Source organism: Saccopteryx bilineata, chromosome 1, assembly GCF_036850765.1.
Source record: "Saccopteryx bilineata isolate mSacBil1 chromosome 1, mSacBil1_pri_phased_curated, whole genome shotgun sequence".
NCBI lineage: Eukaryota > Metazoa > Chordata > Mammalia > Chiroptera > Emballonuridae > Saccopteryx > Saccopteryx bilineata.
In genome coordinates, this window is record NC_089490.1 from 236509570 (window position 1) to 236653748 (window position 144179).

The window sequence follows — 144179 nt, forward strand, 5'->3', positions numbered from 1 at the left end:
TGCACAACTTTTACCTTGGTGGGTTTAAAACTTCAAATGCAAAGGCAAATAAATAAAACACCAAAAACAATTATAAAATTAGAAGAAATTTCTACCTTAAATAAAAAAAGACATTCTATCTTTCTTTGGGATAGAATTTTTTAAGTTCCATAAAACATTAGCAGCTGTTTGAGAATAAACTTCTTTTTCACTGGGAATCAGACGTTTTTGGCAGCTTTGACAAGTGATAATGTGACATTTCCAGGTCTCTGAATGAAAAAGCAGTATCTTTGAAAAGATGTTTTGTGAAAACTTTTCTCCATTCCTTCTTCAACTAACATGGCTTATATGATAGTCACAGATATGTCATCAAAACTAAGAATTGAGCCTGACCGGTGGTGGCACAGTGGATCAAGTATTGACCTGGAACCATGAGGTCGCCAGTTCAAAACCCTGGGCTTGCCTGGTCACGGCACATATGGGAGTTGATGCTTCCTGCTCTTCCGCCCTTCTCTCTCTCTATCTTTCTCTGTCTCTCTCTAAAATGAATAAATGAAAATAATTAAAAAAAAACAAAACTAAGAATTGATGCTAAGATGCACCATTACTTTATGTTTCCTCTATAAGGAAAATCCTATAATTAAACTATTATCGCCCTGGCCGGTTGGCTCAGCGGTAGAGCGTCAACCTGGTGTGTGGGGGACCCGGGTTCGATTCCCGGCCAGGGCACATAGGAGAAGCTCCCATTTGCTTCTCTACCCCCACCCCCTCCTTCCTCTCTGTCTCTCTCTTCCCCTCCCTCCACTGGAGCAAAGATGGCACGGGCACTGGGGATGGCTCCTTGGCCTCTGCCCCAGGCGCTAGAGTGGCTCTGGTCACAGCAGAACGACGCCTCGGAGGGGCAGAGCATCGCCCCCTGGTGGGCAGAGTGTCACCCCTGGTGGGCGTGCCAGGTGGATCCCAGTTGGGTGCATGCAGGAGTCTGTCTGACTGTCTCTCCCCATTTCCAGCTTCAGAAAAAAAAATACAAAAAATAAAAAATAAAAAATAAACTGTTGTCATACATTATTCCTCAATTTGTAAAAATGTTTGTTTATTAATAGAACTGTTTTAGACTTAGCTTTGTTGTTGTGAGTGGGGGGCACAGAGAGAGAGATCAGCAGATGAAATCATCAAGGACTAGCAAAGGACCACCGCTCACTCAGGCAAATGGCCCCGAGTTCACGCAGTGTCCTAATTTTATTCACAAGACTTCAAAAAGCTTGTTTACTGAGAAATTGGCATAACATCAAGTGTAACTTTTACTTAAAGATACATGGAGTGCACCTGCAAGATAGCTTAGTAAAAACATAATATCGGAAGGCATTAATTGCTATTGCTTCTATGGATCCCATAACATTCCTCTCCTTATCTTAAGGGATAATCTTGGAAAGTACAGAAATCTTATGAGAATGTTTTACTGAGAAAAGCCCAGCAACTGCCTTCAGTCACATAGACCTGTTTCAGTGACCCGCCTTCAAGTCACAAAACAATTTTCTTGGCAAAACATTTTCTTGTTGGCTGTGTTCCCATCCAAGGCCATGCAGTGGGTTATTCCACTACATAGCTTAGATTTTTTTTTTATAATTTTTATTTATTTATTTATTCATTTTAGAGGGGGGAGAGAGAGAGAGAAAGAAAGAGAGAGAGAAGGGGGAGGAGCAGGAAGCATCAACTCCCATATGTGCCTTGACCAGGCAAGCCAGGGTTTTGAACCGGCAACCTCAGTGTTTCCAGGCTGACGCCTTATCCACTGCGCCACCACAGGTCAGGCTAGCTTAGATTTTTTATCACTTTTTTTTTGTTTTTGTTTTTGTTGAGTTTTTTTTTTTTGTATTTTTCTGAAGTTGGAAATGGGGAGGCAGTCAGACAGACTCCCGCAAGCGCCCGACCGGGATCCACCCGGCACGCCCACCAGGGGGCGATGCTCTGCCCATCTGGGGCATCGCTCTGTTGCAACCAGAGCCATTCTAGCACCTGAGGCAGAGGCCACAGAGCCATCCTCAGCACCTGGGCCAACTTTGCTCCAATGGAGCCTTGGCTGTGGGAGGGGAAGAGAGAGACAGAGAGGAAGGAGGGAGAGGGGTGGAGAAGCAGGTGGGTGCTTCTCCTGTGTGCCCTGGCCGGGAATCGAACCTGGGACTCCTGCACACCAGGCCGACGCTCTACCACTGAGCCAACCAGCCAGGGCTTTGTTTTGTTTTTTGTTTTTGTATTTTTCTGAAGTTGGAAATGGGGAGGCAGTCAGACAGACTCCCGCATGCGCCTGACCGGGATCCACCAGGCACACCCACCAGGGGGCGATGCTCTGCCCATCTGGGGCGTTGCTCTGTTGCAGCCTGAGGCAGAGGCCACAGAGCCATCCTCAGCGCCCGGGCCAACTTTTGCTCCAATGTAGCCTTGGCTGCGTGAGGGGAAGAGAGAGACAGAGAGGAAGGAGAGGGGTGGATAAGCAGATGGGTGCTTCTCCTGTGTGCCCTGGTTGGGAATCGAACCCGGGACTCCCCCATGCAAGGCCAACGCTCTACCCCTGAGCCAACCGGCCAGGCTTTTATCACTTTTTGACTATAAAATATTGATTAAGATGATCCTAATATTTATTCACTTAGAATTTGACTCTTAAATTCTTTATCAACTCATAGTGATAACAGCTTTGACCAAACCTATTAGTACTCTACAGTAGACTAAGAGAGATGAAAATGCAGCATATACATAGAGAATGTTTCACTTTTGTCTCTAAGCCAATAATAGCCATATCAAGTCATTTCATTATTTTTCATCTTGGGGATTTATTTCATATATTATATGAGGCAGTGCTGCTTTCCAAGGATTGGGCAAATTTTTAAAAAGCGATCTCACGAGGAAAGTACTTCAGACATATTATGCAGATTCAGCATATAATAATTTTCAACTTCCTTGTGCTTGATGGGGTAGCTATAGAAGTGATGATTTTTGGTCATAATTATGATGTCTATGCTAACACATGAAGAACTATGCAAAGCCCTGGGTGCTAAGTTGGTTACAGCATTGTCCTGATATACCAAGGTTGTGGGTTTGATCCCCAGCCAGGGCACATACAAGAATCAACCATGGCCTGACCAGGCGGTGGTGCAGTGGATAGAGCGTCGGACGGGGATACAGAGGACCCAGGTTCAAGACCCCGAGGTTGCCAGCTTGAGCGCGGGCTCATTTGGTTTGAGCAAAGGTTCAACCAGCTTGGACCCAAGGTCTCTGGCTTGAGCAAGGGGTTACTCGGTCTGCTGAGGGCCCGTGGTCAAGGCACATATGAGAAAGCAATCAATGAACAACTAAGGTGTTGCAACGTGCAATGAAAAACTAATGATTGATGCTTCTCATCTCTCCGTTCCTGTCTGCCTGTCCCTGTCTATCCCTCTCTCTCTGTCTCTGGAAAAAAAAAAAGAATCAACCATGAGTGCATAAATAAGTGGAAAAACAAATTGATGTTTCTCTCTCCCTTCCATCCTCTTTCTCTAAAATCAGTAAGTTAGAAAAACAAAAAAAAGCTATGTGAGCTGTTAGTTTACATGTATGGTGTGAACATAATGGAATATGGTAGTTTAGACAGTGATTTTTTTTTTTTTTTTTTTTTTTTTTTACAGAGATCAGAGTGAGAGTTAGGGAGAGGGATAGATAGGGACAGACAGACAGGAACACAGAGAGATGAGAAGCATCAATTATCAGTTTTTTTTGTTGTTGTTGTGGCACTTTAGTTGTTCATTGATTGCTTTCTCATATGTGCCTTGACTGTGGGCCTTCAGCAGACCGAATAACCCCTTGCTCAAGCCAGTGACCTTGGGTTCAAGCTGGTGAGCTTTTTGCTCAAGCCAGATGAGCCCGCGCTCAAACTGGCAACCTCGGGGTCTCGAACCTGGGTCTTCCGCATCCCAGTCTGACGCTCTATCCACTGCGCCACCGCCTGGTCAGGCTAAAAAGGCCTTTAAGGGAAGTCCTTCATAGTGGGTCCAACCTGTGGACCTCAGAACTTGGACAAGCTTTGCACACTCTTACTCCAAAGAAACTTGAAAAAAAAAGCACAATGGTGAGGCCTCAGTGGCACGCTACTGTATTAGTTTCCTAGGGCCACTCTAATTACCACAAACTTAAAAGAACAGAAATTTCTTCTCTCACAGTTCTGGATGCTGGAAATACAAAATCCGGTGGGGAGGTGGCTCTTTCCAGAGGCTACTCTACAGGAGAGTCCATTTCTTGCCTCTCCCTCTCCTGGTGGCTCCAGTGTGTTCTGTGGCTTTCTTGACATGTGGCCACATCTCTTCAGTCTCTCCTTATCTTTTACATTGCCTTGTGTTTGTCTCTGATAAGGACACTTGTGATTAGATGTCCGACCCACCTGGATAATCTAGGATGATCTCCTCGGGGTCCTTAACTAAATTTACATTTGCAAAGACCCAGTTTTCCAAGTAAGGCAACATGCATAGGTCCCAGGGATTTGACCTAAATATTTTGGTCATTTTTTTTTAAACCTGTCACATTTCCAGCCCACATAACCTAAAACCTCCTAGAGAAAGCCTGATATTTCATTAAAGTTCGTGTATTTTGTAAAAATTTAGTGAGTTTTGCAACATGCTCTGTTTCTGTTTTACTGAATGCCTCCTCTACTGTGTCAGTCACTGCTCCAATAGAAGTTTTCAGACAAGGTTCCTGCCTATAAGAGATAACACTGTTATCTCTTCTCCAATTTTGTGAAAATGGCGTAAAATCAATGGTTCATAGAGACGTGTCACATTTTCGCTCTGTCATCACTGTTAAAACCCCCATTACTAAAGGTAAAAACAAACGTGTATCCAGGCATTGTCTTAGATTGAACAATGTCTCCCCCTTGTGCTTTTTTGCCCAAATACACTGCAGCTGTAATTAAAACTCCATTTGTTTAAGACCATTTCTGAAATGCATTGTATGCTTTTTGGGATTTCAAAGTTTTTCATCCTGTGAGTTTGAAGATTAGTATTACACAGGAAAGCTTGGGAAGTACTTGCTTTTCCAAACAACTAATTTTCCAGTTCTCTGACCTCCTGGGTGTTCTGCCATTCAGTTCAATGCTGACATTACCTGGGATTGGCACACCCCCTACAGGTTCAGGGCTCAGTACAAGTCTGCCTCCACTTCAGACACCAGCCATAAATGGTGAGTCTAGGCTACAAATTTGGGGCGTTACTATGACCCCCCCTTAATAATTTGCTGGAAAAACAACATCCGGGAAAGTACTGTGCTTACAAAGACAGTTCTATTATGAAGAATGTAACTAAGGCACAGCCAGATGGAAGAGAGGCCTGGGGCATGGTTGGGGTAGGGTCAGTGCAAAGCTTCAATACTCTCTCTAGGAACACCAGCTTCTCGTTTTAGTTCACTAAAAACAACAACACAACAACAAACAAACCCAAAAACATTGTAAGGTTACAGTTAAAAACTTTAAATATACTATTTGTATATATTAATTTATGCTTAAATACACATATATATTTAAAGAGGTATTTATAAATCTTATATGTATAGCCAATAGTTACATCAATAATGTGCAAAAGAGTAAAATTAGAAGTAGGGTCTTTGCTTTCTGTAAAGGAATTCAGTTATTCTGTGCCCAAATTAGTTGAGGTTCCTTTTTGTCCACCAAAATATTTGTTAATTCTCAGTACTTTCTAACATATTCTTTTTTTTTTTTTTTTTGTGGTAGAGACAGAGGGAGTCAGAGAGAGGGACAGACAGGAAGGGAGAGAGATGAGAAACATCAATTTTTCATTGTGGCTCCTTAGATGTTCATTGATTGATTTCTCATATGTGCCTTGACGGGGGTGGGCTAACCCCTTGCTGGAGCCAGCGACCCTGGGCTCAAGCTGGTGAGCCTTGTTCAAACCAGATGAGCCCGTGCTCAAGCTGGCAACCTAGGGTCTCGAACGTGGGTCCTCCGGGTCCCAGTCCGACACTTTATCTACTGCACCACCGCCTGGTCAGGCTAACATATTCTTAAATAATTTTTTTTTTAATTTTTATTTATTTATTTATTTTTTACAGAGACAGAGAGTGAGTCAGGGAGAGGGATAGACAGGGACAGACAGACAGGAATGGAGAGAGATGAGAAGCATCAATCATTAGTTTTTCATTGCGCGTTGCAACACCTTAGTTGTTCATCGATTGCTTTCTCATAGGTGCCTTGACCGTGGGCCTTCAGCAGACCAAGTAACCCCTTGCTGGAGCCAGCGACCTTGGGTTCAAGCTGGTGGGCTTTTGCTCAAACCAGATGAACCTGCGCTCAAGCTGGCGACGTCGGGGTCTCGAACCTGGGTCCTCTGCAACCCAGTCCGACGCTCTATCCACTGCGCCACCGCTTGGTCAGGCTTCTTAAATCATTTTGAAAACACTCCTCCTCTTGAAAAATTTAGTTCCTAATAAAGTTGTTGTCTATTGCTGTTTTTATAGTGTTGCCTCTAAATATTTCCTTAGATACATATATAACTTAATTCTTATCTGCTCTAACAATTATTGTTAATTTTGCTTTTTTTTTCTTTATAGAGTTTTATTTATTCATTTTAGAGAGGGGATGGAGAAAGAGAAAAGGGCAGAGGAGCAGAAAGCATCAACTCCCATATGTGCCTTGACCAAGCAAGCGTGGCTGGGGTTTTGAACCAGCGACTTCAGCGTTCCAGTTCAATATTTTATCCACTGCGCCATCACAGGTCAGGCAATTTTGCTTTTTCTCAACTTAGGGTCCAGATTCAGAATAATGTCTAAACTCTGATCAAGTCTACCAAAATGGTCATTGGGGAAAAATGAATTGCTCCTTTACTTTAATCACAAAAGGTCAAGAAACATAATTAGATGTTTCCATAATTCTTCAAAATTTAAAAAAATTATATTATGAGAAATCGTTGTTTATAAAACTTAGGGAAAAACTGACCAGGCAAAAAGAGGTATAATTAGGTTAATTATACATAAACAAAATGTGTAAAGAAAAATATCTTTTGATGATTGTAGTATAGTTTTCAAGTTAAAAGCAGCCTGTCTCTCAAAGATATTTTGTTTCCAGGATCATAGAGTCAAAAATCCTTTTTCTAAAATTTATTTATTTATTTGTTACAGAGAGAGGGATAGATAGGGACAGACAGACAGTAACAGAGAGAGATGAGAAGCATCAATCACCAGTTTTTTGTTGTGACACCTTAGTTGTTCATTGATTGCTTTCTCATATGTGCCTTGACCACAGGCCTTCAGCAGACCGAGTAACCCCTTGCTCGAGCCAGCGACCTTGGGCCCAAGCTGGTGAGCTTTATTTTTTATTTTTGCTCAAGCCAGATGAGCCCGCGCTCAAGCTGGCGACCTCAGGGTCTTGAACCTGGGTCCTTCCGCATCCCAGTCCGATGCTCTATTCACTGTGCCACCGCCTGGTCAGGCAATCCTTTTTTGTTTTTGTGCACAGGTCTGAACAAACCAGAGAGGTACTGACTCTTTAAAAATGTATTACTTATTTTAGTCTTTCATTAGATCCAGTAGCTGAATGGCACTCTTGTCCAAGAGCTTCAGTTGACTGTTCCAGGACCTCTCCTAAACCTAACTGTTCCCCAAGCCAAGCAGACTTTTTAATTGACAAAAAACACTTGACATTTCTTACCTAGCTGCTTAACTTATAAAAATACTGTTGTTTCCCTCACACACCACACTGTTACTATACTAAACCAATTACCTGCTCTCCTTTACAAAAAAAGGAAGATTCAGCCCTAGCCAGTTGCTCAGTGGGTAAGAGCATCCTCTGGAAATGCCACTGTTGTGTTCCTCCCCTCCATCAGGCCACATAGGGGGAAGGAGAAGTGACCAATAAATGCACACACAGTTAAGTAGAACAACAAATGAATGTCTCTCTCTCTCTCTCTCTCTCTCTCTCTCGCGCACGCTCTCCCCCTCTCCCTCTTTTCTCCTTCCTTCTCTCCCTTTCTCTCTCTAAAACACATCAATAATTTTTTTAAAGGTTAATCACATCATTGATTACCTCCTTTAGGAACTATCCTTAATTCAGTAGGTCCTTGAATAACACCATTTTGGTCAAGATTATTGGGCTAGCCTGACCAGGCGGTGGCACAGTGGATAGAGCATCGGACTGGGATGCAGAGGAGCCAGGTTTGAGACCCCGACGTCGCCAGCTTGAGTGCGGGCTCATCTGGTTTGAGCAAAGCTCACCAGCTTGAGCAAGGGGTTACTCAGTCTGCTGTAGCCTCACGGTCAAGGCACATATGAGAAAGCAATCAATGAACAACTAAGGTGTCGCAACAAAAAACTGATGATTGATGCTTCTCATCTCTCGCCATTCCTGTCTGTCTATCCCTCTCTCTGACTCTCTTTGTCTTTGCCACAAAAAAAGAAAAGAAAAAAAGAATTATTAGGCTATGACCTTGATGAAAAAAATATATATTCTGCCCGGGGCAACTGTATGGATGCAGTGCCCACATCTTGCCCGTGGGTTTTCTTCCCACATCCCAAAGACGTGCTAAATGGTCCTAGTCTAAGTGAGTGCTGGTGTGAGGGAAGTAAGAGTGAGCAGCAATACATACAATTTAGGATGGTAAATGAAAACAAATAAAAGCATTCTTTTCCAGCCCATGTAATCCGGGTCAGGACTGGTTAACAGAGCCTGTACTTGCTGCAAGACAGGCCACTCTTCCGTTTGTGAGCCACTCACACCCACCCTGCTCACTCACACTGGGACAATGTACATAGGTGAGTGAGCCTCACCTGCACATCTTTGGGATGTGGGAGGAAACCAGAGACTCAGAGTCCCAGGAAAACCCACGCAATACATGGGGACAATGTGCAAACTCCACACAGGCAGTGGCGGGGTAATATTGTTTTCTCATTGTTATAGCAAAACAACGTGGAAAGGAGCAACGGTTATTTCAGGACCTGCCGTATATTGACTTTATATCGTTTCCAGCACAGCAAAAGACACCTTTGAGTCCACTGAGTCTCAATTAAAAAAAAGAAAAAAGAAATCAAGGAACCCGAAAGTGCTCTAATTCGTCCAGTTTGGGGCTCGTGTTCTCTAACCTTCTCATTGGCATCTTGGTACACAACTTTTCAAATGTCGCTCTTTGGTATCGGTGGGGAGTTGCGGGGGACGAGGGGGTCAGGGTGGAAAAAGTCATTAAAGGATCTGAGGGGTAAGATCCCACATTTGTGACATTCTGATGATTTGCTAATCGCTTTCACTTAATTCTTGTATTATCTCCATTTTCTCTATTACCCGACTGTTGTGATAAAGCACTAAGTTGACCGAGGTCAAAGAGCAGCTAGCAAAAGTGGTGCCGCGGCCAGATCTCCTCCCGCCTCCCTCTTTCTCAGTATGCAGTTCCACCCCAAACCCCAGACTGCACCCTTCTAAGGGGTTTAGTCCCTGGGAACCGGGAAGCATGTAGCCAGTCCCGGGTGCCACCTAGACGGGAACACCGTCCTCGTGTTCTGCAGACCTGTGGCCAAGCTCCGTCCGCGCCAAAGCTAGGGACCCAGAGCCTCCCACCACACAGGATGTGCGTTCAGGGACCACAGCGCGGACCCTCCCTGCAGGTGCGCGCGCACCTGTCGCCCGCCGTGCGCGCGGCGCGGGGGAAGGGGCGGGAAGGAGAGAGGGGAAATGAGGTGCGTGCTGCGCGCGCGCTTGCGTCTGGCCTCGAGTCCTGTACGTGCGTCGTACGTGGGCGCCGCGAGGTTCGGGCCGGGTAGTCGGCCCAGTGCCGCGCGGAGGTCTGGGAGGGGCGTGCCCCCGAGCGGCGGCGGGCACGCCCCCTGCCGGCGGCGGCGGAGTGGCGCTGGGGCTGTGCAGTCAGTCAGGCGTTCTCGGCGGGCAGCCGGCGGCGGGGCCTGGCCTCCTCGCGCGGGGTCCTCGGCGGCCGGGGCGGCTCCTGGCCCTGCTGTTGGCGTAGGCGAGCCCGGCAGCGAGTGCGGCCGCAGTTGGGCGGCGGCGGCCGAGCAGGGGAGCGCGGCTGCGGGCGGGCGCGGCGGCGGCAGCGGGGGCGCCCGGGCCCGCGGCGTTGGTGAGGGGGCGGAAGATGGCGGACGTGCTGAGCGTCCTGCGACAGTACAACATCCAGAAGAAGGAGATCGTGGTGAAGGGAGACGAAGTCATCTTCGGCGAGTTTTCCTGGCCCAAGAACGTGAAGACCAACTACGTGGTGTGGGGGTAGGTCGGGCTGGGCGGCGGGCTCCTCTCCCCGGGCCGGGGACCCGGGGGCTCGGGGCGAAAGTTTTCCCGCGGAGCAGAAGTTGCACTTGGCGGCGGGCTCCGCGCGGGGCCGGGCGTGCTGGCGCGGCGTGCGCCTTCCCAGTTCGTCCTGCTCTCCCCGCGCGGCGCCAGGCGCCCCTTTTTGTTCGCGGCGCTCCCGCGCTGCCCACGGGCTGCCCACAGGCTGCCCACAGGCTGCCCACAGGTGCAGGTCGGGCTCCCGGGCTCCGCCGGGCGCTGTGGGAGAAATCGGGCAGGTGGTGGTGCTGCAGGTGGTCACGCAGGTGGTGGTGCTGCAGATGGTCACGCAGGTGCTGCTGCAGGTGGAGGCGGGAGCTCCTGAGCGGGGGACGTGCGGGTGGGGACCCGGGTACTCCGCAGCCGACACAGCCCGGGTGCTGTGTGTGCGCGCGATGTCGGGGGAACGTGCTGGAAACGAGGACTGTTTTGGGGGGACGCGCCGTCCACGTGGGATGTCCTGAATTGAAGTCGCGAGGAAGTCGCTCTAGAGAGGGAGTTCTAGTGACCGTGCGGGCCTTTTTCAGGGACGTGTCTCTCTCGTCGGTGTTTTCCGGCTGGATCCCGGGAACCTGAGACCCGAACTTCCGTGCGTGGCTGGCGCGGCGGAGCGGGGGTCCGGGGGCTCGGGGAAGAAGAGCGATGAGACACCCGAGACGTAGTGTCAGTTTTTTGTGTTTTTTTTTTTTTTTAGTTTTTTGCTTTGTGGCCTCCACGGCTCCTGACTTTATTAACATTGTGACCTGCTGATGAAGAAGCATTCTGACCCCCCTCCCCCTTTTTGTTATTTCAAAAGGATTGGCACAGACAGAAGTGCCTTTGCTTGGAGCTTTAACTTGGAGCTGATTGATTGATTTATAATGGTTGACTTTTGCTTGGAGCTTTAACTGGAGCTGATTGATTGATTTATTTATAATGGTTGAGGAGACCTCGGGGTGGAGGGTGGTTGAATCTGAGAACCAGGAAAATTCATAGAACCCTGGTTCCCTGCCTTGGAAGGAGGTTGGCGTTAATCAGTCAGTCACTGCAGACTTGGAGCGTCAGGAGAGGTTTCATAGACGTTTGCTTGGCCTGTTAGACATGCTGCAGATTTTTCTTGGACAAATGAATGGTGAAGTGAATAAGCTTTAAAGACTGGGTAGGAATCCTTAGGGCGAAATGATGGGTTAGGTCTCTCGGGACTATGGAACTGGAAGTTTAAAAGGCGTGAGAGCTGGAGAGGCAGTGTTTTGACAGCTACTCATCGAATCCAGACATGAAGAGGGGTTACTTAGAATAGTAGGTTTCAAACTTTTACAGCAGTGATTCACACCAATGAATATATTTTCATTTCCTGCTAACCTCTGTGTACGTGTATCAGTGTGTGCATATTAGTAACATTAAACAACACCTTTATTGTTGTTTTGCTTTTCTATATTATAAATAAATCTCTGTTGTTATCTATATATTAGATTTTATCGTACAATAATTCATAATGATGTGTGGTTTGAAATACCTCCACTTAGAGGAAAAGTGGAAATAAGGCTAGAAAATTAGGTTTGGGGCTGAATATACTGGGTGTATTCGGATGAATTCAGATACTCCGACGATTCTAGATGGGCAGGGTGTTGGAGGAAGGGGATTGGACCCTACTATTGTTGACCATTAAAGAGAGTGCACCCCCAGGCAACGTCGTTTTATCACAAGCAGAATTCGTTTTGCTTCTTTGGTGGTGGTTTAATTCAAGGATGTCATAAGAATTATACCTCAAATTCATTGTTTTTTGCTGTAAGAGCATCAGGTTAGGAGACATAGGATCAATTTCTTGTAAGTTTTTTTTAGCGCCTGTAACAGTAATGATAGTTGTGCTTCTCCTAATCAGTTTCTCTCGTCTTACACATCAGGATCAAGGTGTTACTGATTAGGTTTCTCAATTGACAAAGCCCAGGACCTAATTTTGACCAAATTCTAAAAAGTGTATAGTACCTTAAGGGTATAAGTATTGTGTACTTTCCTTCCTTCCTTGTGTTTTTGTCATTGTCTACCTTTGTCTTCCCTTTGCCCAAGTGACAGTTCTATTCACTAGATTTCACACTTTGTATTTTCATTAGCTGTGTTGTTGGAGAGCAAAGTGGGTTTGGGTGAATTAATACATGTAATTAAGCTCAAAGAATTGATTTGCAATTGTGAGTAAAAACTCTTGCCATAATTGTTTCAGGACCGGAAAGGAAGGCCAACCCAGAGAGTACTACACGTTGGATTCTATCCTGTTTCTCCTTAATAATGTACACCTTTCTCATCCTGTCTATGTCCGACGTGCAGCCGTAAGTAGAATTCATTTTAAAATTATTTTGATTAAATTGATGGTAGGTATCATTTGACATGGATAATTTTTCTCATGGGTTTCAACTCAGAAGGATAGAAGGTTTGTGTGAAAGTCTCCTGGTGAGTCGTAATTAGAATATTGTGACGTAAATTAAAAAAAAATTTAATTGATTTTGGAATGGAAGGGAGAGAGAGAAACATTGATTTGTTGTTATACTCATTTATGCATTCATTGGTTGATATTTTTTTTCTTTGCAAGAGGGAGGGAAAGAGAGAGAGATGAGAAGCATCAACTCAAAGCTGTGTCATTTTAGTTGTTCATTGATTGTTTCTCTTATTTGCTTTGACCAGGGGTCTCAATCCAAGCCAGTGACCCCTTGTTCTAGCCAGTGACGTTGGGTTCAAGCTGGATGAGCCCATGCTCAAGCTGGTGACCTCAGGGTTCAAACCCGGGACTTTAGCATCCCAGGTCGATGTTCTGTCCATGACACCGCCACCGGTCAGGCTCATTGGTTGATTCTTTTTTTTTTTTTTTTTTTACAGAGACAGAGAGTCAGAGAGAGGGATAGACAGGGACAGACAGGAACGGAGAGATGAGAAGCATCAATCATTAGTTTTTCTTTGCGCATTGCGACACCTTAGTTCATTGATTGCTTTCTCATATGTGCCTTGACCATGGGCCTTCAGCAGACTAACCCCTTGCTCTAGTCAGAGACCTTGGGTCCAAGCTGGTGAGCTTTTACTCAAACAGATGAGCCCGTGCTCAAGCTGGCGACCTCGGGGTCTCGAACCTGGGTCCTCGGCATCCCAGTCTGACGCTCTATCCACTTCGCCACCGCCTGGTCAGGCTCATTGGTTGATTCTTGTATATGCCCTGACTGGGGATCAAACCTATAACCTTGGCATATGGGATCATACTCTTATTGACTCTCCCTCCCTCCTTCCCCCCTCTCTATCTCCCCCTTCCCCTTTCTAAAATCAATACAAAAGGCCCTGGCAGGTTGGCTCAGTGGTAGAGCGTCGGCCTGGCGTGCGGGAGTCCTGGGTTTGATTTCCGGCCAGGGCACACAGGAGAAGCGCCCATTTGCTTCTCCACCCCTCCCTCTCTCCTTCCTCTCTGTCTCTCTCTTCCCCCTCGCAGCCAAGGCTCCATTGGAGCAGCATTTGCCCGGGCTCTGAGGATGGCTCTGTGGCCTCTGCCTCAGGCACTAGAATGGCTCTGATTGTGGCAGAGCGATGCCCCAAGATGGGCAGATCATCGCCCCCTGGTGGGCGTGCTGGGTGGATCCTGGTCGGGTGCATGCGGGAGTCTTGTCTGACTGCCTCCTCCGTTTCCAACTTCAGAGAAATACAAAAGAGGAAAAGAAAAAAAAGAAAAAATAAAATCAATACAAAATGATAATGCAAATGGTGGTGGTTATAGGATTATTGACTTATGGTCCAAAGATGATTTGGTGCTGAACGTGTTCAGTTTTATTTGTTTTACTTACCTATTTACAAATTGCTAATGTTGGAGGTTAAAGGAAAATTATCCATTTTACCAAAAATCTGAAAATACGTTTTTCAGATTTAATTTTTCACTCTTCTCCCCTTGCGTATGTAATTTACACAGACTGAAGGATAAAAACACTACATAATATGGAAAGTAAACCGTTGCCATTAATGTTTCCCTATATTATTGTCTATATTTCCCAAGCCCATACAACACATACCTATTGTTCATTAATAAAATTTAGTCTTAGTGACAGCGCATTTGAAAAAGAAAGAAAGCACTTAAGAAACATTGCATGACCTGAGCTGGCAGTGGGAATAGAATTTCCCTCAAATATATGAACCATCATGAATAAAGTTAAATACTTAGAGCGAGCCCAGGGAACAGAAAAGACAAATTAGTATTTTTTTTTTCTTTTTTTTTTTCTGAAGCTGGAAACGGGGAGAGACAGTCAGACAGATTCCCGCATGCGCCCGACCAGGATCCACCCGGCACGCCCACCAGGGGCAATGCTCTGCCCCTCCAGGGCATTGCTCTGCTTCGACCAGAGCCACTCTAGCACCTGGGGCAGAGGCCAAGGAGCCATCCCCAGCGCCCGGGCCATCTTTGCTCCAATGAAGCCTTGGCTGCGGGAGGGGAAGAGAGAGACAGAGAGGAAGGGGGGGGGTGGAGAAGCAAATGGGCGCTTCTCCTATGTGCCCTGGCTGGGAATCGAACCCGGGTCCCCCGCACGCCAGGCCGACGCTCTACCACTGAGCCAACCGGCCAGGGCCCAAATTAGTATTTTAAACAGGGATAGGGTCATTGTTTTGTTTTGTTTTATTTTATTTTAATTTTATTTATTTATTTTTTAAAATTTATTTATTTATTTTTTGTATTTTTCTGAAGCTGGAAACGGGGAGAGACAGTCAGACAGACTCCCGCATGCGCCTGACCCGGATCCACCCGGGATCCACCCGGCACGCCCACCAGGGGCGAGGCTCTGCCCACCAGGGGGCGATGCTCTGCCCCTCCGGGGCGTCGCTCTTGTGACCAGAGCCACTCTAGCGCCTGGGGCAGAGGCCAAGGAGCCATCCCCAGCGCCTGGGCCATCTTTGCTCCAATGGAGCCTCGGCTGGCTGTGGGAGGGGAAGAGAGAGACAGAGAGGAAGGAGAGGGGGAGGGGTGGAGAAGCAGATGGGCGCTTCTCCTGTGTGCCCTGGCCGGGAATCGAACCCAGGACCTCTGCACGCCAGGCTGACGCTCTACCACTGAGCCAACCGGCCAGGGCCCATTGTTTTATTTTTAACGACTAATCTTTTTTTAATAATGTAATTGAATTTCAACAGCAGAGCTACAGAAAATTAATGTTTCAAGTTTTTCAAGATTTTTATTAGGTTTTTTAGCCTACTCATTTTCTAAAAATATATTAACGTTATGGAGATACATTGTAATGAAAATCAGATATTACGTGGTATTTATCTTTACCAAATTTCTTATAATTGTTATTGATTTGATACCTAATTTAAAATTTTGATTTTAGACTGAAAATATTCCTGTGGTTAGAAGACCTGACCGAAAAGACCTACTTGGATATCTCAATGGCGAAGCATGTGAGTGACTTCAAAATTCCGTTACAGAGTGAATGCTGACTCAAAAAATAACCTTACTCTCATATATGTGTTTGCATGTTCACTTATGATTAACGCTGTGGGCACATGTTACGAGGCTGGAGTGTTCTTTGAAGTGGCCAGTGAATTTCAGTCAGATTGTCTCAATAATTTGTAAGTTAAATTGTTAAAAGTAATTTGTCATACTGATAGACTTTCTAACATGTATTAATCTTTTATAATAAAAAGCATTTAGAATGCTGCTTTAAAACTTATTTTTTTTACCTGGGATAAATCACTGTATATAAAATAATATAACACATGTTAAGTGTTTCACTTGTAATAACATCCACTATATATGTTCAGATATTGATTTCACATAAATCTTTTTAAACCGTCAGCAACGTCGGCTAGTATAGACAGAAGTGCCCCTTTGGAAATAGGTCTTCAGCGATCTACTCAAGGTATGTCTTGTTCAATGTTTACAGTGAACTTTCAAGAGCCTATCCCAAAACTGGACATTTATTTTTTTTTTCTTTTTCTCTTACAGTCAAACGAGCTGCAGATGAAGTTTTAGCAGAAGCAAAGAAACCACGAATTGAGGTAATTACGGAATTATATTTTAAAGGTGATTCATATTGTTACAGAAATTGGAATTGTGTAGCAATAAGAAATCTTTGATCACAGCATCCTAGGAGTTGTTTCTCTTTTTTTCTGGAGAAATTATAGAATAAACAAATTAACCTGTAGTTTATGATCTCTGATGTGTAAGCCATATGATGGACAAATCACTTTATTTTCCATATTGATGAATGTTTTGGACTAGGTCAGGAATCATAAAATTTTTCTATGAAGAGCCGGTTAGTAAATATCTTACTTAGGCTTTTTGAGTAATTTAGTCTGTTTATCTACTCCACTCTACTGTGCTGCGAAATCAAGCATGGATAGTATGTGAATGAACAGGCCTGGCTGTGTTCCCGTAAAATCTTCAAAAAAGGTAGAGGGCCAGATTTGGCCTCTGGATTGTAGTTTGTCCAACCCTGGTATGAGATGGTATGGAAGTTTGCTTCTTCACTTTTAAGAGCTGTGAACATGGGTGCTTATAACAGTTAATTCTTAAAATATTGACACTCCAGGTCACGTATTTTTATAGCATATTATAGACAGCCAGTGGTGTGGTATGTTGGTAAATAAGGCAGTTCACCTATAACAGAAGTCACATAGGGAGTGTGACTTTGGAAAGAGGATTTGTTGATTAGCTGTTGTACTACGTAAGACTTCAGGAATTTTATGATGCTACTTACTTAAATCTGTAATAAGCCCAGATCAGGTACGTATAAATTTCTCTGTCAATGGAGGATTGTGCACTGGAGGTACACGTAAGATCTGAGAAATGACCAAACTGGTCGGATATCAGTGAATGATACTGCAATCACACTTGTAGCTATCACCAGTTGTTAACATGACCAGAAACTGTAAGTCTTTTTATTGCACGGTTCTTTGCAAATCAGATAGTTACACCATTTGCCTGCTATGTTAACAGCGAAACATCTATAAATAAGGGTAAGAGATGTAGCTGTTAAAGGGATAGAGTTGGTAAAACGGTGGAATCCTGGGCAACATTTGATGCTCAAGTAGTGTAGCTTGAATCTCCCTACTCCTGAACTTGGGCCTGGTGCGTTTAGGTAGTGATGACGATGATTAGCTCGTTGTTATTACTCTGTGCTGGATGATGGACTCTGTACCATTTACATTAAGTCCTGGAATCCTTAGCGCAAGCCCCCAAGTTCGGTAGCCCTGTGCATGTCGTCGGTGAGCAGACGGCTCAGAGTAAGTGACTTGTGCGGCTCACGAGACCGGGAGCAGAGCCCAGGCATCTGGCCGCCGCGTCCCACTCTGCTCTGCTGGGCATGTGTTGTGGCAGTAGAACTGATATTTCCCTCAGCTCTCTGTCTGAAAGGACGCTGAGACCCACTATATAAAATGAGTGTACTTAAGGATAGCATGTATTTGGAAAACCCTTAAATCCACATTATAATTACTGAAAAAATTGAACATTTTGGGAATGCTAATTTTCTAGCATACTAGTTAGTTGAAAAGTCAGCATAATAACAATTTTTTCCAGAGCAGTTATGGATTTAAATGAATGACTTCAACAGCTCTGTTCCCTGAACTGTTTGTTCTCAGTTCAGCAAGCATGCATTGAGAGGAGGTAAAGGCCCTGTGCCAGGAGACAGAGCTGGAGGGTGGGGATTCTGCTCTGATGCAAGTCTGGGTTGCGGGGGTTCCTAAAACCTGCAGGTAATCTAAGGAACATGGGTACCATGTTTATACCTTTGTTACAAATGGCAAAGACTTACGGCATTTCCTAAAATATTTTCCTTGCATTCATGTCAGCAGCATGTCAATTTTAAGAGTTTTACATAATAGATTAATATTAGAGCGTAGATTGGAACGTGATATCTTTTTAGGCCTTGAATGCATTGATGCTTTTTATATAGTTTCCTGTTCCATTCATTACAGACGCTGGCTCTGGTCTTCCATGTTCTCATTTGTTGGATGTGGAGATTAAACTAGATCAGAGTTATCACTAAGTTTGTTTTTAAGTAACTGGACACTTTTCACACTCAAGTTTACCCGCAACAAGCTTTGAAAACCATTGAAGTTTGATGTCTAGTGTTTTGATGTGAACTGATGGATTCCAGACCTGCGACAACAGATAGAAACAATCTCGATCCAAAATGAAATTTTGTCCATGGTGAAGGTTTTCAGAAACGTAGTTATAAACTTTCCCAAAGAGTAGGAATTTATTTGTTGTATGGGATCTTTCTTATGGGAACCACTTAATCGTAGAAAAATGTTAACTCAAATTTTTCAATAAGTCTTTAGTCGACCCTACTCTTCTGTGGTCCAGCGTAGTTTTAATATTGTTGGCTTTGTGTAACTAAAGTAACCTTAGTGTTGACGCCATGATGCCTGACACTTGACAGGCAGGAACATACGTAAGGAAGAGTCAGGTGGCCTGTGGTGGCCAGTGGACGGAGCATCAACCTGCAGCGGAGAGGCTGTTGGTTCACAGTCCGGGGCTTGCCTGGTTCAGGCACATGCAAGAAGCAACTACTGCCAGTTGATGCTTCCCACTTCTCCCCACCTTTCTCCCTCTCTCTTCTCTCTAAAATAAAAAAAATTTTAAAAAGAAAAAGAGGAAATCTACCTGGAAAATAAACCCTCCCAGGAAAAGTTACATGCATTGTTTTTTCATTCTTAAAACACATGTACATAAAGCTCTTGTATCCTCACTAAGCAGTGATTGTTTTCAGGATGAAGAGTGTGTTCGCCTCGACAAGGAGAGACTGGCTGCTCGTTTGGAGGGCCACAAGGAAGGGATTGTGCAGACTGAGCAGATCAGGTAAGACTGAAGTAGGAAGGGGCAGTGTGTAGGGAACAGGCGCCTCGTGCTCCCTATGTTTATGTTTGCCTCCTGCGTTCATCATATGCCTCTGTGCCCTAAGTTCATTCAGAAGGTGCTGTGTGGGCCTGTTTTGTGCAGGGTGGGGGTTCAAGGCCCTGGTGCGAATTTCGCTTCCTGTAAAGCCTTCTTGTTGATTCTGTGACTGTATTGATCTTTCCTTTATAGAAGTCTGTAATGCAAGCTACTCATTTGTCGTGTGATTAGAGGTCAGCAGACTTTTTCTGTGATGTGCCACATACTCAGTGTTTTGGCTTTGCAGGTCATAGGTTTTTTGCAACTCTTCAGCTCTTTTGTGGTAGGGAAACAGCCACAGGCTGCTTGCATTTCTAACTGACCGGGCTGGCTGGTGTTACCTGTGGTCTTTGTTGACTCTTGATTTTTACTATAATTAGAAACATTTCATAGTTTTTCTTTGGTATAGTATGTTTTTGGAAGTTTTATCGGAGCTTAAAATTATATGCAGATTTAAATATTTTTTTTGAGGATAATTGATATACAATGAGCTACTCATATTTAAAGTGCGTAAGTTGATAAATTTTTCTGTATGTCTACATTTGTGAAACCGTCATCACAGTCAAGGTCATGACTATAGCATCAGCCCGTCAGTGTCCTGTGTGCCTTTATGACTCCATGGCCTCCCTGTCCCCAGTTCTTTCCCTCCCTAGCAACCAGTGATCTGTGTAACAGTGATGAGTTTCTTTTTTCTAGAGTTAAATTATAAATGGAATTGTGTAATATGTACTTTTTTGAGGTCCTTTTTTCACTTAGCATAATTATATAGAGATTCATCTATAGTACTGGGTGTATCAGTAGCTCATTCCTTTTTATCGCTGAGTCATAGTCTGTTGTGTGGATGTACAGTTTGTTTCTCAGTCACCTGTGGGTGGCTGTGTCCTGCCATTTCTCTGTACGTATGGACGTAGGTTTTTTATTTATCTTGAGTAAATACCTAGTAGAGAAATGATTGGATCACGTTGTATGGGAAATTTAACTTTTTAAGGCATTGTCACTGAAGATGTGGTACACACGTATGGTGGACCACTGCTCAGCCGTAAGATTAGGTGGACTGCTGTGTTTGTGACAATGTGGATGGCCCGTGAGAGGATTATCCTAAGGGAAGTAAGTCAGAAAAAGTTAAGAACCATGTGATTTCACTTATATGTGGGATATACTATGAAACTGAAAGCAACAAGGAAACAAACGAACAACAAGCAGACCAAACTCATCGAAAAACACTAATATGGCGTTTACAGGAGGGAAGGGGGTTGGGCAGCAGAGGATTAGAGAGTCGAATAGGTGCTGACGGAAGATGATTGACTTTGGGTGCTGGGTATACAATGCAGTGTACAGATCACATGTCTTAGAATTGTACACTTGAAACTTGTGTAAATTTGTTAACCAATGTCACCTCAGTAAATTTAATTAAAAAAAAGGAAATTGCCAAACTAGTTTTCACAGTGGTTGTACTATTTCTGCCAGCAATGTGTAAGAATTTTAGTTTCTTCATGTTCTTGCCACACTTGATATGGTGAATGATATGGTGAAGCCTTTTTTTTTTTCCAATAGAAACTATTTTTATTTATTAGAGAGATGGGAAGGAAGAGAGAGAGAGAGAAACATGGATTTGTTGTCCCACCCATTTATGTAGTCATTGGTTGATTCCACATGTGCCCTGACCAGGAATTGAACCTGCAACCCTGATGTATTGGGACAACACACTAACCAATTAAACTACCTGGCCAGGGCTTGTCAAGCCTTTTAACTTTAGCTATTCTAAATGAAAAGATTTGGTGAGCATCCTCTCATGAGCTTATTTGCCATCCTATATCATCCTTATTGCAGTGTCAGATTTTTTTGTTCATTAAAAAAAATTTCCCTGGCTGGCAAATCAGTGTAGTTGGTTAGAGTGCTGTCCTGAAGCACAGAGGTGGCCAGTTCTGTCCCCTGTCGGGGAACATACAGGAGCAGCTTGATGTTCCTGTCTCTGTCTCCCCTTTCCTCTCTCACTAAAATTAAAAAAAGAATACACGTTTGCATTTCATGGATGAATTCCACTTGTCATCTGTTGCAGCATGACAAGTTAACCTGAAACGTAGTGGCCTAAATTGCACGTTGGTCATCTCAGTGTCTGTGGGTCGGGAGTCAGGGAAGACTTCCGTGGCTGCCGGGCTTCAGGGGCTCTGGCAGTGCCGGTGGCCGTGCGGTTTCTGCGGGCATGATGGTGGAGGGTCTGCTCCCTGCCCACGTGGTCGTCCACAATCTAGTGTCTGGCTGGGTGTTAGACACAGTTCAGTTCCTTAGCTGGGGTAAAGGGCTCTTGGTCCTGGGCCACGTTTGGTCTCCATAGGCCGTTTCACAATCCTGCAGCTTACCTCATGAGAGTGAGCAAACAGCAGGGCGGGAGGGAGGTCAAGCAAGAGGGAAGTTACAGTGTTTATGGCCCCAACAGAGTGGCACCCCATCCCTTGTGCAGCATGGCTTTCCTGAGAAGCACGGCTCAGCCCACACACGCCCAGAGGGGGATTCGTGTGGGTGTAGACGCCAGGAGGTGGATGTCACTCAGAGTCATGTCAGAAGCTGCCTCCTACAGTCATGTTGATGTGTGATCCCTTTTATGTATTATTATTTTCAGTGTTTTATTTTATTGATTTTAGAGAGAGGAAGGGGAAGACAGAGAGAGAAGAACATCATTCTGTCCCTCCCTGTATGTGCCCTGACTGGGTATCAAACTGGCAACCTCTGCACTTTGGGACCATGCTTAACCAACCAAGCTATTCAGCCGGAGCCTTTTTACATATTATTGAATTAGAGTTTTAGAAACCTACTGAATTTTTGCACCTCTTTGTATAAGGTCTGAGGTTTCCTTATGTCTCTGTCTTCATATTGAGACAATTCTGGTTCAGGACGAGTTGGAAAGGACTTCCTTCTCTTCAGTTTTCTGGAGGGGTTTAGACTTGGTATTATTTCCTGCTGCACTTAGGAAAGTCCACTAATGAAAATACCTGTGCTGTAGTTTTATTTTAGCTATTTTTATGTATTTCTTTCTGGTAAAGTTTTTAACTACAAATTCAATTTAATAATTGTAAGGCGCCTCCCTCACTCTCTCTCTCTCCTCTCTATAATGAATTAATAAAATCTTAAAAAAAATTAAAGAAAAAAAAAGCCTGACCTGTGGTGGCGCAGTGGATAAAGCGTCAACCTGGAAACGCTGAGGTTGCTGGTTCAAAACCCTGGGCTTGCCTGGTCAAGGCACATATGGGAGTTGATGCTTCCTGCTCCTCCCACTTCTCCCTCTGTCTCTCTCTCTCTCTCCCCCTCTCCTCTCTCTATAATGAATAAATAAAATCTTTTTTTTTTTTTTTAAAGATTTTATTTATTTATTATAGAGAAGGGGGGGGAGGAGCAGGAAGCATCAACTCCCATATGTGCCTTGACCAGGCAAGCCCAGGGTTTTGAACCGGCAACCTCAGTATTTTCAGGTTGATGCTTTATCCACTGCGCCACCACAGGTCAGGCTAAATAAAATCTTAAAAAAAAATAATTGTAAGGCTAGTCTGGTGCTCTCTAATTACGGAGTGTTTCTTTGAAAGAATTTTTCCATTTCATGTAAGCTATCAAATTTATTGGCATAATGTTGTTTCTGTTGTTCTTTTTATTTACTTTTTTATTTACTTTTTTATTTTTTACAGAGACAGAGAGTGAGTCAGAGAGAGGGATAGACAGGGACAGACAGACAGGAACGGAGAGAGATGAGAAGCATCAGTCATTAGTTTTTCATTGCGCGTTGCAACACCTTAGTTGTTCATTGATTGCTTTCTCATATGTGCCTTGACTGCGGGCCTTCAGCAGACCGAGTAACCCCTTGCTGGAGTCAGCGACCTTGGGTTCAAGCTGGTGGGCTTTTCCTCAAACCAGATGAGCCGGCACTCAAGCTGGCGACCTCGGGGTCTCGAACCCGGGTCCTCTGCATCCCAGTCCGATGCTCTATCCACTGCGCCACCGCCTGGTCAGGCGTTTCTGTTGTTCTTAATATTGTTTTAGTCTATCTAGACTCTGTACATTGATATTTATTTATTTCTTTAGAGAGGCACAAACACAGACACAGATAGGGACAGACAGAGGAAGGGAGAGGGATGAGAAGTATTACCTTGTAGTTGCGGCTCCTTATTCATTGATTGCTTTCTCATATGTGCCTTGACCAGGGGCGGAAGGCTGCAGCTGAGTCAGTGACCCCTTGCTTTAAGCCAGTGACCATGTTTGTGATCCCACGCTCAAGCTGGTGACCCCTTGCTCAAGCCAGTTACCTTGGGGCTTTGTACCTGGGTCCCTAGTGTCCCAGGCGTCCCACTGCGCCATTGCCTGGTCAGGCTCTTTGATTATTGATGTTGTGTTTTCTGCTATTTTCCTCATTATTCTGTCCAGAATTGATCTCTTTTCTTTTTCTTCTAAAAATCAGATAGTTTTTTTCCCCCCTTTTTTAGGGTGTTTTTCCTCTTTTGATTCTTTGATTCCTGCTGTTCTTCCTGATTTCTTTTCCTCTGCTTCCTCTGGGTTTGATATGCTCTACATTCTATAGTTTCTTACAGTGAAGCTGGGGTTGTTGATTTCTCTGAAAGTACCTCTTTAATGCCATCTCATATTTTGATATGTGTATTTCATTGAAATCAAAATTATTTTCTAGCCTGACCAGGCGGTGGCGCAGTGGATAGAGCATCGGACTGGGATGCGGAGGACCCAGGTTCAAGACCCCGAGGTCGCCAGCTTGAGCGCGGGCTCATCTGGTTTGAGCAAGGCTCACCAGCTTGGACCCAAGGTCACTGGCTCCAGCAAGGGGTTACTCGGTCTGCTGAAGGCCCGCAGTCAAGGCACATATGAGAAAGCAATCAATGAACAACTAAGGTGTTGCAACGCGCAATGAAAAACTAATGATTGATGCTTTTCATCTCTCTCCGTTCCTGTCTGTCTGTCCCTGTCTGTCCCTCTCTCTGACTCACTCTCTGTCTCTGTAAAAAAAAAAAAAAAAAAAATTTTTGTCATGATTTCTTCCCTATCCTATGGATTGTTTACAAGTGAATTAGTTTCCAAATATTTGGGGGTTTTCTAGAGATCTTTCTGTTACTGATTTCCAGTTTATTCTAAAGTATTTTACACTTAGTGTGACTTGAATTCTTTGAAATGTATTGAAACTTGCTTTTTGGCCCCAGACATGGTGTTTCTTGATAAATGTTCTGTGTGCACTCTAAAAGAACGTGTGTTTTGCTTTGTTTTGTGTGTTCTGCAAGGGCCAGTAAGGTCCAGTTGGTCCTTGGTATGAGGCAGGTACTTAAGACCTTTGTTTTCTGCCTGCCTTGTTTGTTCATTATTGAGGTAGTGTTATTAGGGCCTCCTACTGAGGAGTTGTCTCTTTTCCCTTCTGGTTTTATCAGGTTTTGTTCTGTCGGCTTTGAAACTCTGTTTTTAGTTGTAAATATTTAGGTTGTGTTGTCTTGGTGAATGAATCTTTTTTATTGTTATGGAATGATCTTTTTCCCTGGCAGTAGTCTCTGTTAAAAAAATCTACTTTTTCTGATATTAACTTACTCATTCTTTCAACTTTCTTTTGGCTTGTTAGCTTACTAAATACATCTTTTTCATGTGTTTACTTTTTAAAAAATTGTGATAAAATACACATAACATAAAAATGCCATCTTAACAATTTCTCAGTGTGCAGTTTGCAGTGGTCAGCATGTGCACATCGTTGCGCTGTTTCCTGGACTCTTTCTTCTCACTGGGACATGGTGTTCTTTAGCTTTAACCCATACATGACAGTATAGTGTAAGTGCTTTTCTCATTAGTTTAGACCAGTGTTTCCCAACCATTTTTGTGTCATGCCCCACCTTAACCTTACTAAAATTTATGTCCCCCCCATGTAACATACATAATTTTTAACATTAAAAAATTGATTTGTTCACTTAATAAACATAAATGATAGGTTCTAGGAAGAAATCACTATGAAATTGTTAACAAAACACAGTAAGTAAAATTTCAAAACATATAATGAAAAACAGAAATTTAAATTCCAAATAATTTTAATACAGATTTTTCTATATTAATTTATTATTTTAATTTAGTGTGATCCTTGCGCTTGATGCTTGCTGCACAGAGATTTTATATTAGGTTCCAATTTGGTTAGCTATAGTCTCAAGTCTCCACGTTGTGTTATATCAGCCGATTTCTTTTTTTTTTACCAGTAAATCATTTATAGCACTAAATCCACATTCAGCTAAAAATGAAGATGGAAATGGTAGCAATAGTTTTCTTGCACATTTGGTTGAATTTGGGTATTTGATTTCTGTTTCCTCACAAAGCCATCATCGCTCCTTTGATATTAAATAAAGCTTTAACTGACTCATCATTGTGCAATTCTGCAAGTTCTTCTTGATACTGCATATTTGATATATCAGACAAATCCACTAACATTGGCTGCATCATCCATGTTGGGAAATCAATTTGTTTTAAATCAGAAAATCTTTCTTTTTTTTTTTTTTTTGTATTTTTCTGAAGCTGGAAACAGGAGAGACAGCCAGACAGACTCCCGCATGCACCCGACCGGGATCCACCCGGCACGCCCACCAGGGGCGGAAGCTCTGCCCACCAGGGGGCAATGCTCTGCCCCTCCAGGGCGTCGCTCTGCTGAGACCAGAGCCACTCTAGCGCCTGGGGCAGAGGCCAAGGAGCCATCCCCAGCGCCCGGGCCATCTCTGCTCCAATGGAGCCTTGGCTGCGGGAGGGGAAGAGAGAGACAGGGGAAGGAGGGGGGGGTGGAGAAGCAAATGGGCGCTTCTCCTATGTGCCCTGGCCGGGAATCGAACCCGGGTCCCCCGCACGCCAGGCCGACGCTCTACCGCTGAGCCAACCGGCCAGGGCCAGAAAATCTTTCTTTTAAATCAGCCGATAGAATATTCAAATGATTGACAATAACAAGTAAAGCAGTATCAGTTACTTCACATTTTTGGAGCCAATGAAACTGTTTAAAGTTTTTCTTGTTAATATGTTTCTGACATAACTCAATATTGATAATGAAACCAAATATCTTTGCTTTTTGCATCGACAAGAGTTTTATTTGTTCCTTGAAGTTGCTTATTTAATATATTTAGTTTTTCAAAGATATCAGCTAAATAACTCACAAATGCTTTACCATCTATTGTAAACAGATACTTCATTTCAGGTTTGTTGCTTAAAAAATCACTAAGAGTATCAAACAGTTCCATAAATTTTTCAAACAGTTTCCTTTAGATAGCCATCTTACTTCAGTATGAAGTAAAAGTCTCACATGGTCTTCATTTTGTTCTTCACAAAATAGCTTGAAAAGACGCTCACATTTGGCACTAGCTTTAATAGCATTAACACACTTTATTACTGTATGTAATACTTCATTCAGAACAGGCGAGATGTTTTTAGCTACCAAGTTTTCCCTATGAATAACACAATGCACAAGAATTATTTCTGGATTCACATCTTTCATCAATTTTAAGCAGCCATTTTTCTTGCCCATCATATTGGGAGCACCATCTGCAGCACAAGATGTTATATTTTTTATTGGTATATCATTGACATCTAAGTAGTTTTTTAGCTTATTATATATATCTTTGGAGGTAGTGGTGCTTTCTAATCTTTTACAGAACATTTCTTCAGCAAAATGTCCTTTATCAATATATCTTATGTAAGTTATCAATACTGCCTCACTGTCTCTCAAAGTTGATTCATCCATTTGCAAGGAAAATTTTCTTGTTTTCAGCTTTTTTTTTTTTTTTTTGGGGGGGGTTTTGTTTGTTTTTTAACAGAGGCAGAGATAGACAGGGACAGACAGGAACGGAGAGAGATGAGAAGCATCAATCATCAGTTTCTCGTTGCGCATTGCGACTTCTTAGTTGTTCATTGATTGCTTTCTCACATGTGCCTTGACCCCGGGCCTTCAGCAGACCGAGTAACCCCCTGCTGGAGCCAGCGACCTTGGGTCCAAGCTGGTGAGCTCTTTGCTCAAGCCAGATGAGCCCGCGCTCAAGCTGGCGACCTCGGGGTCTCGAACCTGGGTCCTTCTGCATCCCAGTCCGACGCTCTATCCACTGCGCCACCACCTGGTCAGGCTTGTTTTCAGCTTTTCAATAAGTTGTTTTTCAATATCCTCACTCATTTCGTCTATTCTTCTGCTAACAGTATTGTCACTGAGTGGCATAGCTTTTACATCTTTGTCATCTTTTTCAAGAACCGTTTTAAGAAATGCTGATATTGACGGTTTTATTAAATTCTCTCCTATAGTGTGATTCTCTCCAGTTTAGCGATGAATAAAGAAATTTGATAACTAACCTCAAGAACACGATTATTAGTTGAAGTATGAGCAATAAATAGAGACTTTAATGTTGTTCTTTTTTTCAAAATTTTTCTTTAAAGTTTTAAAGTAACTCAAGTCTGAATTAATATGAGCACTATGTTTCGCCTTCAAATGCGCCTCAAGACGACCTCGTTTCATTGATTCGTTGGTCAAGCATTGCTGGCATAAAAAACAAAAAGGAATCCGCTCATCGTGAACAGCGGGTATGAACCCAAATTTTAAATATTCCTCTGAATATTGATGAGTTTTTTTCTTGCTTGCACCACTCATTTTACTATGGGCTATAAGAAATAAAAATAAGATCAATTAAAAACTAATATTAAAATATGTGTTAAAATATATTCAATGTGACATAGAGTAAACATATACTAAAAATTCATATTTATTTAAATGTATATAACACATTTACTACACTACCACCGCAAATCAAAAGGTATCTATATTTTTTCCACTTGACAACATTTTCTGGAAAGTTATGCTTCTAAAATTAAAATTGTCGTGCATGCACTATTATAGCCCCAATAATATTTATAATATATTAGTGCTTTCTAGCCCCGATGCAAGAAGTACTTAGTAGAGTTTAATATTGATAAAAATAAAATCAAATACTTACCAATTATATCTATACAATATATATATATTTATTAAATCAACGAGCTTTTACAACAGTTTTGACTGACACTTATTTCAAATTAACACCAACTGAATGATGTGAAACACTACAGAAGTTGCGATGGGCCAATTAGGTGAGAATAACTGCGTTGTTTAGCGAGTTTTTAAAACGTCCAGGGTTCCCCGCGGCAGACGGCATGCTCCGCGGTTGATATTTTGGTCTTGTCAAACGAAATTATACTTAATAATTATTTACCGCAATTATTTAAGAATTGCATTTTTTGTTAAATTTGGCACCGATATCTAGCATTGCATTTAAATGGCCCGGGGCGAAAGAGTTAAAGTTTTGTCGAGTCCATTTTCAAATTGCCCCCCTGTGGGGCGTGGGCCCCACATTGGGAAACACCAGTTTAGACCATTTACAGTTATGCGATTGTTGATATTGTTACTTTTATTTTGTTGTTTTGCTGCTTTCTGTTTGTCTCTTCTGTTCTTTGTTTCTTGTTTTGAACTAAATGTGCATTTGTTGTCATTCATGTGGTCTTTTTTGTCCGGTTCTTCGTTACAATGATGTTGTTACTGGAGTGTTTGCCCCTGTAAGTGCTACACCACTTTGGAAATAGCATCGGAGCCTTCTGCATTGCCTCTCTTCTCCGGTCCGTGGGCCCTACCTTTGGCCACCTTTGTCTTACTGGACTCAGCTCTGTTCACAAGTCAGGGAGCCACTGGTTTTGTCTGAGCTCCACTCCCTATGCCACACTGGAAACCTGTAGGCAGGAAACTGCGATGTTCCAGGGCTCGCCTTGGGTGGCTTCGTTCGTCAGAGGTCACTGGTTTTCCCGGCTCGACACCAGATGTCCCGTACACTCGTCTCACGTATTTTGACTGGTCATTTCGAAGAAGGAGGGTCACGTCAGTCTCTGTTTCTTCATCTTGACTGGGAAGAAAGTCCAATGCACATTTTACCATAGTTTAGAAAAGCATTTGAATTTGGCTCAAGGTACACTGGTATGACTTAGATATTGAGGGAAAGTTGCACAATATTCTATAAAATGAGTCAAATACTACCTGTATATTCACTTTCTGTAGAGCACCTTCCTACCTGATATAAGTGAACTCATATCCTGTGTAATATTGCCATATTTAAACCTGCAGGAATTCCTGTCCTTTTCCCAGATGTTGTTTAAATGTATTTCAAGATTGTCATTTTCTGATTAGAGTAATAATTCTATCAACTGTTAAGGTACCCAAACACTTTTCCATTTTTTCTTATTTTGCATTGTGAAGATGACATGAGGGGTAAGATGGTTATCCTACCATAACTTATACTGTCAGTGCTGTCTTTTTTAATAGTTCTGAACACTTCTGTTTACTATTTTGCCTATTTTTGAAAATCAAAGGAAACCTCAAAATATGGTTTCATCTTCTAGGCACTAAAAGAGGCATATGTTCATGTGGCATATAAAAAAGTCTCCTGGCAACTAATAAATTGATGTGTTTTACATTATGATATATAGGTTTGATGCCTTGAAGTAAATTTCAGAGGAAACCTAAACTTTAAATTCTTCACTGAATGAATTTTTCACCCTCTCCCTTTCCAAAGGTCTGCACGTGCCTGCTTGTGTGTGTTTGTGTGTGAGTGTGTCTGTATAATTTTCATGGGTAGAGGGACATAAGCAAATAAAAGTCTCAGAAAATACAAAGAAAAACATACTTATTAATGAGTTCTCTTTGGTGGGGGGAGGAGACACGAAAGAAAAGTGAAGGTTTTTGTTACATTGATTCTTCTAAGAAATTTGCTCTTAGAGTAAGTAATATTTCTACATGGGCACTTCATAAAAATATTATCTGATTATAAAATATGAAGTTTGTCATTTTAATATATAAAAAGAAAATCTTAATTATTGCCACTTAAAGTATTTCAACCATGACCCTATAAATTTAACACTGTATATTTTGATGTGCTCAAGAGTTCCTTGCTGTGAAAATTTTAAAAATACATTGCTTTCAGGTCTTTGTCAGAAGCTATGTCAGTGGAAAAAATTGCTGCAATCAAAGCCAAAATTATGGCGAAGAAAAGGTCTACCATCAAGACTGACTTAGACGATGACATAACTGCTCTTAAGCAGAGGAGTTTTGTGGACGCCGAGGTAGATGTGACCCGAGACATCGTTAGCAGGGAGCGGGTGTGGAGGACGCGGACGACTATCCTGCAGAGCACGGGAAAGGTAACTGGATGTGCTGCGCATTTGTTACTGTGCACATCAGGCATGTGTGTTTAACCTGCGATTGGCTGTGGGGAGCGTGTTTTGGGAGTACGTATTCAACCTAGGATTGGCTGTGGGAGTGGTTAAATTTGCTATGGGAAGTTTCAGGTTTTATCTCTGAAAGATCAGACTGCGGTAGATTTCTAGGTGGCCATGTTTGCCTTTGTGTTCTATCCTGGGGTTGGTTGCTGGTCACCTAAGAAGCTCATGAGAAAGTCTGATTCCAAGTACAGATTCTTGATTTACACTCAGTTCTCATTGCAAGAAGGGGCCCACTTTTTCTGTTGATCCGATTTTTGTTTAAACCCAATGAACAGGGAATATTGATGTCAAGACCTCTGGTCATGAAAGCCATATATATATTTTTCTACATAAAGTAGAGAACTTAGGAAAATCAGCGAATAGTTACTGCATGTATTTTATACGTTCTATTCTAGAGTGTGGGTGTAGCAGTACTTATGTGTTCCTTATTAATGGAGTCTTTTATTTCTTTTTCCCTTTTGACTGCAGGGTTGTGGGATTTTTCTTCCCTCTCTTTCTCCTCTTCTCCCTTCTCATTGTCTACCTTCCTATTCAGTATGGCATTATGCATCGAAAGCCTCCTTGCATATAAACTGTTGTGCGTTTTTGTGTAGACAGCAAAAGAATTAATCTCTAGAAGCACATTTCTGGTTAAAGTTGATGTGTACTTTAAATTTTGAAAGAAAGAAACGTGAGGGATAGTGGCTGTCCGGTGTCTCAGTGGCTCTGCAGAAAGGTGCCTTGATTCGGTCCACGCGTACCTTTCATCTGTGTTTTCCTCCCTCGCTAAACGTTGACCCTCCACTGATGCACAGTTGTTCATGGGACACCTTTGTAAGAGACTTTGCAGGTGTGTACGATGACTGGTAACAGTGAACTTTCACACGGGCTTCATCTGCAGAGTTTGGATTCTGGCCTCAAATGCTCTGTGCTGTGTTAGGGGGAGCACAGCGACTCGGCAAGAGTGTGACGGAAGGAACTCCCTTGTGCATGGACTTGTGGACAGAGTGCTCAAGCTTAGGGCTGCAAGTCGTTCTCCAGAGCTTAGAATTAAAGAGAAACCTGAGAATACGAATAAGTTTCCGTTTTTTGTGTTGCCAGTACAATGATCTGTTTAATACTTGTTTTTGCTGCCTAAGTCACTTATATTGTTCTACCAGTGTTTATTAAACTTGTTGAAGAATCTGAATTTGATGGACCTGGAGAGCATTATGCTAAGTGAAATGAAATGAGCCAGAGAAAGACAAATAATATATGATTTCACTCATATGTGGAATTTAATGAACAAAATGAACTAACAAGTCAAATAGCGACTCATAGACAACAGGCTGACCTCTGTGGGTGGGGGGACTGGACAAAAAAGCAAAAACTCGCGGACGTGGACAACAGCGTGGTTATTGTCGGGCGTAGGCGCAGGAAGGTATGGGGAGTAAATGGTGATAGACGAAGACCGGACTTGGGGTGGACACACAATACGGTGCACTGAGCTGTGACGTAGACTTGGGCACCTGAAACCTGTATAATTGGGTTAGCCAGTGTCATCCCAATAAACTCAGTTTATAGTAATAGTTTATATAAAACTTATGTGGTATATACTCCACCTTACTTTTAGACCAAATGTGAAGTTTTCAGAGAACTGAGATGAGCAGTTTTTATTGAGCCCTAGGTGGCAGGGTTGTGCCATCATTTGAAAAACATAATGTTCCAACTTAATTTATTGTTGTTGGCAACACTGTCATAATTTCAAAAATAGGTTAATTTAAGAATTGCTTGGAAACTAGGTTTGCTTCTATGAGTGTTATTTTTAAGATAAAAAATTATTTTGACTGGTATTTTCTCTGTGTACTGTTTTTTTCCTGATAAACTTTAAAAAACCTTTTAGGTACTCAAAAAGGCCCTAGGGTTTTAGAGCTTATTTTTAGAATTAAAGACAGGTTGAAGATTCCATGAAAAATATGTCCTCTTAAAGCTACTTTACTATTTGCTGGCACCCCACATGAAGCAACCCAATTTTATGATATATTGTTAAAAACACATTTTTAAATGTATATAAGTTGCTTGTGTTCATTGTTGAAAAGTTGCTCTAAAGAGATGATTAAAAGAAAGATGATCAGGGCTCTGCTGGTTGGCTCAATGGTAAAGTGTTGGCCCAGTGTGTGGAAGTCCTGGGTTCAATTCCCAGCCAGGGCACACAGGAGAAGCGCCCATCTGCTTCTCCACTCTTCCCCTTCTCCTTCCTTTCTATCTCTTTCCCTCCCACAGCCAAGGCTCCACTGGAGCAAAGTTGGCCTGGGTGCTGAGGATGGCTCCATGGCCTCTGCCTCAGGTGCTAGAATGGCTCCGGTTGCAGCAGAGCAACACCCTAGATGGGCAGAGCATCGCTCTTTGGTGGGTATGCGGGGTGGATCCTGGTTGGGTGCATGCTGGAGTCTGTCTGACTGCCTCCCCACTTCTAATCTCGGAAAATTACAAAAAAAAAAAAGAAAGATGATCACTTGTGATTCTCCCACACAAAAGGAGCTGATAACATTTTGATTGATTTCTCTAGACTTTGTATATCTCACATAGCACTGCATTATTTATTTATACAGTAGTGAGAATTGATTTTCATCCCTTTGATAACAGGTTTAAGACTTCATTTGCATTGGTCACTGTGTTGACCTTTGCATTGCTGGCCTCTGGGCTCGAGCAAGGCGTTGGCACCAGACTGAGCTGGTGGCCATGTGTCCTCCATCCACTGGTAGTGACCTTCGTGAACCCTCACAGTGTGCTGGTGTTACAAATTGAGATCTTTGAGGAAATTGTAACGGCGTTCTAGTGTCTCATGTGAGGAAGTCAGGGTGTGCGAGGCATGTATGCGTGCGAAACGGCGGTGGTGTTGCGAAGCCATGCCAGGGGCTCAGTCCTGTGCCCAACCAGCTGCATGTGCGCTGACACCGGTTTTTATTTCAGAACTACCTATTCTGACTTACATGTTTGGCTTACTTTTTTTTTCCTGAAAATGAATGAAATTCATTCCTACAAGGGAGGCAATGACAATATTTGTTACCAATAAAAAAATGTGAACTTTTATGAGAAAATTTTAGGATTTTGGGAGGTTTCTTCTTGCTACTGTGACAACAACAGGTTCCTGATACTTAAAGACTCTCTGATGAGTTCTGTGATAATAACTAGCGTAATTTGTCTATGTTAGGTACTGAATGCATTGTGTTAACATTTGGAAAATCTACATAATTCAGTGTCAGGTATTGTCCAGGTGACCAGTGCATATGTTAACAAAACTATGTGTGGGGAAAGGGAAAATCCATCTGATGTACTAAAGAGACCAGTGGATTTTAAAGTAACAATACATGAAGTTTATGGATGTGGTTTTCTCATTGCAGTAACCTTTAAGAAAGTACTTACTGTCCTCTGGCAGGGTATCAAAGGCTCTCTGCAGTCATTGAAAAATGTGTTGTAACCATCCTCCGTTTTCCAGTGCTGTGAGACTAAATTTTCTGTTATATACTTAGACCAAAACGAAACAAAGTATCACCACAGATAGTAACTACGAAAATATAGCTATCTTCTGTTCAGCTAGACACTGAGATTTACAAAAATTTAAAATAATGCCATCCTTTCTTGTCATTGTTTTTTGAGCATTTTAGGAGATGCCTTTTTTTTTTTTTTTTTAAATGATAGGTTACTCCAGAAAGCATTGAGCCTGTAGGAAGACTTCAGCCAGGGACCCCCTGAAATGAGTGACCCCAGCCATGCATTGCGAGCGAGGGACAGTCACACAGAGTCAGGGGTGGGTTTGGACTGAAAAATATCAAGATTACTGGAGAAGTGGCTCCTGCTGTTGCAGAAGCAGAGTTGAAGAGGTGCTCAGGGTTGTTACACTGTTTGTGGTTTCGGGCATCTGCTGGGGTCTTGAAGGTATCCCCCATGGAGAGGGGGATTGTTGTGGTAGACTCTGAATTAATCCTCTTAACAACAGGTCTGTCTTATTTAAATGTTAACTTGGTTCCTGGTTACATATCTGAATAGGTGCAGGATGTGAATAAGTGGATAGCCAGTTACCCGGTTTAGGTTTAAGTAAAATGAAAGAAAATGAGTAACGCTGGGTCCGTGATAATTGATCTTTGGATCAGTTTCCCTGTCATAGTTGATCTGACTTGTGTGTGTAGCAGTAGCACCTCCTAGTGATGTGGAAGGGAAGAACTGATAGAGAGAAAACAGTCTGAGATTGCTTAGTAAACCTACTCTCTTTTTTAAATGAGCTCAATGAAAACTCATTTGTATTTTAGAATTTCTCCAAGAACATTTTTGCAATTCTTCAGTCTGTGAAAGCCAGAGAAGAAGGGCGTGCACCTGAGCAGCGACCGGCCCCAAATGCAGCTCCTGTGGTAAGGATGTTCTGCTTATTTAGTAATTGTATTGAAAATGACATTTGGTTTCCAGTATTGTAATGTTGAAGACATTCACTGAAAGTTTTTCAGTGAGTAGGTTCTAAACCTTTCGCTGCTTCAACATTCCCAGAGGTTGTGAAAACCTTTCTCCTGTTAAAAGTTACTTTAGCTGTAAGTAATTCTTCACTGGAGACATACTGGGTCAGAATCTGAGGGAGGTCAGTTAGGAAAAGCACTCTGAGTAACTGGGCCAGCTGTAGCTAGCTGGCCTGCTCACGGCTGCTTGGTAGAAGCACTGACCACCGTGAGATCCATAAGTCCCTAGGACCGTTCCCTTTGGGGTTCTTGTTTAAATCACTAGTAACTATGACTTCATGGTGAATGTATTGTGTTTCCCTGATCACAAGTCATTTGATCCTTTTACTGTGCCTTAGTTGTAGCTGTTTGAAAGGATGCCTCACTGTTTGAGGTGCCACTTAGGACGCTCCCAAAATCAATTTTATATATGACATATAGCCTCTATTTTAACTCAGCGTACCCTCCAATTTTGTTGAAATCTTCCAGTGAGTTTCATATGCATGAACAAAGGAAAAAATAAATACAAATAAAGTGTTAAAAGTACACGAAAATTGAGTGGAGTACTAATACAGCCTTTGCAAGGTCTAGTTTTGTGTGTTCACGAAACCATTGGTACTTAACTTTCTGTAAGTGGTGAGATGTTGCTGTCTGCAACAACACTATCTGTGGACTTCACCATGGTTTGAAGTGCCTGCTGTTTGTCAGCCGTATGCTGGTGGAGACGCCATGTGACAGGAGGGGGAGGTCACAGCCCTGTCCTTGCTGGGCTTGCAGTCTGGAGGACGTGGAGGTGACGAAGAAGAGGAGTGGGACAAGTGTGACGATGGTTAAACACTGGTGCTCACGTCACGACATGGATGACATTTCAAGTAGCAGTTGGTGTGGTAGGAGACTTACATCAAATTTTAATGGTGTCACTCACCATTGTCTTTGTGACTATGAATATTTTGTGTTCTCACCATCAGTAAAGCACTTGGAAATTGTAACGCTTGGCATCTGACTGTGGAGGTGTGTGCACACCAAGTGGCAGTCCTGAGCAAGTGTCCTTTATTTGGAGTGACACTTGGGGTAGCATTTTATGTAACATGATGGAGTATTTTTGTCTTCCTGGGTCTCATGAACTTTCCAAGCAATTTTGGGAATATTCTTTAGTATACTTTTTCAGATTATTACAGACTGTGAGTTTTAGGTAAAGTATTTGTGAGTTAAATAATGTGGCTTTTAGGTTGGCAACTTTTTCTAAGTATTAAAAAAAAAACAATTCACTTTTGTTAATGTCAGTCTTACCCTGTATGTTTATAATGTGTTTATTGCATGGTTGTCATTATTTTAACTTAAAGATTAGCGATTTAGAGAATAATTCAGTTAAAGGGCTCTAAAATGTCACCTCAGTAAACTTTGAATTAGAAGGGTTTTTTTTTTTGGTTAAAAATATTATTGCATTGAGCTTATTATTTCATAAAGAAAATTAAGTAATTCGAGTGAAAGTACTAAGCACACTAATTTCATTTCTGAGGGTCTGATAAGAGTGTTGCTTTTTGCTTTGGTGCAGAGTTACTTGGGGTCCTTTGCCCTGGACCCTGATAGGGATGGTCATTCTTTAGTAGTCAACAGCATCTTGAAAATCAGCATCGAACGGCTCCCTGCTTTTGTTTTATTGGCCTGTTATATAGTAAGAAAAAGGCTTAGGAAACAGTGCCCTGTTGTGGTTTTATGAGTATTAACAGCTTAGACCATTAACATGTTAGTCGGGACTGGTCTTTCTGCAGGATCCCACATTGCGCACCAAACAGCCCATCCCAGCCGCCTACAACAGGTACGACCAGGAGAGATTCAAAGGAAAAGAAGGCAAGTCATTTCGTCTTCCTCTTCCCTTCGCTGTGGCCGTGCTTGACCCAGGCCATGTGCCTGGTGTGTAGAATAGGGCTGGGTGGACCCGGCTCAGTTAGGTCTGCAGCAGAGCCGTGCTCCTTACCTGTGCACTTCTGTAGCTCCTTTGGAGCTGGGACGGCCATGCTGGGCTGGGACAGTGCCCATGCCGCCTGCAAATCCTGCAGACATGCTCTGGTCTCCATGGAATGAGACCGCCTGGCCCTGGACCTGGAGTGCCTGTGGGGCAGTCACTGTTCCCTGACTCACGATCAGTTACTTGAACTGCTTCTCTCTCAGTGTCCTCCTTTGGGACATGACAGGACTGGACTGATAACAGTACAGTACTGTCTCAGCCCCATTGTGGGGATTGAACCAGTTAACACCCCTAGGATAACAATTGGTTGGCAGTAAGCTATTATATTTATTATATTTGCTGTTACTGATGTTCCGATGCTCAAAAGTTTAGAGTACAGATTCTCTGTCAAGTCACGTTTCCCAGGGTACAGATGTGTATGTTGAGAAATTGGGGAGCATGGAGTGGAGCGGCTGGATGAGGACGTAGTTTGTGGAAGCTCACGTGGTAGACTGGCTCACACAGTAGGGACCAGTGCGCACTGGTCAGGTGCTTAGAGAGGTGGGACTTATGTCAGTGTGACTTCTCGGTTACCTGGACTTGATTCATGGAAAAAATGAGGAAGTTTAACATTTGTCGATTTTTCCTGCATAATCTGACATCTGAAGTTTTGTTAAAGGCTGCCTTGTCTTTCTGCCGTGCATGTGTGTGCTGACTTCGCAGACTGGGCAAAGGCGCGTGCTGAATGCATGGTGCAAAGAGCAGCCCAGTCTTCTGTCCACTGCAGTGTTTTCCTGTGGGGTGGATTATGTAAACCGGGGGCTGGCAAAGCACAGACCACACTTGGTCCTCACCGTGCCAGTCCATTTACCTACATTGTTTAACTTGCTTCTGCACCACAACTGTAGAGCTCAGAGACTGGTGTGCAAGGTATGAAATGTTTAGGACACTTTGCTAACTGGCGCAGCGGGGCTGTGTCCTAGCACCGGTCCCTCCCATAGCACTGCCTCTCTAGAGTGCAGCACACGCTTGCCGCTGATTTGGGAACCTGGCTTGCCCTGTGTGTTAAGGACGTCTCATGATGATAGATCCTTGTAGTGGTCCGGTAGTTGACTCTTAGCTGTAAATAATGGGAGGGTTATATTATAAAGTGTCTTAGTCAGTCTAATCTTTGGTACTGCCACCCACTGTATGAATATTGAACATAGTTGTAGTGGTGGTCTCAAGCTGCTTGTACACACCCCACTCAGTGGGGTGTGTTGAATATCTTTTTGAGACTCTTATAAAGTGCTTACCCTTCACAAGTATATGATTTAGCTTTACGTGGACGGTAGAGTCAAGGCTTTGTTATACCGTTGAACTGTTAAGAGGTACTATAGATTATTACTTTAGATTTGTGATTGATCATGAAATGCATAAAGTCTAATAGAAAACCCTCTTTCTTTATAGAAACGGAAGGCTTCAAAATTGACACAATGGGCACCTACCACGGTATGACCCTGAAGTCTGTCACGGTGAGTCCCTCTGCCTGCAGAGCTCTTGTCCCCGTTGTTCTGTGTGAGTAGTGGCAGATGTTAAATATGGTCTTCCTTCTTCAGTGTCTCTGTCTCAAACATGTCTTTAATGGCCGTTTGTGCCCATAGATCTGTGTGGAGGTTCCTTCCCGGGGGTCCTTATTTTTATTTTTTAAACTGAGTTGAGTGTGTTGTGAATCTGTTGTGATTAACTGCAGGTGGGCTGGGTGCTACTGGATAAGAGGACGTAAAGCCATCATGAGGGTCACAGGGTCCAGCTTGGAGAATGACTTGCCATAGTGTCTCACGCTCCCAAAAATGAGGTCTCTTCATTCTTTAACAGGACATAGCGGTTGTTGGGGCGGTACTTACGGAGTGCATCCCTCACAGATCTGGGTGCTCGGGTGCCCAGGATTGTAAGCCTTTGGCTGACTTTTAGCAGCCTTTGTTATATTGTTAACCTCCTAAAGATGGTCATTTCTAGGTGTTCCGACTAAGCCGTATTTGTATGGAACACTTTTAATTTTGGTTAGCAGTAAGCGCATATAGTGACATAGAGCAGGAATTCTGTTCACCTCATTTTGCGCGTTTATATCATAGCTCATTACACCTTTAAGACTGTAAGTTACTTTGTAGATGCACTAATTAGAGTACCTGTGTTTGTAAAGGTAAAGCACTGAACAGCAGACTTTGTTTTGTGCATGGTCAGACCGCTGAGGACTTGTGTGACGGGGAGCTGTCCTGAGTTTGCTAGGCATTCTCAGAATGGGACTCTCTCTACCTTGCCAGTTTGACTTCTTCCAGAAACAGACAGCAGATAAACGTGGGAAATCTGATATTAAAAGTTGACTTTTTTTCTTTATTTGGACTTCAAATTGGGATTGGAGCAAGATATTTTGCTCATAGTACACCTGTTTTTAAGCACATGAGCACGGAATTGGTGGAGATGACCGGCAGGGGCCTAGTACACTTATTTTTAAATTGTCATCAGATGTATTATTTTATTTCTGAAATTGTGTGGACTCGTTGGTTCATTCAGCCAGTGCTTGCTGAGCATGTGTGTCCCTTGTTCTGGTCGCTGAGACTGCTGATGGGCTTTAGCGGGAGGAATGAGTGAGGCTCCTTGCGGAGGGGACTGTGAGCAGAGCCTGGCAGGAGAGCCATCTGTGACCCACCATGACCCACACCGTCACTGGAAGACATTGGATGGCAGGGCAACAGAAAGACTAGGAGTGGTCAAATTGCTAGTCCTTTCAGTATTTATTTATTTAATTAAAAAATTTTTTTTAGACTTTAAAAAAAATTAATTTTAGAGAGAGGAGAGATGGGGTGGAGAGAGCAGGAAACATCAACGCCCATATGTGCCTTGACCGGGCAAGCCCGGGTTTCGGCAAGCCCAGGTTTCGAACCAGTGACCTCAGTGTTCCAGGTGGACGCTTTATCCACTGCGCCACCACAGGCCAGACAGTCCTTTCAGTATTTTTATACCCGTTTTCAATCTCTGCTGCTTAGGACCGATTTGTTTTAGCAGCTCTGACAGAATACTTGGAGCAGCTTGAACTTGAAAGTGTGTTTACTCTGGTGATTGTTTCTTTTTACTCTTGGTCTTAGCCAAAAGGCCAAGAAGTGACGGTGATAGCTCCTTTTTAAAAGTTGAACCTCAGATGTATTCTTCTACTTTAATTTTTATTCTCTTTTTTCCTATTTTGGACTTACTACCTATTTTTGAGCTTGTGAGTTTCACCAATCTTTTACCTTATTCTCCGATTAAGAAAGTTTCTCTTCTGATACCGTTCAGACATACAAAGCAGGTAAATGTCTTCTAAAGGCTGAAAAAGGTGAAGCGGTTAAAGGAAAAAAAACTCATAGGCACAGACAACAGTATGGTGATTACCAGAGGAGGAGGAGGGGGAAGAGGTGGAGGAGGCTAAAGGGGGGATAGAAAAGCCTGGACCTGGGGTGGTGAACACTGGGTGCAGTTTACAGATCACATGCTATAGGACTGTGTACCTGAGAACCGTGTGATTCTATTAACCAACCAGACAGATGGATGCTCTTAAGTAGTAGCTCTGTCTGGAAGATCCCAGTTCCACTTCTTGAACGTGACTATGCTGTTCTGAGTCAGAGGGAGCACAGAGATGTGGGGGAAGACTGGGTTCTAGAGGTGACGTTCCCGCAGGGGGTCCTGGATCCAGCTTTCCATCCTGCCGCTCGCTGACGGGTGAGACGCAGCCTTTGACCTCACAGCGTCTCATCCCTTCTTCTTTAACATGCTGTCATAGCCCGACTTGTGTCAGGGCTCTGAGCAAATCTCTGCATTATGCTCAGTAGGTATTAGTCATTGTTTTTATTCCCATTCCTCAGATACATTACAGCTCCATGGAGAGCAGTTGCTCAGTATACTTGTCAGATATTGTTGTCGTGGGACTGTTAGGGCTGGGGTTTCTCTGGGTCTCCATGGCCTGAGGCTCTGTTGCCCTCTCTCTGTCCTTTTCTCATTTTTGTATGGCCTTCTTCATCCTGCTTGGCCTCTGTGGGCCAGGTTTGAGATCCTGATCCAAATAAAGGCAGTCTTAGCTTATTAAAGAGAAATTAAGCAGTTGGAAACACTGCAAGTTTGAGGCTTTGAAGTCAGCCCTGGCTTTGAGTCCCAGCCCTTCCAATCAGTCTGCAGCAAATGGAGTTGAGGTAGGTCATTATACCATTTGTCAGTGGTCGTGTTCTTTTTATTTTATGTTTACTTTTCTTTCACATGAGGAAATTTTATTAACACTTTGAAACTGAACATGTTCTAGCACAACCGCCAAGCCTTGCGGCTTCTGACGCTCTTCCAGAAGCTGGCATGTTGGAGTAATCAATTCTGTTTTTTCGTTATTAAAGAGAGGTTTGTGATAATCAGAACAAATATTCTCTCATTTGTTTCTTGAAAACCTAAAATCATACTATCAGTTTCTAGGCCTGCTGCTTAGCAACCTGTCCCACTTGCCTGCCTTGCTTCCTTCCTGTTGTAAAGTACAGTGGGCATGCGATGAGTACAATGGCCATGGACCTGAAAAGCCCCCTCACAGAGGGCTGAGAGGTACAGCGGGGTGCACCGGCAGGCGCTTCTGTCTCTGGTGCCTGGGATGGGGAGTACCGGGGCGGGGAGCACCGGCAGGCACTGCTGTCTCTGATGCCTGGGGCGGGGGGCACCACAGGCACTGCCATCTCTGATGCCCGGGGCCGGGGGCACCGGCAGGCACTGCCGTCTCTGATACCCGGGGCGGGGGGCACCGGCAGGCACTGCCGTCTCTGATACCCGGGGCGGGGGGCACCGGCAGGCACTGGCGTCTCTGATGCCCGGGGCCGGGGCACCGGCAGGCACTGCCGTCTCTGATACCCGGGGTGGGGGGCACCGGCAGGCACTGCCGTCTCTGATACCTAGGGTGGGGGGCACCGGCAGGCACTGCCGTCTCTGATACCCGGGGCGGGGGGCACCGGCAGGCACTGGCGTCTCTGATGCCCGGGGCCGGGGGCACCGGCAGGCACTGCCGTCTCTGATACCCGGGGTGGGGGGCACCGGCAGGCACTGGCGTCTCTGATGCCCGGGGCGGGGAGCACCGGCAGGCACTGGCGTCTCTGATGCCTGGGGCGGGGGGCACCGGCAGGCACTGCTGTCTCTGATGCCCGGATACAGCCCAAACCTGGGAGGCTGAGACGAGCTTCCATGTAGCGCCCTGCCAGGACCTGTTGTGGCAGAGAAGACTGCTCCAGTAGTTGCCACATGAGGAATTTGTAGTGTATTGCCATCAGCCTGCATGAGTTAGAGTTCACTGCAGAGAAAAGACTGCATTCTTCTAACTCTTGAGCACAAGGAAGCTTTTCTTTATCGGGGTTTGGGTTCAGTTCTTTGGAGGTCTAATATGGTGCACGTTCCGCTGTGGCTGCACGTGGGCTGCTCGTGGGCTGCGTGTCCACAGCTCCCCTGTGCACCCCCGACTGCTCACTCTGCCAGGGCGTCCTTCACTCTTCTTAGTGAGGACATTTCCAAGCTTAGTCTCTTTAATCATCCATGTACCATTTTCATGGTTGATAGAAGAACTGAGATTTCCTTCCCGAAACCTCTGACCCTTGAGCACAGTGTGATATGACTGGGCAGAAACTATACTTGCACATCTTCCTTAGTGCTATCTCCTGGAAGCCGTGCTGTGAACTGTCACACCATCATCTGTCTGCTGCCAGTCATATAGAGGCTCTGACTTCTCTCTGACATGGGTTCATCCTTTCTTCAGTGTCTGGACCAGTTGGAACAATATGAATGATAGTTCAGAGGACTGTCGGAGGCAGTCATTAGACTCTCCCGTCAGGCTCAGAAGCAGCATAACGTGGCATTTGACTTTTCACGGAGAGTATGCTTGATAATTTCATGTTATTGTCTTTATTTCTCTCTCTCTCTTTTTTTTTTTAACAAGGACAGAGAGAGGGATAGATAGGGACAGACAGGAACGGAGAGAGATGAGAAGCATCAATCATCAGTTTTTCATTGCGACACCTTAGTTGTTCATTGATTACTTTCTTATATGTGCCTTGACCGTGGGCCTCCAGCAGACTGAGTAACCCCTTGCTCGAGCCAGTGACCTTGGGTCCAAACTGGTGAGCTTTTTGCTCAAGCCAGATGAACCTGCACTCAAGCTGGCGACCTCAGGGTCTCGAACCTGGGTTCTTGGCATCCCAGTTTGATGCTCTGTCTACTGCACCACCGCCTGGTTAGGCTGTCTTTATTTCTCTTACTGAGAGTGACCCACTCCAAGGAAAGAAAGAAACCACTTCCTTCCATTCCCTTCTTCTTGCTCTGTTCAAAGAAGTAGGGTGGCTGTGGAATGTTCTCCAGCTCTCCGCACTGAGATGCTGTGAATGACGGCATAGGACTCCCCAGCCGTTACAGAGCAGAGTCTCCCATGGTTTAGAAGCAGTGCTCCCTGGTTCACCTGTTCAGTGAGGCCACCCTCCAGGCCCACCTGACAGGGCAGCCAGATGCAAGGTGGAATGGGTGGACGCACAGAGGCGACTCTCTCTCTCTCCCCTCTCCTGCAGCCATGGCTCAATGGAGCAAGTTGTCCCCGGGTGCTGAGGATGGCTCCATGGCCTCCACCTCAGGCAGTGAAAGAAAATGGCTCGGTTGCTGAGCAGTGGAGCAAGGGCCCCAAATGGGCAGAGCATTGCCCCTTAATGGGCTTGCCAGGTGGATCCCAGGTAGGGTACATGTGGGAATCTGTCTCTGTTTTCCACCTCTCACTAAAAAAAAAAAAGAGACTTTTTGAAAGATGCACAGACAGTATTACTGTAGGAACATGTGTTAGAAATAACCTAAAACTATTAAATAATTTTTAATAATATTTACATATCTTGTCTTGAAGTGTTATTGTATTGATCATTGTAAGAATAGGAGAAAACAAAAACCAGTTGGGAAGTATAATAGTATTGTATTAATAACATGATAAAAATTTAGACTATGAAATTTCAGTTTGCGTACTTTTAAACAACAATTTATTTTTTTTAATTTATTTTTTTATTTTTATTTTTCCTTTTACAGAGACAGAGTCAGTCAGAGAGAGGGATAGACAGGGACAGACAGACAGGAACGGAGAGATGAGAAGCATCAATCATTAGTTTTTCGTTGCGCATTACAACACCTTAGTTGTTCATTGATTGCTTTTTCGTATGTGCCTTGACCTTGGGCCTTCAGCAGACCCCGAGTAACCCCTTGCTTGAGTCAGCGACCTTGGGCTGAAGCTGGTGAGCTTTTTGCTCAAATCAGATGAACCTGCGCTCAAGCTGGCGACCTTGGGGTCTTGAACCTGGGTCCTCCTCATCCCAGTCCGATGCTTTACCCACTGTGCCACTGCCTGGTCAGGCAGATTGCATACTTTTAATTGTAGGTCCTTGTGTAATGCTGCAGTTAAATCTGACTCATGCACAAAAGCATACTTTAATTTTCTTTAATATTCTCTCTTGGACATAGTACAGTGTAGTTTATATTATAATTTCTGTTTACCTTCATCAACACAACTTGAATCCCTCCAATTTTAATAAAATTATTATATTTTTAATGTTTCACCAGTTTTAAATTCTTACTCCTCCGGGTCTCTGTAGGCTAACAACCGCTGTTTTTTTTTAACACAAACATTACTTTGGGAATAAAAGATTATTTTCTCTTATTTAATGCTATATGAAAAACAGCCTGCTATATTAGGTGACATACTGTAATTGGGTATTGAGACTTTTCCTCACTGGGCACTTTTCTCTTGCCTGATATTGGCAGTTTTAGTTCTGTATCAATTTTTAGGTCTTCCTAGATATGTTTCAATCTTTTATATAAATTCAGCATTCAAATTTTATTTTATTAAGTTGTCTCAGTATTCCTGTCTTCTCATTGGCTTGTCTAGTTAGTTCATCCCTCTCCCCCCCCCGCCCCCACCGTGCCAACCCTCAGGGATCTTTAATTCTAAGTTTTGGTTTCTTTTCTAGGTCTTTTTCTTGATGCATGTTTCTTTTAGGGTTGTTCTTGTCTCCCCTGCTTCTCCTGTTCCTCTGAGTGACTGTTTCCAATTTTACTTTAAATATCTGTTTTTAAACTCTTACTGCTTCAGGCCTGGATGAAACTAAGTTCTTACTTGAAATTTTAGACTGGTGTTTTACTATGAGTAAGTTGAAAATATATTCTTTTGTAATGCTACGGAATGAAAGCTTTGAAAGATTTTTATTTTAATTGGAGACAGAGGTCATACCATAGAACTCAGGGAGTTTTCTCACTATTGAGGTTATACTTTATGTTGTCATTAAAAATCTTTATACTTAGATTTTTGCAGTAATATGTAAGAGTACACACATAACTGATATCAAGTCAATTTAACAGTTAAAAAAATTTTTTTTTGTTTATTCATTTTAGAGAAGAGAGGCAGAAAGAGAGAGAAACAGAAAGAGAGAGAGAGAGAGAGTAAAGGGGGGTGGTGGGAGGAGCAGGAGCATCAACTCCCATCTGTGCCTTGACTAGGCAAGCCCAGGGCTTCGAACCAGTGACAACCTCAGTATTCCAGGTTGACGCCTGATCCACTGCGCCACCACAGGTCAGGCCAATTTAACACTTTTTAAAGATTTTATTTATTGGTTTTACAGAGAAGCGGGGAGCAAGAAGCATCAACTCATAGTTGCTTCACTTTAGTTGTTTATTGGTTGCTTGTCATGTGGGCTTTGACCAAGCAAGCCCAGGGTTTCGAACTGGCGACCTTAGTGTTCTAGGTTGATGATCTGTCCCCTATACCACCACAGGCCAGGCTCAATTTGACATTGGGCCATAGGAAACATAGGCATGAGTTTGCCCCACAATTAGAGTTAGCTGACTTCTAATTTAAGTTACTGTCTTCTATATCAGTTGATAAAATTTATTTTCATATTAGAGTTGAATATTTATTTGAATTGTAGGAAGAGTGCTAGTTTTTTTTTTTTTTTGTATTTTCCAAAGCTGGAAACAGGGAGGCAGTAAGACAGACTCCCTCATGCGCCTGACCGGGATCCACTTGGCATGCCCACCAAGGGGCGATGCTCTGCTGCAACTGGAGCCATTCTAGCGCCTGAGGCAGAGGCCATAGAGCCATCCTTAGCGCCCAGGCCAACTTTGCTCCAGTGGAGCCCTGGCTGCGGGAGGGGAAGAGACAGAGAGGAAGGAGAGGGGGAGGGATGGAGAAGCAGATGGGTGCCTCTCCTGTGTGCCCTGGCCGGGAATCGAACCTGGGACTCCTGCACGCCAGGCTGACGCTCTACTACTGAGCCAACCGGCCAGGGCAGGAAGAGTGCTATTTAAATGCATACCTGGCATACTCAGGAAGTAAAAATACTAACTTGTAAATTAAGTTTGTAAGCATGGAGGCATTTGCATATGGCTACTGCCTGTGTCCTGCAGTTAAAACTGTAGTATAAGGTCTACCGGAAAGTTCTGTCCGTTTCTATCAACAAGTTTTGACACGTAAGCACATGTTTATTTGGCGCATGTGTGCCTCTCTATTTTTTTCACTTAATGTATACATACTGACGTAGCAAATGAACTAAAACAAAGTTGATTCACGTTAGTCTTATGTGTGAAGCGATAGTGTATCCATGGCTACTGATAAAGTTCATTTATGCCACTGTAATTACAAATTTCAACAAGGAAGAAATGCTACAGAAGCATGTCTGTCGCATCCACCATATTCCCCGGACTTAGCACTCTCCAACTATCACTTGTTTTTGTCCTTACAAAATTTTTTGAAGGGCAAAAAATTCAAAAATGAAGAAGATATCAAACAAGCACTGGTTCAATTTTTCGCATCAAAAGATAAAACATTTTTCAAAAATGGGATATACAAATTGCCCTAACGCTGGCAAGAAATCATTAATAATAATGACAACTATATTATTTAATAAAGTTTATTGACGGTAAGAAAAATTTGAATTTGTTTTTTTTTTTGTTTTTTTTGTATTTTTCTGAAGCTGGAAACGGAGAGAGACAGTCAGATAGACTCCCGCATGTGCCCGACCGGGATCCACCCGCCACATCCACCAGGGGGCGATACTCTGCCCCTGCGGGGCGTCGCTCTGTTGCGATCAGAGCCACTCTAGCACCTGGGGCAGAGGCCAAGGAGCCATCCCCAGTGCCCGGGCCATCTTTGCTCCAATGAAGCCTTGGCTGCGGGAGGGGAAGAGAGAGACAGAGAGGAAGGAGAGGGGGAGGGGTGGAGAAGCAGATGGGCGCTTCTCCTGTGTGCCCTGGCCGGGAATCGAACCTGGGACTCCTGCACACCAGGCCGACGCTCTACCACTGAGCCAACCGGCCAGGGCTTGTATTTTGTTTTATTTCAAAAACGGACAGAACTTTCCGGTAGACCTTATATAATTTCTAGTTTAGGAAGTACCAGAATGTGAAATGCATATTGTTAGTGATGGATTTGGATTTCTCACTAACAGTGCTGAGAAAACTATGTTATAAATAAATGTATTTTCTAGTACTGAAGGAATTGAAATTTTAATCATTTTTATTTTTTATAAATATGAATTTTTAATTACTTAAAGCCAAGTGTAGGCACTGAATTTTGGTATTTTTTTAAAAGAAAATTTCTCATAATGATGAAAGAATGTATTGAGTTTTGCTTAGACAGCCTCCTGATTTTTGACAGTTATATTAGTTGGGTAGCAGAGTTTGTAAGGCTTTTTTCTGTCAGCCAGGTTGGAAAAATGTTTTTGCAAAGAAAGACAAAGGCGCAGTTGGTGAGAGCCCGTTGAACTTGGTGGCAGATAGGTGAGCCCAGCGGTGTGATGGGCACAGGGGCCACCTTCACGCTGGTGCAGACCTGGTGGTGTTTCTGCTTACACACCTGAGCCCGAGAGGTGTGCAGCCCGCTTCCTCATGTAGATGCAGAGGGTCCTTTTTACTTAAGGTCTGGTTACCTAAATATAACATTCCTTCCCCCCACCTAGGTTCTTTGGCCTCTGCCAGCCTTGAAGACTGAGCGACCTGGCACTGAGTTGTGTGTGTGTGTGTGTTCACAAGAATCAGGCTTGTGTCCTCCTCCTCCCTTATGGTCCTTCTCAGCTGTCAGGTGTCCTAAGTGCAAAGCCAAAACTTTTTTTTTTTTTTTTTTTTTTTTTTTTTAATATATTTTTATTTATTCATTTTAGAGAAAGACAGAGAAAGATAGAGAGAGATAAGGGCGGAAGAGCAGGAAGCATCAACTCCCATATGTGCCTTGACCGGGCAAGCCCAAGGTTTCAAACTGGCGACCTCATGGTTCCAGGTCAATGCTTGATCCACTGCACCACCACAGGTCAGGCACAAAGCCAAAACTTAATCAATACTTGTTAGCTTTAGACTAGAACTTACTATTTCTCCTAACCTTGCTATTTCTGATGCCAGGATATGCTAGTGTGATCAAAGACTGGTTTTTCAGTCCCAGGCAGCTGAATCCTGGGAAGTGGTTTATTTTTTCTTAACCATGAATGCTGTTAGAAGTGCACACTCAACAAGATGTAGGTAATGCCAGAGCAGGTTTGAATGATGCCTTTGTTTCCCCTGAGCCTAGGGGGAAGATGGGAAAAGCCCTTGTTAGCCTCAGCCCCTCAGGTGACTGGATCTAGGACATCATTGACCTAGGGAAGGGGCGTCTTTTTCTCATTCGGTCTATGACAGACAGTGCCTCTCTGTGATTTCCTGTCCCTCTAATGGGCTCCTTTTTGCAAAGCATCTACTGAATGCCTTTATTATTCTCTCCCCTACCCCCATTTCTTTTTTAATTTTGAAAAACTTTAGACACAAACATAATTAGAGAATTATAATTAGTGTGATTTTCTGTCTGCCCATCACACAGATTCTGTAATTGTCATTTTCTAACCAGTCTTACATGATCGGTTTCACAGCTCTTTTTTTCCTGAGGTATTTATTGTAAGCAGAACCCAGACGCTCATGTTCTGTGCCTGCCTCCTTTCCACTTCGAACCCTGGGCTTTTTTTTTTTTTTTTTTACTTAGCCACAGAGACATTATCACCTGTAACAACATAATTTTTTGGTGTCATCTAATTAATACTCAGTTCATTTTCCAGTTTCTTTGATTTTTTTTCTGGGAAAAAAATTTCTTTCTACATTTCATTTGTTGGCAATAGGATTCAAACAAGCACCAAAAATTGCACTTAGTCGTTAGGAATGTTAAGTGTCTTGTACTCTAGGGAGAGGTTATCATCTTTTTTCATGTTGTGGATTCATTTGGTATATTGGTGAATCCTTTGAGTCCTCTTTCTGAATGTTTTTTATGAATAAGATAAAATAGATGACAAAGAAAACCAATTGTCATGAAGTAAAATTATCAAGATATTTTTAAAATGTAAATTTATGACATGGTAGTCATTTGTACTTGATTTTTTAGTTTGTACTTCTTTCCTAATGTATTATATAACAAGATACATTGAGTTATCTAATAAAATGCCGGAAATTTAAAATATGAGCATGTATTGTATTTCAAACTGTGTGTACTCATTGCAATATGACACAAAAATATGTGTGATTCCTGTTGATGACAAAATTACAGCCATTGTTATTAGTGCTGTAGTTTGTTGCCTACATTTAGGAAAAAAGAAAGTGTTAATTTCTGCTGGAGGTTGGTGAAAATAAGATTGTAAAATATTTTTTCACATCCAGATCAGAGAACCTCTGAATTCTGTCCACAAGGTGCTGCTCTGGAATAAAGGGTTTTTTTGTTTTTTGTTTGTTTTTTAACAGAGACAGAGAGAGAGTCAGATAGAGGGATAGATAGGGACAGACAAGAACAGAGAGAGATGAGAAGCATATATCATTAGTTTTTCATTGTGACACCGTAGTTCATTGATTGCTTTCTCAGATGTACCTTGACTGTGGGCCTTCAGCAGACCGAGTGGACCCCTTGCTCGAGCCAGCGACCTTGGGTCCAGACTGGTAAGGTGAGCCTTGCTCAAACCAGATGAGCCTGGCATTCAAGCTGGCGACTTCGGGGTCTCGAACCTGGGTCCTCTGCATCCCAGTTTGACACTCTGTCCACTGTGCCACTGCCTGGTCAGGCTGGAATAAAGGTTTTAAGAAAGGCTCTTTCTATAGTTTTTGTTTCACTGGCTTTTTTTCTCTTTATGCCAACGTGTCAAGTTCTCCTCGACCTCCTAGTCTTTGTCTTTGCTGTTCTGTTTGCCTGGATCATCCTTCTTGCCTTTAATGAGACTGGCTCCTCCTCATTCATGTCTCAAGTGAAAGGTCACTTTCTTAGGAAGACCTCCCAATGTTTTCTGCTAGTAATTATGTCTGTTTGTTTACTTTGATGATTTTCTTTGACTATGAAGCTCAGAAGGCAAGAACCACATCTTGCCTGCCACAATATGCTCAGTGCTGGGAACAGGGGACACGTAGGTAGTGCTTGAAAAGTGTTTATCAAATGAATAAGCTCATACTAGACATTGTATTTCCAGTTACTTTCCCTACTTTCATATGTGTATAGAGCAGTAGTTAAACTTAGTATTGTTATTGGTACTTTATAATACATAGGTCCTCAGTGCCACTGGTCAGTCCTTTTGCACATTTCTTGGTGGCTCTTTGGGCTCTCTGATGTTATACTTGGTGAGTCAGGTTCTTACACAGTGCTTTCTCTCTAGGTAAATGGTACCATCATCCCCTCAGTGCCGAGGCACAACCCTGGGCATCATTTTTGCCACTTAATTCCCTCTTCCCTCACCTGCAATATCTAGACATCATGATATGGCCCATCATTCCTGCTGTTTGCCCTAAATTCTCTGAAATTCCTTATTTCTGTATCACCGTCATCCTTTCTGGTCCAAACTGTGTATTTCCCCTGGGTTATGCAGTATCTCATAATTGGCCTTCTCACGTCACTCATAATGTCTCTTCGGTCTGTTCTGCATGTTGCTTCAAACACCTAGGAAGACAGAAGCCATTAGGCATGAGCTAGCTTCTGCTGTTTTCTGTTTTCCAAATATTGCTATATATTTAATGGCTTTCCATTACTCTTGAGGTTAAAAGCCATAGTTCTTAATAGGTCCTACCAGTCTTCATGTGATTTACGCATCCCTCTTGTCTTTGGCCATGTTTATGGGGTGATTTTCTCACCACAGGTTCATTGTGCTCCTGACCTCCTTTCTGGAATTCTCCCCATGTTGCAGGGCGAGCACGTAGTTACCTCGTAGCTGTTGGCTTGAATGTCTCCTTAGGGAAGGCTTTCCTGGCCCTCAGCAGCCCAGCGGAGTCAGGCCCCCGTTCTGTTCCCTCACCTTACTTGAAGATGTGATCCATGGCTTTCTCTGTGGAAAGAGTATTATTACCACACAGTGATGATTGTTGTGTTCCTAATTGTGTCTGCAGCCTGTGTCTCAGTGCCTGGGCTCTCAGTCAGTGTTTCTCAAGTTCTGAGAATGGCTGGGCTCAAGAGTTTCTCTTAGCCTAATGTTGGGGTTCTAGAATATAGCATGGTGAAACTGTCTGCTTGGGGGGTGGTGCCTAGCAGTTTTGCTTGTCATCTGTGTTAAATTTGTACTGAAGAAAGTTAACACTGTCTTGATCTCAAGTATCATACACTCTGCTTAGAAGTGCGCTGTGATATGAAGGACCTTAAACAGACACGGCTTTTTGGCAAGTTTGATCATCAGCACTTTGACCGATGCTTCCCTATTTGTGATCAAGTTCTAGTAGGTGGTTTGTAAACCCATTTTTGTCCAGTCCTAGATGACTGACTGCGAGGGAGTGAAATAGTCTCCCTACCTTCTCGTTGAAATGCTTCACAGTACCTGGCAAATAATAGTTTTGTTAGTACAGTATTGTACTTATTTTGCTCAATCTGGAATTTATTTATTTATTTATTTATTTTTAACTTTTTTTTTTTTTTTTTTTTCCTGAAGCTGGAAACAGGGAGAGACAGTCAGACAGACTCCCGCATGCGCCCGACCGGGATCCACCCGGCACGCCCACCAGGGGCGACGCTCTGCCCACCAGGGGGCGATGCTCTGCCCATCCTGGGCGTCGCCATGTTGCGACCCTCCTGGGTGTCGCCATGTTGCGACCAGAGCCACTCTAGCGCCTGGGGCAGAGGCCACAGAGCCATCCCCAGCGCCCGGGCCATCTTTGCTCCAATGGAGCCTTGGCTGCGGGAGGGGAAGAGAGAGACAGAGAGGAAGGCGCGGCGGAGGGGTGGAGAAGCAAATGGGCGCTTCTCCTATGTGCCCTGGCCGGAAATCGAACCCGGGTCCTCCGCACGCTAGGCCGACGCTCTACCGCTGAGCCAACCGGCCAGGGCTGGAATTTATTTTTTAATAGTATGAGTCAAGTAATAGTATAAAGACTTGACCTGAATCCTAAACATTAAATCTTAGACATTAGCCAGTTTTTCTACTGAATAATAGTAGATTGAATTGCAGTTTGTTCATGATACTCGGTTGATATACATGTTAGGGTCTCTTTTCAGGTCTGATTTTTTTGTTCTCTGATATAACTGCCTAATTTTTTTTTTAAAGATTTTATTTATTCATTATAGAGAGGGGAGAGAGAGAGAGAGAGAGAGAGAGAGAAGGGGGGAGGAGCAGGAAGCATCAACTCCTATATGTGCTTTGACCAGGCAAGCCCAGGGTTTTGAACCGGCAACCTCAGCGTTTCCAGGTTGACGCTTTATCTACTGCGCCACCACAGGTCAGGCTCTATAACTGCCTAATTCTTGTGCCAGTACAAACCAAAATCATTGTTGCTTTCTAGTAAGTTTTTTATTTAAAATATTTTCTTAGCTACCTTTTTTCTGTAGTCCATACCTTTATAATCATTTTTTGATTTTCATCTACACATAGTACAAACTTAAACAATTTTAAGTTTTTAAATCTTGCTTTTGACTGATTTTCTAAGTTTTTATTCGAGTCAGTTGATATGTTGAGCGTTATAAGTAAATATATATATTTCTCTTTTCTGTAGTTGTATGCCAGTTGAAGAATCATTGAACTTGACTCATTTAATACATACTTTTATTGACACTGTTGATCTGTTTTCATGTTTTTCAGTGTTTGGGATACTGTCTAAAGCAGGGGTAGTCAACCTTTTTATACCTACCGGCCACTTTTGTATCTCTGTTAGTAGTAAAATTTTCTGACTGCCCACCGGTTCCACAGTAATGGTGATTTATGAAGTAGGGAAGTATTGTAACTTGACTTTATAAAATTTATAAAGCAGAGTTACAACAAGTTAAAGCATATAATAATAATTACCAAGTACTTTATGTCGGATTTTCGCTAAGTTTGGCAGAATAAATCTTTATAAAACAACTTACTATAGTGTAATCTATCTTTTTATTTATACTTTGGTTGCTCTGCTACCGCCCACCATGAAAGCTGGAACGCCCACTACTGGGTGGTAGGGACCAGGATGACTACCACTGGTCTAAAGTATCTGTAGAATTCATTTGCAAGTTGAGGTAATTAGATTAATAACCAGACCAAGGCAGTTGCTTCAGCTCTGATTATTCTTTAGCACAGACGTCTGCTGTGGTCAAGGGAGCGGAAACAGCCCTACAGGAACAAGTGTTCTTTCGCTCCTCTGCCAAGTCGTGCCTCGCAAGTCGTGAGGTTTGCCGTGTGCAGTGCTTGGAGGTGTGTGCTCCTCAAACTCAGGATGCCCCTTTTTAGTACTGGATGTATGTAACCTGTCTTCGGAGAGTCATGTTTAAGTGATAATCCGGTATTCGGCAAGGTGTATTAGAGATCTGTGTTAATGTAATGGTCAGATTCTGTGGAGGGTCAGCAGGAACTGGTTGGGAGAAGCCCCAGTCAGTCTCATCAGACAGCAGTGAGTTCCCAGGGGAGTGGGGCGTGTAGTGCTGCTTTGTCTGTTAAAAATGATCAGTGGTGCTTCTGAGAAGCGCCTTTTGTAAATTGTAAGCGCCACCTCCCTGTTGTTCAGAGATATGTCTCAGTGCCCAAAGCAGCAAGAGAGGAGCAGGAACACTTCTGCTCCCCTAAGGTTCTGGCCCCCAGACAGCAGTAGCTGGAAAGGCGAAGAAACAGTAGCCAAGGGGCAGCTCCCCTTCCTCACCCTTCTCTGCACCTGACCAGCTGCTGCTCCAGTGGGCCGACAGCAGAGGGTAAGGAAGAGAGGGCAGGCCACTTTTGTTTGCTCTTTGGACATTAGAGCCAGTGTCACATGAAACCTGTAGCAGACTTGCCTAGTGGTTAGGAGGAGGTCTGTGAGATGCACAAGGCTTTCTTTCCTGTCTCCTCATGTTCCTTGTGACTGCGTGAGGCTGTGCGTGTCGAGCGCTCTGACACACCCCGGCACACCGTGTGCTCCATCAAGAAGCAGTGCCTGTTGCTGCTGTTGCTGTTCCCATAGAGGCTTTGGTAATAGACACTGGTAATATTCCAGTTGAGATTATATGTGATTATGTTGTCTAGTAAGAGGTGACCAATTTATATTATTTACTTGAATTAGAATTTTATAATCTTGTTTATAATAAACTAACATACATATTGAAAGTTTTGGTATTTCTGTCTTCTACAGTATCTATTAACACTAAGCATAAAGATTATTTTGTAATTTTTTTCTTTGACCAGATGCAATATTGTCATTTAAAATTATATTTTCACATATAATAAAAATTACATAGACTGGGCATGAGTAAGGTATTATTAACACTTGGTGAAATGTCTTAAGTATTTTAAAATATAACGTAAAAATTCATATTTTTCTAAAGAAATCAGCTTTTGCTGATTTTGACAATGGAAGGTCAAATACAAGATAATAGTAGAGTACCCGAGGTCTTGATATATGATACTTTGAGTTTACGATGCTCATTCACATAAAAACTTTAAAAAATTGAAATGTGAGTGTTTCACCGTACTCCGTTAGCATCATACTTAGACTACGTGGGTGAACTTGTTTGGTTGCGTGTGGTAGAAGAACACACAGTAACGCGGGAATGAGTGAGGAGGCTGGCATCCCCAGTGCGCTTACCTACACCATTCTACACCATTACATACACGACTGTTATAGGTGCAAGGATTCTGTTTGTGTTAGGCTAGGGTGTGTTTTGACTTATACCCAAATTCAGGTTACGTCACTGTCATAGGAATGGAGCTGTGTCATGACCCAAGGACCTGCTGTATTTATTTTAAAATAAGGATTTTCAGCAGCACTGAGAACTTAATTATTTGGTTCAGTGCTCTTTGAGGACTTGGAGTATCATATTATCCATTTCCAAGATAATATCATTAGGGGTATAGATACGATTTTCAATTGATCTCTGATATATAGGGGGAATTTAGTTGTCTGTTAAGTTCTTGTTTTTCGTAAGTCAGCCTTTTAAACCTGAAGTTTTCCAGAAGGAAAGTACTTCTTCTAAAGATGCTTCACTGTGCCCATTAACACGCTGTGCAGATAGTGCTGGGCTGTTTCTGTTCGCACACGCATGCGCACACTCTGGAGGAGGATTTCTTTTGTCTTTTATCAAACTTACCTACTTTGATATTATTGCCTTTTTACATGTGACTTTTTTTTAGTGGTTTTGGTATTTAATTTAGTGTTTTTGTGATATGTGGGATTTAAACTTAATCGAGAGCTTGGGGTTTTATATAGCTCAGCTTTCAGAATCACTCCATGTAGAATAGAACACTTAGACTATTGAGTTGAAAATGGGAGTTAAAATGAACATAAATAGAATTCAACATATTTAATAATAAATAAGTATAGTTTCCGTGATTCTTTTATTAAATGTTACTGTTCTGTTTCGATGTAATATCTTCAGAATCAAAGATAAAAATATTTGCTATAAGAATTAGCATAAGTAACATCCTGACTAAATTAAGATTATATACTAGTATGAAGTAAAAGCACTATTTTAGGGTTTTAGATTTACCATTCCCTGATTTTGAAATTTGTAACAGAGCCAAACAAGATTACTGTGAAAATATTTGTACTGAACGCTCAGTGAAGAGTTTTTATTTACCTTTTTTTTATTAAAAACTTGATAAAAGTGCATTGTATACATTGTTCATCCTAGAATCAAGTGTTCATCAAACATTTGTAGTTTCCCCTCATACCCCCCCAAAAGGTTTTTAACTGGTGATGCAGAATATTTGTCATCTACCAAATTAAAAACTGCAGGTTTGTAAACTTGGCACTCGGAAAGAAGTAGGTGCCATGAAGTGATTAAGTGTTGGCGTGTGTACACCTGCTGTCAGGAAATAAACTCCCCATATGTTGCGGTTGGCATTCATGCATCTTGAGAATGGATTGAAGGGGAGCCGCCGCCGCGCTCTGTACCCTTTATCTATCTCCAGCAGTGTGCTCTCTGCGCCACCGTGAATGATCACCTCTGCTTCAGTGAGGGGCACGGTGCGTTCACAGATGTGCTCCAAGGCAAGTGGGACTCCTTACAGAGTGCTGTAACGAGCTGGTGGGGGGACTCATTCAAGTGCTAGTGCAGCACTTACACCAACGAGAAAACAGATTTGTCTGTTTTGAAACATTTAATTTTTCTTTTTATGAAAACTTGCGCCTGAGACACATTGATTTTTTCACGTTGTATCACGTCATGTCAAAATAATATCCCCCGACATGTGAGTCCTAATGAAAGAAAATGAATATCTCAATTTTTTTTTTAAATAAGTACTTAGATGTGAACTGCATCAGTGAGACATCTGAACTTCATAAACGTGTTTCTGGAGTAACTCAACTAAATCTTATTGCATGGAATACAGGTTTTAGAACCCTAGGGGTAGTCAGGTCAGAAAATTTGTCCTTTGCACAATCACAAAGTTTCCTTAAAATGGACAGGGATGTTTTATTTACATTTAATTATATATTGAGATGTGGAACTGAATCTAAAATGAGGGGTCTTCTGACTGTCTCCAGTTCCTAAATTAAAATTTATGTGGGAAGTACAGGCAAATACTTCTTAATTGGCTTTTAACGTAAGACCTGAACCATTGATGTATGCATGCTTGTTATTGCATGTTAATACACAGACTCCTCTATATAGTTAACTTCTTTATAGATCCTCTTGGGATACCTTTTTGTCATATAATGTCTTTTTAAGAATTACTTTCTTCAGAAATTAAAAAAATAGTTTTGAAATTCTTTTATGTGATGAGTTTTAACTAAAACTTGTCCTACAGGAATAACCAGTGTAACTATCCATGCTTTTAGCAGTATTTTACAGAGTGCACATCTGAAGGAGAAGTCCCCTCTAGTGGAGTTTGCGGTGGCGATACCTGCCCGCCTTCTCCTTGGCTGCGTTGGCACAAGCATTGTGCTTATTTTGTTGTAAATGGTTCCAGTACTTTATCAGCTCGCTGGGCTGGAACTGATGAGAGGTAATTAGGTGGCTGTATTTACAGCTTGAGTAAGAAACCCGCCAGTGATTGAACACAAACTCATTGGGAGGGGGCACAGGATCAATTCTCAGCTTGGCAAGACAAATCCCTACATATACATCCTCCAAGTGCAAACGACGGATACTTAAAGAAACTTTGAATATCTTCTCTGCCAGATCTCCTGAGAAGACATAGCCAGTCCCGGAGCAGAAGACAGGGTAGCGCTCACTTGGGTAGAGGTCCGGTGGCATGTACCATTTGCTATCTTTGTTTCGATTGGGTGCATATCCTCTCATTAGGTAACCAGTAAAATAGTTATGTCTGGGAGGCAGGTCTGGCTTCAGTAATTTATGTATTAAATATTCCGTGTTGACAAACATGTCACTGTCAGTTTTCATAACATATGGAATATGTGGACAGTATGTCGCAACCCAGTTCATGCCCATTAGTGTTTTAATGGTCAGATTATAGTAAGTGTCTAAATAGTCCTGCTGAATTATATCATGATATTGTCCGCTTTCTTCTAGTATTGCACGTTGAAGGTAGCCATTTAACTTAATGCTTACACCCAACAAGAAAATCCGTGTGATTTGGATCCCAGGGACTAGACTCTCATTGCCCCAAGTCTGCCGAATGGCTCTTCTGGCTTCGACCTGTCCTGGCTCTGCAGCTATTAGGAGGATTAAGAAAGGGCTTTTCTCCTGGCATTTGTCAGGTTCGTTGATAATATATTTGAAATGGTAAGCATTTGGATGCCCTGTGCCTTTTTCATTGTAAATGCTTCCATTGGCACTAAGTGTATTCTCCAGCCCTGTAACTCCTTGTGGTGACAGGTCCGTGTTGTTGGCATTGGTGGCAGTTTGAGGCCTCAGAGTTTGGGGGACCGTTTCTTTCCAAATGTTCCGAAGGGAGCTGTGGTTTGTTTCACTTTTGGTGGACCGGAATCCTCGGAAAGTGTAGGTCACAGGGTTCTCTTTGAATCCAGCTCTGCCTGGTAGCCAGTCATGATGACTGAAAAACAAGAACATGGCGAAAAGAAACAGCAGAGCCAGTGCACCAACGAGGTGGGTTCGGAACAGAGAGCGCTTGACCCAGCAGCAGTGCCGCCGCCTCCACTGGAGCATGTTGTAAACAGCAGGCCAGGCGCTGCTGGGGGCCAGTAGTGTTTCTTCTGCTGGATCAACGCTGGTCTCTTGTGTTCATTTCCTCACTTGGCCATGCTGTCTTGCTTGTGGTTGTTCTGTGAGGGTAAAGCACACAGGTTCATAGCATGCTGAGTCTTACAGAACTGCCTCAGAAAGACTTCGGATGCTAATACAATTGGGGCAAATCGGAATTGTGAAGCTGTGAAAATATAGTTTATGACTTGTTTCCCTTTGGCAACCTTTCATCACCGAGCGCAGCATTAACTTTTTTAAAGGTACACATTTGTGAGCACTTTGTAAAGGGGGGTGGTGGTGGGTTACTTTCCCCTTTATTGTCTCAGTAGCTCTGGCCATACGCACTTGGGACCTAAGTTAAAGATTTAAAAGTTGTATGCATGTAGAAAAGAAAAATGTTACTAGATATCTGAGAGAGGCTATGGAAAGAGGCCGGGGAGCAGATGGGAAATTTATTGGCATTAATTAAAATTGATTTGACATACCATTGGTGGTCAGTGCACAGTCAGTGGCCTTTTTTGTAAAATGGTCATGTATCAGTTGTGGGACAGACGGTGCACGGCTGATTATGGCAGAGTTCTGTTAGTCACAGTCACTGCTTGGCGTGCTTCCACTGGCCCCTACTGTGTTGAGAAAGTCAATGAGAAGATGCACCTGTCAAAATTAATTTTCAGGGTCCAATAACTTCAGTGCAGGATTTTAAGACAGTAATAAACGAGCATTTTCTGATTTTAACCTTGCACTTCAAAACATGAAGTATTCAGGAGAACATTATCCTTACTTAGACTTAAGATTTATTTCCTTAAAAATTATAGCCACTAGTTATCTTTAATATCTGAGGCCTTGGCAGACACTGCCACATGTCCCAGTTAGTCCCCATGCTAGTCTCCATATTAGAATCAAACAAAGAACTACTTAGAACAGTCTTAGCAAATTTCTTACAATAGAAAGGCACTATTTACTGGCATATCCTACTGTTTAAGAATTTTAAATTTAACAAAATGCATTTTAAAAGATTCTCAGGTTCTGCTGCATTCTCAATTTGCATGTAGAGACTGTTACATTTTTATGACTTCTGCTAGCATGACATTCATAGAGCCCTAGATTTTTAGAAAGATGATGAGGTGTCACTGGGGAAGGTCCCTGATAGCACACGCGAGAACCTGGCTGTGTTATCTCTGACCGAGGCATTTCAGCGCAAGGTACAGGCTTACTCGTGGTTATAAACTTGTTCCCAGTTCCCTGGATCAGGGTGTGGGGTGGAAGTGGGGGAAGGAGCTGTCGCTTGAATTCTAGTAAAAGAAAACGCTTCTTGAGAAGGAGACTAATAAGTGATTTTAGTTTTTTCAAGTTTTTGTGAAAAACATTTAAGCAGAATAATACTAGTCAGTTATAATTTTTATGTAGCGCCATTTGTTTGAAATTATATACATACATGTATATTCATTTAGCCTGTTTTAGTGAGAGATTCATGGTTAACACCAAATTTGCTTAACCCTGTTATTTAATTTAATTATTTTGGGGAAAATAATTATAGCTTTTATATAACTGAGTAATTATAGAGTAAAATCCACATTTATAATGTGAAGTACTTTGAAAATACTTCTCGAGTTTAGGACATATATGAAAGAGTACTTCTCGTAACGACCACTAGGGGGAGCAAGTAGCTGGGAATTGGAACAAATTCTACAGTGTACTATATAGTACAGGCACCAGCTTTTGATAATTTCTAGTATCTGAATTTATGCAGTACTTTTAGAAGTTATGGTATTTCTCAAATGTAAAAAGTTATTTAATCATTTTATGAGCTCTAAACTGACTTTTTTTAAGTTTGGGATTTTAAAAACAATCTAGTTTGCTGTTCATTAGAGTTTATTTGCATGAATTTTAGTCTTACATTACTGTAATGAAGACCAAGGCTATTCATTTTCACCAGTAAAACAGTTCTGTGGTGAGCTAAGCTGAAAATAATAGAGCTGAGTGTTTCGATTTAGAAACTCACTTTTTCCTTCCTTGTACTGTAAGTAGTTGGCCAGTCTAAGACAGGATAACTCTTCCTAAACTTTTGTTTTCTAATGAACTATCTGATACATAGTAATGATTCTTCTTCTGTCCCATAAAGAAGCCAGTATATTTAAGAGTATGGTTATAAATTTAAAAGAAAAGTTGCCCTTAAAATTTATTTGGTAATCTATTTTTAAGTGTTCCAAAGTCAGATTAAATCTATTTATTTTCTGTTGATAAAATAATGCTTAGAATCTGGTTGAAGTCCACATCTTTGAGATCTTTTAAAAGTGTGAATTTGATTATTTTAGAAACAATAAATATATGATCAGATGTTTGAATGAATGTTTGAATAAAGGACTGAAGAAGTGAATGCTAATAAATATAGTAATAAATTGTGATGTTTTTATAAAAACAGTACACCTGAGTGATATCTCTAAAGTATTTCAGTGTAACAGAAAACAGCAAATTGTATATTGTAACCCAGCATAAGTACATGGTTTAGGTTTTTTATGATTTTGTAGCAGTGGGCGATGGAGGTGCATCTTAATTTAAATTCATGGTGTTTACATTTGTAAATAATAAGCTGATGAGGTTTGAAATCATGTCTACCCATTTGTGATTCTCCCATTGATAAAAGTGCCTGTGTCTAGCCTTAAAAATTCTTTACCAAAAGTGTCTGAAGTATTATCATTTTTTCCGTTAAAAATAAAGTAAAATTACAACCTTTTATTACATGGTAAAATTATTCTTGAGTTACTGTGTCTTGTATGTTATTTCTTAAAAAGTGGGAATGAGGCAAAGTTAAAGTGGTTTGGCTGTGCTGAATAGCTTTGCACTTTTATATTTTCAGCATAGAAATAGTTTTGATTTATCTGCTATGTGTTCTTTATGATAATATTTTCCAGTTATTAATGTGTTGACGTCTTATGGATTAAAGTTCATTGAGAGAATGTTACTGTGAAATGTTCAGTTAGTGCACGCGTGTGCACGCGCATGCACACACAGTTTTTATCATTTTTCTTTTAGAAGTGTTGATATCTTTAGTCTGTTGAATCAGCCCTAGATTTAAGTGGTGCTTGAATAAAAAATTCTACACTTTGTGTTTAGAGATACCTGGCTTATGAAAATATTAATTGGTGACTTTAACATTGAGAGAAAAAGGCACTAAGAGAGACTTGAGATTTTTACAATTCTATATTTTTTAATACCATCAGGTATCATTCTTAACTAGAATAAAAATTTATGGTATGAACAAGAGTTGATGTTGAGATGTAATTATAGGGCCTGATAAAACTTGTTTAATCTTAGTTTTAGAATGGCATGCTTACATGTCTTTAAAATGTTTGCCTTCTATGATTATGAAGTAATAGGTTATTGAGTTCTGCTGTGAGATTTAGCAAAAATTAAGAGTTTTAATAGATCTGTAAAAAGTTTTTACAAATGCCCTGAGTTCCTACCTGAATCCTGAGCTGCTGTTGTACCTGTGACTGCTGTTGAGATGGTTCATTAGGCAGCTCTGTGCCCTGCACACACATGCTGGGGCGGTAGTTCCTCACCACACAGAGCAGAGCCTGGAGCATGGTGGCTACGTTCATATCTCATTTTTGACCTTGTGGTGCTATTTATGGATGTTTTTTATGGGTATTTTTTTATTAAAGTGTTTTATGATGTTTGTGAATTTCACTTTAAAAATGACCACGAAGCATAACCTTATATATGTGATCATTTAGAATTAGTCTATTGCTTAAAATGAAAGTTCAGTATTTTAGATGGAATTTTCAGCCACTATTTAAACATTTCTTTGTTTAAAGTTGTATTCATGGACACTGTGACATGCAAATCTGCTGCGGGGCATAAACTCTCGCCTGCTGTGATCCTGTGCAGGTGCCTTCCTGTCAGTCTTTTATTGCTCTAAGTACTTAAAATTTGTTGATGCTTACTTAGGTCATTATCTCTATTGGGGGAGATGGATTTTGGAGGGAAGATGTTACTAAAAGCTGCTATATATTAAGATCTTGTTTTAAAGGGACTTTGAAAAAAACTGTTGGTGTTAAGATCATTTTCGATACAATTTAATGTAATTTCACTGCATTGTCTCTCTTGATAGCAATTTTTAAGGGGGCACTGTAATTTACCTGATAAGGATTCAGTTTGACCTAATTTGGTAGAAGATTGCTGTTTTCTTTAGAGGGCTGCAGATTTTTTTTTTTAAGTTTTAATTTCTCAGAGAATGCTTGGAGCACATCTTGTTACTATTTGCCTTTTCTCTCTTGTATGCCTATGACCTGTAATTACTCCAAGCTACACAGTCCCTAGAAAAAAGCAGTGACAGCTTGTCTTCTAAACAATGACACATTTTAAAATCACATATTCGGAAACCCTTCCATAGTTGGAAAGGCAGTGAACTGTATGAACTTGTTTATGAGATATGAGCGCCTCCAGGGCGCTGTCCTTTAGGTAGCACACATTTACATGGATATCACACACAAGAAAGCGACCTACCTTCCTTGGTCAGGCCATTTGTGCGGAGAGGTTTATGCCCGCTGAACGCACTCGGGGCTCGCCATCCCTTCAGCAGAAAGATGCTATCGAACATGCGCACATCCTCCAGCAGTCTGCCTCCTGCGACTGCTTTTCTCAGCCTCCGAAGTGTCCATCTGTCTGCCTGTCTCCCCAGCACCTTTCTTCTTCATTGGGGTGCCGGCTCCGGCGGCTTCTCCTTCCTTCCCGTCCTGGGGTCGCACACAAAAGACCTGCAGCTGCTGCCGGGAGCCGCGCTGCCTCTGGCCGGCGCGGGGGCGCTCACACGGGCCGGGCGCGGGGCCGGGCAATGCAGAGCTGCCTTCCCTGCTCTGTGTCCATGTCCCCGGCGGCGACGGCGGAGGCGCGGGCCGCAGTGGGGCGCAGCCAGGGCGGAGGGGGCGGCCGCGCCGGGGAGGCCGGGGAGCCGGCGGTCGGGGACCGGGCGGAGCCGGGGACCTGGCCGTTGCAGCGGCAGCCTGAGCAGGGTCCTGGGCTTGCGGTCTCCCCGGGAAATGCACGCTCCGCAGCTGCTGCACGGGCAGCGGCAGTTTCAATGTGGGCTTGACAGATGTTCCCTCTGACAGAGCAGAATTGCACGTCACTGCTCGCTGAGTCCCACGTGATGGTTGGCATTAATTTGGACTGAAATCCTAAGGTAGGGAGAAACGTAGAGAGCTTGCTTCTCTGTGATCTGTAGTCAGTACCAGTGCAGTGAGGAGTGAATAATATGAAAATGGGAAGGTTATGGGACGAGTGGTTACCATTTTATTTTTTCCATGTTTCTTTGTTTTTTTTTAACATTATGCGTAAGCACAGGCTTTCTAAATAAACAGTTTTACTGTTTGATGTTGATTTTCATGTTTTTACATGGTCTTTGTAGAGCATAAGCAATATCAGCTTTTCTGTGTAACTTGATCTGATTTAACCCCTTCCTTGCACTGCTTTCTTTGAAGCTTTTTTCTCAAGTTGCCTTGCTTTCACTAATACCTAGTTTAAAAAAACTCACGGACCATTTTGTTTCATCTGTAACTTAGACTCCCTCCCCCACCCCCCCCTTTCTGGGGTTTATAAATCAGTTGCTCTGGGTTGCTTTATGGACCCACGCTGCAATACAACTCACCTCTTCTTTTTTTTGGTTTCTAATGTTCTTAAAGACAGCAAAACTTTATTTTTACTCACGTTTTAATGTGACCATTTATTTCTTTAATTTGTTTTTCCATTTCTTTAAAATTAGATGTATGATAGACTTCAACAAAATGATACAGTAGATACCGTGCACTTGTACAGGGTCTTCTTGAGTAATTAGGGTTACTGATCATATTTTCTTTTCCTGTTACAGGATTGGGTAGTAACTTGCTCTCAGGCAGATTTTTAAGTGAGCATGACATATTCATATTTTTTTTGTGTGTTTAGATACCTTCTTTTTTTCTACAGAGTATGGTGGCGATGTGGGTGGTTTTTTGTGTTTTTTTTGGTATTTTTTCTGAAGTTGGAAACGGGTAGACAGTCAGACTCCCGCATGCGCCCCACTGGGATCCGCCCTACCGGGATCCACCCGGCACGCCCACCAGGGGGCAATGCTCTGCCCATCTGGGGTGTTGCTCTGTTGCAACCAGGGCCATTCTAGCGCCTGAGGCAGAGGCCATGGAACCATCCTCAGTGCCCGGGCCAACTTTGCTCCAGTGGAGCCTCAGCTGCGGGAGGGGAAGAGAGAGACAGAGAGGAAGGAGAGGGGGAAGGGTGGAGAAGCAGATGGGCGCTTCTCCTGTGTGCCCTGGCCGGGAATCGAACCTGGGACTCCTGCATGCCAGGCCAACCCTCTACCACTGAGCAAACCGGCCAGGGCCAAGGGTGTGTTTTGTTTTTGTTTTTAGTAGCTTGAATTATCAGATTTTAGGGAAATTAACTCCTAGAAATTTAGTGTTGGAACTTAAACTCTGTGTTTGTGGTCATGTATACCTTTGACCCACCTGTCTTCCCCAGTACTGTGTACTGTTGCAAATACAGATTTGCGTTCTTATAATGTTCTTCTATTGTCATGTCAGTTTATCAAGGAAAATTGATATGCTAGAGATTAATTCTAGGTACTTGATTACCTTTTGCTGTGTCAGAGAAGACCTCAAAGTCCACAATCCATTTAGTTACACAATTACTTTCCCACATTATGTTCTGGAACATAAAATTCAAATAGAAAGAAATGTTCAAGTGAATCTGAAAACTGCTCCCCCCCCCCGGGTGGTGATTACGGGTCAGGAAGTACAGTGACACAAGGGGGGCAGGAACAGAACATATAAAAGACAAATACTTTTGTTAGATTTCATTTTCAGAGTTTTAAATCTTTCCAAGGTAAAAAACAATTTTTTTTGAATCAAAAAAGGAATCAATACTTTTCATTCCAGTCTTGTCCACTTTAGCCAAAGCCTCTGAGCTGCGGTCGTTGTGTGCGTTCTCTTCTCAGTCTTCAGATCTTGTGATCTTCTTTTGTTTCTAGGGGCTCGTCTCATGACTTAACTTTCTTTGATGGGGAGGGTTTGGCAGTGAAGCTAAAGGTTCTGAAAGCTTTCAATATTTAGATAAGTCATCGCTTAATTCTCTAGAGATGTAACCAGATGTCAGCCCCTGGACCTAACGACTGTAGTCACTGCATGTCTGGGGCTGGGGAGCAGCGCAGCACCGCCATGTAGCCTGCCGGTGTCACTGCTGCCATAGTCCCTGTCTTCTCTGTGCTGTCCTGGTGCTGTCTCCTTTTGTCTGTTTCTTTTCCCTCTGTCCTGTGCCCAAGTACCTCCTCAAGTTCAGGAAGTTCCAGCAACACGATCCAATTTGGAAACAATTCACGTGCTGGGCTGAGACGCTTTCTCTCCATCAGACTTCACTAGGTAGTGGGGGCAGAGCAGAGAGGCCCTGGATTGGCAGGGTGGGGGAGGCCTCCTGATGAACATCTGGTTTGTAAACCACAGGTGGGCGGCATTTGTCCTGTGTTTCAGACCGTTTCTCTAGATGACACCTACTGGACAAGGCAGGGCTCCCTCCCCTGAGCTTGGCTTAGCCAGTTTTGCCAACATACGCCCACTTTTCACCTTCTTTGAAGCATCTCTTAAGTATCTTGGGAGCAGGAGCACGTTGCGGGTGCTCCCCACTGTGCAGCCCGCGGAGTGCAGGCTTGGGAGAGGACCTGAGGGACAAAGGCGTCTCGCTGCTGGTGCTTGTGTGATCTTTTTAAATTTAGCACCAGGCCCTCTGATATTTTAAATCATTGTCCATTACATTTTTAGTGTAGCTGATGAAATGTTGTGTAGGAGTCCTATGACTGTTCTTAGGAGTGTCTGCAACTTTTCTAGACATGTTAGAAGAACATTAATGCATTATATAAATGGGAAACCTAAGCCCTGGAGCTTTGAGTTCTGTGGTTGTCCTAAGGGAGGGAGAGAACAGAAGCAGGTTTCTTGGCATTCGGTCCTTCTGCCCACCCGTACCACATATTCACACGCTCTCGTTTTGCCTGTTTATTTTACGTAGCAGAGTAATGCATAAGTGCCTACTTAAAATGACTTATATTTTAAAAGTAGAAGTTCACTTTAATAGATCAGTGTTATAGTAAGTCCTCACTTAGGCTCTGACAGTGCAGCTGGTGACAGTGCCCATGTTGAGTGTTCACCCAAAGTCAGAATGGATGCTAAACCGACCTGATATATTCATAAATGCTTTTTAGCTCATAATCATATTATTTTAACGCCCATTGGAAGATGAGAACTACACTGAAAGTTGTAAAATAATTATCCAGCCTGTCCAGGCGGTGGCACAGTGGGTAGAGTGTCGATCTGGGACGCTGAGGACCCAGGTATGAAACCCTAAGCTTGACGACTTGAGCAAGGGGTCATTGGCTTGGCTGGAGCCCCTTGGTCAAGGCACATATGAGAAAGCAATCAATGAGCAACTAAGGAGCTGCAACTACAAAATGATGCTTCTCATTTCTCTCCCTTCCTGTCTGTCCCCCCCTTCTTTGCTTAAAAAAAAATTATTATTCAAAAGTCGCTAATTAGTGAGGAGGAAGAACCTAGCTGGAATTTAGGACAAGATTATTGAAGTCCTTATGCCCTATTCCTAACTGCTCTGCTCCGAGGCTCTGCTGGAGAAATGGCGGGCTGCTCTTTCTGCTCCTGGGGCAGCATACCCAGAAAACATTTGCAGGAGTATTAGTGCATATTTATATTTCACTCTATTCATCTGTTCAACAAGTATAAGGTCTACCGGAAAGTTCTGTCCGTTTCTATCACAAGTTTCGACATGTAAGCACATGTTTATTTGGCGCATGTGTGCTTCTCTATTTTTATCACTTAATGTATACATACTGACGTAGCAAATGAACTAAAACAAAGTTGATTCACGTTAGTCTTATGTGTGAAGCGATAGTGTACCCATGGCTACTGATAAAGTTCATTTACACCACTGTATTGTATACGAATTTCAACAAGGAAGAAATGCTACAGAAGCATGTAGAAATTTATTGAAAGTGTTTGGTGAAGGTACCGTTTCTGATAGGACATGCAGAAGATGGTTCCAAAAATTCGAAACAGGTGATTTCGACCTTTCTGATAAGCCACGTTCTGGGCAACCATCTTTAATCAATGACGATGTTGTTAAGACCATGTTGGAGCAAGATCCTTTTCTGACAACATTGGAGATCACAGAAAGGCTTAATTCAGCTCAGCAAACCATTTCGGACCATATTCGGAAGATAGGATTGGTGTGGAAATATATTATTTAATAAAGTTTATTGACGGTAAGAAAAATTTGTATTTTGTTTTATTCCAAAAACGGACAGAACTTTCCGGTAGACCTTATACATATTGATCAGCTACTGTGTGCCCACATTGGCAGTTAGGCCTACCTTGTTAAATGTTAGTGTCCCAATAGAGCCCAAGCTCCCTGTCGATCAGGCGTCCCCAATTTGACTTCCCTGCACAGTGGGACACTCCTGCTTATCAGCAGGGCTAACGGCCTCTTTGAGACCACTCTTCAGGTGGCTGTGAGGATTCTACTTATCAGTGCTGACACTAACTGCCACTGGAGGAAAGACATGACTGACACACAAGTTAGTTCTAAGAATCACAGACAGTTTATTACTCACAAATCCTATAGCGTGCCTGGGTATAGTTTAAGGGGGCCCCATTGGCGTGCTCCTCTCGGCTGTCCTTGGTTAGAGTGGCATGGAGACAGTTCATGTTCATGTTGGAGTCTGGTCAGCTTTAGTACCTTTTCTGGCCAACTCCTAACAGGTCAATCAACCGAATAGCACCTCAAACCACCTTTTTGGGAGTTCCTCCCAGGGAGCCTTTTATGTTAATCTATTGAAATGTCACATCAAGCCACTTTTAAGGTGTTCCTAGGGACACTTCTTGTTAACTTACAGAGTTAGGACATCAAGCCACTTCTTATCTATATATAACTTCACACACATACTAACTGAGCCCTGTGCGAATGGCAGTCTGTTTATTCTATCTGCACACACTATATTCCTATCTAGACGGCATAACTTTTAATTTCCTTAATTGCTTCTAATATTATATCCTAACGTTTTATATATCTTTCATATTTTTCTATATTTCTATATATTTAATTACTAAAACCTTATATTACTACAACAATTAGGGATAAAAAGATGGCTCAGGCACGTTTTCTGCCTTTGCTCCAGGAAGCATAAAGCAATTATTTTTTGCCAGTTCTTTTGCTCGGGCTCTCTTTTGATGTCTCACTGGATTCATTGGAGATCTGGATTATTAAGAGAGCTCCCCAGATAACGTGCAGGGTAGTTGGGGACCGTCAGTGTTGTATGGAGCACCCGGATTCCCAGGGCTTGTTGACCAACTCTGTTCCCTATGGGGCAAGTGTTGATACAGCAGAGACTCCCAAAAACCAGTAAAGAGGGGCTGGGCACTTAACCCGAATTCACTTTACACTAAAGGCTTCTGGCCGCCCGTCTCCTCAGTATGTTGGGCTGGCCCGGAACGCGACGCTGCCGAGATGGGAGGTCCCTCGGTGGCTTTCTCCAGTGCGCTTCATGTTCCCAGCCCAAGAGTCTCAAAGTCTGCAACAGGAGGCTGTAGATGTTCTCCCTTTTCTCTGGCTTCTTTTAACATCTGAGTTCTCTGGTTAAGCCCTCTCAGTAAGTGACAGCTTCTTTGTCAGACTTAGCAAACTGGGAACTAGTTTGTTGGGTTTTATAGTGATAACTGTCTTGTAATTTTACTTTTATGGGTTGACTCTTTCATGCATAGCGTGTCCCTTGTGGGAAAAGAGGTCGTCGTTATTGAGTGCCGATGGCCAGACCGTGCTGGCCAGCATCTGGGTGTTCCTGGGCCTGCTGGAAGAGCCAAAAGATTCAGCATTTACAGACAGGATCTGCCGTGCCTCTGTCAACCTTAAAAATAAAATAGCCAGTCATTCTACCAGCAAAAATGAGTTTATTCAGGGATTGCAACTTGGAACATGAAAGCAGTGACAAACCACGGGCAAGTGCAGAGAACCGAGGAGAGGAACTTTGCTTTCTAGAGAAAAAGGGGAAGTTGGGGGGGGATACTTTGCATGTAGGTCATTAGAGGAGTTCAGGAGTTCAGGGCAGGGGCCAACAGCTCTCCAGGGCTTTCTGACTTCAGTTCTAAATGCGGTTCCTTTCTTCATTTTCATACCTCTCAGAGCTAGTTTCTGCTGTGTACAGAAGTAAATGTTCTATTCAGGTAAGGTAGTTCATAGTTTTTGAGTGATCATTGCACAGTGAATCAGGTATAGATTGGCTCAGTATCTGATCATAAAGATACATCATTTCATGGGCTTACCTTATGTTTATCTACCTAGATAAATTCAACCAAATGTCCTTGGTGAAAAGAATGTGGAAGAAAGGGGTGTGGGGAATGCACTTCGACTCTGGTGTGGCTGATCCTCACTCGTGGAGAACATGCAGATGGCCTTGGGTCATGAGAAGGGAGACGGGGAAGCCCCACGTTGGTCTCTGTTCCTGCTGGAGCTTTAGTGTGAGGAGGTGGCTCCTGCATGCACGCATATATCTTAGTGCGTGTGCACCTGCCGGCCAGTGTCCTGGCTGGTGCTGGAGATAGAGCCCGATGCTAGGGAACAGAAGTGATTTCCCCCAGAGTACTCTGAACGTGCCATTCGACACAGTTATTTAGAGACCGATTTTAGTTTCCCTGGGATCAAACAATTTTGCATGGGGTTTATATCTCTTGACCTTTTTGACTTAAAATTGGATGAAATCTTTTTCATTACATTAAAAGATTTAGACAAAAGGCATATTTTTGGCTATTCAAATTTAGTAAATAGTTTTTCCTTTTTGAAGAAAATGATTGTTCAGAGTTTAGAATTTTCCTTTGAAGACAATGATGATTTATGAATTGGTTTTACTCTTTGAACTCACAAGGCAGGAATTAGCCTAAGTTGTAAATTAGCAATCAGAATGGCAGGTGTCAGCGTTGACCGGCCTATCGTTCCCTTTCATTTTTCATTGCTTGTGCAGCAAGTAGTAAGTTTTTTGACTTGCAAACTGAGCTAAATGTCAGTGTCTTTTTCAGAACTAATGGTAGACACCTTTGTGTTTTAATTCATAGAAACTCTCCATGAGCCTAAGGGAGAATGTGAGCATTTAAAATCAGTAGTAATTTGATACATTCTTGATAGTATGCTAGTGTGTTCTTTGGTTTCTCTGTAGCATAGTTATTTCAGATGAGCAAAACCAACTAGATCTTTGGGTTGACACTTAGTGACACTTTTGGTTAGAGGAGTGGAGTGAGGTGAGGTAATACTACTTTCTAGGAGGTGTTCCGGAAGCTTATGAGGGGATTTTTGATTGACAGAATCATTAAAGGTCATTTAGTGAGAGAGGCCCTGGAAGGCAGGCTGTATGTAGTGTGTGGAGCCATCTTTGAAAACAATGAAGACGAGTTCCATGTTCTGCAGGACTTGTGAATGTCCCATTGGATACCTGCATGTGGGCCAAAGACCTTCTTTGTAATTAAATTAAATAAACCTAAAATATAATTGGAACACAGTCTATTTTATAAAGATTTAAACGTGCATTGAATATTCCTAGGAATTTAACAACAATGTATATGGAGGGAAGATTATACTTAACTTTGTTCTGAACTTTACCAGTAGTTCACCACTTTGTAAACTGTTGCTGGTAGTGGCTTATTGTGGTGCTCATTGTAGTTGACTCACCAGCACATGCCAGTGTGTGGGTGTCTGTAGCTGTTACACTCACTGATTTTGTGTCGAGGTTCTAGTATCTGGTTACTTAATTAAGCCTTCTGGTGTAGTCAGGTCTGAGACTCCCATGTTGAAATACATGTTACCATACCTTTTTTTTTTTTTTTTTTTTACAAGGACAGAGAGAGGAATAGATAGGGACAGACAGACAGGAATGAAGAGAGATGAGAAGCATCAATCATCAGTTTTTCGTTGCGACACCTTAGTTGTTAATTGATTGCTTTCTTATATGTGCCTTGACCGCGGGCCTTCAGCAGACCGAGTGACCCCTTGCTCAAGCCAGCAACCTTGGGTCCAAGCTGGTGAGCTTTGCTCAAACCAGATGAGCCCACGCTCAAGCTGGTACCTCAGGGTCTTGAACCTGGGTCCTCCGCATCCCAGTCCGACGCTTTATTCACTGCACCACTGCCTGGTCAGGCTCTTATTTTTTTAATTAAAATTTTTTTTTCTGAAGTGAGAAGTAGGAGGACAGAGAGACGGACTCCCACATGCACCCCTAGCAGGATCAACCCAACAAGCCCTCTATGGGGCTATACTCGGCCCACCTGGGGCCCTTGCTCTGTTGCTTGACAACTGAGCTATTTTATTTTAGTGCCTAAGATGAGGCTGTGGAGCCCTTCTCAGCACCTGGAGCCAACTCACTCCAACCAAGCCATGGCTATGGGAGGAGAAGAGAGAGAGAAAGGAGAGGGGAGGGGTGGAGAAGCAGATGGGTGCTTCTCCTGTGTGCCCTGGCTGGGAATTGAACCCGGGACTTCCACACACTGTGCTCATGCTCTACCACTGATCCATCCAGCCCATGCCACCATATATTTAAATAAAAATGTTTTAATGAAAAACTTAGGGTGAATATAATTGAAACTATTGCACTAAAGGTAGACAACTTTTTAAGTTGTGAAGTATTTCAGAGGCGTCTACTCTGAATAAATAATTGAAGAAATTCACACTTAGCATATTTTCTTGTATATATCACCTGCTTAGTAATTATTTGAGATTTGTTATTCAGTTTTTAAGATATTTTCAGCCCTGGCCGGTTGGCTCAGTGGTAGAGCGTGGACCTGGTGTGCGGAAGTCCCGGGTTCAATTCCCTGCCAGGGCACACAGGAGAGGCGCCCATCTCTTCTCCAGCCCTCCCCCTCTCCTTCCTCTCTGTCTCTCTCTTCCCCTCCCGCAGCCAAGGCTCCATTGGAGCAAAAAGATGGCCCGGGATCTGGGGATGGCTCCTTGGCCTCTGCCCTAGGCGCTAGAGTGGCTCTGGTTGCGACAGAGCGACGCCCCGGAGGGGTAGAGCATCGCCCCCTGGTGGGCAGAGCATTGCCCCCTGGTGGGTGTGCCGGGTGGATCCTGGTCGGGCGCATGCGGGAGTCTGTCTGACTGCCTCCCTGTTTCCAGCTTCAGAAAAATACAAAAAAAAAAAAAAAGATATTTTCAACCACTCTTAAATATAACTAATTTCGTCTTTGTAAATGGGATTATTTCCCTTTAATATTTTTAAAGGCATTTCATGAGAAGTGGTTGTGGTTTTTAATGCAAAGTAACATTGTTTACATCTTTCTAACATGAGATTATGTATTAATTATTCATTTTGAGACTGTTGAAGGGAAAAAAAGATTGACTTGATTTAAAAACCGGTAATGACATTTCTGAAATGTTAAAATTGTTCGCAATCAAGCAAATGATTGACTATTTGAGAAATATTACAGGCTTATAACTCACTGTATGGTAACAATTTTAAATTTATTTTTCACTGAAGATTTCTATTTCCACCTCATGACTAATAGTATAAAAAAGTAATGACAGGGTTATTTATTTATTTATTTATAACTCTTAGGATCGTGGCATGTTCAGTGGGGGACTGAGAGACAGACAGACATAGCACTTACTTACAGTAAAGAAACAAAAGACTTTATTGTGTAAAGAAACTGATGTCATGTGTCATTTTTATTCTTTTCAAGGAAGGTGCGTCGGCCAGGAAGACACAGACTCCGGCGGCACAGCCGGTACCACGACCAGGTAACCACAGTCTGTAAACCATCAGAGTTGAAAGCCATTTGATATTTATAGTGCTTTGAAGGAATTGAAATTTTACTTAAAAATATATACCTCTAAAGTCATATAACATTGGCTTTTTCCTGAAGTAATGGGACTAGGGGCAGAAGCAGTTAGCGTCCCCCACTTGGTTAAGGAGATTTTGCAGTAGTGTCACGGTGTAGAAACTGTTATCTCTGTGTCAAGGTTGGAGACAGCTGAAGTTGAGCGGTTGGTCAGTCACTTAGCTGACCAGGGTAATCTGCCTGGAAAGGGGCAAAATGGGGATAGGTAGTGATGAGATCATTTGGGTCGAGTCTTACTGGATGACATGGGGACTGCAGTGAGTCTGGCCTCCCCGGCTCTCATAGGCCAGGCGTGTCCCTGACAGTGCTCTGCCTTGGTCCTCACCAGGGAACCTTGGGTGCTTGCTTCTGCGTTTGCTTTTGTTAAACCCCTGAACTTTGTATGTAATATGCGAGCTGTTATAGTTTGTCTCTTTCTCACAGAGGGTCTTCTGAGCCTTAATATCAGTGCCGCTGTTCCTAACCCTCGATCGAGTCCATCATGGCTCTCTGGTGTCCTGTCAGTCACAGGTGTCCGTTTGTGTTTCTCCGAGTCGTTCTCAGAGCAGCTCCTCTCTCCTGTTTGTCCACTGCCTGTCTAGCCTGTCAGTCCTGAATCCCACCAACAGATTCCAAGTGCTCATTGAGACACTTGTTTTCCAGTGATGCTTCTAGCTAATCAGCTGTATTTGAGTCCTAGTTCTAAAAATGACGTGGCAAAGTTCTAGTATTTTTTCTCAGCAATAAGAAAAATGAGAACACTAGAATAATTATGTATGTGTATAGACTTATATTTGTATACCTTTCTCTGCTTCATGTGTTTGGAAGAATTATACTGCTGAACTTGATAATACCTAATCATAAGGAATTAGCTATATACAGGAGTATGAAATATTAGTAAAAATGTAGCATTTTACTGTTTTAAAATGGAAAATATTCCAAAAATGGCATGCTTCCCTTTAAAATGATGTTTCTAAGAACAAAGATATCTAAGCACAGCACATGGCACATAGAAAACAATTTAATTGTATGGATAAATGAAGAAAATTGAGTATATGGCCCTTTTTATCCTAAAATATATATATTAATCCTGAACTAGGCTGGTATTACCATTATTACGCCAACAAATCCTTTTATGTAGTATAAAGTCTATTGCATGCAAATAAAGAAGAGATATGAATACTTGTGTTTTTTTATAACAACATTTACAATTTTAAACAACATGGGCAATTACAGAGAATAGAGACCTTTCTATGACCTGTTGCGTATAAGATTCTCTTCCAATGAAAAAACAAAAAACAATTTTAAAGAGAAAAGAGACAAATATTTTAGGTCTCAGCCCCCAGTAACTCTTTTTCTCATTCCTTCAAAATGCTTAGGCACATTGCCCTCCTGGTCCTTTCCCCAGCGTTGTGTGTCCTGTGTTCTGTTCTGGACTTGTTACGGGGCTAGAACCAGTTAGCTAAGAAGTGCTTTACTTCCGTTGCTAGGCCTTATCATCCACTGACACAGCCCTGCCAGTGCAGGGCATTCTTCCCTGTGACTGCAGAGGGTTGAAGAGTGACTAAGGCGTTTTAAAGTTTTTGTGAAGCAGAAGAATAGTATTATTTGATAAGGTTGCAATACATTTAAAGATTTTATAACTAGTAATATGTAAATACAGGTAATCTTTTGGATTTACTTGCCTTTTTTTTTTACAGGGACAGAGAGTCAGAGAGAGAGGGATAGATAGGGACAGACAGACAGGAACGGAGAGAGATGAGAAGCATCAATCATCAGTTTTTCGTTGCGACATCTTACTTGTTCATTGATTGCTTTCTCATATGTGCCTTGACCACGGGCCTTCAGCAGACCCAATAACCCCTTGCTCGAGCCAGCGACCTTGGGTCCAAGCTGGTGAGCTTTTTGCTCAAGCCAGATGAGCCCACGCTCAAGCTGGCGACCTCGGGGTCTCAAACCTGGGTCCTCCACATCCCAGTCCGATGCTCTATCTACTGGGCCACCGCCTGGTCAGGCGGATTTACTTGCTTTTTATAATATATATATATATTTTTTTTTTGGCAGAGAGAGACAGAGAGAGGGACAGATAGAGACAAACAGGAAGGGAGAGAGAGAGATGAGAAGCATCAGTTCTTCGTTGCGGCTCCTTAGCTGTTCATTGACTGATTTCTTTTTTTTTTTTTTTTTTTTTTTTCATTTTTCTGAAGCTGGAAACAGGGAGAGACAGTCAGACAGACTCCCGCATGCGCCCGACCGGGATCCACCCGGCACGCCCACCAGGGGCGACGCTCTGCCCACCAGGGGGCGATGCTCTGCCCATCCTAGGCGTCGCCATGTTGCGACCAGAGCCACTCTAGCGCCTGGGGCAGAGGCCACAGAGCCATCCCCAGCGCCTGGGCCATCTTTGCTCCAATGGAGCCTTGGCTGCGGGAGGGGAAGAGAGAGACAGAGAGGAAAGCGCGGCGGAGGGGTGGAGAAGCAAATGGGCGCTTCTCCTGTGTGCCCTGGCCGGGAATCGAACCCGGGTCCTCCGCACGCTAGGCCGACGCTCTACCGCTGAGCCAACCGGCCAGGGCCTGATTTCTCATATGTGCCTTGACCAGGGGGCTACTGCAGACCGAGTGACCCCTTGCTCGAGCCAGCGACCTTGGGCTCAAGCTGGTGAGCCTTGCTCAAACCAGATGAGCCTGCGCTCAGATTGGTGACATCGGGGTCTCGAACCTGGGTCCTTCGCATCCCAGTCCAACGCTCTATCCACTGCGCCACTGCCTGGTCAGGCTTTACTTGCTTTTTAAACTTGAAAATAAGAATGTGATTTTTATAACATCTAGAAGTTTGGTCTTTATTTTTCTCTTCCAGTTTCTCAAGCAAGACCTCCCCCAAATCAGAAGAAAGGTGAGGTTGTGCATGTGATTCTAGACTGTTCTGAAAGGTAAATGTGAGTAAGGTCGATTACAGAGAGATGAGGGGAGGTGGGGAGGAGCAGATGGGCGCTTCTCCTGTGTGCCCTGGCCAGGACTCGAACCCAGGACACCCACACACTGGGCCGACACCCTGCTGCTGAGCATCCTCACGCACTTTATCCAGCATTTGTGCTGGTGTCTGCTCTGATCAATGCTCAGCTCATACTGAGTATTTGATATTTTGACTATCACTGCTGACTTAAAATATTTTTTAGCTCAAAAGAGTGAAAATGATAAGCTTTTGAATTTTTGTTTGGGAGAGTAACTCTAAGCCTTGTAATAGCCATGCCATCATTGCTGCCGTGAGTGACCATTGTGTCTTCCCAGGGTCCCGCACTCCCATCATCATCATCCCTGCTGCCACCACCTCCCTGATCACCATGCTGAACGCAAAGGACCTGCTGCAGGACCTGAAGTGAGTTCTTCGCTCACTCCTCTCTCCTGGGCGTGCACAGGTGCTGCCGAGGACTGGCGTGCCCGTGCCATGTCCCTTGTACGGGGGAAACAGAATTGCTGTTTCCGCTTTACAGAAAGCCTGGGATATAATTGTCAAAACAGAGTATATTCTTTTATATCTGGATCCTTACTTCAGTGTTAGTTAGAATAGCAGTAATGGTAACTAGGGAGATATATTCACTCAGTAACCTAATTAGTATCTATAAGAAGAGTGTGAGTGATTGCCTTGCCTTTCTCAATAAAATAAAAGTGACAATTCTGGAAGAAAGAAGAAAAGAAGCCCCCTCCAGAAAGGAAGGCACACCAGTTCTCAATAGCTTCTGACTTATTAAAAAGAAGTAAAACAACTTGATACTTGGCTAAGGGTAGGTTTCACCAAAAGCAGCACTGAAATGTCTGTGTCTGTGACTTAAAAGCAGTGTAAGAATTGGTATAACCTAGCACACCCACACTTGTCTGCATAGTGACTGTTGTTTCTTCACTTCCTGTGAACGAAATTCTCAATGAACATGGACAGAAGGAATTTTTTAAAATTGAATTTATTGAGGCAGCATTGGTTAATAAAATTATAGGTTTCAAGGGTACAGAAGGAATTTTTATGTTTTATATTTTATTAGGTTGTATAGTGACATTTAGTATCTGCCAGTGTTGTGGATTACTCAGATAATTCCTCTGGCAATCTGCAATTCGTCAGATAATCTACAGTTGGGTGGATATATAGTAATCATTTTTGTCCTCTTGAAATATGTTTGGAAATATGAGACTTTAAGACCCATGTAAAAATGGTTTTTGTTAACTCCTCTAAAAAAAAAGTGTTGCTTTTATTTGAGTGTGTATTCCCTTTTCACCTTCTAATCAGCATGGCAAGGAGATTGCTCAGCGTTTACAGTCTGCGGGACGTGACATCACTCTGGACGCCGGCTTCGTTCAGTGCTGGCTCTGTGTCTGGCACCCACTCCTTCAAATTCAGTTGTGGGTTCCACAGAGAAAAGGGCTTGCTCTTTTATTGTCATTTGTGTCTCCGTTATTTAAAACAAAAACAGTGTTTGCCAAATAATGGGCATGGAGTACACACTTAGGAAGGAGGGAGACGGGGAGGGGGTGCATTGAGAGAATAGGAGAACGGTAGACTGCGCCTGAAATTCAAAATCGGGTTGTGTGCGCGTGCTAGCTGTGAGTCAGTCTAGTTAGTGCATGTCTCTCCGGTTTCCTTTTTTGTGTGTGGTGTCATGCCTGCACTTGTGACTTGCAGTTAGTTCCCATGAGGTGTCATTGTACTTGGTATTGTTTGCACTCGCTGTATTGGGGTCTTTACGATCTTTTCTAGCTCTTGGATTTTTAGGATTTGTGAATTTGTTATTTACAGTTCTCATAATTTTTAGTAAGTGACAATTGTATTTTTTATAAATATGCCTGCATAGTTAAAGAAAATTCACAGGAAGTTATTGAAATGTTAAAGAAGAAATCTGTCTTTCATATTTCATTTTCTGAATCTTTATGGTGCTTCTCTGAATATATCACAAGTCTAACAGTTAAATATTATTTTATAATAGAAGCTAGCAGATAGTGTGAGAAAATCACACAGTGAGTTTTAGTGTTTTCTCCGCCTTAGTGCAAGCAGAGAAGCCAAACTGCCCAACAGGCCCCCATCCTTTTGGGCAAAGCATGCCTGCTTTTTCTCTGAGTTTGAATCACTCCCTTCACTGTTTAACACCTCATTGCAGCTGACACAGTCTTGCAGTTGGAGTCGGGTAGAAACTCTGCTGTGTAATTAATGCATAATTGAAACCTCCTCCACACAATTACAGTCCTGGCTGCAACCCATAGCTCATGTTGGCATAGAGTCTGTTTGGTTTCCTGTAAAACTGAGGATTCTTCAATTTTCTAGCCCCACAGTAAGTAAGAGAAACAAAACAAAAGAAAACCCACCTTAATCTTTAATATCCCAAAAAGCGGAATTAAGGTTACATGATGGAAGTATTGAAAAGCACATTTCACATGTATAAGTGTGACCTTGAGGCAGGCATTTTAGTGAGATTATAAGTTTATTCAAAACAAATTATTGGATGGCACTCCTGGTTCTGGTAGTGTTGATGACCTCACAGGGCAGAGTTCCGGAGGAGAAACACATATGGGCAGGTGCCCCAGCTGGAGAGAGGCAGGGGCACAAGGTGGAGTTCCCAACGCAGTGCAGAATAACTCAGTGCTGGGAAACAGCACGGGGTGTCTGGTGGTTTTATTATTCATTACATTGAAGACTATCCGCTATGTCCTCGCTTCCTCTGTTGTGACAGCGGGTCAGCCGGTGGAGAGAGTCCCAGGGAGGACCCGGCTTTCTCTGCTCTCTACCTGGAGGTCAATACCTTCTATTATATATCCCACTTGGGGGTTTGTTAGAATTAAATCAGTGGATTCATGTTTCTCATCAGTTCTCTCTGGTTCTTTCTCTTCAGGTATTAGTCTTTCCCCCTTTTTCTTTCTTCTTTCTGGGACTTAAATGAGATATACTGGAGACCTCTCATATCATTTTCATGTCTCTTAAATGATTCTATTCTCCATCTGTTTCTGTCATCTGCATTCTTGATAATTTCTTTAGATTTAACAACTAGAAAGTTGTTTATTTCTTTGGCCATGCCCTAATCTGACGTTCAGTCTAACTATTGCATTTTTAAATTAAGATATCTCATGTTTCAATTGTAGTGGTTCTGTTTAGTTCATTTTCAAACCTTTGGTCTTTTCTTTTTTTAAATGTTTTTATTTTATTGATTTTAGAAGAAGGGGGAGAGAGGGAGAGACAGGGACCTCAGTCTGTTCCTGTGTGTGCCCTGGCCAGGGATCTAATCCACAACCTCTGCTTTTCGGGATGAGGTTCTAACCAACTAGATATCCGGCAGGGCTCCACCCAACCTTTAGTTTTTAATTATTTTTTCCCTTTACATATTTGCAAGCTTTTTATAACTTTGGTCTTAGATAATTGCATCAGCGGGGTCCTCAGTTTCTTTTTCTTTGACCGTTTTTTCATTCATAACACCTTACTTCCTTCTGTGTTTTTTTTACAGTTCATTTAATGTTTTTTATTGTTTTCATTAACTTATTTCTTTGGAATTGTTTTTTTCTGGGGATTTTTGATGTATAGAGTGTAGGTGGGGGTGCTCCGGAGGTCTGCGTCCATCTGCTCGGCGCCTGGGTGTTTTCAGTTTACACCACTTTCCGTTTTCAGTGTGAGGTTGTTTAATGTCCAGATATTAGTTTATTTACTTTGTTTTATTTTTTATATTTCTATTTTTTTTTTATTTAGGAAAAAGGAAAACTAATCTGGTAAATATCCATAAATTTGTTCTGTATTTAAAATAACAAAGTCTGGAACATAATCAGCTTTATCTCATTTGCACTTTATTCTTTGACAGTATTAACTGTCAAGGCTTGGCAACACTAAATGGATCAATCAATGGGGTCAAAATTATTTCTCCAAATCAGATATATCCATGTAGCATCTCAGTGGTGCTGTTCTGGTCAGATTCATTAGAATGCTTAGCTGTAAGTGATAAAAACCAACTCAGAGTAGCTTTATCAAAAATTAATTTATTGGCTCAGCATAACTGAAACGTTGTGGCTTTGGGCTCAGCGCTGAAACGGTGTAGTCAGGAGTTGGTCCCTCCATCCCTCAGGCAGGTCCTCGCCCTGCAGGGACAGGATGTCTATCTGAAACTTGAGGTTAGCAATCATAGTACAAAGACAGTGCCTGTTTCTTGGAAATCTTAAACTGAGGGAAAGAAGTCAGGCACCAAAGAATATGCCTGTAAACTTTTACCTGTATGAGTTTCCAGAACAGGCAAAGCTCATCCCGGGTGACGGAAGGCATTGGATCACGATGCCTGTTTGGGGACGGGGGACTTTCTGAATGGTGTGCGAGGAAGTGCTGCCTACATGCAGATGGTTTGTCTTGACTGGAGTGTGCTCACGCCGAGTGCACATCTCTGACGACTCATCTGTTTGTGCATTGTGTACCCATAGCGTGTTACAGTGTCTACAGAAATGCAGGGAGAGGGGATGTAAATGTGCTATTGGGGAAACATTTATTTTCTGTTGGAAGAGTGATCACGCCCATATTTTCTTGTAGATGACTTTTTATAAATGAGTCCATAGGCAGTGAACTGATTATGTATGTGAAATTTTTCAATGACAAGGCAGTTTTAACTTTCCCATCAGATGTGACCCCATTGGGCGTGAAAACAGTCACTCAGAAGTGAAGGTCAGGCCTGACCAGGCGGTGGCGCAATGGTTAGAGCGTTGGACTGAGATGTGGAGGACCCAGGCTCAAGACCCCGAGGTTGCCAGCTTGAGCGCAGGCTCATCTGGTTTGAGCAAAGCTCACCAGCTTGAGCCCAAGGTTGCTGGCTCAAGCAATGGGTCACTTGGTCTGCTGTAGACCCCTGGTCAAGGCACATATGAGGAAGCAATCAATGAACAACTAAGGAGCCGCAACGAAGAATTGATGTTTCTCATCTCTCTCCCTTCCCGTTTGTCTATCCCTGTCTGTCCCTCTCTCTGACTCTCTGTCTCTACCACAAGGAAAAAAAAAGTGAAGTTCAGTGTGTCATAATTGCCATGCACTAACAGCTTTCCTGATGACAGAATTAGGATCACTTTGTAATGACTTCAGGATGTGGTGTTGAAACTTTTCAAAAGATTCCAAGTGCAGAGCTCTCTGGCATCCCCTGTCTCCCTTCCTTGCAGGAGCAGAGTGGCACTAGGGGTCTGGACTGCATGGCCCTGTTCAGTTGGGCTGGCAGACCACAGTGGATAAAACATGCCAAAGACAGTGTTAGGAGAACACGTTAAAAAAGTTTAAAATGCTTTGTGAACACTAACAAACCGAGAGCTGGAAACAGCTCTGCAGATTGCAGAATTATTTCTGAGAATAAGGTTGATGGCACAGTGGAGAATTGAACTGCCTAGATGTGCTAATTTACTAAATTACTAGCAGTATTTACTAAAACAGGCAATTGGCATACACCGATTTAATTTCCTTACTTTAAAACTTTGCAAAGCAACCCCGAAATTTGATGGCATTTTCATGATTTTGCTGAGGCATAAACCGTGAAAAGGGGGTGTTTTGTGAAGTTCTTGGATTGGCCGTGTCACCTGTCCAGTGAGAGGCTTTGCTGGGCACAGTGTCTCCATTGCCAGCCACCTTCCATGTCGGAGTCAATTTTTCCTACAGTAGCACTTGGACAGTCGGATCAGTGTGGTGTTTGTGTAGCCGTGGAGAATGCTTGTGCTAGATGAGTGTGAACCGGATGTCTGAGAGACACAGGGCTGGCCGGTGGCTGCATGAGCCTGCGCTTTGTTCCTCGTGTATGGGAGGGACCTGTCCTCAGGCATCGTGGTCTCTATGTGCAGAACAGGTTTATTTTAAAAAACAAATGTTTTGGGGTTAAAACTCAATATTAAAAAAAATAGTTTCAAAATATTTATTTTCCCATTTTTATCATCTTGAATCATTTGACCTTTTTTCTCTCTCTCTTTTTTTTTCTCAAAGATTTGTCCCATCAGATGAGAAGAAGAAGCAAGGCTGTCAGCGAGAAAACGAGACTCTGATCCAGAGGAGGAAAGACCAGGTGCAGCCGGGCGGCACAGCCATCAGCGTCACGGTCCCCTACCGTGTGGTGGACCAGCCCCTGAAGCTCATGCCCCAGGACTGGTGAGCCTGTCGGTCTTCTCCACAGTCGCTGGGACAAGTCTCAGACCCTGTTTTTGAAACCAGTGTGAATGCTTGATTTGGTCATCAATAGTACAGTCCAGTAGTCCTGAGTTAATCTATATGCTGGATCACTAAACTTTATTGTACTTATAAGGAGAAATGCTGGGGTTAAGTTCAGTTACTATTCTGTAAGCTTAGTAGAAATTTTTTATTATTATTTTTTTTGTATTTTTCTGAAGCTGGAAATGGGGAGAGACAGTCAGACTCCCACATGCGCCTGGCCGGGATCCACCTGGCACGCCCACCAGGGGGCAACACTCTGCCCACCAGGGGGCGATGCTCTGGCCCTCCAGGGCGTCGCTCTGTTGCAACCAGAGCCACTCTAGCGCCTGGGGCAGAGGCCAAGGAGCCATCCCCAGCGCCCGGGCCATCTTTGCTCCAATGAAGCCTTGCTGCGGGAGGGGAAGAGAGAGACAGAGAGGAAGGAGAGGGGGAGGGGTGGAGAAGCAGATGGGCGCTTCTCCTGTGTGTCCTGGCTGGGAATCTAACCCAGGACTTCTGCGCGCCAGGCCGACGCTCTACCACTGAGCCAACCAGCCAGGGCCTTAGTAGAAATTTTTTATGCTTGTCCATTTGCTCTAGTTTTTTAGCGCACAACTTTCAAGCAGACTACTCTTTTGAGTACCTCTATTTTACTTATTTATTTACTTACAGTTTTACTTATTTATTTACTTTTTACTCCATTCATTCATTCATTCATTCATTCATTTGGGGGTGGATCAGCTCATTGTCTCACTTAGTTGTGCACCCATTGAGTGCTTCCCATATGTGCCCTGACCAGGGTTCAAACTGGCACCTTTAGGATCGAGCCAGCAACCTCTGTGCTCTGGAGTGTTCTCTGTTCACCATACCTCCAGGCAGGGCGCGGATCTGTAGTTTAGATTTTAGATTTGGAAAATTCATATTTTCTGGAAAAAAATGATAAGTGAAGGCGTTGTTACTTGTATTACAAGGGAATAATTTAATAGAAATAATGTGATCACCCTGGTTTAGCTCTTTCATTTTAGTAAAATATCGAGCTGTGTATGATAGGAAGAGGCTGTAATGTGTTAACTTCACTAACCTAAGCTGGAGGAGAAGTCCGGTGGTGCGCTAGCTGACGTGGCCCTGGCAGGGCCTGCTGGTCTCCCACACTAGGGGGGTCGGCAGTGTTGGTGTGTTAGACATTTGCTACAGACTAACAAGTTCCTGTGTTGTAATTTTCCCTTCATGCCTAACCAAGATACATTGAGTAATAGATGAAGTAAGATGAGAATTTCAGGTATCAAGTTTAAAACTTGAGAGAAGTAGGAATGTTGTATATTTGTGTCATATGTTTGTACTTATTTGTAGAAAACTAGTACATCACGGTGTACACGTGTGTGGATATTCTCTCGGTTTCTAGCCATTGGTGTCCTAATCTAGGAATGATACTTTTTTTCTTGGCTAATTGTTCTTTTAGGAATTCAGTGGGTGGAATGTTTATGTCACCCGTCTGCCCTGTTCGCCTAGCGAGACCTGGGGGGCTGGTCGGGGACGTCTGGTCAGCACATTCCCTCCAGCTGGCAGGCACCCTGAGCTTCCAGCTGCTGTAGGGTACAAGTTACATCATAAAATTAAGAGGCCATTTCATAGTATGCTTTCTCCATTATTAAAGGTGGTGTTGGCCATACTGGGCATATACTCCTTGAAAGGTGTAATTTTAGTCTGAGAGATTTTGAGCAGGATAAGAATTTTAAGCTGTAATTTTTCACAGTGACTGGTTTTTGTTGTAGTTTATTCAGTTGACTAGAAGATAACCCCAGTTTAAAGACTGATTGGATGTGTAGAGTCTTCATTTAAGGTAGTGGTTATCTGTGGACCTCTGGGCACTCCCAGGACCCTTTTGAGGGGTTGTGAGGTCAGAACTATTTTCATAGTAACAGTGATGGCTGTGCTCATGGTTTGTCAGTCCCTGCCCAGGGACAGCAGCGTGGCCAGTGCACAGTATCAGTCACGTTCATCTCTCATGTCTCCTCTCCCTTTCCCTCTCCCTGGCTCCCCTCTCTCCTTTTTCAGGTATGCCCCTGCTCTTCAGGCTCCTCACGAGAGTGCTCATGTTGGGCTTGCGTGGGGGAGTGGCGGTGGTACCTGGTGCTGTGTGAGCGACTCCGGCCAGCACTGCGCACAGGGACTCGTGCCCTATCGGCCACAGCTCTGCTCCCCACTGTGGTCGTAGACGACACTGTTCGAGGCTGTTTCAGTTTCTGAGTTCTGTTAGATATTTTGTAAACTAATGGAAGAGGAGGGCCTAAAAAGACCTTTTATTCTTTTTAGGAAAACAAAGTTAAATGGTTGGAAAAACAGGTTGCTTTAAGAAAAACTTACAGAGTGTATGGTGCGGGAAACATCTGTAAAACAAGTGAAAACTTAGAGAAGTCTCAATGGTTTCTGTGCTGAGGTCACTTTCCTAAGTAACCAGAAGTCAGAAATAAGGCCTCAGTGCCTCGGAAACTTGTTCGTGGATTACTATAACTTATAGCATTATAATGAGAGTAAAATACCTCAGGCTTGTTTGAATTCTAAGTGATTTCGTTTTAAAGCCTACTATTTCGGTGAATAGAAAGCTGCTCTTCCCTCTTGCATTGGAAAAGTGAGCCCTCATTGTGGTTACTAGCAGGGCAGTGATAAAAGGCTAAAAAGATCACATAAGATTGTGTGTATAATGAATCACATGTAAAAGACTTGGGTGCAGGAGCAGCTGTTCATTCCTGTCGTGGTGCATTCCAGTGAGGACCTGGCTCACGCGTGTGCCTCAGAGCAGGGTGGCAGGGACTGTCACCAGGGTGATGGACAACTAGGAGACGTCTTCCTGATTGGGTGTACAGTCACCCAGGCTCACATCTGCCCATGGTCTCACTCTTCCCGCCCATTTTCTGCTCACAGGGACCGGGTCGTGGCCGTGTTCGTGCAGGGTCCTGCGTGGCAGTTCAAGGGTTGGCCGTGGCTTTTGCCTGATGGATCACCAGTTGACATATTTGCTAAAAGTAAGATTCTGTTTTTTTACTGCTAATCCAATACAGGAGTGCTCTTGGCTTTAGTAAGAGAAAAAGCCATCTGTACCTCTGCATATGAGATGTGTACCGTATATAAATGATTCTTACCCAGTACCATATATACTGTTACTTTTTGAGCACCAGTGAAATATTTTTAAAGCCTTTTTTTAAAAATTTGAACATTAATAGTTTCTGTGTACTGTGAATTGTCATGTGTTCCCCGACACTAATAATTACTTTTTAGGTCACTTTAAAATCATTAATATTGTTGCTTGCCCATACATTTTAATTAAAATTGGTGGCCACTCTGTACCTTTGTTGTAAGTCCCTGTCTAGAGTGTTAGTCCCCTGGCTGAGGAGCCTCACCTCTCTGGTTCGCCCCCTGTATTTTCACATGGAGTGTGGCAGAGGGGCACAGTCAACAACAGTGGAATTCCCTTGGCTTATACCCTTTAATGGCCATAGCCATGCACTGGGCAGTAAAAAGTGGGTGAAGTTAGCCTTTTTTTTTCTTTGCTGGTTGGGATTTTTTAGTTATAAATTCCAATAACCAGTTATAATCAAAGTATAAGAGAACTACTTTATAAAAAAATTCTCATTTTAACAAATGTTTATTAAAAATGACAACTTTATTAAGAGTATAGATTGTGCTATTGTGAAAGCCAGCCAGTTTTAAGCAACCTCTGTTTTCATTAGTGATTCAGTGGACTGTATGCATTTTATCTTACTCCTTAGTTCGGTTCTCAATGGGACCAAACCCTAAGTAAATACTTATTAATTTGAACGTTTTGACGACGCCACAGTTCCTGACATCTGTTTCAGAGACCACTTTGGTTATAGTAATAGCTTCAGTTGGTGGAACAAAAATTGTATTACTTTTTTTTTTGCACATGCCTATTTTGGGTATTTTAATTTTTTAAATAAAATACTTTAATAATTCTGATTGCATTTTGAGCAAAAATATTATTTCTCCCCATATAGTTAAAGCCTTTCATCTCAAATACGATGAAGTTCGTCTAGACCCAAACGTTCAGAAGTGGGACGTAACCGTGTTAGAACTCAGCTATCACAAACGTCATTTGGACAGACCGGTTTTCTTACGGTTCTGGGAAACATTAGATAGGTAATTCTGGTTCTAAAATGCATTTTCTTCTGCTTTATTGTAGTAATTTTCCTGTCTCTTCAGTTAGATTTTAACATTGTGAATAGTATCTTCCAATTCTGTTTTTTTAATGTTGCCCAATTTGATGCTTCTAACATTGTCTAACTTGATGCTCATCTCCAGTCGATAATAAATATCTGTTACATTGATTGTAGAAACAGGAGAGAGGGCTTCTCATTGGTAGAGAGCACACTGAACTCTGAGCAGGCCGGGGTTTTAGTCTTGATTCTCTGGTCTGGCTGTGGTGGGCTGGGTGACCGAATTTTTGGACTGTGCATTCTGTCCCTCCAAGGAGCTTGCATTAAGTGAGCCCTGGGTTTTTTGCTGGCAGAAAAGGTCTCTAACTCTGGATTTGAGTTGTGGTAGCTCTTGAAAGGAATTTATATTTTTAATTTATTTTAATTGGCAGCATAGAGTTATCAAGGGCCTTTACAACAATGTCAGTTTTATGATTATATAACTGAAAAGCGGCATATAATCACAGTTACTGCCACTGAGTTTGTTATTCTTTCTGAGGCGCCCTTTAAGATCTGCCCTTCTGGGTCTAAATCCCCCACTGAGTATTCTGGGTTTCCTCAGGAGAGGTAACTGAGGTAACCTGATGGTTAGAACCAGTAATACATTAAAGAGAAGCATAACCCTACCTTACTCAGAGTCTTTATTATTCGCAAAGGTTACAGAAGCAAGTTTCAGGTGGTTTATAGAAAATATCCTGTTTCACTGTTGATTTTAAGTTAAAAAAAAGTTTTACATGTAATGTTTCAAAAATCCTAAGATTCTTATTATAAGTCACTGTAATACTATTTTTCAGGTACATGGTAAAGCATAAGTCGCACCTGAGATTCTGAATTATGTGGTTTCCTCCTGGAAGTCTGGGTTAAGAAGTGTGGATGTACTTTGATCTCAAGACTGAGAGTCGAGCTTTATGAATTTATCAAAGAACTTACAAATGAAGAAGGTCCCAGATCGATCAAAAGACCTCATTTGATGCGTTATGCTTCAAAGAGATGATGCCTGTCATTCATATAAGCAAACTTTTTGGCTTACAATTATTTTTTTAATATTAGCCTTCTAGTCTGTAATGGAAATTGTATATTTTGATAGAAGTTTTTTCTCTATTGGTTAAACTAGCATTACTTAAAATGTGTTTCTTTAGGAAATAAATGCAGGTTATGAATGTGTGTATATTAGAGGTTATTGGGCTCTCTAAGCCATCTTCTGATTTTTTATTGCTCTATAATTCCTTTTATTGAAAAGACTATGTTAAGAATGATTGTTAAATTTAAGTTTCTGGAACTTGCAAAACCAAGCAAAGGGATGTGACTATTTTGGATGAATCAAAATGTCAACCTGTACACTATATGCTTACTTTTTATTTATAAAGGAATAATGAAAAATCAAGAACAGTTCTTCAGCTTTGGTTGAACTGTTGTTCAGCCTTTTCAAGATTTCTTTACTTACATGGAATACATTTAATGAATGTACATTCTTCTCACTGACTCTGGTGATTTTAAAACTTAGAATGCTATATTTCTATCTGTGATACCTTTTTTCCACTTGAAAAATCTCCAAACACAGATTGAAAACCTAATAGGCTATATAGTACTTTCTATTTTGGGAGCCAGAGTATGTATGATTTGGAGGAAGGAAATGTTATTAGTCCTAGTGCAGTGTAATTTCAACTTCCTTATCTTTTCTCGTAAGTCCAGCTTTGATTCTTAACTTAAAGGGTATGGGAATTTGAGTCTTCTGTTTCTAGGCATGTGTTGACCTTGGAGTTCTTATCTTCCATTATCCTTAACTGTTGATTGATAAACTCTCCCAGGCACCAAAGAACACATTTGGTTAAGTGTCTGAACAGAAACAAGATAAAAACACTGGTATTTTTATGTGTGTATTCAATATCGTATGAAATATAAAACCTATATTTTAACTTAGTAAAATATTTTACTACTTCTCTACTTTAGATAGAGTGTTGCATCCACGGACAATGAATGAGCATTTTCCTTGAGTTATAATTTCGCCTTTTATTACTTAAAAGCAACTTCAAACCTTGATTCCCCTAGAGTTTTACTGTTAGAATCGTTGCTAATAATGTATGTCATCTCCCCCTTTTTTCCCCAGTGATCTCTCTTAGGTTAACATTGTTTTCTGTAAACATTGAATTCCTTCTTATGTTCACCTGGCATTACCTAGCCTCATTTTGAAATGTAATGCTGTCGTAAAAATGAGAAGCACTTATTTATTCTTTAAGTAACCATGAAAGTCCCTACCAAGAGGGAATAGAGAAAGTACATATTCATATGGAATTTAGTAGGTTTTTCAGAAGAAAAGCAGTCAGCCCTTGAAATGATTAGTTTTTAGGTTTATTTAATAAGGTTTGAACAGATTCTGACCCCTTCTTCTCTGCATCTTTCCTTCTTGAAAATTAAAGAAAACTTAAATTTGTTCACATTAGAATATCTCAGCATATAAATGTTTTCAAAATAAATTATGTATTGTATACTTTCTCCATGATAAAATAGTCAAAATCTAGAATCTGTTAATATTTTAATGTAAGATTACTTAAGACTACTACAAGTGGACATGAACTACCTTTCTATAAAGATTTTTAGTATTTATACTTATGTCATGTATAAAATTTACTTGATACAGAGTGTAGTCAGAATTGGGAACATCTGCTTTAAACAGGATTTATTTTTCTATTTTGAATTTGCCTTATATGCATTCAGAGGCTTCGGGAATACTGTAAGGAACATCAGGAAAAGTACAGATATGCTATGCCATGTATTTTAAAACCAGACCCTTAGTATGTACTTATTCTCTTTGTCTTTTTCTTTTCTTTTTTTTGCAGTTCAATTCCTTATTTAGGTCCATTAATTTATAGCCGTTCTAAAAAAAAACACCCAACTCACAGCCAGTCACTGTTAATTTTCTCATGACTCGAAGTCCTACAGCAGCCACTTATCAGTGCCTTGCACATAGTAGGCATTCAGTAAATATTTATGTATGTGAATCAGCGGTGTATTTTCAATGTAACTGATTTATCCAGAAAAAGAACTTGGTACTTGGTCTTAGAGTTTGAAAATACAGAATTACAAGGAAAGAAGAGGCGTTTGAAGATATTTTAATAGAAATGAAGTACTCATTTAATAAAGTCGACTTACTCCTAAGTTACTGTTAACAGGAGACGACCATGTCTCGTCCCATTAAAAGCAAGCTCCATTTCATGATGCAGTGGACACTACTGAGTCAGGCAGCCCTGAGAGGCGTGTAGGTTTCCATCCGTGGCTCTCAACCCCCGACTACGGGCGGCAGTCATTCGGGGGCCTTTAAAAAATACTGTTGCCTGAATGCCAATTCTGATTTAATTTGGGATGAGAACTGGTCATCAGTATTTTTAAAAAGCTCTTTTAGGTCCAGAAAAGATTGAGAATCACTGGTTTAATTTGTTACTGAAAACAATACCAGTATTAATTGTCGTGTTTCTTTTCTTCTTCTTTTTTCTTTTTTTTTGTGACCACCCTTTGCACTAGACCATCCCCCGTTATTGGTGGTATTGGCCTATGGTTCCACATGACAAATTCAAGTTTTATTTATTTAACATAGGAGTATTTTGCTGTTTAATATTTAAACAATGTTTAATATATTTCATTATAAACTAGTATTATAGTTTATGATTTGTTTTCCATGTGTCTGTGCCCTTTACTGATTTTTTTTATTTTAAACAGCATGACAACAATCCATACAGAAATAACCAATTGACAATGAGGAAAACTTCATAGTTGTAAAGGTAGAAGTAAAGTATTAATTTCTTGTCTGCCATGCAGAATTAAGAGCTTGCTTATGAAAGGAAAGAGGCATACTTTTTCATTGGTCAGCACAGAAAAGTAAAAAATAAATTATTCATTTAAATAAAATTCATTATCTAATCAACATTGAAGGAAATATTTTTTTCCTAAATAAAAGTTTTTGTGACTCCTAAAAAAATTGAAGGAATGACATTGTCCTTTTTTGAAGGGTGGGGTGGGATGGAGTCTTTAGTTGCTATATTTCTTATATAATTCCATTTTATTGGTGTCGTCAATAGAGACGGTGATGGTACAGTATACATATGACGTGGCCGGTAATAAAGCGCCAGGCCCTCAGACACCTATTATGAGTCTTGTTAATAATAAGGTAGTTAAGTTTATAAAATTCTTTGTGGCCAATGGAATATTTTATATTATGGTATAATAATTACAAAAGCTGGTAAAAATGAAAGAACATGAAAAATAAATTTAATTACATTAGCCTTAATGTTATTTGAATTTTTATTATTCACTGGTTATGCTTAATGATAGTATATTCACTTTAAAGAAAAAATTGGGGGGGGGAATGACCTAATTTAACTGCAGATTTGGATTAGACGTTTTGAAATGCCATGCCTGATAAGTCCTGGGCTCGTCACTGCCACATTAGCATATACCTTGACCCCCACATGGTGTTTACATTGTTACATTGGGATAATAAATAAGGAAAAGTTGAAAGTGTACTGTAATAATGTATAAATGCATAATAGTTAATCATACTTTCAGGTGATCTGTTTGGGTTTATGTGTATTATTTTAGGTAGTGCTTTTTAACAGGATCTTGGGAGTTATAAACCTGTTGCCATTTAACTGAGTAAGGCTAACAATATAAACTGATTTTATTACCAAAATTTAAAAAGTGGGATGATTGTCAAATTTAAGTAAATGATCTGAGAATTTTTTTTGCCACTGAATTCCATTTTAAATCCACTTTCAGTAGACTAACAGCTGCTGGGCCTCCAAGTTGGATTGCAATGCCAGCATGCACGTGGTGTGCGCGCACTCCATGATGTACAGCCACGAAGTCGTGCTCGTTGTGAGGAAAAGCAGTTCTTGCATGGAGGTCAAGCTTGGGCTGTGTGACCTGTTGAAATGTTCCTTTCATTCGGGGACACCCACACTTCAGGTGTCACTACAAAGAAAACACGTTGCAGTTCCTTTTGTTAAGAGCCCCCAGGTGATGTCCACCCACCCCAGTTGCGCAGTGGAGAAAGAAGAGGAAAGGCGAACTGTGTTCACGTGTGGGGCTGCTGCCGTCGGAAACCCACCAGCCCCTTGATTGAGGCGCGGGTACAGGACACGGGGGGGGGGGGGGGGGCAGGCGCGCCCCGCGCCCGCACACCTGCGCCGGCCTCTGCATGTGCAGGCGCGGCTGCCCAGGTGCGAGCGCGTGCCCAGTGGCTGGGAGTCGGCGGTTAAGAACTTGCGGCTGCGTTTCGGTTTCCTCCGTTTCCGTGGGAGACCAGGGGTCTGCGCATGTGGAACCCACGGGGCCCAGCGGGTGGACCTGCACGGGTGAGGGTCACCTGCCGGGATTGTGGGATCGTTGGCTCTGAAAAAGAGCGAGTTGGGTGCCGGTGCCGTTAGTCCCCTTCTGTCTTCGCGAGTTAAGTCCCTGGAGACTCAGCTCTTCGTCAAGGGGATAGGCCGCACCCCGGTGGGTTACCTGGTCCTTACAGGTGAGCATCCTGAGTTTAACCTTTGCAGTTTAAACTTTTATTTGTCTATCACAGTTGACATTCAGTGGTATTCTGTATCGGTTGCCGGTGTCCAGCAGAGCGGTTAGACCAGGGGTCTCAAACTCGCGGGCCGCATGTGGCCCGCGGAACAATTTTGTGCGGCCTGCAGACTAATCCACGAAGTTCAAAATATTTTGGATAAAATTAAGTAAGCCTAGGGGCCTACTTGTATTTTTCATTTCTCTAGCATCCTAGCTAGATATTAGCTTAGTTAACAGCAGTTGTGATGCGAACTACAGTTTCTGGTCGTTTTGTGACACTGAGTAAACTGCATGTACGATTGTGCTTGTTGTACTGATTTTTTTTTGTTTTCAACTGCAGTGAGAAAAGTGTTGCATAACAGTTGCCTTTTGTAGACCTAGTGCGGCCCGCCGAACGGCTGTGATCTTGCTCTGCGGTCCACATGCTGAGTTGAGTTTGAGACCCCTGGGTTAGACAATTCATTTCCTTCACGAAGTGTCCCCCCCATATTTCTAGTACGCACCTGCCCCCACACAGTTATTGCAATATTAACTATATTCCCTGTGTTGTACTTTACACCCTCATGACTGTAAGTTCCAATCTACTTCTCAGTCCCCTCACCTTTTACACCCAGCCCCCAATGCCATCCCCTCAGGCACCTGTTCGCTTGTTCTCTGAGTCTGTTTCTGTTTTGTTCGTGTACTATTCTTTAGAGCCCTCATGTAAGTAAGATCATGGTGCTCCTATCTGTTATTTCAGTGAGCCTAAAACCCTGTACGTCCCTCCATGTTGTCATAAAAGGTAAGGTTACGTTCTTTTTTATGGCGGAGTAATATTCCATTATACCTATGTACAACTCTTGTAGCCACTCGTCTCTTGATTGGCACTTGGGTTGTTGCCTGATTTTCACATTTTACGATATGAGAACACACCGGAGTACTCCTATGTAAGCAAATCGGTCACGGCGTGACCATCCAAGTGGCGCCAGGGTTGCATGAGACTGTCTTGCGGTCTTGTGGATGAAGGGCCACACGGGCCACGCTGGACCCTGACTCCCACTGCACTCATGAGTATCAACAAGATGTGTTCTGCTCCAGGAACAGAATGCTTCAAGGCTCAAAGTTGATAGAATGTACATAAATAACAGCGCATAGCCAACAGATCCCTTTTCCTCTCACATTCTAAAACACTTGGCCTCTATAGTGAACTGTGTAAGAATCAACATTTACAGTGGGTGGGAAGACTTCCTCTCAATTTTCACAAGTCACAGACACAAAAGATAAAAAGTAGCCCAGGAGAAGGCTGTGTTGTGACGTGCGTCTCATAATTCCTTGTAGAGCCCTTGGCACAGGAGTGTTTATAGAGAACAATTCGCCATCACCCAGATAATGGGGATTTATAGTACATGAGGAATGAGGACACCCACCACTCTGCCAATCACGTTTGGGCCCCCTCCTGGGCTGTGCTTCATTTGCCCAAAAGTCCCAAGTGGAAAAACGTGGGGTCAGACAACATTGGCTGCGATGGAGTGTGTCCTCATAGAGACACTGTCCTGGAGTGTACAGTGTTAAAAAAGGAAATAGGGCAGTGGCGTCTGTTTCTCTTTAAAATGGTTAGATAATGTGGTTTTATTTAACAGTGGAATAGTTTGAAAAGTTGATCAAGTCGTGTGTGTAACGGTTAAGGGAGAGTGGCTGAGCTTGTTCGTGGCTCAATCAGGTAGTTTATAGCACAGTTGTGTTTATGGTGATTTTGATTTATATGTTTATTCTGTATTTCCCATAATGCACCACGGAGTACAAAAGAGGTATAGGGGTTACTGAAGATGAGATAAATTGAGGAGCATTGATGATGTTTCAAACGTGTGGATACAGGAATTTGAGGAGAGATGGAATTCTGTGGGCACGCCAACATTTTCTCTTGGTTGCACCGTGGATCTTTTTTTTAATTTTTTTATCATTTTTAAAATTAAATTTAATGCAGTGACATTGATAAATCAGGGTACATATGTTGAGAGAAAATATCTCCAGATTATTTTGACATTTGATTATGCTGTATACCCCTCATCCAAAGTCAAATTGTCTTCCGTCACCTCCTATCTGGTTTTCTTTGTGCCCCTCTTCTCCCCCACCCCTCTCTCCTTCCTCGCCCCCTCCCCCCTCCCCCCCCCCACCCCTATTACTATCACATTCTTGTTCATGCCTCTGAGTCTCATTTTTATGTCCCATCTATGTATGGATTCATATAGTTCTTAGTTTTTTCTGATTTACTTATTTCACTCCGTATAATGTTATAAAGGTCCATCCATGTTATTGTAAATGATCCGATGTCATCATTTCTTATGGCTGAGTAGTATTCCATAGTATATATGTACCAAAGCTTTTTAATCCACTCGTCCTCTGACGGACACTTGGGCTGTTTCCAGATCTTCGCTATTGTGAACAATGCTGCCATAAACATGGGGGTGCATTTCTTCTTTTCAAACAGTGCTATGGTGTTCTTGAGGCATATTCCTAAAAGTGGGATAGATGAGTCAAAAGGCAGTTCGATTTTCAATTTTTTGAGGAATCTCCATACTGTTTTCCGCAGTGGCTGCACCAGTCTGCATTCCCACCAGCAGTGCAGGAGGGTTCCCTTTTCTCCACATCCTCGCCAGCACTTACTCTGTGTTGTTTTGTTGGTGAGCGCCATTCTGACTGGTGTGAGGTGATATCTCATTGTGGTTTTAATTTGCATTTCTCTAATGATTAGTGATGTTAAGCATTTTTTCATATGCCTATTGGCCATCTGTATGTCCTCTTTGGAGAAGTGTGTATTCATTTCTTTTTTCCATTTTTTGATTGGATTGTTTGTCTTCCTGGTGTTGAGATTTACAAGTTCTTTATAAATTTTGGTTATTAACCCCTTATCAGACATATTGTCAAATATGTTCTCCCATTTGTAGTTTGTCTTTTTATTCTGTTCTTATTGTCTTTAGCTGTGCAAAAGCTTTTTAGTTTGATATAGTCCCATTTGTTTATCCTGTCTTCTATTTCACTTGCCTGTGGAGATAAATCAGCAAATATATTGCTGCGAGAGGTGTCGGAGAGATTACTGCCTATGTTTTCTTCTAAGATGCTTATGGTTTCACGGCTTACATTTAAGTCTTTTATCCATTTTGAGTTTATTTTTGTGAATGGTGTAAGCTGGTAGTCTAGTTTCATTTTTTTGCAGGTAGCTGTCCAATTTTCCCATTTGTTAAAGAGGCTATCTTTACTCCATTGTATTTCCTTACCTCCTTTGTCAAATATCAATTGTCCATAGAGCTGTGGGTTTATTTCTGGGTTCTCTGTTCTGTTCCATTGATCTATATGCCTGTTCTTATGCCAATACCAGGCTGTTTTGAGTGCAGTGGCCTTGTAGTATAACTTGATATCAGGAAGTGTGATACCTCCCACTTTATTCTTCTTTTTTAAGATTTCTGAGGCTATTCGTGTTCTCTTTTGGTTCCATATAAATTTTTGGAATATGTGATCTATATCTTTGAAGTATGTCATTGGTATTTTAATTGGTATTGCATTGAATTTATAGATTGCTTTGGGTAATATAGACATTTTAATGATGTTTATTCTTCCTAACCATGAGCACGGTATATGCTTCCAGTTGTTTGTAACTTCCTTGATTTATCAATGCTTTATAATTTTCCGAGTAAAAGTCTTTAGTCTCCTTGATTAAATTTACTCCTAGGTACTTTATTATTTTGGTTGTAATAGTGAAGGGGATTGTTTCCTTAATTTCTCTTTCTGATTGTTCATTCTTGGCATGTAAAAATGCCTCTGATTTCTGAGTATTAATTTTATATCCTGCCACTTTGCTGAATTCATTTATCAGGTCCAGTAGTTTTTTGACTGAGACTTTAGGGTTTTCTATATACAATATCATATCATCTGCAAATAATGATAGTTTTACTTCTTCTTTTCCAACTTGAATGCCTTATTTCTTCTTCTTGTCTGATTGCTATGGCTAGGACTTCCAGGGCTATGTTGAATAAGAGTGGTGAAAGAGGGCACCTCTGCCTTGTTCTTGATCTTAGGGGGATTGCTTTTAATTTTTGCCCATTGAGTATGATGTTGGCTGTGGGTTTGTCATAGATGGCTTTTATCATGTTGAGGTATGTTCCCTGTATTCCCACTTTGCTGAGAGTTTTGATCATGAATGGGTGTTGGATTTTATCAAATGCTTTTTCTGCATCTATTGAAATTATCATATGATTTTTCTCCTTCTTTTTGTTTATGTGATGAATCACATTGATTGATTTGTGAATATTGTACCAACCTTGCCTCCCCAGAATAAATCCCACCTGATTACGGTGTATGATTTTTTCCATATATTGTTGGATCCAGTTTGCTAATATTTTGTTGAGGATTTTAGCATTTATATTCCTCAGAGATACTGGCCTATAATTTTCTTTCTTTGTGTTGTCTTTGCCTGGTTTTGGAATCAGGATTATGCTCGCCTCATAAAAGGACTTTGGAAGTTTTCCTTCCTCTTGAATTTTTTGAAATAGTTTGAGAAGGATAGGGGTTAGTTCTTCTTTGAATATTTGTTAGAATTCAGTTGTGAAGCCATCAGGCCCCGGACTTTTCATTGTTGGGAGTTTTTTCTTTTTTCTTTTCTTTTTTTTTGTATTTATCTGAAGCTGGAAATGGGGAGAGACAGTCAGACAGACTCCCGCATGCGCCCGACCGGGATCCACCCGGCACGCCCACTAGGGGGCGACGCTCTGCCCACCAGGGGGCGATGCTCTGCCCCTCCGGGGCGTCGCTCTTTTGCGACCAGAGCCACTCTAGCGCCTGGGGCAGAGGCCAAGGAGCCATCCCCAGTGCCCGGGCCATCTTTGCTCCAATGGAGCCTCGCCTGCAGGAGGGGAAGAGAGAGACAGAGAGGAAGGAGAGGGGGAGGGGTGGAGAAGCAGATGGGCGCTTCTCCTGTGTGCCCTGGCCGGGAATTGAACCCGGGACCTCCACACGCCAGGCCGACGCTCTACCACTGAGCCAACCAGCCAGGGCCTGTTGGGAGTTTTTTGATAACTGTTTTGATCTCATTTTGTGTAATCGGTCTGTTTAGGTATTCTGATTCTTCCATATTGATTTTTGGAAGATTGTATGTTTTAAGGAGTTTGTCCATTTCATCTAGGTTGTCTAGTTTTTTGGCATACAGTTCATAGTATTTTCTTACAATATTTTGTATTTCTGTTGTGCAGTTATTTCTCCACTCTCATTTCTAATTTTATTTGAGTCCTCTCTTTTTCTTGGTGATTCTAGTTAAAGGTTCATCAATCTTGTTTACCTTTTCAAAGAACCAGCTCCTAGTTTCATTGATCCTCTGTATTGTTTCTTTAGCCTCTATGTCATTTATTTCTGCTCTGATCTTTATTATTTCCTTCCTTTTACTAGCTCTGGGCTTTACTTACTTTTTCTAGTTCTTTTAGATGCAGGGTTAAGTTGTTTATTTGAGCTTTTTCTAGCTTCTTAAGGTGTGCCTGTAGTGCTAGGAGCTTCCCTCTCAGTACTGCTTTTGCTGTGTCCCATAAATTTTGAGTTGATGTATGCTCATTGTCATTTGTTTCTAGGGAATTTTTTATTTCTTCTTTGATCTCATTCTTAATCCATTTGTTATTTAACAACCTGCTCTTTAGTTTTCATGTGTTTGAAAATTTTTGAGCTTTTCTGTTGTGATTCATTTCTAGTTTCATGCCATCGTGATCAGAGAAAGTGCTTGATATCATTTCAGTCTTCTTAAATTTGTTGAGACCACTTTTGTGCCCTAACATGTGGTCTATCCTAGAGAATGTACCATGAGCACTTGAAAAGAATGTATATTCTGCTGCTTTAGGGTGAAAGGTTCTGAAGATATCTATTAAATCGAGTTGATCTAGTGTGTCCTCTAAGTCTGCTGTTTATTTGTTAATTTTCTTTCTTGAGGATCTATCTAGTGATGTTAGTGGGGTATTGAAATCCCCTACTATTATAGTATTGCTGTTGATCTCGCCCTTTAAATCCATCTAAGTCTGCTTTTTATATATTTGGGTGCTCCTATATTAAGTGCATAGATATTTATAATAGTTATATCTTCCTGTTGGATTACTCCCTTTATCATTATGTAGTGGCCTTCTTTATCTCTTACTATATTCTTTGTTTTAAAGTCCATTTTGTCTGATATAAGTATTGCTACCCCAGCTTTTTTTTTCATTTCCATTTGTGTGAAATGTTTTTTTCCATCCTTTTACCTTCAATCTATGTGCATCTTTTGTTTTAAGATGTGTCTCTTGTAGATAGCATATGTATGGGTCCTGTTTTCTTATCCATGCAGCTACCCTATGTCTTTTGATTGGATCATTTAGTCCATTTACATTTAAGGTTATTATTAATATGTAGTTGTTTATTGCCATTTTATTCTTTAAAGCTGTATTCCTTTTTTGCTATATTCTTTTCCCACTTTGATCTGTTTACACCAGGCCCCTTAACAGTTCCTGCAGCATTGGTTTGGTTGTGATGAATTCCTTGAGTTGTTTTTTGCCTGGGAAACTTTTTATTTCTCCTTCGATTTTAAATGATAGCCTCGCTGGATAAAGTAGTTTTGGTTGTAGGTTCTTGTTCTGCATTACTTTGAATATTTCTTGCCATTCCTTCTGGCCTCAAGTGTTTCTGTTGAGAAGTCAGATGTCATCCTTATGGGGGCTCCTTTGTAGGTGATAGTCTTTTTTTCTCTAGCAGCTTTTAATATTTTCTCTTTATCACTTAGCTTTGGTATTTTAATTATGATGTGTCTTGGTGTAGGTTTCTTTGGGTTTCTCTTTAATGGTGTTCTCTGTGCTTCTTGAACTTGTGAGAGTTTCTCCTGCATTAATTTAGGGAAGTTTTCAGCTATGATATGATTGAACAAAATTTCTATCCCTTGTTCTTTCTCTCCTTCAGGAACCCCTATGATGGGGATGTTATTTCTTTTCATTTTGTCAACAGAGCTCTCTAAGAGTTTCCTCAGATTTTTTGAGTCTCTTTTCTTTTTTCTTGTCTGCTTTCTTGCCTTCATTGAAGTTGTCCTTCAACTCGCTGATTCGATCCTTAGCTCTATCCATCCTGTTTTTGGGTGGTCCTGGTTTCCGCATGCCGGCTAGGTTGTGGCATGGTGGGCTCAGTTCTACACCCTCCCCACAGGCCAGCACAGGGCAGGGTTCTTGTCAAGAGAGGCAACAGTGGAGGTGTTCCTCCCGTAGGTGACGGGGAGAAAGTGGTACTTGCTGGTTAGCGGGTCATTGGCCCACAGAAGCAGAGATAACTTGTTTGTGTTACGGCTCATGGGTCTGTTGCCACTCAGAGTAACCCACTATTTGACTTGAGCTGCAGGGTGGATGGGTAGACAAAGGGGAAGAGTCTAAAGAAATCTGAAGAGAAATAACCGGAATCTGGAGAGAGAGAATGTTCAGAAACGGCAATGGGGGGTGGGTAGTGGGGGTGGCTGCTGGAGCTTGAATTTTGCGAAACCACACGAGAAGAATCAACCAGAGGGGAAAACAAACTGGAGAAAGTGAAACACAAGCCCAGCACATTAAACCGTGGTAGACAAACAGGGAGATGTCCATTTGAGGACCACATGGGTGATATTTAGTTGTTATCTCTAGAAAAGCAAAACTCAAAGATGATGAGTGGGTTGCAACAATGAAAACACCCCAAAGAGAAGTTTAGGGTGTTGAATGTAAGTGAGGAGCCCATGGAGGAAAGGCAAGCAGACTTGAGTCAAAGTCACCAAATGCAGGAGGAGAATGTCACTAGTTAGAAAGAGCTCTCCCACCCTAGGGGAAATAAGCTAAGTGGGCAGACACCACATTCAGCTGTTCATTGTGTGCTTCCTGTCAAGGGCAAGCTCTGTTTTTTTGTCGCTGGGATCTAGGGTGAGCAAAGTACTGTGCTGTGACCTCATGGAGTGGGGAGAGGCAGTTGCCAAGTGAATAAATAATAAGTCAGATGTGAGTGAGTGGTAGAGAAAAAAAATGGAGCAAAACAGAGTGATGGGGTCGTGCTGGGATAGGTAGAGAGGATTCCCTAGTGTCTGCGGTGGTCAGAGACATCATCGCAGCTTAGGTGACCTGTGAGCAGCAGTTTCAAGGAAATGAGGAAGCCAGCCTCTTAAGTAGCCATCCTCATTTGCCAGTAAAATGTAATGGTGTTTGTTGAAGTTTAGAGGAAATGATATTTTTCTAATTTACTTTGTTTTAGGAAATGTTCTTGTTTGTGACAAGGAAGTTAAGGATCGATAAAGAGAGACTGTTTGGACTGAATGTCACTGCTGATCAGACACAGTTCCTTGAATTCTCAATATTCTTTTGGCTATTTTGAAATATTTTCAAATGCATTCTGCTGTGCATGGAAGACAAGACCTGCTATGGTCAGAAACTGTTCATACTCTGCTTGGTGTGCTTTGTTCATTCTTTCATTCAGCTCCTTGACTTTTCCCTAACACCTAATCCTGTGTATTCGAGCTGTGCTAGGCATTGTAAGAATCATCAGGAAGACAAAGATGACTAAGGCTCTTCTCTTTGTTGTTAGAAGCCAGAAGAGACAGAGTTTAGAGAATTATTAAATAATTAAACAGAGCCCAGTAGTCATAGAGATGATGAACACAGGGTATCGCAGATGGGATGGAGAATCTATGAAGTCTTCTTGGAGGACGTATCAACTTCGGTCTAAAAGGATAAGCAAAGTTTAACCTCAAAATGACAAAAGGCAAGGCCATTTTAGGGAGTATTACCTTTTGAATCATTCCATTTTAGATTCAGGAGAAAAGAAATTGCTGTGTGCCGGGTATGTGCAGTGAAGTAATGTATAACTTCCACCAGTACTGGAATCACCCATAAATTTATAATACCTTAGGAAAATGGAGTCAGAGAGTCACTGCTAGGGGGTTAAGTGTTCTGAGATGTGTTTCGTGTGTGTGTGTGTGTGTGTGTGTGCGCGCGCGCGTGCGCATGTGTGCTTTATATACAGAATGGAGATTTTTTTTTTTTAATAATCATTTTAGAGAGAAGAGAGCGTGAGAGAGACAGAGACAAAGATAAGGTTAGAGGAGCAGGAGTCATCAACTCCCATATGTACCTTGACCAAGCAAGGCAGGGTTTTGCACCAGTGACCTCACTGTTTCAGGTCGACGCTTCATCCACTGTGCCACCACAGGCCAGAATGGAGATTTCTAGGCAGTTCCAGGTACACTTATTGAATGCTTACTACATACAGGCTCTGTACTGAGTCCTTTTTAAGCATTAACTTATGTAATCCTCACACACCCAGCCTATGTATACATGAGACACTGAGACACAATACCTTTAGTTTAAGGTCATCTATTAAGTAGAAAATGCAGAATTTGAACCAAGGCAAGTCTCTCATGGGTCTTTATATTAGAGTGTTCGTGACAAGTGATAGAACACAACCTAAAATATTAAGAACATTGAGTTTTAACATTCCACATTCCTCTGTGTGATAATTTGCCATATTATCTTTCCTGACAATGATAAATGCATGGGTGAAGTTTGATTGGGAAGGAAGTCTCTTACTGGGGGAAAATAATAAAAGAGAAAGTCCATCCAAGATAAACTTAAAGTAGCATTTGAGGAGGTGAGGAAGTATGGTGTGTCTTCAAACTGCTCTCACAGAAAGCAGCTTGAAGGGACGTGTCAGGGAGGGGCAGGGGGACACCCAGAACCTTTACAAGAAGTGGATTTTCAGAGCTGCACTCATCGGATCTTGTCAGACTGGCAGCCCAGGAGAGAGCTGGGAGGGAGGTCCAGGCATGCTGAGGGCTTGCGCAGGAACCAGACGTCACGCACAAGTGCACAGTTAAAGCAGAGACTAGAGCCTAATCCAAAACAAAGTCTAATCCAAAACAAAAAACCCTGCACATATCTGTCCACTACGTGTCTCCCAAAGGATTTGATGCTTCAAGTACTGAGCAATCAGGATGGATTTTTAAACTTAAAAGGATGTTCTCAGTCTGTCATGTTATAAGTTATTAGACGTGAGCCTGACTGGAGAAGGCGCAGTGGATAGAGCATTGACCTGTGACGCTGAAGCCCCAGGTTCGAAACCCTGAGGTCGCTGGCATGAGCATGGGCTCATCCAGCTTGAGCGTAGGATTGTAGACATGACCCCAAGGTCGCTGGTTTGAGCAAGGGGTCACTGCCCCCCCCACCTGTCAAGGCACATATGAGAAAATAATCAATGAACTTACTAAGGTGCCACAACTATGAATTGATGCTTCTCGTCTCTCCCATCCTGTCTCTCTCTCTCTCTCTCTCTCTCTCTCTCTCTCTCTCTCTCTCTTTCTCTCTAAGGAAAGCATCAGGCCAAGCATACAACCCACCCCAAGCAGCCTTTACTAAACAAGTCTTTTAGATCTTTGAGACATTATTTTTGTCAAAACAATTACCAAAGATTTAGTTATCTAAGTTTTGCATTTTTCTCTTATCTAGATAAGTTGCTATGTATTGGTTTTTTTTAAAAAAATTATTTTTTTCTACCTTTCGAACTTGAAAATTCGTCTTTTAGACTAGTTAAGTAAAATATTGGAATTCAATGTCATGTCCACAGTTCCTCTTAAATTTCCACTGATGATAAAATGCATTTTGTGTTATGACATTTCTCACAAGAACTAAGCATTGGAATAACAGATAAAATATCAGAATACATCTAATAACCAGCTTTAGCTAGCGGAATCCTAAACTATTCCCCTGAGCTCAGGAGTTGAATGGATATTCTAGACAATGGAGCAACATATCAGACATTTTTAGTTTCTTCTTCCTTTTAAAATAAGCACTCCCTTCATGAGTTAAAATACCCTGTTAAGATTACCTTGGAAGAAATATTTTACTTTAAAATCTAGAACCTTTCACCCACTGTATATTAATTTTATTGTCATTTAATACAATGCCTGGCAATTTAAAATTAACGTTAATACAACTATATCCTAGGAAATAATTGAGTTATAATTTAATAGCCTCAAAAAATTAAATTTCCTATTAAATGGGAATCAGTTGAAACAACCAAATGCTTAATTCATCTTGATTAATATTTAAGAAACCCTATGAATAAATTTGCATATGCATGTATTACAAAAACACTGTATGAAGTCCACTCTGATTTGAAGTGAACATTTGGGGCAGAGCATTTACGTGTCTCTACCTTATAACAAAATGTTGGCTTTTCAATCAAATGAGAATCCCAGGTTGTTAAACTAATGTGATAAAACTTAAGTTAACTGATCATTTTGCATCCCACCAAAGGTAATTTAATTATAATTCCTATATATTTTTAATAAATTGTGATGAGCACACATCAGATATTTGTTCAGTTATATTAGTGCAGGAAAGTCTGGGTATGATGGAAATTAATAAAACATGCTCTCTTCCATCAAGGAGTTTATAATCTTAGAAATGAGATTAGGTATAGATGGAAAATAACCACTGATTAATAACCACTGAGCAGACCTTTAGCCTTTGCTCACGCTGTGCTTGACCTTGTCCCTGAGAGAGGCCGGAGGGATGCAGCAGGCTAACCGTGGGCAGAGCCCAATCTTGCTTTCCTAGGATGTATTCTAGAAAACAAGCAAAAAATCAGAGTGGAGAAGGCCCTGGGAGAACTACCAGAAAGAGCTGAGAGTTGAGCAGGAGGGAAAAGGAAGAATGTTTGGCTATTTAGGACAGAAGTTGGGGTAGAAAAATTTCACGGAAGATGAGGCCACAGAATTTGCACCCATGAGGATGGAGGAATTCAGCTCGTGGGCATTGGATGGACTCTACAGGGAGTGAGAGGGGAGTGGGGGAGGGGCCAAAACTGAGACAGGTGTGAGGAACTGGGATTATTGTAGAATCACTTTGGCAACCTGCCAGTTTCCTGCAAGGTTAAACAAATCCCTTCCCATTACCCACTTGGTGCACACCAAAGAAAATGCACGCATATGTTCACAAAAAGACAAGATTGTCCATATTAACTTTATTAATACCCTCAACTCCTCCAGAAGAGAACAAATGAACAGTTTATGTCTACACCATAAAAACAAAGGAGCTGCGGATACACATGCGCTGTTTGCTGATGGCCCTCGGGCTTCAGCTGAGCTAAAGAAGTCATACAGGAGGAAGTGTGCAGGGAGTGATGTCCCCTCACAGCAGTTTGAGGACAGACAGAACTGACCTGCAATGCTGGAATCACAGGAGCTCCTGCTTCACAATGTGGGTGTCAGTTCTCTGGAAAGGGGTGTGTGAGAACCCTTTCTAGGGTGATGGGACTGTCCCATATCTTTACCTGGCTGATGGTTTACACGAGTGTACACGTTTGTCAAAATCCATGGAGCATTTATGCATTTTACCATCTCTGGGTTGGATCTCAATAAATTACTGCTTAGCATAAACAAATAACACCCGCGAGTGGTTCATTTGAATCGAGGTTTGGACAAACGGCAGCCTGGTGACTAATATAATAAATACTAAAAATTGTAATAAAGAGCAGAAGTAGCTGTTCATTACTACTGGTTCTTGTTTCATATGAGGCAGAGTGTAGTGGGGTCACCTGCTGAAAGGGGCGGGGATTGAGGATTTAAGGGGACAAAAACGTTCAGAAGAGCTGAATAGGGAGGGGAATGATGAGAAGCTAAGACCAACTAGTGTATTGCTTATTTCTTCGCAATATAGTTTCCATACATTATTCTGTTAGTTGCACGTCTACAACATAGTGACATTTATACTCCTCGTGCTGTGCTGACCACGGTAAGTCTAGTAGCTATCTGTCACTGTACCAAGTTATGATACTATATTCCTTGTGCAGTAGGGTACATTCCTGCCCGTGACTTCCTTATAACCACGAGCCCGCGTATTCCCTCTCACCTCTTTTGCACATCCGCCCAGTGTTGGTGACATTTAAACAAGCCCGGGTAGAACTGACAGACTTGCTGATTAGGTTATGGAGGAAATCAGCCTTGTCTCTGCAAAGACTCGACTTGAAGAAAATCAGATTAACAGATAAAGAAATCATGCACTGTGACAGCAACCTCTCAGGCCTGCTCTTAGTGTTCTCCCGAGATACAGACCAAGTCTCACTGTCTCTGGTACCTCTTCTTCATCTGTTGTGGTGTGAAGTTGTGTTTTCTCTTTATTGTGGTCAGTCTGTGTCTCATTTTTCAGTGGTTCGAAAGGGAAGAGTGGAGCAAAAATGACTTCTCTATTTTTAACCAGAAAAAAAGTATTTTTTATTGATTGATTTTAGTGAGACAGATGAAGGGGGAGGGGGGGGGACAGAGAGAGAGAGAGAGAGAGAGATCTCAGTTTGTTCCACTTATTTACACATTCTTTGTGTGCCCTACTGGGGATCGAACCCACAACCTTGGCATATTGAGATGGTGTTCCAACCAGCTGAGCTCTCCTGCCAGGGCCTTGTGTGTTCCCTTTTATCACAGGAAAGTGGTCATAAGCCGAGGAGGTCTATGCTTGGTTGGATGGCGTTGATGGTCACTGACTGCTTCTCACAACCACTATCATTGTGACTCTCGACCTTAGAACAGGTTGTGCAGTATTGTGGCATGAAAGGGGAACCTAGTGAAGGTGGAAGCCTCTGGGTTCTCAGGTTTATTTAACTTTGTTATTGTACTAACTGCTAGAGCGGTTATGCACAGGAGATTCTCAGAAAACACTTATTAACTCCCCAGCCTTCCAGTCCATAGAATTACACTGTTAATGTTTATATTAGGCCGATGCGCCAACCTGCTCATTCAATAGTAGATTATTGTTGTTGGATTTGAACATATGTTGGGAAGGAATCAAAACTAGTGTTCATAAAATGCTCTCATATTTTTGTGCTCAAACATGTTTGTGACAACAGCCGTAACAATCAACCGCAAATTTCACATAATGGCTGCAAAACTAGGTCTGGAGCGTGTGTTAAGCTTACAAGAAGAGCGTAGTTTATTTCTGTGTCTAATAAGATGACATTGTCATCACTCAGAATGCAGAGCATCAGTGAGGAGAACTTAATTCTAATGCACAAGAAGGTGCAGTTAGTGATGTATGTTGAGTTGAGAAAATGTCTCATCATCCCCGAGTTCGTGTCAGTGGAGTAAGGCAGAGCAGACAAGGACCCATATGATTCCTAATTGACCAAGAGTTGTCTTTTTTCTTTTTTAGTTTTTAAACTTATTTATTGATTTTAGAGAGAGAGGAAGGGAGAGAGAGCAAGATAAGAATATTGATCTGTTGTTGTATGTGCCCTGCCCAGGGATCGAACCCACAACCTTTGCATATGGAGACGGCACTCTAACCAACTGAACTCTCCAGCCAGGGCAAGTGTTTTCAACAAGTATTTTCATGCCCTTTGTATGTCTCAGAAACTATACTAGATGTTGGGGATCCAGTTTTGTTTTGTTTTAATTCAATGAGAGGAGGGGAAGTCGAGACAGACTCCTGCATGCACCCTGACCGGAATTCACCTGGCAAGCCCACTAGGGGGCGATGCTCTGCCCACTTGGGGCATTGTTTTGTTGCTTAGCAACTAAGCTCTTTTAGAACCTGAGGTGGAGGCCATGGAGCCATCCTCAAGGCCAGGGGCCAACTTGCTCCTGGCCATGGCTGTAGGAGGTGAGGAAAGAGGGAGAGGGAGAAGGGAGAAAGGGAGGGGTGGAGAAGCAGATAGTCACTTCTCCCATGTGCCCTGACTGGGAATCAAACCTGGGACATCCACATGCCTGGCCAGCACTCTACCACTGAGCCAACCAGCCAGGGCGGGGACCCAGTTTTGAACAAGACAGGCAACCAAGTTCCTGGTCCTCACAGAGCCCACTGTCTTATAGCTGAGACATCAGATACCTGCGTCATAGGAATGCACAGTATCTCAGAGTAAGTAACCTTTAAATTAGAACGTGTATTTAAAATTTCAGGAAAAAAATAAAAGAAATCTAATGGTACTGTCAGGAACTCACGATGAGAACACATTTAGAGGACTAGTCTTATCCCCCCCCCCCCCACACACACACACATGCTGAAAGTTTTGTATTGGTTGGGCACTCTGCTAAGTGTTTCCTATCAGCCCATCAATTCTTCGCAACCATGCTCTGCAGCACATCTGAGTGTTTTATTTGTAGATGAGGAAACAGGCTGTGAGAGGCTGAGTAGTTGGCCTGGGTTACAACTGATGAGTGAAGAGAAGGTTGGAGGCAGATTTCTCTCTGTCCCTAGCTGTGGTCCTGAGCACAATGCAGACAAGGAGGTACCTGAGGAAATAAATGCCTACATCTCAGAACCGTTCTGTCAAGTGAGCGCAGAGCTTTGAGAGGGCGTGTATAAAACTAGGAGGGGGTGATGTCATTAGGACCAATACCCAGAAGAAGAGCGCATTTTTAGGGGTGTCCAGACATGACTGTCTTCTAAGGGAGCCCAACCAGCAAATAAACTGAAGCTTACAGAGAAGATCAGGATGGTCAGGTGCTGCTCCAGTGCTATATTCCTCTAGCACAGGGGTCAGGAACCTATGGCTCACAAGCCAGATGTGGCTCTTTTGATGGCTGCATCTGGCTCGCAGACAAATCTTTAATAAAAAAAATAATAACATTAAAAATATAAAACATTCTCATGTATTACAATCCATTCATTTTCTACTGCTCATGTTCATAGTTGCGGGTGGTTGGAGCCAATCACAGCTGTCCTCCGGGACAACACCAAATTTTTATTGGATAATGTGTAACGTACATGGGTCATTGTGAGGTCAGGAAGTAAACTTCCCTCCTTTTAATCAAGTAGTCAGCTAGCTAATTGCAGAAACCCTTTTGACGAAGATGGCTAAAAGAAAAAAAGGGGAGTATTGTACTTTTCAGCAGAAATGGACAGAGGAATTCGCCTTTGTGGAGAGAGCAGTTTCTGCAATGTGTCTAATATGCAATGATAAAACTGCATCGATGAAACGGTCAAATATAAAGCAGCACTTTGACACATGCCATACTACATTTGCATCAAAATATCCAGCAGGGGACAGCAGGAAGAAAGCATGTCAAGAGCTACTGTGCAGAGTGCAAGCTTGTCAGCAGCAACTCTGTGTTTGGACCCAACAGGTGACTGGAATTCGGCTAGCTTTGCTGGTGCTTTAGCAATTGTGAGAAACAGAAAGCCATTCACAGATGGGGAGTATGCCAAAACATTTATGTTTGATGTTGCTAATGAACTTTTTGACGACTTTTTGGATAAAGACAAGATAAACGAATAAAAGACATGCCTCTTTTGGCAAGAGCTGTTCACGATCATACTATCATGATGGCAAATCAAATTGAGGCAACACAAGTGAAGGACATAAATGCAGCACCATTCTTTTCTCTCGCTTTTTCGAGTCAACAGACGTAAGCCATTTATCCTAGTTCAGCGTGATTGCAAGGTATGCTGTTGGTGACACACTATGTGAGGAAAGTCTTGCTGTTTTGCCTATGAAAGAGACAACAAGAGGGGAGAATTTATTCAAGTCTTTCACTGAGTTCGCAAAAGAAAAAAATCTACCAATGAATAAACTTATTTTGGTGTGTACTGATGGTGCTCCATGCATGGTGGGGAAAAACAGAGGATTTGTTGTACTTCTTTGTGAACATGAAAAGAGACCCATCCTAATTTTTCACTGCATCCTACATCAGGAGGCGCTTTGTGCTCAGATGTGTGGTAAGCAGCTTGGTGAGGTGATGTCGCTGGTCATTTGGGTGGTCAACTTTATTGTTGCCCGAGCTTTAAATGATCGCCAGTTTAAAACACTGCTGGATGAAGTTGGGAATAATTATCCTGGTCTGCTTCTGCACAGCAATGTGCGTTGGTTGTCAAGAGGGAAGGTGCTCAGCCATTGTGTGGCTTGTCTGAGCGAAATCCAGACTTTTCTTGAAATGGAAAATGTTGAGCATCCTGAGTTAGCTAACACTGAGTGGCTCCTGAAGTTCTATTATCTCATGGACATGACTGAACATCTGAACCAGTTCAATGTGAAAATGCAAGGCATTGGAAATACAGTCTTATCCCTTCAATAAATAATGTTTGCTTTTGAAAACAAGCTGGAACTCTTCATCACCAACATTGAAACAGGTTGTTTACTACACTTTGAAAAACTGGGAGAGTTTAAAGATTCATGCACAGCAAGTGGCCTGCTCAACATCTTGATTTCCAGCAACTAGTGGGCTTCACATCTAATCTCCTGCAGTCATTCAAAGTGCGCTTTGGAGAATTTCATGAGTGCACTTGTCTTTTTAAGTTCATCACCCATTCACGCGAGTGTGCAGTGGAAGGCGCTGACCTGAGTTACATCCCCGGTGTCTCCGTCAGAGGATTTGAGCTACAAGCTGCTGACCTGAAGGCCTCAGACATGTGGGTGAATAAGTTCAAGTCACTGAATGAAGATTTGGAAAGACTTGCACGACAGCAAGCAGAGTTGGTGAGCAAACACAAGTGGGGAGAAATGAAAAAACTTCAACCCGCAAACCAGCTGATTGTCAAAACTTGGAACATGCTTCCTGTCACTGCAGCATGTGAGTATCACTGTACTGACAATATTTGGCTCTACGTATGCATGTGAGCAGTCTTTTTCACATCTAAAGAACGGTAAGACCAACCTACGATCACGTTTAATGGATGTAAGTCTCAACGCCTGCATGAAGCTTAACCTCACCACGTATCAACCAGACTACAAAGCCATCAGCAAAATCATGCAGCACCAGAAGTTGCATTAATGGTAAGAAGGATTTTATTCACCATTGGTTAGCAACAGCATAACAACGTTATTAAAAAGAATTCATAGACTTACCGTACTTTAAAAGTGTTGGTCTTACATAAAATGCACACATTTACTTGTATCTAATGTTAAACATATTGTATGGCTCTCAATGAATTACATTTTAAAATATGTGGCGTTTATGGCTCTCTCAGCCAAAAAGGTTCCTGACCCCTGGTCTAGCATGTAAGCTTCATACAATTTGTTTTGACAGTATTTTATGTGTGTTATTTTGGGATTTAGTTGAAGGTAAATTTCTTAAGAGCCTGTGTGATAGGAATTGACTGTTTAAATTAATATCATCTTTTAAAATATTAATGAAAAGCAGAGAGAGACGGATCAATGCAGGTGCGAGACCGTCCTACTCGGTGCTGGGAAGTGTGCGTGTGTGGTGTCCTGTCCAGGCCAAGGTGACATGCTTTGGGGGGGATGTTGACGACTCAGAGGACAGAAGTCCTGGCCGGAAGGGGTGCCTACGTGAACTGTAGTTTCAGCCTGCTGTATCTTGCCTGGCCTATGCCACTGTTATAATCCCATCACCCTGTCTAGAGTTTTGCCTTCTTTGATCCATATTTTAAAAATAAATTTTACATTTCCAAGTAGTTTTCGGTTCACAGCAAAACTGAGCAAAGCACAGAGGTTCCCCAGATACTTCCTGCATCCACACCTGCGTGGCCTCCCCAGTTATATAATAACATCTTCCATAGAGATACAATTATTACAGTCAATAAACAGCCATGGCCCGTCATTATCACCCAAAGCCTGTAGTTTACCTCAGGGTTCACTCTGTTAAAATCGATAAACGACACCTTGTTAGCACCGCTGTCCACAGTTTACATGAGGGCTCACTATTGGCACAGGGCACTCCCTGGGTTTTGACACACAGATAATGACATGTACCCAGCATTATGGTACCATGTGGACAGTTTCACTGCTCCCCACTAGCAAATCCTCTGTGTTCTGCCTATTCACTCCTCCCTTCCCCTAGCCCCCTGGCAATCACTGATACTTTTATTGTTTTATTGTCTCCATAGTGTTGCCTTTTCTTGAACCAGCCATTTTTCACACTATGGCCAGAGCGCCCTTTCAAAGGCAATAACCTTCTCATTCACTGCCTGCTTCTCCAGTGTTCTCACGGTCAGGGCTCACACAGCTACTCTGGCAGTGATGGAGGGGCTTGGGTCCTCTCCTTTCATGGAGATGTGTGTGCTTGTGTGTGGGTGTGTATCTGGGAAACTGATCAATAAACGGTGAAACCAACAAATAATAAGGTGAGTTCATGTGGCCAAATGGTGATACACAGGCGTGGGAGCTCCCGGAGCCCGGGAGAGTTCTCTGAGATTTTGAGATTCTAGCTGAGAGGTGAAGGATGAGGAGTGAGCTGTGACAAGATCTTGGGGATGAGCCCTCCAGGCACAGGAGACAGTGAGTGCAAAGGTCCTACGGTCACTGCTGTCCAGGCAAGTTTAAAAAACAGAGGCCAGGACCCTGGGCAGCGGCGGTACAGGCAGTGGTTTAATGAGCCATTTATATGACATCTGCAGAAGAGGAAAAAGGAACTAGCATTTTTTGAGGCATTTTTATTTATGTTATTGCCTTTCCTGTGGAAGATATGAGAGATTATCCCTTTTTTACCAAGTGAAAGTATACTAGTTGCATAACTTGCTGTCACCACCAGTGGTGGCAAAACTGGAATATGAACTCAGAGATATCTGTTTCCAGATGTTCCGCCCACCGTGATATAATTCCCTCAGCAGAAGAACTCAGGATGTTCACCTCTACTGGAGAGCTTGTCCGTGAGTGTTCTGCATTTGTTTTATATGCATTGTAGTTATCTCTTTTTATAGGTATGGTATCAGTCAGCTTTAGAAAGTAAGCCACCAGCACTCATGAACCTGGTTCAGTCTCACATTCTCCACTGTACTGAGTCAGGTTTAAATAGAAACCCATCAGGACCGAGTTTCAGTGATAAACGCAGGAGTTAATGTGCCTCTTGGCCGATGTTTCTCTGTGATAAGGGAACAACTGAGGGCTTTTGAGATAAGGGCCTTGTATCCAGGGTGGGGCAAAGTAGGTCGACAGTTGTGCGTACCCAAAAACCCAGAGTTTATTTCTGTATTATTAGTTATTAATTGTATCTTTTTCCATACAAGCAACTGTAAACCTACTTGTGCCCCACCTTGTATGTGATTTGAGAGCATGTATTCTAGTTCTCCTTGTTAATAATGCCCAGGAGTCTAGCAGTGTGACTCAAGTGGAGCAGGTGTCTTCTGTTTTAAAGGCATCTCCCTGTTCCTTATGAAAGATGGTCCCCATTTACATTTTTCTTTTCTTTTTTTATAAATTTTTATTAATGTTAATGGGATGACATTAATAATTCAAGGTACATATATTCAAAGAAAACATGTCTAGGTTATCTTCTCATTAAATTATGTTGCATACCCCTCGCCCAGAGTCAGATTGTCCTCCATCACCCTCTATCTAGTTTTCTCTGTGCCCCTCCCCCTCCCCCTAACTCTCTCCCTCCCTCCCTCCTGCGTCCTCCCTCCCCCCACCCCTGGTAACCACCACACTCTTGTCCATGTCTCTTAGTCTCGTTTTTATGTTCCACCAATGTATGGAATCATGTAGTTCTTGTTTTTTTTCTGATTTACTTATTTCACTCCGTATAATATTATCAAGATCCCACCATTTTGCTGTAAATGATCTAATGTCATCATTTCTTATGGCTGAGTAGTATTCCATAGTGTATATGTGCCACATCTTCTTTATCCAATCTTCTATTGAAGGGCTTTTTGGTTGTTTCCATGTCTTGGCCACTGTGAACAGTGCTGCTATGAACATGGGGCTACATGTGTCTTTACGTATCAATGATTCTGAGGTTTTGGGGTATATACCCAGTAGAGGGATTGCTGGGTCATAAGGTAGTTCTATTTTCAGTTTTTTGAGGAACCACCATACTTTCCTCCATAGTGGTTGTACTACTTTACATTCCCAGCAACAGTGTATGAGGGTTCCTTTTTCTCCACAGCCTCTCCAACATTTGTTATTACCCATCTTGTTGATAATAGCTAATCTAACAGGGGTGAGGTGGTATCTCATTGTAGTTTTGATTTGCATTTCTCTAATAACTAATGAAGCTGAGCATCTTTTCATATATCTGTTGGCCATTTGTATTTCTTCCTGGGAGAAGTGTCTGTTCATGTCCTCTTCCCATTTTTTTTATTGGATTGTTTGTTTGTTTGTTGTTGAGTTTTATGAGTTCTTTGTAAATTTTGGATATTAGGCCCTTATCTGAGCTGTTGTTTGAAAATATCAGTTCCCAATTAGTTGGCTGTCTGTTTATTTTGATATCAGTTTCTCTTGCTGAGCAAAAACTTTTTATTCTGATGTAGTCCCATTCATTTATCTTTGCCTTCACTTCTCTTGCCATTGGAGTCAAGTTCATAAAATGTTCTTTAAAACCCAGATCCATGAGTTTAGTACCTATGTCTTCTTCTATGTACTTTATTGTTTCAGATCTTATATTTAGGTCTTTGATCCATTTTGAATTAATTTTAGTACATGGGGACAGGCTGTAGTCGAGTTTCATTCTTTTGCATGTGGCTTTCCAGTTTTCCCAGCACCATTTGTTGAAGAGGCTTTCTTTCCTCCATTTTGTGTTGTTGGCCCCTTTATCAAAGATTATTTGACCATATATATGTGGTTTTATTTCTGGGCTTTCTATTCTGTTCCATTGGTCTGAGTGTCTATTTTTCTGCCAATACCATGCAGTTTTGATTATTGTGGCCCTATAATATAGTTTAAAGTCAGGTATTGTAATGCCCCCAGCTTCATTCTTTTTCCTAAGGATTGCTTTGGCTATTCGGGGTTTTTTATAGTTCCATATAAATCTGATGATTTTTTGTTCCATTTCTTTAAAAAATGTCATAGGAATTTTGATGGGAATTGCATTAAATTTATATATTACTTTGGGTAATATGGCCATTTTAATTATATTTATTTTTCCTATCCAAGAACAAGGAATATTTTTCCATCTCATTGTGTCTTTTTCTATTTCTCTTACCAATGCCTTGTAGTTTTCTTTATATAGGTCCTTTACATTCTTTGTTATGTTTATTCCTAGGTATTTTATTTTTTTTGTTGCAATCGTGAAGGGGATTATTTTTTTGAGTTCGTTTTCTAATATTTCATTGTTGGCATATAGAAAGGCTATGGACTTTTGTATGTTAATTTTGTATCCTGAGACCTTACTGTATTGGTTTATTGTTTCTAGTAATCTTTTTGTGGAGTCCTTTGAGTTTTCGATGTATAGGATCATATCATCAGCAAAAAGTGATACCTTTACTTCTTCTTTTCCGATATGGATGCCTTTTATTTTTTTGTCTTGTCTGATTGCTCTGGCCAGAACTTCTAGCACCACGTTAAATAAGAGTGGAGAGAGTGGACACCCCTGTCGTGTTCCTGATTTAAGGTGGAAAGTCCTCAGTTTTACGCCATTTAATATGATGTTGGCTGATGGTTTATCATATATGGCCTTTATCATGTTGAGATATTTTCCTTCTATACCCATTTTGTTGAGAGTCTTAAACATAAAATTGTGTTGTATTTTATCGAAAGCCTTTTCTGCATCTATTGATAAGATCATGTGGTTTTTGTTCTTTGTTTTGTTGATATGGTGTATTACGTTAACTGTTTTACGTATGTTGAACCATCCTTGAGATTCTGGGATGAATCCCACTTGATCATGATGTATTATTTTTTTAATATGTTGTTGTATTCGATTTGCTAGTATTTTGTTTAGTATTTTAGCATCTGTATTCATTAGAGATATTGGTCTGTAGTTTTCTTTCTTTGTGCCATCCTTGCCAGGTTTTGGTATGAGGGTTATGTTGGCCTCATAAAATGTGTTTGGAAGTATTGCTTCTTCTTCAATTTTTTGGAAGACTTTGAGTAGAATAGGAACCAAGTCTTCTTTGAATGTTTGATAGAACTCACTAGTATAACCATCTGGGCCTGGACTTTTATTTTTGGGTAGGTTTTTAATAGTTTTTTCTATTTCCTCCCTGCTGATTGGTCTGTTTAGGCTTTCTGCTTCTTCATGACTCAGTTTAGGAAGGTTGTATTGTTCTAGGAATTTACCCATTTCTTCTAGATTGTTGTATTTGGAGGCATATAGTTTTTCATAGTATTCTACAATAATTCTTTGTATATCTATGATGTCTGTGGTGATCTCTCCTCTTTCATTTTGGATTTTATTTATTTGAGTCCTGTGTCTTTTTTCCTTGGTGAGGCTTGCCAAGGGTTTGTCGATTTTGTTGATCTTTTCAAAGAACCAGCTCCTTGTTTTATTGATTTTTTCTATAGTTTTTCTGTTCTCTATTTTGTTTATTTCTGCTCTGATTTTTATTATCTCCTTTCTTCGGCTGGTTTTGGGTTGTCTTTGTTCTTCTTTTTCTAGTTCCTTAAGGTGTGAAGTTAAGTGGTTTACTTTGGCTCTCTCTTGTTTGTTCATATTGGCCTGAAGTGATATGAACTTTCCTCTTATTACTGCTTTTGCTGCATCCCAGAGATTCTGATATGTCGTATTTTCATTTTCATTTGTCTGTATATATCTTTTGATCTCTGCGCTTATTTCTTCTTTGACCCATTCATTTTTTAGAAGTATGTTGTTTAGTTTCCACAATTTTGTGGGTTTTCCCCCCTCTTTTTTACAGTTGAATTCTAGTTTCAAGGCTTTATGATCAGAGAATATGCTTGGCACAATTTCAATTTTTCTAAATTTGTTGATATTGTCTTTGTGGCCCAACATATGGTCAATTCTTGAGAATGTTCCATGTACACTAGAGAAAAATGTATACTCTGTCGCTTTGGGATGAAGTGTCCTGTAGATGTCTATCATATCCAGGTGTTCTAGTATTTCATTTAAGGCCACTATATCTTTATTGATTCTCTGTTTGGATGACCGATCTAGAGCCATCAGCGGTGTATTGAGGTCTCCAAGTATGATTGTATTTTTGTCAGTTTTTGTTTTAAGGTCAATAAGGAGCTGTCTTATATATTTTGGTGCTCCTTGGTTTGGTGCATATATATTAAGGATTGTTATGTCTTCTTGATTGAGTGTCCCCTTAATCATTATGAAATGACCATTTTTGTCTCTGAGTACTTTTTCTGTCTTGTAGTCAGCATTATTAGATATAAGTATTGCTACACCTGCTTTTTTTTGGGTGTTGTTTGCTTGGAGTATTGTTTTCCAGGCTTTCATTTTGAATTTGTTTTTATCCTTGTTGCTTAGATGTGTTTCTTGTAGGCAGCATATAGTTGGATTTTCTTTTTTAATCCATTCTGCTAGTCTGTGTCTTTTTATTGGTAAGTTTAATCCATTTACATTTAGTGTAACTATTGACACTTGTGGGTTCCCTATTGCCATTTTATAAATTGCTTTCTGTTAGTTTTGTATCTTGTTTGATTCTTCTCTTTTGTTTTTCTATCGTTTGTTTTTGTTTGTTTGTATTCCATACTTCTTTCCTCTGTTGCTACCTTTTTTAAGTCAAGTGTTTTTGTGGTGGTTTTTTCAAGGGTGGTTACCATTAAGTAATGAAAAGGGTACCTACCATATTCATTGTAGTACCCTTTCTTATGAGTATTTCTGTGCTTCATTGTCCTTTGCTACTGTTAATCTTCATCCTTTCTCCCCCCCCTTTTTGTTGTTGTCACAGTTTAAGTTTGGTTTTATTGTTTTCTTGATGGAGCTGTTACTTGTGGTTATGTTTTCTTTTCTTTGAATCTGGTTGGAAAACCCCGTTTAGTATTTCCTGGAGTGGGGGCTTTCTGATGATAAATTCTCTCATCTTTTCTGTATTTGTGAATATTTTTATATCTCCTTCATATTTGAAGGATAGCTTTGATGGGTATAGTATTCTTGGCTGAAAGTTCCTCTCTTTCAGGGCTTTAAATATTGGGGTCCACTCTCTTCTAGCTTGTAGAGTTTCTGCTGATAAATCTGATGATAATCTAATAGGCCTTCCTTTATATGTTGTATTCTTCTTTTCCCTGGCTGCCTTGAGAATTTTTTCTTTGTCATTGGTTTGTGTCATCTTCATTATGATGTGCCTTGGAGTGGGTTTGTTGTGGTTAAGAAAACTCGGTGTTCTGTTTGCTTCTTGAATTTGAGGCTTTAGTTCTTTCCACAGGCTTGGGAAGTTCTCATCTATTATTTGTTTGAGTATATTCTCCATTCCATTTTCTTTCTCTTCTCCCTCTGATATACCTATTATTCTTATGTTATTCTTTCTGATGGAGTCAGACAATTCCTGTAGGGCTTTCTCGTTTTTTATTATTTTTGAGTCTCTTTCTTCTTCTCTCTGTTGTTCCTCAAGTTGCTTATCTTCTATTTCTCTGATCCTATCTTCTATCTGGGCTGTTCTATTAGCTAAGCTTGTTACCTCGTTTTTCAGCTCTTGAATTGAGTTTTTCATTTCTGTTTGATTTGTTTTTATAGTTTCAATTTCCTTGGTAATATATCCTTTGTGATCGTTGAGTTGTTTTCTGATTTCCCTAAATTGCCTTTCTGTGTTTTCTTGTATATCTCTGAGTATTTTTAAGATTTCTATTTTAAATTCTCTGTCATTTGGCTCCAAGGCTTCCAATATGTTAAATCTTTTCTCCATAGATTTTTCCACATCTATTTGTGTTACCTCTCTGTATTTTGTATCCATAATGTTCGATTTCCTTTTTCTTATTGGCATCTGAAGGTGGTCTTGTTGATAGTGTTAATTAGAATTAATAAAAAATAAAAAGGAAAAGAAAAAAAAGAAAATAAAAAAAGAAAAAAGGAAAACACTCCACACAAAAAAGTAATAATTTATTATTTCCCCCTTTTTTCTTTCTTCTCTTCCCCTCCTCTCACCTCCTTAGGAAAATATCGTGATGACCTGTGAATTATATTATGCTAAATGACAAAAACTGCCTATAATGGAGGGCCTGATTTGGGGTGAAGAGTTCAAGGGGCAAAAAAGGGAGTAGGGACCTACTAAATACAAAAAAAAAAGAAGGAGAAAATCTTAGACAAGCATAAAATGATTTGCTTGTAAGTGATGGTCGACTAAGAGATATAATGAGAGGGATAAGAGGGAAACAGAAAAAAGGAGAGAAAAACAATAATTAAAGAAGAAAAAATAAAAATAAAAATAATAAGTAAAAATCTGTTGTATTAAGTGGAGCGAAGACTAAATACAATGGAGACTTTGGGTTGGGAGGAATGCTAGTGAGTTAAAAAGCAATGTAAAAAGTGCCCAAAATGCCACAAAAACAAACAAATAAAGGAAAACCAAGAACAAAAGCAGAAGAAGAAAAAAAAGAACAAAAAACCCCCCCAAAAAACTTGAGTCCCAAATTAAATAATTTGTTTGTGATTGAGGCTTAAATGGGAGGAAAAGTAAAAGGAGAAAAGAAGAAATGAATAGAAATGAAAAAATAAGATTAAGAGAGAAACGAAGGAAAAAAAGGAAAGGAAAAAAAAAAACAAAAGGGGAGAGAGTGAGAGTTAAGGGTTTTGGAGTGTAACCCTAAAGGAGAGTTAGGATGAAGAAAAGAAATAAAATGTAACACTCATGGGTAGTGTAGTTCAAGAAAAGGGTAGCATAAGATGGGCAGAGAGTAAAAGGACCGAGGTGGAAGAAATAGAAATAATAATAAAGGCAATAAGATAGAAGAAAGAAACAACAACAACAAAGGATTAGTGGAACAAGTTATAAAGTCTGTGGATTTTTCTTGATTTTGAGAGGTTAACTTCTTCCTTTTTTCTTTTCTCTCCCTCTTCCTGGTCGGTGACTCTGTACCCCAGGTTCTGCCCCTGTGTCACTCTTAGGTAGGAATTTGCAGTTGATGGGATTCTATGGCAATGTCATATAATTGGCTTTAGTCTCGCTGGTAGTCAAGGCTTGTTGGCATTTGCAGAGTTCAACAATGAGAGAGTTTGCTTTCCTGGAGTCTCTTTCCTAGTCTCCCCTTCCTGAATTAGCAGCCTGGTGATCCAGCTATGAGGCTGCCACTGCTTCTGTCTGGGGAGTAAGAGGCTCAAAGAGCTGGGAAATCCCCACTCTATCCTCACTCAGCGCAAGGCTCTGGGTAAGGCTCTGGCAGTCAGAGCCTCCAGCGTAATCAGGTGGGGCTGGGAGTCAATTGTTGTCAAGGTGACTGTTCAGCGCCTATCATTCAGTTGGACCACTCAACCCAGGCTTTCCACACTTTGTAGCCTGTTTTTGGCTGGGAAGAAGAAGCACTAGTCGCTGTTTGCTTTATGGATCTTAATATCTGCCAAGTCCCTCTTGTTAGGTATATCCCTGAATATGGAGGCTCTGTCAATCAGAAGTTGCCCCCGCCCCTTTAGCGAAAGGCACTGAAAAATATCACGCCTCTTGTCTTGGATCACTGAACTGGGAGAGATCTTATCAATTAGAGCCCCATGGGTGCGTAGATTTCCTGGGTTAAGTTAATTTCAGTGATTGGATCCGCAGCTGTGCTCCAGAAAGTATTTCAGGCTGCCTGTGCGCCCCTCCCCCCAACGCTTGATTGTTAGCTTGAATGGCTGGGTGAGGTGCCCCGCCCACGGAGAGAATCTCCTGACTAGGAAAGACAGGTTTGGCACCCCTCCTGGACCGCGGTTTCTCGGCACGCCAGTGGACGGGGACTCTCCAGACCGTGGCACCGGGCGTGGGCGCAGTTTCTCGTCACGCCAGTGGTCGGGGACTCTCCAGACCGTGGCACGGGGGGGGGGGGGGGGGGGGGGGGGGGGGGGCGCGGTTTTTCAGGCGGGCAGCTGCACGTGTGGGTTGACTCACCACAGGTGTACTCCCTCCTCGGCAACAGTCCTTTTGCTTTCAGTGTGTGTGTGGAACTCCGGGATGCTCCGAGGATAAATTTTTCTGTTTCTAGTTGATAAATTTGTTGAGATTTTGGGGAGATCTGTCGGACGCGCTGCTCACGGCGCCATTTCCGTGATGTCACTCCATTTACATTTTTCAAATAAAAATATGAGACATTCTAAGCTGTGGTGGTCCAACTGTGAGCTATACAGACATGGTCATCTGCCAGGTTACCCCAATATAAGAGAGCAAAAAAGATTGAGGAAGGCTCCCCACCTCATAAACATTTGAGATGGCAGTTGTACCCCGGCCGGGGAGGAATTGTAAAGCATGGTTGAACCTTCAGGGTTGAGTTTCTCCTGCTGCCTTTTTCTTAAGAAAACCCTGTTGAGCTCTCTCATTTGAGAACAATGCTTAATACACTTCAGACGCATTCGCTGGAACATGTACTTAGCTCTCCTGTGAAGTCTGCTCTGTGTCTCTTTCTGATGGGCATGTCTAAGGGAGAGCCATCTTGCCTCAGGCTTAATGACGTGGACCTAGCATGAGGCCATCTGGCCCTGGGTAGAAGTGTCGAAGGGGACAGAGCAAGAGCAGATACCCGGACCTGGCAGCGCAGCCACGCATGAAGCCGCTGACATTCTGCATGGAGGGTCTGGGGCAAGCTCGTGGACTGTGTGACAACATCCAATCAGAAGAGCCCCAGTAGAAGTGTCAGTGGACCAAAGTCCATGTGTCTGACGCCTTGCAAAGTCAAAACTCAAAACATCAGGGTCTGAAGGAAGGAAAGTTTTATTTGTTGGGGAAGCTGCCAGCAGAGGAAATGGGGACCTGCTGGTGCCTCACATCTGTCCTGCTTCTTGGGCCAAGCCAAGGGTCAGGGACACAGGGATGTGGACGTCTGGTGGGCGAGCTCTCACCCGAGGACCTAGGAGCATGGCCGTTGACAGTGGAGGGCGTCAGCACCACGTGCTTCTGGACAGCAGACCCTCCGCTTCCAGGAGGGCACCCAGCTCAAGTTCCGTCCATGCCTGGTGCTCCGGTTCTGCGTTGTGGAGACTGGACTTTGGTTGGAGGTGTGGCTGGAGGTCAGACTTCTCTCCCTTGCATGTCCTGGGACCCTAGGACCTGCGGTTTTGGTCTGTGTTCTCCGAAAAGCAGCCCGATACCTCGCTAAACAGGGCAGGACCATCCTGAGCTGGTTCTGCGGTTACAGAAGGACTATAGGAAAAGGAGCAGTAAGGACGTACAAGGGAGTGAAAGAAGGGTGGATGACATGGGCAGCGGCTCGGGCAGCGTGGACATGTGGACAGGGTGGGAAGGGACACACGTGGGAGCTGACGGGTCAGAACTCAGCTGGGAAGCCCGGGAGCCTAACCCAGGGCAGTGCAGAGGGCGACTGGGAGGGACACAAGGTCACATCCACAGTGAAGACGCACTGGGTCAGCGCTCCCCACCTCCCCCGTGGGGTGCCAGGGTGCCAGCAGGCTCTGATTCCTCCTCCCTGCATTTGTGCAGGCCGTGGTAAGCCATCTACCAGCCAACACAAAACTTCCTTCCAGGCTTCTATATAAAAACGTGTGTGCAGGGGGCCTACCTTGGAAAACCGATGGAAGATTGGCTGTTTTTTTGTTTTTCTTTTATAATTTTTATTTTATGATTACTATTATTTTATAAAACAAGCTGTTTTATTTTTTATTTTTTTTTCTTTTACAGAGAGAGAGTGTCAGAGGGAGGGATAGACAGAAACAGACAGACAGGAATGGAGAGATGAGAAGCATCAGTCATTAGTTTTTCATTGCACGTTGCGACACCTTAGTTGTTCATTGATTGCTTTCTCATATGTGCCTTGACCGCAGGCCTTCAGCAGACTGAGTAACTCCTTGCTTGAGCCAGCGACCTTGGGTCCAAGCTGGTGAGCTTTTGCTCAAACTAGATGAGCCGGGGACCTTGGGGTCTCAAACCTGGGTCCTCTGCATCTCAGTCCAATGCTTTACCCACTGCGCCACCACCTGGTCAGGCTAAAACGAGCTGTTTTAAAATAGGTCACCCCGTGTGTGGTCACTATGACTATAGCTCATACCCTAAATTGAATTGTTTGTTTGCTTGTTTTTTCCTTCCCTGCCTTCAGCAAGGCCTGTTGCGTTGTGTCAGATGGTGTGGCATGAGGCTGCTGGTGCCAGGAGCAGGTGACCCTCCATGCAGGCACAGCCGCTGCTTTGTGACTTACAGTGAGCACTGAGCTCCGTGAGGCCGGTGGAGCAATTGATCAATCGATTGATCGACTGTTCCAGGGGTGGGGCACAAGGGTAAGGGGAGTGGGGGGGCGGGGTGTGTGATTTGCAGCGATTGCTCGGTCATAGTCCTCTCCTCAAGTTTCCAGTACCCCCCATCCCATGACAATAACCACAAAACAAGCGACCTGTTGGCATCCCGTTCTGTTACATCGCAGATTTTAAGTGTTCCTCTAGACTCATCTATCTGTATATTATATCATTCCTGTTTCTGTACGACATTTACGGTTTTCAGATTTAACACAGGTTGCTCCGTGATAACATCACTGAGGAGCTGACACTTCCTGCAAATGGCTGCAGTAGACACTGGGGTTTTCTGCTCTGCCATTGTCTCACCCGCCCGCCGTGCACAGACGACAGGTGTCTCCACACTGGTCATCTGCGGAACCAGCTTAGGGAGAGTCCGATGCTTGGTTCCAAGTGGGCCAAACGCCAACCTGTTGCTTTCAATGCTTGGTGTCTTATTTAATACGGGAGGAATGCCAGCGTGGGCCAGGTGGGGTTTTATTTCCGCCAGTGTGGGTTTCGTGCTGTTCTGTATACCTCTGGAATAATGCATGCCGCTGTGTCCAGGTTGCGCCTGGCTCGTTTCTCCCCATGTACTGATACATGGCGCCACACCAGAGGTGTCCTACCCCGTTGTCTGCACGGGTTAAGTGCTTTCACACAGGAGGGTCCGGGGTAAGAGGCTAATACATTTTTTTTTCCTCCCAAAGAATGTAACCTTAGAATGTCCCCAATGTTTTTTTTCCTTCCCAGCTAGAGCAGGATAACAAGTGTTATTTCAATAACAAGCTTAGAATTGCTTTGAAGGAGACACCTGCCAGGGCGAGGGTCATGCCATGATGAGCCACTGTGGGTTGGAAGCCAGAGTCTCAGGGTTACGATCTGGGAAATGGGTAATGATGAGATAGGTGACGAATGGCTTTGCCAAAGTGGGTAAGAGGGGTCGGGGAAAGGGAGGAGATCTGAGGACATCACCGTGGACTCCTGCCTGGGAAGAGGCCCGTGAGGGAATGGGTGGGAATGATGGAGGAGCTCAAGAGTTAACGTTTTAGCTTGAGTGATGGTGGCTTGGTTGTGGTCAGTGGGCGTGGTGGGTAATCAGGTAGAGGCTTTGTTCAAGGACCTGGGAGGCCTGAGCTGGCCAGCATGACTTCACGAGATCCGCAAGGAATCGGAATCCACCTGTGTGCCCTGGGAGATCCGCAGGGAATCCACCTGTGTGCCCTAGGAGCTCTGCAAAGAATCCACCTGTGTGCCCTGGGAGCTCTGCAAAGAATCCACCTGTGTGCCCTGGGAGCTCTGCAAAGAATCCACCTGTGTGCCCTGGGAGCTCTGCAAAGAATCCACCTGTGTGCCCTGGGAGCTCTGCAAAGAATCCACCTGTGTGCCCTGGGAGCTCTGCAAGGAATCCACCTGTGTGCTCTGGGAGCTCTGTAAGCACAGCTTTGGAGCTCGAAGGACAGAACACCTGCTGACTATGATCCAATTAACTTTGACTCTGATCTGATTGACTCTCCCGTGAAATTCCCAAACCCCGTACCTACCCCTTTTCCTTCCCCTTGTGGGAAGGTTGGCTGGGATAGGCTTTGGGAACATAACCCCGCACCTCCTCAGGTCGCCAGCCATCTGAATAGAATGACCATAAAGATGCTGTCCCCGGCTCTCGACTTACTTGGCTGAATTGGTGGCAAGCAGAAAGAACACTGATATTTCTGGCTTCAGAAATAGGGTTTCTGTTTGACTTCAACAAATTATCAGTGGTGATATGATATGATGGAAATCTTTCCATCTCTTCAAACATTTAGTCAGAATCTTCTCCTTGGTGGCATTTTGGGGAGTGTAGAGGTTGGGGGTGGTTACATCCAATACAGGGTGAGGTTGTGTGCAAAAACAATGTTGGGTCCCCAAGCAGAATGAACTGAGGAAGTACAGAAAGAGCCAGTGCAGCCAGCCAGGAGAAAAGTGAGCCTTCCCCAGAGTCGGCCGGGCCCCCTCAGCAGGAGAAAGGGGTGTTCTGGGATGTTCATTTGAACCCAAGGGCGAGATGACCATGGCTGGCATCTGGGCTTTTTGATTATACCCCTTGGATGCACTATGTCTTTTGTTCAGTTTACAAAATAAACCAGTGTTATTTAATCTTTATTCTGATTCCACAGCTGGTTGGGTGGAGTTGTGAGCACGGGGAGGGGAGTTGTCAGGGAGGCCAGTGGAGTGTAAATGTGGGTGGCCAGATTCCTCCTCAGGAAAGAATTTGCATTAAGGCAGGAACAAACCCTCAGGGATGAGGGAAAGGGTACTTCCAAGTGTGGTCACATCTGTCCTTGCCCTGCTTCTCACAAACGCCTGTCTGGTCTCCAGGAAGAGAGAGGGACCTGCAGCAAACAAAGGACACCCTCTGAGAGGTATTAGGGAACGATACCAGCCACTGTGGTGGCTCAGATAGGAGTGTCACATTTGTAGCATGGATGGCCGAGAGGGTGTTGTGCTAAGTGAAACAAGACAGAAAGACAAACACCATGTGATTTCACTTATGTGTGGGACCTACAGTGTAATAATGTAAGTGAACAAAAAGAACCAGACTCAGACACAGGACAGATGGGGGCCAGAGGGGAGCAGGCTGGGAGGTTGAATGGAGAGGGGGGAGGGCTGGGGAGGACAGGCTGGCAGTTTCAGGACAGTCACGGGGATGTCAAGTGCAGCAAAGGGAACATAGAAATATTGTGGTAACTACGTGTGGTTGCAGGTGGCACTGGAAACATCAGGGGGACCACCTTGTGAAGAGTACACTGAAAACTTATACAAGATAATATTGAACGTAATCTGTGATTGAAAAAAAAGAAGATGGAGACAAAAAAAAGTGTCCTATTCAAAGTTGGAGAAAGCTAGTTTTACCTTTCACGTGAGAATTCCGCACAGTGCGGGGCTGTGAGGTCTCCTGGGGGCAGGGCAGCAGCCTCAGCAGTGGTGGCTTTGCCGGAAAATCATAGTAATCACACCCACGGAGAGCGACTGCAGAGCCAGACCCTGAGGGCTTCACAGGGAGTCCACTGACTGCCCATAGGATGGCCCCGCGTGGTTGGCACTTCTGTTTACATTTCACAGTGCCCAGCCAGCCAGCCCGGTTCCTGAGCCTGGGTGCTTTGTTACTCTGCTGGGGTCCCCCTTTGAGCACCCTGCATGGTGGCCAGCACTGAACAAGGTGCTGTGATGGGGGCTCAGGGAGGAAGGGAGCCCAGAGAACCAGCTTCGCTTATTCATGTTGGGGGGTAACCAGGCTAGTGTGCACATGGGCAGTGTTGCCTGGAATTCTACAGAGAGGCCTGAGGGATCTGTAGCCTTTGGCATGTAGGAGGCAGAGGTCACATAGTCATTTAACAAACACGAATCGGGCCTCGTCGCAGTGTGCGACATCAGTCTTAGTGCTGCAGGACCTCAGTTACAAATCACGCAAGGACCCTGATCTCAGAGAATTTTAGGGTGATGGTAAAGAGAGATGATACTGAATGGGGGAAGGTCATGCCACCTCAAAATATGCCCCTTTGGCTCATTGACTATTTTGAATTAAAGTTACTCAAGGCAGGCAGCAGGTGCAAGAACACACTGACTCCCCCATGTCCTCATCAAGTTATCTTCGTTATGCTAGGAGGGCAGGAGCATCCTTATCACCAGGGACAAGAAATTCAGGGCCAAGAAGACTGTATGAACAAACCTGTTATTTCTCATTCATTTGCTCCCCCAAGCCCAAATCCCTTTGTTGCATCAATTCTGCACAAATTTATTGTTTCTTTAGCTAGAAGGTATAAAGGCTGGCCGCCCTGGTCACTTCTTTGCACCTCATCTCTTTAGGGCTCCTGTAGGTCTACAATTAATTTTTTTCCCACCTGTTAGTATGTCTGAGGTTGATTGAATTATGAGCCAGCCAAGAGGGCAGAAGGGAGAAGTTTCTTTCTCCCGCGATATGTTCACACACGATGATACACAACCTAGACACTGGTCTCTTGGAAGGTTCACAGTGTGCTTAGTCAGAGTCGCAGGAATGCATTTGCCAGGACATGGGTGTTAGGGGCTGGCCCAGCAGGGGTCGGAAAGGGTAGGGGATTGAAAGAATATTTTCATATGCCGCACCTGGAGTGTCCTGCAACCCCCATGTAGACTCGCTGTCTTGCAACTCCTACGCAACCAGGAGCTGTAAGCCCCAAGCCTAACGCCCCCATTCCTCCTGCTGAACTTCTCTCAGACTTGCTTGAACTTCATTTTCTATTTTTTTTTTTTTTTTGCCAAACTGAAACCACAGAAGTTACTTCCCTGGTCCAGCTTTAGCGTAGGCTTGCCCTTCCTGCGAACCGGAAGGAATCACCTGCCTTCCTTCCATCCACTCTGTGTCCCGGCATCCTGCTGCCTTACCCCCCCCCCCCCCCAGCTGAGCACTAAAAGGCAGAGCTCACAGCACCTGCGAAAGCTCTCCTGACTGCCTCCAGGCTGATCCTCCTGCTGCAGCCACCGGTGACGTTCCCCTCTCGTCCTCTGTTTTCCTGGGCATCTCGCTGGGGGACCTCTCATGGCTCACAGGCCCCTGCCTTTTCCGAGACCCGAGTGTAATTACATTCCACATCTGCCACCAAGACTGGGCTGAGCGTGCTCTTACACCTGCTGGTTCGTGGTCAGCCCTCTGTGACTTGGGAGAAAGCTGTTTGCTCAGTGTCGCTTGGCCCTCTGGGTGCCGCCGTCCGGTGAAGCCTATCCCTGGTCTTGCTGGTGGTTTGGGGCTCTAGGCGTGACTTTTCACAAGCGGAGAGCACGCTTTCTGTGTGGCCGTCTCTGTCCTCAACCCTCCCTTCCATGTCCTCCTCGTCTCATCCCCAGTCTTCACACCATCTTCGCAGAATGCATCTGCTTAACCAACCTACAAGCATTCGGAGTCCTGGGCGCCTGTTCCAGACTGACTCTCCTGTGCTCAGTCAGGACTCCCCGTGGGACTCCTAACTTCACTGAAAATAAGCTTTGGTTCTCTGAAATTCTGATCACCTTGCTCTTCTGCATTTCAGAACGACTGACCTGAAGTTTCAGTTTCTCTCTGAGACAGCAGCAGTAAAAATGTTCGGCCCCCAAGGGACTGTCTCTGGTGGTTCCTTCAAGCTCGATAGATAGTTGTCGAATCAAGTATCAACACCAAGCTATGTTATACACTCATTATGTGCTGTTAGGTTTTTTTTAAAGCAGCTAACAGAGCTGATGCAGAGTTAATTTTTGTTTTAAAAGCTTCTATACGTACAAATCGAAGATGAAACTATAAATTGAAATTCAAACAAAGCAAAACAATGTAATTCTCTCTGATTGAGGGAATTAGGATCAGTTTTTATTTTCTCCTTTAGCTGATGCATTGTCCAGGTTTTCCTCGTGGAAGTGTTTCTTTCATGGAAAGGAGACAAGCTTTCATGGAAGAAGTGGCGTCCAGAGCTGCCCAGAGCCCCGGTTCTATTCGACCACACCTTGTTCTGTTTCCCTGCTCAATTCCCAGTCACTTCTTGGAGATTTGTTCTTAAGATGTCAAATACATGGCTGTCAGGGGCCCTTGTCTGTTCCCCAAATGCCTGGTGGGTGACCTCCACCAGTCGGGGCGGGGTAGTGAGATGGAGAGGTTGATTTCAGAGGGTCAGAACCTAATCTAGAGACGAGGGAACAAAGCTGAAAAGAGGTACGTCTTTGCAGAAACCATTGGACTTATCTTTTCTACTGACACAGCACTCATTCCAAGTACTTCATACACACACACACACACACACACACACACACACACACACACACACACACACACACACACACACAGTTAAACAAGCACAGAGGACCAGGAACTATTCTGCTGGCAGGTCCCCTCCCTCTCCCTCTCCTCCTGGAACTTATATTTCAGCAAGACAGATGGAATAAGCGAGCTGACAGTGACAAGGGCTGTGAAGAAAATAGAGGAGACCCCTTAGCTAGGGGAGCCTGGAAGAACCCCATCAGCAGGTGATGCTTAAGTAGAGAAGGTTTCAGGGAAGACTGCTTCGGGAGGAAGGGGCGTTGCCAGTGCAAAGGCCTTGAGGCAGGAATGTGCTGGGCCTCACTGAGGGAGAGCAGAAAGGCGGCGGTGAGAAGGACCAGTGAGCGGTGGCAGGCAGTAGGAGGTCAGAGAGGCAGGCAGAGCCCTGCTCCTGCAGGGACTGATGGCCCCTGCTAGGGGGTTTGGTTTCCTCCCCAAAAGTAATGGGTAAAAACAGGGCAGCTTTATGCAAAAGAGTGACAAACTGATGTACAATACCTACCCCCTGAAACTTTTAGGCTGACTTCTACTTTTTCTCCCTATGTTTCCTCTAACTTGCAAAAGCCCCCAAGACTTATAATAGAGAAGAAAAGAGCCAAAGAAACTCTACCATAAAAACAAAAAACAAACCCTGGCCGGTTGGCTCAGTGGTAGAGCATCGGCCTGGCATGCAGGAGTCCTGGGTTCGATTCCCAGCCAGGGCACACAGGAGAAGTGCCCATCTGCTTCTCCACCCCTCCCTCTCTCCTTCCTCTCTGTCTCTCTCTTCCCCTCCCACAGCCAAGGCTCCATTGGAGCAAGGTTGGCCCGGGCACTGAGGATGGCTCTGTGGCCTCTGCCTCAGACGCTAGAATGGCTCTGGTTGCAACAGAGCAATGTCCCAGATGGGCAGAGCAATGCCCCCTGGTGGGCATGCCGGGTGGATCCCTGTCGGCCGCATGCGGGAGTCTGTCTGACTGCCTCCCCATTTCCAACTTCAGAAAAATACAAAACAAAACAAAAAAACCCCACAAAAAACAACAATAAAAAAAAAACCCAACCAAACAAACAACTCTGTTAAATCCAGCAGTGGACCTGACCAGGTGGTGGCACAGTGGATAGAGCATCAGACTGGGATGCAGAAGGACCCAGGTTCGAAACCCCGAGGTCACCAGCTTGAGCACGGGCTCATCTGGTTTGACCAAAAGGTCGCTGGCTTGAGCAAGGGGTTACTTTGTCTGCTGAAGGCCCACAGTCAAGGCGCATATGAAAAAGCAATCAATGAACAACTAAGGTGTCGCAATGCGCAACGAAAAACTAATGATTGATGCTTCTCATCTCTCTGTTCCTGTCTGTCTGTCCCTGTCTATCCCTCTCTCTGACTCTGTCTCTGTAAAAAAAAAAAAAAAAAAAAAAAAATAAAAAAAAAAAATTTAGCAGTGGGAAATTTAAAATTTTATCAGCCCTACTTAGGGGTTTTCTTACACTGAGGGGAAGTGGGTTTGTGGTGAAAGCCAGGTCCACCTGAGTAATTTCAGAAATGCGATCTTTTGTATTATTCCCCCTGAATGGTACATAATGATCATTTTTTTTAAAGTGCCGCCTATAATATTCTATGGGTTGTTTTTTCCCCTTGAAGAGAACAGAATTAAGAGTAAATAGCAATTTCATCTTAAAGTTGAAACCCAGATCTGTTTGGGGACACTAGTTATTTAAAAACCATACCACAAAGTTGGATAAGATAACAGTCTCTATTTTCATAAATCCATTACTGAGGTTCAGGCTCCTAAAAAAAGTAGGTACACAGATTTCAGAGGCACTGAGTTCCAGGAAGCGCACTGTTATCATTTCTACTATGAAACACTTCAGATGCCATTAGGAAACAGTTGTCCAGTTACTCGGGGAAACAAAATAGTGTCTGTTTGCCTGAATTTTCCAAATTTTTTTCTTTATGAATAACAACAAAAGATTTGTGATTGAGCTGTTAGCATCTAATATTGGCTAATTACCTTAATAAACTAGTCCTATAAGACCTTGACCCTGGCGTTGAACCCATAGGCATTTAGAAAAAGTGTTGAATATGTGTGGACAAAAAGGCTAGCTTAGGCAGGCTGTGCTGCTCATTTTGTTGTGACACCTTAGTTGCTCATTGATTGCTTTCTCATATGTGCCTTGACCGTGGGCCTTCAGCAGACTGAGTAACCCCTTGCTCGTGCCAGCGACCTTGGGTCCAAGCTGGTGAGCTTTGCTCAAACCAGATGAGCCCATGCTCAAGCTGGTGACCTCGGGGTCTCAAACCTGGGTCCTCTGCATCCCAGTCCAATGCTCTATCCACTGCATCACTGCCTGGTCAGGTTGTGCTGCTCATTTTGGATTGCTCTTGTTTGTATCAAGAATAAAATGAGCCTAGGGAAAATTATTCCACTGTCCTTAGAAGGTCATTAAATTCTAATTTAAAGGTCTGTGTCATATTTAGGACATTAAATCCTCTGGTGATAAAACTTACAATGTCCACTCTCCTGTGGGTGGTTTAGAACAAGAGGAGTAGACTTGAGATGCTCTTCTCTTGATGTATCAGGTTTTTTGTTATGGTTGTTATGGCTTTGACCTCACTTTTTTTTTCACAGATAATTAATTGGTTGATTGGTTAATTAATTTATTTTGTTGGGATGACCTTGGTGTGCAAAACCATACAAGTTTCAAGCATACAATTCAGTAAAACACCATCTGTCTCTCTCAAATCAATGGGAAAATTAAAAAAAAATCATAAGAAGGAGAAAATACAGTTACAGTATTTGTTGAAAATAAAAATCCATGTGTAAGTAGACCCGCATGGTTCAAATGCATGTTGTTGAAGAGTCAGCCATAGGGGTCCCAGGGCAGACGACTCAGACCAGGGTCGAGGTCCTCTGCCGCAACCGAGTGGGGCAGGTCCCAGGACAGCTAACGTGGGTCCCTATGGGTGTTCAACTCACTCTCAGCTTTATCTGTTGGTCGGTGGAGGTGGCTGGAGTCCTGTCTGGCTCTCCATAGGTTCTAAGGACACATAGATGTTTCCCTGCACAACTTCAGGTCAGGGGTGTTCTTGACTGTGGAAGATGAAAAGACAAGCCACAGACTTGAAGTAGTCCCCAGATCAGGGTGAAGAGCCAGGAGCCGCCGCCGCCCCAGACCCCTGTGAGCTCCTTCAGCGGGGCTGTGTCTCTCTGCTGCAGCTCCACCCAGTGTGACTCCCGGTGGACCATTTGGGGGGCAGTCATTAAGAGTCCTGCATGTGCCGGGCCAGCGGTGCATCATTTATAGAAGATGGCTTTCATCCTCTATTTTTAGAAAGACATTCTATTCAACTGCCAGTTGGTCGGCATTACTGAGAGTCACTCCATTCATAGAGGTCACAGGGCCAGCTCAGTGGGGAGGGACGGTGTGGAGGTACCACGCGCTAGGGATGCAGTCCCATCCAAGGGAAGTGAGTGCATTTTAGCTGAAATGCCTCTGTGTTCTGCAAGATGGAAGCTGCTGTCCCATCGGTCACATTGTTTTACTATTATTATTATTATTATTATTGAGATGGCAAGAGGAATTCTCAGTTTTGTGAGTTATTTCAGAGATGCTTAGACCTATGCTCGTCATGAGTCTAGGAACTTGCTGGGTAGAAGGAGACAGGTCTGCAGTGGATAACGTTCCTTCTAGTGGTGACTCACAGCAGGAGCAGGATCTCCCCCCTGTTAGTTCAGAATGGTCTGTAGTCATACGTCTCACACAGAACGGAATTTCAGAAAAATGAACCTCTTTCTTTAAACTCCATTTTTTTATGGAGGTAAAGTTTTTATAGAGTGGAATACACCAATGTTAAGCACACGTGAAGTTGGATGAGGTCTGCTGAACGTATGTTGCTGTGTATCCGTCATTGCGATCAGGATGTGGGACATTTTCATCACCCCAGAAAGTTCCCCCCTTCCTCTTGTGTGCTCCCCACTCCCTGCAGGCAGACCGGGTTCTCTTTGTCATCACAGGTGAGTTCTGCTTGTTTCAGAACTTCAGGTACAGAGACCCACGTCCTGTATCTCCTTCTCTGCCTGGATTTTGCATCTTACCTGATGTTTTTGAGGGGCATCCAAGAATAATCCTTCTAAAGCAGGTCAGAACTGGTTATTATCTGTCCCAAAGCTTCTGGCTCCTCACCTGCTGACGATAGGCTCTCCCTCGGGGTGGGGGACAATGCAGATCGCTCTTCCCATCGCCCTGCACCCTCCTCCTGCACGTGTCTCTGTGGCCAAACAGGATTCCAGAAGTTTTTCTTTTTTTTCTTATTCTCTCATTGATCTTGTGAGTCTTTTCAGGAAAAATTTGGTTCAATTTTGAAGTAGTGTAATTTGAAATAAAATTAAACAAGGTTAAAAGACAAAAACAGTAACTTGGAAATGACACTCCAGGTAGTTGATTCTGTCTGAAGCCATCCAGATGGATTCAGAGGCTGGTCTTCCTCCTGCAGGCCGGTCTTCAACAAAGGAAAAGGAGGCAGAGACAGGAGGGTCTCTAATCTACTTTGTGTCATTTGGTCTTGAACATCTTGGTCTCTAAGTATGCTAATGTGAAGAAGTAGCAGATGAATAATGGTCCTTCAAAATTATTGTCACTTGCCTTTACTTTATTATCAATTAGGTACAGTTCTGTTTCATATTCCTGCACCCATAGTTGACTAATGAGGTGTCTCCTGAGACCGAAGCTTCAATGTTATATTAGTGCTGGTATACTTAGCTCGGAAGTAAATAAAAGAACACTATCGTTTTAGTACACCAAGCCAGAAAATGAGAACATGCAGCTATGTTTGCCAAAGGGCAAAGATTCAGCAGAAAAAAAGTGTCTTATTTTCTTGTTCTATCCAGGAACGTTAAGAAAATGGGACATTTGCAAAATACCTTCAGAATGTAAAGCTTGTTGATGTTTTAAAGAAATACAAACTTTAGAATGGAAATGAGGACCTACATCCTTAAGTGTAAATAATATTTGACAAAGGTATGTGATCTTAGTTAAGTGGGCATTAGTTTTGTTTAGTTCCTCTGTACACTCGTTATCCTTGCTTTTCCAGTGAAATTATGCGAACAGTTTCTATTATGATGATCAAAGTCTGATTTGGACTTTTATTTATTTATTTATTTATTTATTTATTTTTATAATGTTTCATGTTTCTTTTTTTTTTTAATTTTTTTCCTTTTTTTATTTTTTATTTAGCTTTTTAATCTTTATTCATTTTAGAGAAGAGAGAGAGACAGACAAAGAGAGAGAGGAGAGAGAGACGGGGGGAGGAGCTGGAAGCATCAACTCCCATATGTGCCTTGACCAGGCAAGCCCAGCGTTTCGAACCGACGACCTCAGCATTTCCAGGTCGACGCTTTATCCACTGCGCCACCACAGGTCAGGCTGATTTGGACTTTTAAAACCTGTGTCCCTGCCTTGGGGATTCCCAAGAGAGGAATGGGTCTTGTTATCGTTTCACAAGGAAAGATTTAGTGCTGGGAATCGCAATAGCAGCTGTTTCAATAGAGTCTAATTTAATTTTTTGAACAGAAAGGTAATTTCCACTGACTTTGGTTTGCGAGTTAAACCATCCTTTGTGTCCAGGGCAGGTGTTTTTCCAAGAGGGAGATCTGTAGAGGATGAACAAGGTTCAAGGAGTGTTTATCTTTGAAGTCATTGCACAGGGTGGTACATACCCCTGTGGTGAAAAGCAGCTTGCGACTGAACTCTGGAGGGTGGTGGTCATTCATTAACTTTTACTATGTGAACATTTTTTTATTATAACAACATTATTTTCCCAATCAAATGGAAATCTCCCAGTGAAGCTTTCTTTATCATGTGCTTCAGAATATTACTTTTCTAGCCTGACCAGGCGGTAGTGCAGTGGATAGACCGTTGGACTTGGATGCAGAGGACCCTGGTTTGAAATCCCGAGGTCATCGGCTTGTGCACGAGCTCACCAGCTTGAGTGCAGGGTCACTGGCTTGAGTGTGGGATCATAGACATGATCCCATGGTTACTGGCTTGAGCCCAAGGTCACTGGCTTGAGCAAGGGGTCACTGGCTCTGCTGTAGTCCCCACTCATCAAGGCACATATGAGAAAGCAATCAATGAACAACTAAGGTGGCACAACGAAAACTTGATGCTTTTCAGCTCTCTTCCTTCCTGTCTGTCCTTATCTCTCCCTCTCTCTGTCTCTCTCTCTGTCACACGCACACCCCCAAAAGAATAATACTCTTCTAGTTTCAGCTTATTGTATAAATGGGACGTTAGAGTGGCAGCGTTCCAACACCCGACTAGCTCATTCTTGCCGAGGCAGATGAAATGGTAGATTGCACATGGTTCAGCCTCCATAGTATGGTTTTCTTCTCTCTCTTTTTTTTTTTTTTACTTTGGAACCTTTTATGACTCCTCTCACTCACAGAGTCAGCTGTTTTAGCACTGACCTCTCCTGCCCTCAGGGATAGAAGAACCTTGGTACTGTGCTTACAGGGAAGGAAATTGAACAAGAGGAGCAGGAGAAGTAAAGGAGAGAGAAGAATATCAGGGGCATGTCAGGCAAAAAAAGAAGTTTCCTCTGGGCATTGTCACACAGAGTCAGGCTCCGAAAGCAGATAGAAATGCGTTCCTGCTTCAGGTCCTTTGTCTGAAACTGTAAAAAGAACCTGTGAGAGGGAGGACCGTAAAGTCTTCCTTGCAAAGGAGCTCTGATACTCTTGTTAGGCTGCATTTAGATTGTTTGCAGAATGTCTTTTCTATCTTTTCTTTTCCTCTTCAACTTGTAAATACACTCCTAAGTTCTTTCTGAATTTGGAGTGTTTTAGTTCCACCTGAGAGCCCACGCCAGACAAATGAACTGAACCACGTCCCCCCAAGTCTATGTACTGCAACTAAGGTCTGCTCACCTCTGAGGAGCATGCGTATGAGGTCCTCATGATGTCTGTGACCTCTGTGACTGATTTTTATTAATGACATTTGTCACTGGAATATTCTTGTTTATTTGTTTGTTTATTGCTTGTGTCCTGTTCCATGGTAACTTTTACGAGGGGGCATATTCATTGTATAAACCTACATTCCTTATTATGTCTCCAGAGTGCAGAGCAGTGCCCCGCTTATAGTAGCATGTGCTCAGTAACATCCAGTGGGTGATATGGAGGTGAACATGTAGAGACATGTATTCACAAATGCTAGAAAGATAGCTAACGAGTAGAGCTAACAATACTCTATTTTATATTTGAAAGTTGCTAATAGAGTACATCTTAAAAGTCCTCATCACAAGAAAAAAATTGTAGCTGTGTGTGATGATAGATGTTAACTAAACTTGGTTTAGTGATTATTTTGCAGTATATGGATATGCATCTAATCATCATGTTGTACACCTGGATCCAATGCATTGTTATGTGAGTTATCTCAGTAAAACTGGAAAACACTCCATTTTTAGGTTTAAAAAATAGCTAACACATCCTTATCTAATTTTCCTTGGATATGAAAAAGTTTCAGACTTGCTAAAGCCAGCCACTGACCTGGAGATGAGAAAGAAAGCAAAAGGCAAAGAATTTTTCTTTTCGTTTTTATTTAGAGAACGACAGGAAGGGAGAGAGATGAGAAAGATCAATTCTTCATTGTGGCTCCTTAGTTGTTCATTGATTGCTTTCTCATATGTGCCTTGACTGGGGACTACAGCAGACTGACTACCCCTTGCTCAAGCCAGTGACCTTGGGCTCAAGCCAGTGACCTTTGGGCTCAAGTTGGTGAGCTCGCACTCAAGCCGGATGAGCCTGTGCTCAAGCCGGCGACCTCAAGGTTTTGAACCTGAGTCCTCTGTGTCCCAGGCTGATGCTCTATCCCCTGTGCCACTGCCTATTCAGACAAAAGACAAATAGTATTTTGAACTCACAGCTTATAGGGAGAAAGGCCGAGGCAGGGAAATATTCGTGTGTTGAAGCAACTAGAGCAGGAGTCAGGCGCCAGTGTGAGTGGTTTCATTCTCGTACGAACGTACAAGTCTCCATGTTTCTGTGCCCTTGTGCCAGCTGCAATCCCTCCGAGACATTAGTGTCTCCACCTGAAAAGTCCACTTGGTGTTAATCTTACTTAGGTGGCAACCAGTATTTTTTCTTTAAAAAAAAAAGTGGACGTTTCAATTAAGTTTTAGAAAGTAAGGTGATCGTTAAGATGTAAATAATATCTGCACCCCGTGCCCTGCTCTGAAAAGCTAAGTACATTAACCTGGAATGTGCTGAGCTCCAGGGAAACCGATACCTAGCGTGCGTCGCCAGAGAGGACTTTTGTCTTGTCATTGTGCCCACAAGAAAATGCATGGGAGTCCGGGTCCCTTAATTGGCTGTGGGGGTGCTGCCCTACCTGTCTGAGGCCGGGAAAACCGGGGAGGGCTGGCTGGTTCACTCTGTGAGGGGCTTCTTGCCCAGGGGTCTCAGTTTCCAAATTCTAGAACCCTTACACATGTTAGTCTAAGCAGAGTGTGGCCCTGGGGAGAGGTGAAATGAAATGGAATCCCGCCACCAGAAGGCATGGAAGTGGAGAGTTGGACCCCGTCTGGCCCTCGGAGAGGCAGAGAGGACTGGTGAGATTACATTCGCAGGGTCTACAATAGGTCAAGGTTTTAGATTCTTTCACTTAAGAGCTTCTGTGTCTGAATTCTAGTGGAATGGAGGCCTGTCCTGGGTTTTTCTTTCCCCCTGTTACAGGGCCTCACCTCTGTAGTTACCTGCAGCTGGGAAAGGGGAGAGTCCCACATTTGCACAAGGTGTGAATAGAGCTTTGTAGCAAAGACCTGGACAAGAAGCCTGCTGTCACGACTTGATTGGTTCAAGCGCATCACCCTGGGCACTGAGGATGGCTCTGTGGAGCCTCTGCCTCAGACACTAAAAATAGCTTGGTTGTGAGCATGGCCCCAGATGGGCAGAGCATCGGCGCGCCAGACAATGGTTGCTGGGTGAATCTGGGTTAGGGTGCATGTGGGAGTCTGTCTCTGTATCTTCCCTCCTGTCACTTGGAAAAAGAAAGAAAAATAAAAAAGCCCGCTGTAGGAGAGGCTTTGTTTTCCTTCTTTTTTTTTTTTTTGTATTTTTCTGAAGTGTGAATTAGGGAGGCAGAGAGACAGGTTCCCACATACGCCTGACTGGGATCTACCTGGCATGCCCACTAAGGGGGTGATGCTCTGCCCATCTGGGATGTTGCTCTGTTGCTACTGGAGCTATTCTAGCGCCTGAGGGAGAGGCCATAGAGACATCCTCAGCGCCTGGGCCAACTTTGCTCCAATGGAGCCTTGGCTGCAGGAGAGGAAGAGAGAGATAGAAAGGAAAGAGGGGGAAGGGTGGAGAAGCAGATAGGTGCTTCTCCTGTGTGCCCTGGCCGGGAATCGAACCTGGGATTTCCACACACCAGGCCAATGCTCTGTTGCTGAGCTAGCCAGCCAGGGCTTCATTTTCCTTCTTTTCCAGAACTTATTTCCTGCTCTCTGAGGTAGGTTGGTTATGAAAACATCAGCAGAAGGAAGAGAAGAGACTTACAGAGGGTTACAGGAGCTGCTGCTTGTAGTTATTTGGGATCTTTCTGAGGTGAGGGGGAACCTCCACTAAAATGACTTGGTTACAAGTTACGAATTGCTCACTGTTTTTTATTTTGTTTACTTATTTATTTATTTATTTTGTGGGGTTTTTTGTATTTTTCTGAAGTTGGAAACGGGGAGGCAGTCAGACAGACTCCCACATGTGCCTGACCAGGATCCACCCGGCACGCCCACCCGGGGGTGATACTCTGCCCATCTGGGACTTTGCTCTGTTGCAACCAGAGCCATTCTAGCACCTGAGGTAGAGGCTGTGGAGCCATTCTCAGCGCCCGGGCCAACCTTGCTCCAATGGAGCCTTGGCTGTGGGAGGGGAAGAGAGAGACAGAGAGGAAGGAGAGGGGGAGGGGTGGAAAAGCAGATGGGCACTTCTCCTGTGTGCCCTGGCTGGGAATCAAACCCGGGACTCCTGCATGCCAGGCCGACGCTCTACCACTGAGCCAACCGGCCAGGGCGTGCTCACTGTTAATTAACAGACACATCACTGCGCACAGGGCAGTGGTCTGGTCAGATGGACTGGGGCTGGGCAGAGCCTGGCTGCGTTCCCAGTGGTCCTGGAGAGATGGAGTCTGAGTTTAGATGTGCTGAGGAACAAGTGGGTGTCTAGTCTGAGAAACCTAGCACTACCATATGGCAGATCTATTTTTAGTTATTAGAGGAAACTCCGTGCTATTTCTCATAATAGCTGTTCCAGTTTGCATCCTCACCAGCAGTGCACAAGGGTTCCCTTTCCTCCACGTCCTCCTCAACCCTTGTCTCGTCTCTTCTGATAGAAGCCATCGCACAGGTGAGAGGTGGTGCCTCACTGCGGTTCTGATTTGCATTTCCCTGATGATGGATGATGTTGAGCAATTCTCTTTCTTTTTCCTATTTTTTTTTTTTTTGGTGACAGAGACAGAGAGAGTCAGAGAGAGGGACAGATAGGGACAGATAGGGATAGAAAGGAAGGGAGAGAGATGAGAAGCACCAATTCTTCATTGTGGCACCTTAGTTGTTCATTGATTGCTTTCTCAAATGTGCCTTGACTGGGGGCTACAGCAGACCGAGTGACCCCTTGCTTGAGCCAGTGATGTTGGGCTCAAGTTGGTGAGCCTTGCTCAAACCAGATGGGCCTGTGTTCAAGTCAGCAACCTTGGGGTTTCGAACCTGGGTCCTCTGTGTCCCAGTCTGACGCTCTATCCACTGCTCCACCGCCTAGTCAGGCTATCCTCTTCCCATTTTAAAATTATTATTATTTTGCTATTAAGTTGGTTGAGTTCCTTGTATATTTTGAATGTTAACCCCTTATCAGATAGATGGTTTGCAAATATTTTTCTTTTTTATGTTTATTTTTATTGATTTTAGAGAGAGAGGAGGGGAGAGAGAGAGAGAGAGAGAGAGAGAGAGAAGGAGATTGGAACATGGATCTGTTTCTGTATGTGCCCTGACTGGGGATTGAACCTGCAACCTATATGCTCTGGGACGATGCTCTATCCAGCCAGGGTGCAGATATTTTCTTTCACAGGTTGCTGTTTTCTGTGCTGGGCGGAGCGTTTTAGTTTGTGGTGGTCCTACTGGTGGACATTTGCTCTTGTTGCCTGTGCTTTTGGTGTCATGTACAAAATCAATCAATCAATCAATCAATCATTGCTAAGACCAACATCAGGAAGTTTCTTCTCTGTTTTTTTTCTAGTCATTTTCTGGTTCTGGGCCTTACGTTTAAGTCTTTGATCCGCTTTGAGTTGATATTGGTACATAGTGTGAACTCAGGGTCCGTTTTCATTCGTCTGCATGCGGTTATTCAGTTTTCCTGACATTTCTTATTGAAGACACCATCCTTTCCCCACTGTCTGCTCTTGACACCCTTTGTTATTCTCTTCCTTCCATCTCCTGTCTGTTTTTGTGCCAGTATTGTACTGCTTTGATCCCACTTCTGGGTATATATTCAAAAGAAACCAAATCAGGAACTTGAAGAGATGTCTGCACCTCCATGTTCACTGTAGAATTATTCACAATAACCAAGATACGGAAATGACCTAAATGTCCATTAGTGAATAGAGAAAATGTGGTATATAATATATACATATCTCTCTATATAGATCTATCTGTGTGGAGGAGGGAGGGCCTCACAATGGCAATGAAACAGAATACCTCTTGAGAGGCTAAGATGAGATCAGAAAGAATTAAGAAGATAGAGATCGTGAGGGTTAATCTTAGGTGTCCACTTAGCTGGGCTATGGTTCCCAATTGTCAGATCCCACACAAGTGTGGATGGTGCTCTGATAAAGATATATATAGATATAGAGATAATCTAGATATATAATATATATATCTATATAGATCTATAGATGTAAATATATATCTATATATAGATATATAAATATATTTATACACACACAAAATAAAATATTATTTATCTTTAAAAAAGAAGGAATTCTGCCATTTGTGACACATAGATGAGCCTGGAGGAAGTAAGCCAGTCACGAAGAACGAGTGTGCACAAGCCCACTCTTGTGTGGGATCTAAAATAGTCGAACTCATGGACGTACAGAACGGAAGGGCAGCTGCCGTGGGGTTGGGGGAAGCATGGAGATATTGACCCAGGGCCCAGAGTTTCAGGTATGATGCTGCACAAGTTCTGGAGAGCTAAGGGCCAACCAAGCATGGTGACCCTGGTTCATGATACCGGTAACTGTGAGGTGATGGGCGTAGATTAGCTTTTGTTCTAGTGAACTGTGGTGATCATTTCATGGTAGAGGCATATATCAAAACATCAAGCTTTATACCTTAAACATTTTTTTGTCAGTTGTATCTAAAACTGAAAAAAACAAAAAAACAAAACCCCAGCAGTAACAATCTTAATGTGTAGGAGCCCCTAATAGAAATATAAAAACACCCAAGAAGCAACTGCCGACTGATAAACAATTGGTATATGGTCTAGAAATGATTTGTATTATCCATATATGCATAGGCACTGCTGCCTTCTCCCGACTCTTCAAGTGCTCATTCCCCCCCCCCCCCCCCCCCACACAGTCTACTGCAAAAAGAAGAAGAGCTCTCCAATTCACACACGATTGTGAGTGCGCAGCTTGCCAAGCGCTGGGGATAGAGAGATGAATAAAAACACTCTGCACCTCAAGGTATTTAAATAATCTAGGTAGGTAATTATATACGTAAGCAAATGTAATTTTTACAGGGTTGAAGTATAACAATTTAAGTGCATTCAAGGAGTAGAGATAGCGTCGATGCAAAAAAAAATTGCTTAAACCCACATGAGGTGTTAAAAGGAGATGTTTAAGCGCATTTAGGAGGAGGGCTGTCAAAATGCTAATCTGACTGATGGCTGCTGTATAGAGCATGGTTTTCTTTATTTATCAGTGGGTAGGGAGCCTGCTTTCATCTGGCTCTGTTCTGTGTATTTCCTCATCCAAGGGCTGTTAGGGAAAATTCGAAACCAATGATAGTGCTGTTGTGTTTATGGAATTCCAATCAGCTTTTAAGTAAGTAAAGGTTCTTTTTGAGAGAATAAATAGAAGTGTTAGCTTTCATTCCTGTCTGTATGTGAGCCGGCTCTTTTGATGTAGAATCAGAATGTATCTTAGGAAGAAAAAATGCACCAATGTATGATAAAACTAATTTTACAAATGGACTTACACCAGGTCTTGGCTCAGATTAGTTTGTTCAAACTAAAGCTCCTTTGAACCCTCAAGTTCTGTGAAGCCCTTTGGCCGCACACGCTGGGGCTTATCTGGGGCCGGTGCAGGGAACCAAAGTGGTTATTAGATTACCTTAAATCAGAACTATGTGATAATTCATGCTGAAATTAGAAGAACTCAAAGGGAGCTCCTTTTTTCCTTTTTATTCATTCAGTAAGCACTTCGGTTTGAATTATGTTATTCAAAGGCTACTGGGAGCTTTCATAAATTATTCATATGCAAAGATCTAGCCATTTCAAGCCACATCCCCCCACCCCTGAAACAGAACGGAGTTGAGGAAAATGGCTTCCTTTTGCTGTAACACTCATAAGTAAATGTCCCTTTGCTTTACATGCATGGCTCGTTCAGGTGTCTGTGGGCTTAAGGGACACTTGTTTTCCGCTACCAGGTCATTGGTCCAGTAGCTCGCATTTCTGGAACAATGTGGGACAACTTGGGAATGGCCTTCCCATTCTGTTGATCACACTGACTTCTACACTGAGGGAAGAATGAATGACATCTCTGGGAATCCCAGCAATTCCAGAGTTTTCCTGTGTAAGCGAGTTGTTTCCTCAACATTTGTGGTCTTACATTTATGTCTTTCAGAAAAAGCAGTAGCTGTTTTCTCCTTGTCTTCCTGCCTCCATCGATTTCAGTCGTGACAGGCTCTCACCCTGAGATACTCTTGTTTGTTTATGTTACAGTTAGGATGACTCTACATGAATTCAGGATATTTCTAAGTGAGGTGTTTTCTGGGTAGATTTCCTTCCGTTTGAAGCAACCCTCTGCATTGTAGGGCACAGATGCTTGGCGAGCAATTAATCAGCTGTAATTATGCATTGGAAAAGCCTCATACGCAAGGACACGGAATTTGTAGTCATAATGACAATTGGTAAATAATCCTACAAAATGTATATCCTGTTATCTCTGTGAAAGATGAACACGGCGACTGAAAGACTGCCCCTCTCCCTGAAAACAAGTATCGTTTAGTACAAATGGCGCCCTTTGCAGTGTGATCAAGCTCTGCGGGGTTTTGTGTCATCCCCCCATCCTTCCCTGTCCCTGGGGAGAGCCCCTGGAAGGCAGGTCCCACCCTTGATTGGCCTTGTGGCAAAGGAAACTTGGAGACAGATGGGGGTGTGGAATCCGACCACAGGACAGCATTTCCATAAGAATGGCGTGCGGGCAGCCCCCTAAAAAGAAGTCACGGGTTCAGAAGGCCGTGGAAAGCCAGAGAGCAAAGTGAGGTGGCAGGAAGGAGTGGTGAGCACACTGATGGCAGAGAAGAGAAGAATAATTGTTAAAAGTTCTTGGAGGAGACGGAAGGGGGCGATCAAGAGCTCGTGTGGAGGAGGGAGGGCCTCACAATGGCAATGAAGCAGAATACCTCTTGAGAGGCTAAGATGTGATCAGAAAGAATTAAGAAGATAGAGATCGTGAGGGTTAATCTTAGGTGTCCACTTAGCTGGGCTATGGTTCCCAATTGTCAGATCCCACACAAGTGTGGATGGTGCTGTGATGGTATGCCTTTAGACATGATGAACACCTAACTGGCAGACTCTGAGTGAGACAGTGTCCTCCACCAAGTGGGTGGGCCTCACTTAATCAGTTGCAGGCCTCAAGAGCCAAGGCAGAGGTGCCCCAAGGAAGAAGGAATTCTCGTTACAGACCTGAGCTACAGCCTCAACTTTTCCCTGGGTCTCCAGCCTGCCAAGCCTGGATGTGCCAGCCCCACCATGGTATAAACCAACTTTTTAAAATAGATCTCTTTCTGGCTCTTCTGGCCCTGGCTCAGCAGTTGAGCGTCGACCTGGCGTGCAGGAGTTCTGGGTTCGATTCCCGGCCAGGGCACACAGGAGAAGCGCCCATCTGCTTCTCCACCCCTCCCCCTCTCCTTCCTTTCTGTCTCTCTCTTCCCCTCCCGCAGCCAAGGCTCCATTGGAGCAAAGATGGCCCGGGCACTGAGGATGGCTCTGTGGCCTCTGCCTCAGGTGCTAGAATGGTTCTGGATGCAACAGAGCGACGCCCCAGAGGGGCAGAGCATTGCCCCCTGGTGGGCATGCCGGGTGGATCCCGGTCGGGGGCATGCGGGAGTCTGTCTGACTGCCTCCCTGTTTCTGGCTTTGGAAAAAATGAAAAAAAAAAATAGATCTCTTTCTTTACGTACACATTTTACCAGTTCTTTTTCTCTAGAGAGCCCTGACACAGAGATTCCATGTTGGGTGGAAGTGTTTGGAAGATGCTGAGGGTAGGGATGTCTATATTTTTGGTAAAATGGGAGACTAAGATACCGAGTGGAAGTGAACAGTAGACTTGGACTTGGGAAAATGCCCCAAGAATTTTTAGGTAGGCACAGGAGATGCTGAATTCTTCCGGAACAGGGAGCCTGTCTTACTTATTTTGGATCCTAAGTGTCATGGCGTCATTACCGGCATTCTGAAAGGGCTTGACAATGCTCATTTGTCAAATAAGCCGATCCAAAGAACAGTGACGGTCCAAATGACGTACTCTCCACTCATGGAAAATGAATTGCCACAGCTGCCTGACTCTGCAGTAACACTAGTTCTGGGAGGCGAGGGGGTCAACGCCGTGAGAATTATTGAGGGCTGAGAGGCGAGAACACCTGGTGTGGACATGAATGAACCACATGCCATGAACAGGACTGAGTGGGAGGCCCTGGCTGGGTGGTTGAGCAGAGTGGCCAGGTTGGGATTATTGATCCGAGAGAACAAGAAGTAGCCAGTGGGCCCAGAGACTTCATGGAGGTAGGAAGGGGGCCCGGTGGGAGACGTACACTAGACAGATAGGAAGAGAGGATGTATCTGTCTAGGAGTTTCCTAACTCTCAGCAGAATCATTCTGAGTGGTCAACGCTGGGGGCGGGGGTTCTAAAGGTTAGGACCACTTAAAGAATCCACTTTTGTTTCTGCTGTGTATGCATATTTTAATTTAAGAAGACTGTAACAA

General features: G+C 42.9%; 2 protein-coding genes and 1 pseudogene across 4 annotated transcripts; 1 reads left to right on the forward strand and 2 right to left on the reverse strand.

Annotated features, from left to right (window-relative positions):
• The first annotated feature begins 9796 nt into the window (after positions 1-9796).
• CDC73 (cell division cycle 73) lies at positions 9797-90008 on the forward strand. Its single transcript, XM_066238337.1, has 17 exons — positions 9797-10216; positions 12474-12579; positions 15595-15664; positions 16063-16125; positions 16212-16264; positions 18982-19070; positions 30128-30344; positions 34694-34792; positions 36643-36721; positions 38268-38332; positions 73140-73197; positions 76137-76172; positions 76568-76655; positions 82239-82400; positions 85365-85465; positions 86456-86597; positions 87448-90008. The coding sequence occupies exons 1-17, from the start codon at positions 10086-10088 to the stop codon at positions 87482-87484; spliced, it is 1596 nt and encodes a 531-aa protein (XP_066094434.1). The 5' UTR covers positions 9797-10085; the 3' UTR covers positions 87485-90008.
• B3GALT2 (beta-1,3-galactosyltransferase 2) lies at positions 56965-63519 on the reverse strand. Of its 3 annotated transcripts, none has more exons than XM_066238315.1 (3): positions 62884-63519; positions 58860-58997; positions 56965-58454 (listed from the first exon to the last, which is right to left on the reverse strand). In XM_066238315.1, exon 3 carries the CDS (start codon positions 58336-58338, stop codon positions 57088-57090), a length of 1251 nt encoding a protein of 416 aa, XP_066094412.1. In that variant the 5' UTR covers positions 58339-58454; positions 58860-58997; positions 62884-63519; the 3' UTR covers positions 56965-57087. The 3 variants fall into 3 exon arrangements, with proteins under 3 accessions (XP_066094412.1, XP_066094421.1, XP_066094404.1); XM_066238324.1 differs by having other exon boundaries at positions 58860-59028; XM_066238307.1 differs by lacking the exon at positions 58860-58997.
• LOC136321048 (ribonuclease H2 subunit B pseudogene) lies at positions 65236-65770 on the reverse strand (annotated as a pseudogene).
• Positions 90009-144179: the final 54171 nt, after the last annotated feature.

Excerpts from the sequence above, each read along its gene's own strand:
- B3GALT2 (XM_066238307.1), bottom strand. The coding sequence starts at position 58,338 with ATGCTCCAGTGGAGGCGGCGGCACTGCTGCTGGGTCAAGCGCTCTCTG.
- CDC73 (XM_066238337.1), top strand. The coding sequence starts at position 10,086 with ATGGCGGACGTGCTGAGCGTCCTGCGACAGTACAACATCCAGAAGAAG. Across the intron at positions 30,345-34,693 it reads TCCTGCAGAGCACGGGAAAG|AATTTCTCCAAGAACATTTT; the intron begins GTAACTGGATGT and ends TTTGTATTTTAG. Across the intron at positions 82,401-85,364 it reads AAGCTCATGCCCCAGGACTG|GGACCGGGTCGTGGCCGTGT; the intron begins GTGAGCCTGTCG and ends TTCTGCTCACAG.